General features: G+C 40.6%; 1 protein-coding gene across 1 annotated transcript; it reads left to right on the forward strand.

Moving 5' to 3' along the window:
• The first annotated feature begins 18,989 nt into the window (after positions 1–18,989).
• RNF144B (ring finger protein 144B) lies at positions 18,990–99,058 on the forward strand. Its single transcript, XM_060109848.1, has 8 exons — positions 18,990–19,162; positions 31,438–31,641; positions 61,221–61,325; positions 71,457–71,517; positions 87,271–87,475; positions 89,829–89,973; positions 93,592–93,681; positions 95,102–99,058. Exons 2-8 carry the CDS (start codon positions 31,474–31,476, stop codon positions 95,240–95,242), a joined length of 915 nt encoding a protein of 304 aa, XP_059965831.1. The 5' UTR covers positions 18,990–19,162; positions 31,438–31,473; the 3' UTR covers positions 95,243–99,058.
• Positions 99,059–144,179: the final 45,121 nt, after the last annotated feature.

Below are 144,179 nucleotides of genomic sequence, written 5' to 3' on the forward strand. Positions count from 1 at the left end.
AATTAGTTAATTAATTAATTTAAAAAAATAGATAACTAATGACAACCTACTGTATAGCACAGGGAACTCAGTGCTCTGTAGTGACCTAAATGGGAAGGAAATCTAAAAAAGAGGGGATATATGTATACACATAGTGACTCACTTTGCTGTACAGCAGAAACTAACACAACATTGTAAATCAACTATACTCCAAGAAAAAAAATAACACTGGGAGGAGCTTCAAGGTGGCGGAAGAGTAAGACGTGGAGATCACCTTCCTCCCGACAAATACATTAGAAATACATCTACACGTGGAACAATTCCTACAGAATACCTACTGAACGCTGGCAGAAGACCTCAGACCTCCCAAAAGGCAAGAAACTCCCCCTGTACCTGGGTAGGGCAAAAGAAAAAAAGGAAAAACAGACAAAAGAATAGGGACGGGACCTGCACCAGTGGGAGGGAGCCGTGAAGGAGAAAAGGTTTCCACACACTAGCAAGCCCCTTCGCGGGCGGAGAATGCGGGTGGCGGAGGGGGAAAGCTTTGGAGTAGCGGAGGAGAGCGCAGCAACGGGGGTGCGGAGGGCAAAGCGGAGAGATTCCCGCACAGAGGATCGGTGCCGACCGGCACTCACCAGCCCGAGAGGCTTGTCTGCTCACCCACCGGGGCGGGCGGGTCTGGGAGCTGAGGCTCGGGCTTCGGTCGGAGCGCAGGGAGAGGACTGGGGCTGGCGGCGTGAACACAGCCTGAAGGGGTTAGTGCGCCACAGCTGGCCGGGAGGGAGTCCGGGGAAAAGTCTGGAGCTGCCGAAGAGGCAAGAGACTTTTTCTTGCCTCTTTGTTTCCTGGTGCGCGAGGAGAGGGGATTCAGAGCGCCGCCTAAACTAGCTCCGGAGACGGGCGCGAGCCGCGGCTATCAGCGCGGACCCCAGAGATGAGCATGAGGCGCTAAGGCTGTTGCCGCCGCCGCCACCAAGAAGCCTTTGTGTGAGCGCAGGTCACTATCCACACCCCCCTTCCGGGGAGCCTGTGCAGCCCGCCACTGCCAGGGTCCCATGATCCAGGGACAACTTCCCCGGGAGAACACATGGCAGGCCTCATGCTGGCGCAACCTCATGCCGGCCTCTGCCGCCGCAGGCTCACCAAGCATCCGCACGCCTCCCTCCCCCTGGCCTGAGTGAGCCAGAGCCCCCCGAATCAGCTGCTCCTTTAACCCTCTCCTGTCTGAGTGAAGAACAGACGCCCTCAGGCGACCTACACGCAGAGGCGGGGCCAGATCCAAAGCTGAACCCCAGGAGCTGTGCGAACAAAGAAGAGAAAGGGAAATCTCTCCCAGCAGCCTCAGGAGCAGCGGATTAAATCTCCACAATCAACATGATGTACCCTGCATCTGTGGAATACATGAATAGACAAGGAATCATCCCAAATTGAGGAGGTTGACTTTGAGAGCAATGATAAATATATTTTTTCCCCTCTTTCTCTTTTTGTGAGTGTGTATGCATATGCTTCTGTGTGTGATTTTGTCTGTATAGCTTTGCTTTTACCATTTGGCCTAGGGTTCTGTCTGTCCGGTTTTTTTTTTGTTTTTTTTTTAATAGTTTTTAGCACTTTATCATTGGTGGATTTGTTTTTTGGTTTGGTTGCTCTCTTTTTTTTTATTAAAATTTTTTTTTAATAATTATTTTTTATTTTAGTAACTTTTACTTTATTTTACCTTATTTTATTTTATCTTCTTCTTTCTTTGTTTCTTTTTTTTCTCCCTTTTATTCTGAGCCATGTGGATGACAGGCTCTTGGTGCTCCAGCCAGGCATCAGGGCTGTGCCTCTGAGATGGGAGAGCCAAGTTCAGGACACTGGTCCACAAGAGACCTCCCAGTTCCACGTAATATCAAACGGCAAAAATCTCCAAGAGATCTCCATCTCAACGCCAAGACCCAGCTCCACTCAACGACCAGCAAGATACAGAACTGGACTCCCTATGCCAAACAACTAGCAAGACAGAAACACAATCCTGTCTATTAGCTGAGAAGCTGCCTAAAATCATAATAAGGCCACAGACACCCCAGAACACACCACCAGAAGTGCACCTGCCCACCAGAAAGACAAGATCCAACCTCATCCACCAGAATACAGGCACAAGCCCCCTCCACCAGGAAGCCGACACAACCCACTGAACCAACCTTAGCCACTGGGGACAGATACCAAAAACCACGGGAACTGCGAACCTGCAGCCTGCGAAAAGGAGACCACAAACACAGTAAGTTAAGCAAAACGAGAAGACAGAGAAACACACAGCAGATGAAGGAGAAAGGCAAAAACCCACCAGACCTAACAAATGAAGAGAAAATAGGCAGTCTACCTGAAAAAGAATTCAGAATAATGACAGGAAAGATGATCCAAAATCTTTGAAATAGAAGGGAGAAAATACAAGATACGTTTAACAAGGACCTAGAAGAACTAAAGAGCAAACAAACAGTGATGAACATCACAACAAATGAAATTAAAAATTCTCTAGAAGGGATCAATAGCAGAATAACTGAGGCAGAAGAACGGATAAGTGACCTGGATGATAAAATAGTGGAAATAACTACTGCAGAGCAGAATAAATAAAAAAGAATGAAAAGAATTGAGGACAGTCTCAGAGACCTCTGGGACAACATTAAACGCACCAACATTCGAATTATAGGGGTCCCAGAAGAAGAAGAGAAAAAGAAAGGGACTGAGAAAATATTTGAAGAGATTACAGTTGAAAACTTCCCTAATATAGGAAAGGAAATAGTTAATCAAGTCCAGGAAGCACAGAGAGTCCCATCCAGGATAAATCCAAGGAGAAACATGCCAAGACACACATTAATCGAACTATCAAAAATTAGATACAAAGAAAAAATATTAAAAGTAGAAAGGGAAAAACAACAAGTAACACACAAGGGAATCCTCATAAGGTTAACAGCTGATCTTTCAGCAGAAACTCTGCAAGCCAGAAGGGAATGGCAGGACATATTTAAAGTGATGAAGGAGAAAAACCTACAACCAAGATTATTCTACCCAGCAAGGATCTCTTTCAGATTTGATGGAGAAATTAAAAACTTTACAGACAAGCAAAAGGTAAGAGAATTCAGCACCACCAAACCAGCTTTATGACAAACGCTAAAGGAACTTCTCTAGGCAGGAAACACAAGAGAAGGAAAAGACGTACAAAAACAAAAACAAAACAATTAAGAAAATGGTAATAGGAACATACATATTGATAATTACCTTAAATGTAAATGGATTAAATGCTCCCACCAAAAGACAGAGACTGGCTGAACGGATACAAAAACAAGACCCATATATATGCTGTCTACAAGAGACCCACTTCAGACCTAGAGACACATACAGACTGAAAGTGAGGGGATGGAAAAAGATATTCCATGCAAATGGAAATCAAAAGAAAGCTGGAGTAGCAATTCTCATATCAGACAAAATAGACTTTAAACCAAAGACTATTACAGGAGACAAAGAAGGACACTACATAACGATCCAGGGAGCAATCCAAGAAGAAGATATAACAATTGTAAATATTTATGCACCAAACATAGGAGCACTTAAATACATAAGGCAAATACAGCCATAAAAGGGGAAATCGACAGTAACACAATCATAGTAGGGGACTTTAACACCCCACTTTCACCAATGGACAGATCATCCAAAATGAAAATAAATAAGGAAACACAAGCTTTAAATGATACATTAAACAAGATGGACTTAATTGATATTTATAGGACATTCCATCCAAAAACAACAGAATACACATTTTTCTCAAGTGCTCATGGAACATTCTCCAGGATAGATCATATCTCAGGTCACAAATCAAGCCTGGAAAAATTTAAGAAAATTGAAATCGTATCAAGTATCTTTTCCGAGCACAACACTATGAGACTAGATATCAATTACAGGAAAAAAATCTGTAAAACATACAAACACATGGAGGCTAAACAATACACTACTAAATAACCAAGAGATCACTGAAGAAATCAAAAAGGAAATCAAAAAATACCAGAAACAAATGACAATGAAAACATGACGACCCAAAACCTATGGGATGCAGCAAAAGCACTTCTAAGAGGGAAGTTTATAGCAATACAATCCTACCTTAAGAAACAAGAAATATCTGAAATAAACAACCTAACCTTACACCTAAAGCAATTAGAGAAAGAAGAACCAAAAAACCCCCAAAGTTAGCAGAAGGAAAGAAATCATAAAGATCAGATCAGAAATAAATGAAAGAGAAATGAAGGAAATGATAGCAAAGATCAATAAAACTAAAAGCTGGTTCTTTGAGAAGATAAACAAAATTGATAAACCATTAGCCAGACTCATCAAGAAAAAAGGGAGAAGACTCAAATCAATAGAATTAGAAATGAAAAAGGAGAAGTAACAACTGACACTGCAGAAATACAAAGGATCATGAGAGATTACTACAAGCAACTATATGTCAATAAAATGGGCAACCGGGAAGAAATGGAGAAATTTTAGAAATGCACAACCTTCTGAGACTGAGCCAGGAAGAAATACAAAATATGAACAGACCAATCACAAGCACTGAAATTGAAGCTGTGATTAAAAACCTTCCAACAAACAAAAGCCCAGGACCAGATGGCTTCACAGGCGAATTCTATCAAACATTTAGAGAAGAGCTAACACCTATCCTTCTCGAACTCTTCCCAAAATAACAGAAGGAGAAACACTCCAAAACTCATTCTATGAGGCCACCATCACCTTGATACCAAAACCAGACAAAAATGTCACAAGGAAAGCAAACTACAGGCCAATATCACTGATGAACATAGATGCAAAAACCCTCAACAAAATACTAGCAGAAAGAATCCAACAGCACATTGAAAGGATCATACACCCTGATCAAGTGGTGTTTATCCCAGGAATGCAAGGATTCTTCAATATATGCAAATCAATCAATGTGATACACCATATTAACAAATTGAAGGAGAAAAACCATATGATCATCTTAATAGATGCAGAGAAAGCCTTTGACAAAATTCAACACCCATTTATGATAAAAACCCTCCAGAAACTAGGCATAGAGAGAACTTACCTCAACATAATAAAGGCCATATATGACAAACCCACAGCCAACATCATCCTCAGTGGTGAAAAACTGAAAGCATTTCCACTAAGATCAGGAACAAGACAAGATTGCCCACTCTCACCACTGTTATTCGACATAATTTTGGAAGTTTTAGCCACTGCAGTCAGAGAAGAAAAAGAAATAATAGGAATCCAAATCGGAAAAGAAGAAGTAAAGCTGTCACTGTTTTCAGATGACATGATGCTATACATAGAGAATCCTAAAGATGCTACCAGAAAACTACTAGAGCTAATCAATGAATTTGGTAAAGTAGCAGGATACAAAATTAATGCACAGAAATATCTTGCATTCCTATACACTAATGATGAAAAATCTGAAAGTGAAATTAAGAAAACACTCTCATTTACCATTGCAACAAAAAGAATAAAATATCTAGGAATAAACCAACCTAAAGAGACAAAAGACCTGTATACAGAAAATTATAAGACACTGATGAAAGAAATTAAAGATGATAAAAATAGATGGAGGGATATACCATGTTCTTGGATTGGAAGAATCAACACTGTGAAAATGACTGTACTACCCAAAGCAATCTACAGATTCAATGCAATCCCTATCAAACTACCACTGGCATTTTTCACAGAACTAGAACAAAAAATTTCACAATTTGTATGGAAACACAAAAGACCCCGATTAGCCAAAGCAATCTTGAGAAAGAAAAACGGAGCTGGAGGAATCAGGCTCCCTGACTTCAGACTATACTACAAAGCTACAGTAATCAAGACAGTCTGGTACTGGCACAAAAACAGAAATATAAATCAGTGGAACTGGATCGAAAGCCCAGAGATAAACCCACGCACATATGGTCACCTTATGTTTGGTAAAGGAGGCAAGAATATACAGTGGCAAAAAGACAGCCTCTTCAATAAGTGGTACTGGGTAAACTGGACAGCTACACATAAAAGAATGAAATTAGAACACTCCCTAACACCATACACAAAAATAAACTCAAAATGGATTAAAGACCTAAATGTAAGGCCAGACACTATCAAACTCTTAGAGGAAAATATAGGCAGAACACTGTATGACATAAATCACAGCAAGATCCTTTTTGACCCACCTCCTCGAGAAATGGAAATAAAAACAAAAATCAACAAATGGGACCTAATGAAACTTAAAAGCTTTTGCACAGCAAAGGAAACCATAAATAAGACAAAAGACAGCCCTCAGAATGGGAGAAAATATTTGCAAATGAAGCAACAGACGAAGGATTAACCTCCAAAATATACAAGCAGCTCATGCAGCTCAATATCAAAAAAACAAACAACCCGGGCTTCCCTCGTGGCACAGTGGTTGAGAGTCCACCTGCTGATGCAGGGGACACAGGTTCGTGCCACGGTTCGGGAAGATCCCACATGCTGCGGAGTGGCTTGGCCCATGAGCCATGGCTGCTGAGCCTGCGCGTCCGGAGCCTGTGCTCCGCAACGGGAGAGGCCACAACAGTGAGAGGCCCACGTACTGCAAAAACCCCCCCCCAAAAACAAAAGAACAACCCAATCCAATAATGGGCAGAAGACCTAAATAGACATTTCTCCAAAGAAGGTATACAGATTGCCAACAAACACATGAAAGAATGCTCAACATCATTAATCATTAGAGAAATGCAAATCAAAACTACAGTGCAATATCATCTCACACCGGTCGGAATGGCCATCATCAAAATGTCTACAAACAATAAATGCTGGTGAGGGTGTGGAGAAAAGCGAACCCTCTTGCACTGTTGATGGGAATGTAAATTGATACAGCCACTATGGAGAACAGTATGGAGGTTCCTTAAAAAACTAAAAATAGACCTATCATACGACCCAGTAATCCCAGTACTGGGTATATACCCCGAGAAAACCATAATTCAAAAAGAGTCATGTACCAAAATGTTCATTGCAGCACTATTTACAATAGCCAGGACATGGAAGCAACCTAAGTGTCCATCAACAGATGAATGGATAAAGAAGATTTGGCACATACATACAGGGGAATATCACTCAGCCATAAAAAGAAGCGAAAATCAGTTATTTGTAGTGAGGTGGATTGACCTAGAGTCTGTCATACAGAGTGAAGTAAGTCAGAAAGAGAAAAACAAATACCATATACTAACACATATATATGGAATCTAAAAAATAATAATAATAACGTTTTTGTCTTCAGATAAAAGTTGAAAGTTTTAACATATCACTGATAAGCCTCTTTGGGTTTAAGAAAGCCCTGGATATTAACAACAATTAGGAATAAAGACAGGATTGACTTTCTCTGATTATCTTTTGCTTTTATAATAGCTTGAACAAAGTTTTATAAGTGAGTCATTTTAGTTTTTTTTTTTAATCAAATGCCTTGGTAGCAATTTTTTTCAGCCATCAACAAAGCTTATCTGTTATCCATCTCTATACCATTACTCATGCAATTTCTTTTTCCCAGTCTCTCACACTTCTACCCATTCAACTCTTCCTGTCCTACAGGGTGGGGCTCACAAAACTGCCTTCATGGATCTTGTGGCACTGCTCTGACTCGTATAGGTGTCTGTCTTTTCCTACACCACTTGAAGTCTGATGTTTTATTTATTTTTATAGTCCCAGTACTTAATAAAGAACCTGGTCGATACTAGGAGCTTAATGAATGTTTACTGAAGAAAGGAATGGGTGCTCTATTAGGGTGAGAGCATTGTACTATCGGAGGAAGACCAGATTAGGCCATCTAACTGGATCGGGGAGGAGTTAGGTAGAGGGAGGTGGCCCCAGAAAAGATATACCGTGAGTGACATTTTGGGAGATGAGGAGCTCTTCATTCGGTGAAAAATGTGGGAAAGAATGGCCTGGGCTAATGAAGGACCAGAGGAACTTGTGAGTGGGAAATTCAGAGTGCCTGAAAATAGCTTAGTATGGCTGGAATTTAGATGCAAAATGAAAAGGGCAGGAGGTGAATCTAAAAGGGTTGGCAGGTTATATGTTACTTTGAATTTTGTGCCAATTAAAATTATTTAGGGTATTAGCCAGAGTTACCTCTGTAATGTGCTGGGTCAATTGGATAATACCAGAAGGGATTAGGTCTCCTGAGGTTATTTGATTAGATGACTTATTATTTAATTATTTTTTTTGTAACAGTTATTTCAAAGGAAATGGATAGGCATATCGGTCCGTGTTTGAAACAAAAGTTTGCTGAAATCACAAACTGAAATCTTAGAAGTTTTAAGGGGTTCTTCTCAACTTAGAGGTAAAAATATTGGAGTCTTAATTTAATTCTAAATGGACTATATCATGAGAGAAATTTATAGCCGAATTTATGTTTTAGCGAGCCTTTCCTATATATCCGTTACTAACCATTTAAAAATGCACGCACATAAATGTAGGTTATTTTCTGTAATCATGAGTTTTGTGCAGATTAAAAGAGATAATGTATGCAAAATGCTTAGTACCAAGTACCTTGCCTGGCACACAGTAGATGCTCAAGAATATAATCTATTTATTCCTCAAACACACTAGGCCTGAGGGAGTTTCCACTTCACCTTTATGAACTTTCAGGAAAAACTTTAAAAAAACAACTTCTTGCCTCCAAGTGTATCTATGCTGAAATATCTGCTAATTCTTTTGTAAGAGTTTGGAATTTCCTTGGTGTTTTTAAACAAGATTTACTCTCTTAAATGTGCTCATTGTCTGCATCTTAGATCACCAAGGCTGATCTGATTCAAGTACACAGTCTTCAAAGCTTTGGTGGGACTAAATATTTTAGCAGTTACTTGCATTTAAAATAGTACTAGCCCCTTTCAACTCCAGGTTTCAGTGAATCATGCTGAGGCACTCGACATGCAAGACAAATGTGTTTCTCTTGGATTTGTAGATGGACAGCAGGTTTGCCTGATGCTTATTCAATGTTTAATAATGCTGTGGAAGAATTGAGATGCCAGGTTGGAAAATGAAAACTTGAACCAGGTGCTTGCTGGGCACCATTCAGGCGTATTGCATGTCTTTGGTTTGTTTTGATTACATTCCCAGGTGAAACAATCATCTGGCTGTTAAAAATAATTAATTGCCTTGTTTTCTACTTAGAGATGTAATGGTTCCAGATTTGCAAGTGAGAATTCTTTTTGCAACATGAGCCGTTGTTACTTCTGGGAGTTAGCCTTTAGGTGAGCAGGGCAGGTTACTTGGTCACATCACCTTTCAGGGAGTATTTCTTTGGAGATGTGCAATTTTCCAAACACCAATGACTAGAAATAGAATTATTAACCTACTTGGCAAAAACAAAGCAAAACTATAACAAATATAAAAAGTAGAGTTTTTTTGGATCACATTCCCTCAACATAATCCAATTAAATTAGAAATTAATAGTAAAAATATGACCCCCCCAAACCACTTGGAAACTAAGAAACTCTCCCAGATAAACCTTTGATAAAAGAATGAAAAAGAACGCAATAAAAAATAGGAAATACCCAAATCTTTAGGGCTTAGCATATACCCTAAACTTTACTCAAAGGAGAACTTATAAAGGGAAACTTAAAAAGGAACCGATAAAGTTTTAAAAGTTGGAATTAATGGAATGGAGAAAAAATAGATAAAATGGCTAAAGACAAAAAACTGGAAAAAGCAAAAACATACAACATTAGGAATGAGGAAACAGACACGACTACAGAAGCAGGAGAGTTGGAAAAATTAAAGAATTATACATGAAGACTATGTGAAAAACTCTGCAGAAACAAGTTTGAAAATATTGAAGAAATGGACAATTTTATAAGTAAAACATAAATGACCAATGTTGACTCATGTAGAAAATTCAAACAGATCAATTACTATAGAAGTCCCAGTTTGTGCCAGTTGTTGTGTCCCATTTGGCATTGGTTCTGGACTTTATTTTTAAGGGAGTATTATTATCTTAAAATGAACTAAAATAAGGTGAGATAGTAAGCCTCCACCTTATAACATCAGGTTTTACTATATGGTCTCCTCTAATAGCATGTGAGATGTATCTGTTGAAAAGAGTGCTTTTACTTTAACACATGCTTAAATGTGAAAGATGGTAGTATAACCCTGTTTTTACCCCCAGTTCCCTCTAAGTGCAAGTTAAGTTACACCTCCCTTTGAAGAACAGCACGCAAAGCACTTACTGAGAAAATGAAATGCATTCCAACACTGGTGGCTGAAAACAACTAACTCATTCCAGTCTTCATGGTGGTGGGAGAAGTTCTTGATGTTGCTAACCCTGTCAGCTACTTGGTAGACCAGTTATGCCACGCTCCCCACTGTGACCTGTGAAAAGCAGGAAGCTGCCACACTGACCACTGGTGAGGTCAGTGGGAAGTGTAGAAAGTCTGACTGCTCCTGGTACAGCAGTTTTGTCATTTTTGTAGGGTACAAATCGATAGCTATTTATTTTATTGTTTAAAACTTTAACATTTATTTTGGGATAATCCCCTTTGGCAGAAAATGAACTAAAGAAGTACAAAGTTTAATGAAAGATTAAGTACTGAATTTCAGTTTCTTAAGAACGATGGTGATGAATGTATAATTCACACATCTACTGGAGCAGCATCCACACCTACTTCAAAAATTTGTAATTATTTTAAGAATGCTTTGCCCAACCATTGTAAAGCAATTATACTCTAATAAAGATGTTAAAAAAAAAATACTTTGCCCAGAGACCATGATTTAACACATGTAGTCACAGAAGGTGTCATTATATTTCATTCTGTGAAGCATGGCTTTTCATTTAGATCAAATGACTCTTCTAAAACTATTCCACCCATTTTCAATGTTAAGTTTTCTTATGCATGTAGAAAAGTGAAGTAATAGCTGTTAATCTGTTGGCCCCATTAGCAAAAGAGGAATTTTCACAGATTATGCTAGATTTATATAAATATTATCAGGTTCTTCAAATAGAAATTCAGTTAAACTTTTTACTTGAATGGTTTAATTATTTTCATATAATTCATGGAATCAAAGTAAAGCTTTAGAATAGTTATTCTACTGAAATTTAAATATTTAATATTATTGTGAATTCTATTGTAAATTTGTTTTAAAACTATCATCAGAAATAAAATTACTTTTAAAACAGCTTTATTGAGGTAGACTTTATATACCAAAGTTTCACCCATTTTAAGTTTGCTATTGGAAGACTTTTAGCAAATTTATACAGTTGTACAACCATCACTACCATCCAGCTTTAGAACACTTCTATCACCCAAAACTGCAAAGGGTGCTCCCTTTGCAGCCAATCCACACTTTCATATTCAGCCTCAGGCAGCCACTGAAAATGATTTATTTTTTAAAATACAAATAAGGATTTTGGTGGCACACAATGTCAGAATACATACAGTGGAATTACTAAAATAAGAAATCCACGGAGAGAAATTTGCACAAATAACTGCACATATAACTCAATATTTCTTTCAAGCAAACTGCAATAGAAATAGAAATCATTGCCAAATTTTACAAATATTTTTCTACATTCACTAAGTAGTTGAACTACAACATTTTCGTGATGAAGCTGATATTGAATATAAAAAAATCCTTCAGTGTACAGTATGTGTTTTCTCTTTTTTGCTGTCCACTGTCAATCAGATTTTAGAAATGTTTTGTGTCTTTGAAGAACTACTTCAAAATACCTTTGGCCTCGGAATCTACAAATCGATTATTGGAAGAGAATAGATTCAGGAACAGATCATTCAAAATATGGAAAACTGAATATTTGATACATGTTGCAGCCCAATTCAGTGGGAAAATCCTGGTTACCTAATAAATCGTTCTGCTTATAGGTAATTCTCTATCTGGTTAAAATATAACAGTAATCATCACATACTATTTAAAGATAATTCCCTGATGGATTAAAGACATTTAAAAACCCAAAAATCTCACAGGAATCTGGGGAAGCCCACATGTACAATCTAAACCTTGGAAGACCTCTTTAATCAAGACTGGAAACCCCAGAAGCTCTATGAGAAAAGGAAGGTATATCAGAATATATACCATCCAAAACCATTTCCTGGAAATAGTAACATAAAATAAATCAATAGAAATCAGCTATGTCCGGAAAAAAATATTTTTAAACTATATTGCAGGCAAAGTGTTAATGTGTATAATTTACAAAGAGCTCTTGTAAATAGACAGGAAAAATATGAACTACCCTAAAGCAAAATGAAGACTATGAATAGACAATTAACAGAGCTAAGATAAATGGTTTGTGTGTGTGTGTTTTTAGCAAACATCAGTGTGATGAAATGAGCACAGAGGAAACGTTTAGAAGACACCATAGGCTGTTAACTTTGGTACATGATGTTAGTAGAAAGTGGGAAAAATATTATGACACTGTTCTCACAGACTACTCAGGGAGATAGACACATCAATAATTTGAGTGCTGTGTTAAGTTCCATGGTTGGGGAATAAAGGGACCTGAGTTAGAGGAGGAAGGAAAGACCCAGGATCTGAATAGAGACACTCTGGGCAGAAGATTATTTTCTTTATTACTGGCCTTATGAGATCATTAACTATTTGCAACTAGTAACAGTGACTTTCATGAGATAAGTATAGTTTTGTGGGTCAGGAATATATTAAAATGATTGTGGGACTCGTGGAAAAAGGCACTTTGTAACACAGTGGAACATGACTGCAATTATTGCTTATTTAAACTGATCTTTGTATATTTAATCTGAGTATGATTCCTCTCCAGAGGGCAAGGGGAATGAGAAGGATCCACTAAAGGAACTGATTTGTAAGAAGGCTCTCTGAGATTTCATTCTGTTCGGGATGTAGGCATTGTTGCACAGAGTCTGGTTTTTGCTGCAATTGTTAATATCTACAAAAGTCCCTGAGGTGCTCTGTGAGGGCTGGACTGTGGCATGTGCTGTGAGGGCACTATACTGAAACAACAGCCAACCATCCGATGACCCTCTGAGGAGGATATGGAGGACTTTAGGTGGAGGGTGGTAGATATGGAAGGGAAATCGACTTTCCCAGGAGGGCTTTTTTTTTTTTTTTTTTTTCTCTCGTAGGATTCAGAATAGGATGCCTGCCTTTCAAGGTATGTGCATTTCTTCAACCAGCATTCACGGAACCCTCGCTTCCATGACCTTAACTTTGGTTTCTTTGACTGTTGCAGATGATAGACTTTGTTAGCTCTCTCTGGCTCCTGGTTTCACTGGGGACTTTATGATTCACTGTTTTTCAGGAAGAGGGAGGAGATGATGGAAAGGGAGAAGGCAGGAAAAGAAGGGAATCAGCCAACTACATCATAGAGAAGACTTAACTTTTTAAGGTGCCTTTCAAAATAAAGTCCCACTGGAAAACTCAACATTTATAATATTCCCATGTATGGGTAATTTGATCCTTGTAGATTGGAATCTTAATTCCAAGAATGAAGTTCCTCATGATTTAAGGCAAGAAATAGTTAGACTTTTATTTCAGCTGAGTCCTTTTATCTATAGGATATGGGTACACAGCACTGAGTCCTTCATTTTCTACAAACCAATTGGTACATTGGCTGGGCTGATGATTTATGGGAACATTGGGGAATTTTTTCATTGATTGTCTGATATGCAAGAATTTGGAAGAGATGGTAATTTTAATAGAAGGATTAATGTAAACTTTGCAGACATAAGGATTCTCAAGATGATTTCATCTGACTTTCTAGTGGAGGATTTAAATTCAGGGCTAACATAGTCATTTTTTTCTAGAGTTAGGTGATGAACAAGAGTGCTGAATTCCATTTTCTCATCGGTCCATAACCCCAGCTTGCTAGTGGTGTTATATGTAGGATGTTAGGAGTCTTGTTGTTCAGCCCTTCACCTCGGGTCATGATGGGCTCTTGTGTGGAATGATGGCAATGGCAGTTTAGGATTATTCTGGTCAGGTTTTTCTTTAAAAATTTTTTTTTTAATTTAATTTTTATTTTATATTGGGGTATAGTTGATTTACAATGTTGTGTTAGTTTCAGGTGTATAGCAAAGTGTTTCAGTTATACATATATCCATTCTTTTTCAGATTCTTTTCCCATATAGGTTATTACAGAATATTGAGTAGAGTTCCCTGTGCTATTACAGTAGGTCCTTGTTGATTATCTGTCTTATATACAGTAGTGTGTATATGTTCATCCCAACCCCCTAATTTAACCCCTCTCCCCCACCTTTCCCTTTTGGTAACCATAAGTTTGTTTTTGAAGTCTGTGAGTCTGTTTCTGTTTTGTAAATAAGTTCACATGCATCATCTTTTTTAGATTCCACCACATATAAATGATATCATATGATATTTGTATTTCTCTGTCTGACTTACTTAGTATGATAATCTCTAGGTGCATCCATGTTGCTGCAAATGGCATTATTTCATTCTTTTATATATTCCATTCTATATATGTACCACATCTTCTTTATCCATTCATCTATCGATGGACATTTAGGTTGCTTCCATGTCCTGGCTATTGTAAATAGTGCTGCAGTGAACACTGGGGTGCATGTATCTTTTTGAATTATGGTTTTCTCTGGATATATGCCTAGGAGTGGGATTGCTGGATCATACGGTAGTTCTATTTTTAGTTTTTTAAGGAACCTCCATACTGTTCTCCATAGTGGTTGTACCAATTTACATTCCCACCAACAGTGTAGAAGTGTTCCTTTTTCTCCACACCCTCTCCAGCATTTATTGTTTGTAGACATTTTTTTTTTTTTGCGGTACGCGGGCCTCTCACTGTTGTGGCCTCTCCCATTGCAGAGCACAGGCTCCGGGCGCACAGGCTCAGCGGCCATGGCTCACGGGCCCAGCCACTCCACAGCATGTGGGATCTTCCCAGACCGGGGCACGAACCCGTGTCCCCTGCATCGGCAGGTGGACTCTCAACCGCTGCGCCACCAGGGAAGCCCTGTTTGTAGACTTTTTGATGATGACCATTCTGGTCAGGTTTTTCTTATTGGGTCCCAGCTGGTTTTGACTTGCTCTGTGAGATGTTGAGATGCTCTTGTATGCATGAAATAAACCAAAATGATATGTTTCCAGCTTTTTGAAAACTTTTGTTATCAAGTCAGATGTAGCTGGGTGATCATTTCTGGGTCATATTTTGACTTTCCATGTAGTTTGACTGTCATGCCACCCTGAACGAATCTCTGGCATAGTTTCTTTTATATTATTTTGTGATGTTCTTAGTCTTATTTTTGTATTGTGTCTTAGTCTTAGTTCTATACTCAATACCCTCAGTAAATGTTGAATGTATGTATAAGATGAGCCCCATTAGATCCAACAGAAAAATGTGAATGAAATGATAGCTCTTTGGAAATGAGAAATGACCAAATTGTCACTGGCAGAATACCACGACCTTTGCCTTAAATCTTTTCCCATGGAGAGAGAATTGCACCTATTGCAGAAGCTGGTTTCCCAGTACTTGTGTTCTTTCATCTGATTTATTGAAACTCAACAAATCATTAAAAAAATTTTTTTTAATGTTTTATCGCAGGATGTAATTAAGATGTCAAGTCTAAGGTGTGTGTTACTAACATATACTAAGATAGATGAGAAGAGTAATTTCAGTGGCATCAGAATGAATCTTGATATTTCTTTTTATTAATTGATGAGAGTAATTCTCCAAAAAGAAATTCCAGGGGCTTCCCTGGTGGCGCAGTGGTTGAGAGTCCGCCTGCTGATGCAGGGGACGCGGGTTCGTGCCCCGGTCCGGGAAGATCCCACGTGCCGCGGAGCAGCTGGGCCCGTGAGCCATGGCCGCTGAGCCTGCGCGTCCGGAGCCTGTGCTCCACAACGGGAGGGGTCACAACAGTGAGAGGCCCGCGTACCGCAAAAAAAAAAAAAAAAAAAAAAAAAAAAGAAATTCCATTGTTGATTTCCTTCTTATGTAGGACTACAGTGTATGTTATATATATATATATATAATCTGTTACATATTACATATTATACAATATGGCATATATTACATAAGTATCTTACATATACATATCTAGTAATGTAGTAATTATATTTCTATATTTGCTTTTTGGCTATTTAAGTATGCGTTAGATTCATCTTGGTCTTGCTTTTACATGACTTTAGGTATGTTACAAGTTAATACAATTCCTGTGGTTTGGATTACTTACCACTAATGCCAAGATTTTTTTTGCCTTTTCTTTAGGAAGGTCTGTGATTCAGATTAGGAAATTCTCTATTGTGATGAAAGTCAACATGACTGCAATCTCTGGTGAACAATTTGTTATATTATGTCTATCATTGCTCAGAAAGATAAAAAAATATTTTTGTAGATTGAGGTGACTGGATTTTACTTCTCAGTCTGATATCAAATGTTACATCTACTTTTGTAGTCTGAGAGAAGCAGTTCCTTCTTAGGCTTATATGAGGGCTCCTCTTTTACCTACATTTTAAATAAATACTGGCGTTCCTTTGGGCTCTCTTTTCTGATCCCTTTCTTTTCTTTTTTTCTCTCCTTTTCCCTTCCTTCTAAGGTGAACAATGCTGATTGAGTTTCTTTTGTGTATCAGGCCAGGGCCATGCTGTACAGCTGAGCAGGTTGTGTACCACACAATTCTAGGAGGTGACATTCACTGCCCTACCTTCACAACTCATATAGTGCCATCAGACACTGTGCTAGCTACTTTACAAACCTCTCATTGAGCCTCACAACAACCTATGAGATGAATATCATCATTCCTATTTTATGCATGAACAAACTGAGTTTTGGGTATGTTAAATAACTTGTTTAAGGTTACATAATAATTGGTGGGTGATAGAGTGTGTATGGGTCAAAAGCCCCTTTGTCCCTCTACAGCTTGCTACCTTTTGTGGGTGACCTCAGCTCTTGGTAATCTCATCTGTGGTCACCACCTAAATGGTGGTAATTCCTAAAAGACCCTCTACTCCAGATCTCTCTCTGTTGACAGCCTACTAGACAAGTCTTCTATATGTCCCAGAGACACCTCAGATTCTGCAGGATTTAGTGGAATCATTTTCCTTATGCTGCTCCTCCTTTATTCTCACTCTCAATTAGTGGTACCAGCAGCCTGGGCTCTTCTTTCTCCCTCATTCCCTATATCCAATCAGGTATCAGGTCCCATTAATTCTGTTTCTGAGATCTCTCTCCATTTGTTCATTTCCTTTTCATGCCAGTTGCCACTATGTTAGTTCAAGCCCTCATTCTTTACTTCTGAATGCATCTGCTCTGTCTGAATTATGAAAAGTGTCACGTAAAGTCTGACATCTCTAGGTATTTGCACTGGCTCTTGCCTCTGACTGGTTCACCTTTTTCCACCTTCCCCACTTGGCTCCTTGAAGTATCAGCTTTAAGTCACTTTCTCAGGGAAGCCTTCCTTGATTCTTTTTACCAACCCCTTTCCTTTAGTTAAATTCTTCTCTGTGCTCCCAAAGCACATCATGTTTCAGTCTGTTGTATCACATACATACACACCATAGTATCCTGATAATTGATTTGCTTGTCTGACTCCCTCCCTGGACTGAGAGCTCTTTGAGGACAGGGGCCATGTCCAACTTACGTCTGTCTTCCTAACATCAAGCAGCTTGTCTGGGAGGAGATCAATACATGCTTGAGAGGATGATGCACACAGTGGATTCGTTAGGCAGATCTGAAAGAGTTTTGATTACCATAGCTTTGTAATATAGTTTGAAATCAGGAAGTGTGATTCCTCCAGCTTTGTTCTTCACAAGATTGCTTTGGCTATCTGGGGTCTTTTGTGGTTCCACACAAATTTTGGGATTGTTTGTCCTATTTCTGTGAAAAATGCCATTGAAATTTTGATAGGATTGCATTGAATTTGTAGATTGCTTTGGGTAGGGTGGACACCTTTACAATATTAATTCTTCCAGTCCATGAGCATGGAATGTCTTTCTACTTATTTGTGTCCTGAATTTCTTTCATCAATGTCTTATGGTTTCAGTATACAGATCTTTCACCTCCTTGGTTAAATTTTTTTCTTACATATTTTATTCCAGATCTGAAAGAGTTGTTCACGTAATACTATAGTGTTCTACATGTTTATTTAGTCCTATTAAAATTTGCATGCAGAGGGCTTCCCTGGTGGCGCAGTGGTTGAGAGTCCGCCTGCCGATGCAGGGGACACGGGTTCGTGCCCCGGTCGGGGAGGATCCCACATGCCGCGGAGCGGCGGGGCCCGTGAGCCATGGCCGCTGAGCCTGCGCGTCCAGACCCTGTGCTCCTCAACGGGAGAGGCCACAGCTGTGAGAGGCCCGTGTACCGCAAAAAAAAAAAAAAAAAAAAAAAAAAAAAATGAGCCTGTATTGTATGAGGCAAACTGAGACTGTCCTGATTTGATTTGCCTGCGATCTAATTTTATCATTAGACGCAAAAGGACAAATCAAGTACATAGTGTTTTGGATGAGACGTGCATGGGAAGTGTTTCTACAGAAACAGTTTTCCGGCAAGGTGGGAAGGCAGGTCTGGGTTGTTATAAGTAGAAGCAAGAGACTTAAAGAGCTGAGAAGGAGGGAGACAGGCGTCCTGGGAGGACGCGTGCAGAGAAGCGTCAAGTTCTGAGAGCCAGTAGGTGAAGCGCCCCTGTCTGGGCAGAAGAAAGGACACTAGGGGCTGCTGCTGGCCACCCTGCTCGGCATTTCTGCAGCAGCCGTCCAAGAAGGACAAGAGAGAGAGGTCCTGCTAAGTGGAGCGAGTGCAGGAGGGCGGGACTGCTCGGGCGCACTGGCAGCCGGGTTCAGACAGGGTTAAGACCATCACCTGCAGTTGAAGAGCGACCCAGATGGGAAGTAGGAAGTGCCGCGCCTGAGCTTCCTGTATAAATAAACGCGCGGCTCCCGGGGCTGCTGCTGGCGTGCGGCGCCCCACGCTCTGCAAGGTTCCCAGGCATCGCAGCTGTGCCCCGAGGCAGGAGGCGGTTACAGGTACTCCTCCTCCTCCGGCCCAGTAAGTCTGGGAGCCCGAGCCCTGGTGCAGTCCTGCAGAGCGCGAAGCTGTCAGCGGCAGAGGGAGAGAATGGAACAACTCCACCTCCCCGGGGTGCGAGCAGCCCCGGCTGGCGGTGAGCGCGAGGGAGTCTGCTGAGAAGCCCGGCGGCCGGGAGGAACGTAGCTCTCCTGCCAGGTAGGTTTAGCGAGCTTTTAAAACGCTGCAGGCATTGCACGACAGCAGTGGGGTTGGACTAAGAAAAGAAAAAAGGACGGGAGACTAACTCTAATACCATGGTTTTTAGCTTTATTTTCTGCCTCCAGTGCTTAAAACGTACAGAACTGAATTCGTTCTGAATGCCTGAAACACCTGTTAACTTTAGAAAATAGATACCTTTGTAAAGGTAAAAAGAAACGAGTTTAATTTCTAATAGAACAGTCTCTGCAGAATGTACTGCAAAATTCCAGATTAGATCAAACCTCGCAGTGTCTTCAGCGGAGACCAAACTTGGCATAATCTCAGATGTTTGCTTTCTGCTATTTGGAAATGCACAGCAATACGTTGACATACCTAGATATGGATAAGATGTTTTATTATCTGTGGGATCTTAGTCATATATTATGCTGTTTATTTTGTCGTGGAACTGCTGATAAAACAGGGTGAAACTCTGATCTTATACTGCTGTTCTCAAGTTTAAGTTAAAATGAAACCGATTCCTGTATCAGCAGACTAAAGGTATCTTTAGCTTACCCCTTCCAGGGTACCTTTTGTTTTTCTTACTAGTTTCAGGGATTCTGCTGTAAGTCTACTCCTGAAGCATATACTTCTCACATTCAGATTTCTCAGAAATGACTTCCCCTTTCTGGAAAACTGTTCTCTGTCTTCACGCTTGCACTACCGTCTCGCTTTCTTATTTCTGTCTGCAGCACATATCTTTTCAAAACATTAGCTGGGGCTCACAATAGGACTAGCAGTGTTCTTCTGAATTCGCATTTCTGGAGGTTTATTTGAACGTTGCCAGGTATGAATTAAAGAACCATGTATCTAACGTTTCTGAAGCAGCCGATTGCGGGTGTCTAGTCCCAGAAGCAAACTAAGTGAACTTTGAGATGACTCCGTTTTTAGGGTGTGGGTAAGAGGCAAAAGGAACCCAACCTGTCTTCACTGAGTTGCTGGTTAATTAAAGTATCTGGCTGCTGTAGCGTTCACTGAGATGAGCCTCTCGGTCCCTGTTCCCTTTCACATCTAGTTCCTCCGCTGGTCCCTCCTCTTTACCCCGTCCTCCCTTTTCGACCCTAGTCCTTTTCATGGGCAACAGTCCCTTCAGTATTTCTGAAGTTATCTTGAAGAGGAGAGAGAGCGAGAAAAAGAAAGACATCTATAGCAGATCCACTAGGCCACATGGAGAGAATTGTATTAGGAAGTCCAAGGCCACATTTTCATAAAACTCCTGCCTTCCCTTTTGCACACCTGTGACTGGGGTTTTATTCTTTGTGCTGCGCATAAAGTTAGGAAAGTGGGAAAGAAAATAAATTCGAACTGTCTTGATGAGTAAACAAATTCAAGGTATAGAAAATGTAAAGACATGTCAAGTAGCAGAATTGAATTGCTTGGCTTTTTATTTAAAACAAACAGAAAAAAACCCCTCAACCAACTGCCACCCCCTCCCCGCCCCACCCCCAAACCAATCACCCTAGATAACTTGCTTCTACAGTACTGTGCTGGACATGAGTTCTGAATGTGGTCAAACACTGTCCATTTACCCAGAGTTTTACAAATATTTACAGTCATCTATGCCAAATATCTTTGTGCTGAGCCCCAAAGAACATTCTCAGCATTCAAAAGCCCCATTCTCATGAATGGTTTCAGTTCATTGGCAATTCAAAGGCATCCAGGCTTCTAAACTAGGTCAGTTTAAGACATGTCTTTTTTTAAACATAATAATTATTCTTTGGGTCTCCCAGATTATGATCCAGGTTTTCAGAGCCAAACCCTACAGCAGAGAGGAAAGTATGCTCTATCAGAAAGAGAAAAGCTCATTTTATTTAAATGGTAAGACCATTTAGCTTTCTGGAAACTATCTTTCTCTTGAATGATACAAATATTTTAATCTGAGAAATTTATATTTAAGTTTTCCTTTTTGAAAAGTTGTTTCAATATTTTAGATGTTTAGGAACATTTTTAAGGACATCAGAATCGTTTCTCTGTACTGTTTCTGCTGGTCCTGGCTTCTGTGTTTCCCCTGGCCTTGACTTATGATATTACTTTCCTGTTGAGTGAGGTTCTTAGTGTTTGAAATCTCTAGTTCGAGGCAGAGGTCAGGAATCATGTTGAACCCAGATGTTGGTGGAGGAACAAAGTCCAGACAGTTTGGGGACTAAACCTACTTTGTGCAACTGATTATTTTGGAGATGGAAACTGGGCCAAGCTGAGCTTCGGGGAGCAGGTATCTGCAGCCACTGCTCTTGAATACTTAGACTTTTTTTCAGGGATGCCTGCCTTAATTTATTGAAGTGCCTTAGCTATAACAAGTTATCAATATTTTCAGCTTTTGAATTGCTGGAAACAAATCCAGATGAGAATCAGGCCCTGAATATTTCTTCTCCTCCATGTACATTAGATAAGTTATCTACTGTGTTATTGAGTGATTAGAGGCTGAGGATATAAAGATGTATAAGATGTAGCCTCTGTCTTGAAAGAATTTGAATAAGCTTGGAAGTGAAAGTGACTTTGGACTAGAATAGTAAAGTTTAATTCATGTTGTTTTACCTGAGAATGAAAAATACTTCGATGTTTGTCCTTTCAATTATGTTTTTGTATTTTGGGGCTTATTTTTTTTTTTTTTTTTTTTTTTTGCGGTATGCGGGCCTCTCACTGTTGTGGCCTCCCCCGTTGCGGAGCACAGGCTCCGGACGCGCAGGCTCCGGACGCGCAGGCTCAGCGGCCATGGCTCACGGGCCCAGCCGCTCCGCGGCATATGGGATCCTCCCAGACCGGGGCACGAACCCGTATCCCCTGCATCGGCAGGCGGACTCTCAACCACTTGCGCCACCAGGGAGGCCCTTGGGGCTTATTTTTTTGATAATGTTTCCCTGATGTCACCTGAGTGTTAAGTAATTTAAAGAGGCATAAGAGCATCTAAGTTAACTTATTTCATTATTTTAATTTTAAATTTGTTTTTTCACCTTTAGGCATATGTGGGAGGTCTTGCACTAACATTTTATTTTTATTAACATTGGCATTTGCTATTTACTTGGTGGATGAATACTCCTAAACCCAATGCATTATATCGTAGTAGTTATTAAAAAATGGAAAACTGTACATTAAAGAGAGTGAAAGTGATCAGTGCTTTTGCAACATGAAATGAGAAACTTCTCATCTGTGAGATGAGTGTGTGTAAGTGAAATACACTTCTCTTATTCATAGCTGGGGATACTTCTGATCACATGGCTTGTGGTATCTATTAAAGAACATGCTTTGAAAGCTATGTCTCAGTGGTTTCTAATTCCTCTGCAGTCATGAGTTTGAGGCTCAGACCTTAAGTCAACTGGTTCTTTGTCTATCTTGGGAAGATAGAGCAAGACTATCTCATTTCTCTTTTATGTTGGACTTGTGGCTGAAGCTATAAACCCACGAACTGTCCTGTGTATGATTATATGAACCTGTCTGTTGACAACCTCCTCAACCAGTTTACGCGTTATAAGTGGGGACTATGTTTAATCACCTTTACATCCATAGCACCTAACGTATGGAATTCAATTCTTTGTGGGTTGACCTTATTTTCTGCGTTTTGCATTTTTCTATATTTGATTCCTTGAGAAACTCATTTGGCAAAGATGTACAAAAATACACGCCCTGCACCTTGCTTAGTGTGGGATGGAGGAGTTCTTTTCCCAAACTGGTTTTAAATTTGTGTCTATAAAATGTCTGTATACAACTTTTAACTTTCACATGAGAGGGTAATATTTACACATGCTTTTATTCATTTGGAGAAAACATTTTGGTTTAGATATTCGTTCTTTAGCCACTGTAGTTTCTTGGTAGTGTCATAACCCAGGAAATCAGCCTGTCTCTTGCTCTATGGGGCTTTCTGAAATAACACTTCTCCTTGATCTGTTAATTACATCATTGTCTGACCTGCCTGTAAGCGGTGTTCCTTCCTGCCTCTGAGCTTTGTTGTTATGCCAGGCAGGGGGAAGGCAATTATTCAGCAGGGCTGTATGAATAATTGTGGGAGGCAAGGGACCCACTGATTAAATAAGAGGTGGGCAGGGCACAGCGGTGGTGTTGAGGAGGGACCTACAATGATGAATGTAAAATTACAATGCCCAAAATATCATTGAACTGTTATTCTCATATTCACTCCTACCTTCTTTGATAAGTTTTTATTGTTAGGAAAGCTGGGAATGGTTTTCCGCCTCCTGGGCCTTACCTCGCAGTGGTAATGAGAATACAGAAAGAAGGCAAGAAAAAAGAAATGCGCTTTTTAGGATAGGCGTTTTGTAAATGTTAAAACTTGACATCCCAGATGCCCTGTACTCTGTAAGGTTTAGAGTTAGCTTATCACAATATCATGTACTTTGTTGGTCGTGATCTCATATATCTTTCCATATATTTCTCCTATGTACTTTGTAGGAAAAAATATAAAAATTAGATCTGATTATTCTCATCTTAAAAAAAATGGTAACTGAGGTGATGGAAGTGTTAACTAACCTTATTATGGTAATCATTTCACAAAATATATATCAAATCATTGCATTGTGTACATTAAACTTACACAATTTTTTGTATTAATTATATCTCAATAAAGCTAGAAAAAATAGATCTTATTAAAAGAATGGGCTTTATTCATTACATGATTTCAAATAGCAAAGAGACTGCCTAGAAAACAGTTTTTGGTAATATTTAAGATTCCCCTCCTAAGGGAGTGTCTGTCCTTTTCACCCACAAAAAAAATTAGTAGCGATATATTTGCATATCAGTTCCATTTTTGGAAGAAACCGGCTCTCCAAGTTACAGAGTTATAATCTTATTGACATCCTGGAACCTGTTGAAATGAAGATGTTAAAACTAAAAGAATTTTAGACTGAATATTTTTTCATCTCTTGATTTCCCCTGAATGAAGCTATGAAACAGTGGGGAAGAAAACCGAAGTCCCCTTTCCTATCACAATGATAAACAATGTTTTGCAGCAATGCTACCACCTCACAAAGCCTGAGTAGGTGCATATTTACCTCCATTATTGCTAAGAATTAAGCATTTCTTGGGTTTGTTTTTACAGTCAGCCCTTCATATTGGTGGGTCCTGCATTGTGGTTGGTGAAACCTGGGGATGCAGAAGCCACGGGTGCGGAGGGCCAACTGTATTAGGCCATTTTATAAAAGGAATTTGAGCAGCTGAGGATTGCGGTATCTGCCGGGGGTCCTGAAACCAATCCCCCGTGGATATCTAGGGACGACTGTACTAGAAAATAGTTTGTAGTATGTTTTATCGTTTTCAAATAATGATGAAGTATCTTATGTGTGATGCCACGCATCTACTCATTCTTTTACAAACCAATTAGATAGACATAAAATATACTTGCGTAATTCCATTTCTGTGATTACTAGTGAGGCTGCCTGTGTTCCCATTTGTTCTTGCCCTCTCAAAGCATGTATTAGAACTGTTTTTCTGATATTACTGGTTGTGCACTGGTTCATCTAGTCCCTGAATGGCCAGATGAATGGCCAGAGAGTGGGTCAAAGATGTAGTAAGGGAGTAGAACCACAACACTGGCCAGTATGGAGGTCTGCATAAGCCCTTGCCTCACTTACCACCAATGTCCATAGCCCTTGGTACTCTACCAGCCAGCTGGTCTACCTTCCATTCCAAACTGTATTAGGGTAGAACTGCAGCAAGTGGCTAATGGCTGATGATGGTCAGCACTTTATTAGGTTCAGTCAGTACCATTTGAGTCACTAATAGCTTTTGTCAAGAACATAAACCGGGCTTCCCTGGTGGCGCAGTGGTTGAAAATCCACCTGCCGATGCAGGGGACACGGGTTCGTGCCCCGGTCCGGGAAGATCCCACATGCCGCGGAGCGGCTGGGCCCGTGAGCCACGGCCACTGAGCCTGCGCATCCGGAGCCTGTGCTCCGCAACGGGAGAGGCCACAACAGTGAGAGGCCCGCATACCGCTTAAAAAAAAAAAAAAAAAAAAAAAAAGAACATGAACCAGCAGTGAAATAAATCATTGCATTGGGTAGAAATGCCAAGGTCAACAAAATATTAATTTTTGGATTGTGTTGAGCTGGTTGCCTATCATGTCAGTCTCAGTTGATATTGGGAGGGCTTTCCGAACAAGGCAGAGATGGGACCTTTGGATTACTGTTTCTTTCTGCTCTGCTAGAGTATCTCTGCTCTGCTTCCTGAGAATCTCTCTCCATTATACAGGCAGCACTTCAGCCCTACCTTCCCCACCACCTACCCTTCCTGAAAACGCTTCCCTTTGTTAGCTCCCTGTCACTGTGAAGCATTCATACCTTTTATGAATACGTTGCAGGGATGACTCAGTGTCTTGCAGGGGCATGTAAACATTTTGAGAACATTCATGTGTCTCCTCTTCTGTTTTGTTCCTTGTTCTTGAGTAACTCTTAGACTTTGATATCATGGCCTGGAATTAAGACCCCTCACCACAGATCAACTGGATTTTTACATAAATTAATATTTCTATTACATAAGTAACATCCAGCTGTTTCATTGTATTAACTTTCTTTTTCTCTTAGTCCCTTTAATTGTGCTTTACCAATTTATCTAAATCTTAAAGTTTTTACAGATGGTGTAAAAATTCCAAAATAACTAGACAAGTATCCTAGTAAAACATTATCCTCTCCAATCACGTTATCTTTGTGCAGTGGAATAACAGCTATGATTTTGGGTAGTGAAACGGATATAAACTACATTAGTTAAAAATACTTTGAATGTTGGCTCTCTCACCCACTGCGTTTTTGGAGCAGATTGCTTTTTCAGGCCGCCAGCAGAATATGAAAATTCCTTATACATCCTGAGCTTTCCAGCACCGTTTCTGAAGTATTCCTTTCTTTGGCGATTCTAATGAAAACACAAGAGGGAAAAAGTGTCCCATTCTTTCCTATCAGAAGGTGGTTGCTTCTCACATAATGAATACTTTGTAGGGTAAGAGACACTCAGAGTAGGCAGAACTGCTGATTCCCCTTTCCTGGTAATTTAGTGCAAAATCAGATGTTTTAGAGTGGCTTTCCTTCCTTGCATGCCCCAGCCAATCTGTCCTCTTATGCGGTTACTTATAGTTAAGCAAGTGAGACTTCTACAACCTGGGTGAAGCCTGCCCTCACCACTCCACCCTCAACCCTGCCACCAACTTTAGAACATTTGAACTTGAAGTTAGCTTGTCACGTTTTTCTTCTTTCCAACATGGCTCTTACATTCTCTACCAAAATTCTTTTCTCATTGGGTTCTTGACATCCAAAAAGAGGCTCAGTTGCACTTGTAATAACTGTAAAAGTAATTGTAATTGTTACCATTTTAAATCAAGCAGGAGGATGGAATATTCAAGTCACTTTCTTATTTTAGGTAAAATGTGAAGTATGAGGCAAAACAAGTTGAACAAGCCAGTAAGAATGAGTTACTGGCTCTCTGGAAGGAAGACTTTTCTGGAAACCTGGAGGGGAGTGTGTGTATTGTCAGTGTACCTACGAGGATGTTGGTTCTATGAGCAGGTCAGGAGGAACTGCGAGTGTGTGGTTGGTCATCTTCTGGCCACCCCTCTATGCTTCATGCCATTTAGTTTAGTAGTTTGGGCGGGGGGATAGTTCTGCCAGTGGTGGTTTCATGTTGTAGAGAGGAGTGAATTTTTTTTTTAAAGAATTATTTATTTATTTATTTATTTATTTATGGCTGTGTTGGGTCTCCGTTGCTGCACACGAGCTTTCTCTAGTTGCGGTGAGTGGGGGCTACTCTTTGTTGCGGTGCGTGGGCTTCTCATTGCGGTGGCTTCTCTTGTTGCAGAGCACGGGCTCTAGGCGCACGGGCTTCAGTAGTTGTGGCTTGTGGGCTCTAGAGTGCGGGATCAGTAGTTGTAGCTCGTGGGCTTAGTTGCCCTGTGGCATGTGGGATCTTCCTGGACCAGGGCTTGAATCCATGTCCCCTGCATTGGCAGGCAGATTCTTAACCACTGCGCCACCAGGGAAGCCTGAGACCAGTGAATCTTAGTAAGACATAAATGAAGAAACACTAGGACACCTTGGAGGCATTCACAAACATCCAAGTGTGGGGGAGATTCATTTAGAGGACTTTGGGATTCCCCTGACTATTGCTTGAAGAGCTCAATTTCTAATGAATCAATGGTGAACAGATTTCTTATTTGATACTCTTTTTCTTTGAAGTGCTACTGTGTGTCATTTATTTCTAAAACATTCATTACTGATTTTGCCCAGAGTGAAAACCAAAGGGCTGGTTTTCGAACTGTGCGTGGTGAAGCCTTCAGCTTTCATGATGGTGCCTGGGAGGCTGCTGAAGGAAAGGTCAAGGGTACCTGGACAGGGTCTCCCAGTGTTGTTTCAACTGGCGCTAGTCTACCTTATCTCTTTTATCCAGTGGTGGGGTGCTTAAGATTTTGTTTTTATAAAATTCCACTGCTTTAAAAATATTCAAAAGCCATCACTTTGGGGAACTGGGGTTCTGGTAGACAGAAAGATAAATCACTTCTTTTTGAAGAATTATTTTGGATTGTTCACCTCTCAAAAAGATGAAATATGTGACTTCTTTCCTCTGTCTCAGTCACAAGTTCTGCCTTGATTGGAATGCTTGGAATTTTTTTTAAACAAAATTGGTCTCTGCTTTGTAAAAAGTTTTTATGTTATAAGAATATATTTATATATATAATATATATAGTTTAAATTTATATGTATAAATTTTAAGCCACTTTATTGAGGTATGATTGACAGACCAAGAAGTGTACATATTTAATGTATAGAATTTGACGAGTTGAGAAGTAAGTATACACCTATGGAACAGCATGGTACCTGAGGTTAACAATACTGTATTGTGTACTTAAAAATTTGCCAAGGGTAGGTCTTATGTTAAGTGCTCTTAATCACGCACACACAAAACAATGATAACTAAAGGGGGCAGGAGGAAACTTTTGGAGGTGACAGATATTTTTATATTTTTACAACTTTGATTTCATAGCCTATAGGCATGTAACTCACAAACTGAGTAAAACCTTATGTATATGGCAAGGGACAAGATTACGTTTCAGATGGCCTTGATTCACACCACTTCTTGCCCTGCCTTCAAAAGAAGACGGTTTCAAAGAGATAATCTTTTAAGAAGTATCCCATTATGTCTGTTTTTCAAGTACATTGACCTGTTAAATGTCCCCTTCTAAAAAATAGATTGAGACTGTGAGAAAAAAATGACTTTCTTGAAGAACACCTTGCTCTCTTGCCTAGGCTGGGACAACAGGATTTATCTATTCTCGACAGCTTCCTCCAAATGGGCTGTTAGTGTAATTGACATTTGTGGTGTGGGATGTTTCTGGCCTGTGTCATTTCCCATCTTCCCTACACAGGAAGCATTTACTGGCTACATTGCTTCTTCTTGTGTGACTTGGGATTTTTTTTTTTTTTTTTTTTGCGGTACGCGGGCCTCTCACTGCTGTGGCCTCTTCCGTCCCAGAGCACAGGCTCCGGACGCGCAGGCTCAGCGGCCATGGCTCATGGACCCAGCCGCTCCACGGCATGTGGGATCTTCCCGGACCAGGGCACGAACCTGTGTCCCCTGCATCGGCAGGCGGACTCTCAACCACTGCGCCACCGGGGAAGCCCCGGGATTTCTTTTTTTGAGGGGGAAAAATAACTCAGAATATGTTGTATGAGCAGTGTTGGGAAAATAAAGATGAAAAGACAGGTGAAAAGACGTTTTCGATAAGATGATGTGTGTTATCAACAGGGGAGTCTTGGAGAAGTAAACAGGCGATAGTTGTGTTAAGTATAAACTGGGAACAGGGTAGAAGTAAAATCATTCACTTTTACCCCTAATTGACCCTAAAAGGATTTTTTTTTAAACTGTAAAATCCTGGATTTGATGTGCAGGTTGATTTGAATTTAATTTGCTCTTGGATGATAGATTGTCAATAGTTAATTGAATAAGAATACTGTGTCTTGAACCATATTGGTCTTTTCCCGAGAAATATCTGTCATATTGGAAGCCAGTCATTGGTTAGCTTCCTATTTAATTTATTTTTGATCAAGTCTTTTACTACTACTTAAGGAGTAGGTGATAAACCGTAAACACTTCAGGTCACTAGAGTTAGAAGCTGTTGACTCTTTCTGATGTGACACTAAGAAAGTTAGTGCAGTTAGATCTCATAGATGTTTTCTTTCTAATCTAATCTGTTTTTTCTCCCGTATTTTAATACTTTTGTACTAATATAGGGAGACTTAAGTCGCTGTGGGACTGTATAACAAATGCTGAATATGTAAAATATTTTATTTTGCCCAAAAATTGGGAGGAAGAGAGTCTGATTCTTCTGGGGGGAGAGGATACAATTATTTCTATGGCCAAATTGATTAGAATTGGCCATACTCTGTTAAAATAGTAAGAACTTAAGGATTTTGCTTTTATTTAATCAGAACATGAAATTTCTTGATGTGATATAAACTATGGATATGTAGGGAAATTATTTTCACAATTATCTTACCTCTTTTAAAGATATTCTGAATAAAAACAATCTAGTGGAAGGGCTTCGGTTATAAATTTTATTTCTCAGTGTGGAAATATCCTTTCCTATAGTCATGCTATGTATGCGTAGAGACAAATTTTATTCTTCGGTGATCTTATGATAGCCGTAGTCATGGAATTCACCTCTCTCTCTTTCTCTCTTTCTCTCCCTCTTCCTATATCTCTCTCTCCCTGCTACATCTCTCCACATAGTATCCACTTGTGAGGCAGTTCTTGTGTAATGGACCAGGCACTGGACTTCGCCTCAGAAGATGGAGGTTTGAGTTTAGCTCTGCCGTGTATAAGCTCTGAGAACTTTGGCAGATTACTTAACTTCTCAGGACCTCAATTCATCTATAAAATGAAGGAAATAATCATTGTGGTTGCAAAACATTAAATGAAATAATGCATGTGAAGGAACACAATTAACACTGACACCTTATTGAAAATTTTTTTAATTTATTTATTTATTTTTGACTGTGTTGGGCCTTCGTTGCTGTGTGCAGGCTTTCTCTAGTTACGGCGAGCGGGGGATACTCTTCGTTGCGGTGTGCGGGCTTCTCACTGCCGTGGCTTCTCTTGTTGTGGAGCACAGGCTCTAGGCGTGCGGTCTTCAGTAGCTGTGGCATGAGGGCTCAGTAGCTGTGGCACACAGGTCAGTAGTTGTGGCTTGCGGGCTCTAGAGCGCAGACTCAGTAGTTGTGGCACACGGGCTTAGTTGCTCCGCGGCACGTGGGATCTTCCCAGACCAGGGCTCCAACCCGTGTCCCCTGCGTTGGCAGGTGGATTCTTAATCACTGAGCCACCAGGGAAGCCCTGAAATTTTTTTTATTGGAGTAAAATATACATAACAAAATTTATCATTTCAACCATTTTAACTGTAATTCAGAGGTATTAAGTACATTCACAATGTTGTCCAACCATCACACTATCCATTCCTAGAACTTTTTCATCATGCCAGAAGCTCTGTATTCATTAAGTGATAACTCTCCATTTGCCCTTCCTCCAGCTCTTGGTAATCACCTTTCTACTTTCTGTCTTTGTGAATTTGACTGTTCTAGGTACCTCATATAAATGGAATCATACAATATTTGCCCTTTTGTGTCTGGCTTATTTCACTTAGCATAATGTCTTCAAGGTTCATCCGTGTTGTAGCATGTGTCAGAATTTCATTCCTTCTTAAGGCTAAATAGTATTCCATTGTACGTTTATATCACATTTTGTTTATCCATTCATCTGTTGATAGACATTTGGATGGTTCCCACCTTTTGACTGTTGTGAATGATGCTACTATGCACATTAGTGTGCAAGTATCTGTTTGAATCCCTGCTTTGAATTCTTTTGGGTGTACACCCAGAAGTGAAATTTCTGGATCATATGGTAGTTCTATATTTAACTTTTTGAGTGACGTTCTCTTTTTAAGTATTTTTTGAATCTGTTAAATTGATCATAGCAATGCGATTCCTAAATGGTGTGTTTGTTCATAGTAGTCTTTTAATTTCCATAGTTGACTTGATATGAGTCAGGACAGTGAGGTCACCTTACATTTCAGGACTCTAGGAATAGGTGGCCAAGGTGATAAGCTCTCTAATCCATGGTTCTCAGAAGGGCATTTGCTGTACACTTAGATCATTGAGGGTGAGGATTTGCCCTGCTGATGCCCAGATGTGTTGTTTAAAGGATAGCTGTATCAATGGATATAATATTTTCTGCTTTGGGCCTTTCTGTAGGGATTGAGGAGACTGAAGAACACTGAAGACAGGCTGATGGGCTCAGTTGGTAGGCTCCACTGTCTCACCATGACTGCTGCCGAAAATCCCACACCTGGGGACCTAGCTCTGGCCCCCCTAGTCACTTGCAAACTCTGCCTGTGTGAACAGTCTCTGGACAAGATGACCACGCTCCAGGAATGCCGGTGCATCTTCTGCACAGCTGTAAGTTTACCCTGATGCTTTCTTCATGAGAAAATACAAAGGGAAGAATTGTAAAAATACAGGATATACTTCTGTGACTTACCGAGAAGCCAAAGTTTGTTACAATATGATTCTGCTTGGGAGAGCAATTCCACATTTGGATATGATTCCAAATACTATCTTGAATAGTAAACACGGTATTTACTGGGGTTTAGGCAAAGTGTAACACGTATATGAAGTTTAATTATTGGTTGAATAAGCAGCATCTTTCTGTTCTTAAAGCTCTAGCTAAGGAACAAAATAGACATTTTAAACATGCCTTAGTTAACTACCATCTGTAAGAAGCTCATCAAGTGTTTTGAATGATGGAGAAATCAGGTAGCAATTTGCTGAATTTTCCTTCATGTACTTGCTCGTCTCCTACAAAGCATATGGTATACAACTGTTTTACTTTGTCGAATTTCCTTTTTAAGTTTTTTTTCCTATTTTCACAATATGCCGAATGCTGCTTATTCCTCATAACAGATATAACCCTATAGATCTTCAGGGGTGGGCTTGTCTCTTTTAGTTTGGCACTTGGTATCAAGGCCCATGACCTTGATTGTATGTATCCCTGAAGGTTGGTTGGTTAAAGAATAAAGATAGGAAATGGACTGATGGGCTCACGGGGACTACTAGAAGTGTGAACCAGGTGGTCTTGCTCAAATTTTCATTTATTAAAGCATTTTTTGAGCTCCTGCTCTGTGCTAGGCACTTGGTGTTGGGAATATAAAGATAAGTAAGATACTCCCCACAGAAAAGATGGACACATTGCAGGAACTATACAAGAGTTTGGTGAAATCAGGGATGGCTAGATGTAACATACCACAGGAGTGCCTCACCCACTTTAGGACTGGGAGGGGGATTCCTGGTGGCAGTGCTCTCTGACCTGAGGCCTTAAACAAGAGATTGTAAACTGATGCCTGTGGGCCACATTGGGCCTCAACACATTTTTGTTTGCATCCCCAATTGGGAAATTTCAAATAACAAATTGGTAAATTTTTTATGAAAAAATGAAAAAGTAGTAAGATATAGCTACTCTGGGCTTGTATTCATAGGCCCAGAAATAAATGATCTTTCCTCTATTTATGGTACCTACCTCTCTCCTGTGTGTTTGAATTAGCTACACTTTTTTTTTTTTTTTTTTTTTTTTGCGGTACGCTGGCCTCTCACTGTTGTGGCCTCTCCTGTTGCGGAGCACAGGCTCCGGATGCGCAGGCCTAGTGGCCATGGCTCACGGGCCGAGCCACTACGCGGCATGTGGGATCTTCCTGGACCGGGGCACGAACCCGTGTCCCCTGCATCGGCAGGCGGACTCTCAACCACTGCGCCACCAGGGAAGCCCCCTAGCTACACTTTTAAACTAAGGATGGATTAAGAGTCAGCTAGGAAGAGTGCTGGGCATTTCAGGATGGTAGAGGGGAGGGCCTTATGCCTAAATTACAGTAGTCACTGTTTATCTTTGCTTTGGTAGGCCTTGTGTGGGCAGACTGTTAATATTTATTATACAATAAGTATAATAATCACCAGCCAAATGTGAGTTTAATACCCCTGACTTGTGAAGGAAATTGACCAGTTTAGATACAGTGATCAGTGCTTAAATCAACGGGAGTAAGGAGAAAGAAATCATTTAGGAAATACTGGAATAATTTATAAAAAGACATTTTACTAAGCATACTTTTGAAAAACAAATAGTTAAGGTGAAATAAATTTTACTCCTCTTTTTTCTAAGTTAATTTAACTAACATGACACATTTTCTAGCTAGTTTATATCCATTTTCTTAAATTCTTTTGGATTGAGGATTAGGGTAGAGAGAAGGCTTGGAATAATTTTTAGGTAAAAAGGAAAGGGACTAAAATCCTTTCCTTACGTTTTCAACTGTAGGATCCAAAGATGGCAAAGAATAGTATCATTTATCCCTTTATTCAACAGATATCTAGTGAGCAGCATTTGTGTGTCCCGGGAATTGTTCCAGGCACCACGATTTATCAGTTAAAGAAACAAAACCCAGCATAGATCCTTGCTGTTAGGAACTTACATGCTATCAAAGGAGTTACATAATAAATAATTAGCATACTAAATAGGTAAGTTACATACTAGTGGGTAATAGGGGCTTAGAAAAAAAGCAGAGCAGGTGGTTAGAAGTGTGGGGACCAGGATGTTACACGGATAGTTGGGTGGAGAGAAGGAGGCTTCAGTAAGTGATGTTTATGCTGGTTCTTCCTCATCTTGTCAGTGTGCGGTACTTAACAGGAAGTAAGGAAATGGCCTTGTCATCACGGGGCAGCTTCAGTTTCCTTTGGTCTTACTTTGTTTCTGAGTGCTGTGCTTCAAAACTGTTTTCTTTGACTTTCTCACGTCGCTTTCGGACCTTTGCTAATCCTTGAAACAAATGAGTCAGAAACAACATTTGGTTAAAGCCAGAGTGGAAATTTTTGTCTGAGGGTTAATGATGTTTCAAAGCAGGATATGGAATTCACTTTTTGCAATGAGATCTCAAAGAGCAGAATTCAAATTTGTGCATCAACGTTGGATAAAGAATACACAGACAAGCGAAGGCTGCATTTCATATTCACAGATTGCTGCCACTGCCATATTATTGTTTCCATAGATCTTAGTTCCCAGTTAAAGGCAGCACAACTGCTGCTTATTTCTCCTTCAGCAGTTTGGGGGTAGGAGTTAATACAATTAGATTATTCTGTCATGTAGATTCATACTTCCTCATTGTTGGGGAGTACTCAAAAGCAGAAAGACAAATGGCTTGGTATTTTTGGTATCCCTCCAACTTGGGAACTTTTCATTGCTGTAAACATTAAACTTCCCTGGCTTCCCAATACCCCATTTTCTATGATCTGCCAAAATAGTAAGCTGTATGTGTTTGATTACATTAGTGTCTATAAATTTGCAGTTGATGCCAGACTCACCTGAAATACTATTCTAACGTTTCTGTTAGAGCTCTTATTTCTTCTTTTTAAAAACCAGTTTCAAAATGTCTCTGAGGGTTACTGATGTTAAAAACCAGTTAAAAATGCCAGTTAAAAATGTGTCTGATCCCCCTAGATTTTGATTTGCATTTGAATTAAAGATGTTAAATGTGTTTTGTGTTTTCAAGGCTGAAAAGAAACCTGTGACATTTTTTAATAGGCTCTATACTACTAATTCCCAATTTTAAGTATGATTGGATGACATCTTCCAATTATTGGCTGGGAAAGCCTTCTTGGGCATGCCATATATTTAAAATGGTTTTGCTAAGATAGTTCCCTCTTCCTCCTCCCATGAGGAGAATGTCCAAATGTAATGGTTCTCTTGCTAGAGATGGTGCTATACTTGTATATTCTCATCAGTTCAGTAAAACTCTTTATACATTCTCTCCTTGTCCTGTTTTCCCTAAGAAACAGTGTGATCAGTGTGGAGAGTACAGGATGGACAGTGTCTGACTGGACCATTGGCTGTTGGCCAGCTCAGACCTGGCGCTTAAGCAGGTGTTCCCTAACCCAAGGGTGTTCCATGACCCTCCAGCTCTGTTTCCAAGTCAAATTAGCTTGGAAACGTGTATGTTTTCTAGTCCTCTCTTGGAGGCATATAAAGCATAATTCCATTTTAGAGACTCTGTGAAATCTTGTGGTTAGAAAGAAAGGAAAGGGACCCTGTTGACCTTCTCCTGATGAAGCATTTCCGTTTGACCAATGCCACCTTTTTTTTGAGTGGAATACCTATTAATTTCCCCACAACCAGTGCATGGAAGAATGCCGCTTTGACTTACCCCATGGGTATAATTCTTGATTTAAATGACATCCAGAGAAAGGAAGGGGACAGATGTTGCTTCAAATAATCCAGCGATGTATCTAGTTTCTTGTTAAAAGAAGCTTTACCATGTTCTATTTGAGAAGATGGTTTCTGTTAGACTGTTTGCTCAGATTTAACATAGAGAAGAAAGTATAGTATGAAGCAAGGGAAGCTAAATATACGGACAAAAATGGGTGGAGCTCTCACTAGCATGACTTAAGTCATGAATCATTAGGTGCATCACGGAGCCAAAGAAGTTGATATTGTGGGGTTACAGAGAGAGGTGTTGTAAAATTACTTGTTGTACTTGAAAGTTAAATATCTCAGGGATGTTAATTAATAATTAATAATATGGAAAAAGTCTCTCTCTCCCCACCCTCCCCCCATGGATTTAAATAATGCAAATATGAAAATTCAAATTCCCCTTTTCAGCTTTTGCAGCACACTCTTTCAGATAATACCACACAATTATAATTCAAGGGAAAGAAAAGAATTCACAGAAGTCCATTATCAAAGGAGGGAAAATTTGTGGGCTTCTCCCTTGTGAGCAATATTTGCTTCTCTGATTTATTTTGGAAGCTATTTCTGTCAGCCACGAATTAAAGAATAATGAAAACACAGTTGTTGCTTGTTTTCATAACCTAGATAATTTCACCTAAAAAGAGTTAGTATGTTGGCATGGCCTATTTACCATTCAGATTAAAGACAGGATGTGCTGAGCAAAAAGAAAATAAAGTCCAGCCATATTCTTGCCTTTTTTCCATTACACTTTGTTGGCTGTAAGTAGTTAGAACTCCTTTTACTATTCATTTCTCTGAGCCAAATGGATTTTCCAGTGTTTGAAAAAGTGAGAGGAAATATAAAGCTTTTTAGACCAAGTCCTTCTTTTCCTTGGGGCCTGTTGGGTGACCTTTAAGCAAGGCCCACATATAGCCTGGGAGACATTTACAGTGTGGGAAGATGTGCAGTGTGTGTGAGCGCATATGTTGTGTATGTTTCTGAGTACATCCAAACATTCATGCACACCCACACAGATTGGTAACTTTCAAATGAAGCAAAGAACCTGCAGTGGTTCTTTCCTGGATTCTAACCGATACCTACATAAGGAGGAAGGAATGTCATTTTTCTATTCCCACCTCCATTCTTCCCTTCCAGTGTCGCACTCATAGTGGTTAAAAGCACAGATGCAGAGCTAGGAAGACCCAGGCTCGTGTTCAGGCTTTGCTGTTTACTGGTGTATAACTTCAGACAAGTTCTTTGGCTTCTGTGAAACTTAGTTTCTCACCTGTAGGATGAAGGGGGGTTAGTGGCCAGTAGTATCTATCTTAGAGTGTTGTAGGAAGCATCGAATGAGAATCCCCGTACAGCAACTAGCACAGTCCCAAACCCCTAGTAAGTTAACATTATTATTCCTCCTAAGTTCTGTCAGTATGCTGAGCTGTTCTGTTTTTCAAAAATGTTTTAGAGGAAGGAAATCGTGTAAAGACTTGACTTGCTTCCTCATTAGCCTTTTATAAAAAGGTGGTTATACAATCCAAAAATGGGCAGAAGACCTAAATAGACATTTCTCCAAAGAAGATATACAGATTGCCATCAAACACATGAAAGGATGCTCAGCATCACTAATCATTAGAGAAATGCACATCAAAACTACAGTGAGGTATCACCTCACACTGGTCAGAATGGCTATCATCAAAAAGTCTACAAACAATAAATGCTGGAGAGGGTGTGGAGAAAAGGGAACCCTCTTGCACTGTTGGTGGGAATGTAAATTGATACAGCCACTATGGAGAACAGGATGGAGGGTCCTAAAAAAACTACAAATAGAACTACCATACGATCCAGCAATCCCACTACTGGGCCTATACCCTGAGAAAACCATAATTCAAAAAGAGTCATGTACCAAAATGTTCATTGCAGCTCTATTTACAATAGCCAGGACATGGAAGCCACCTAAGTGTCCATCGACAGATGAATGGATAAAGAAGATGTGGCACATATATACAATGGAATATTACTCAGCCATAAAAAGAAATGAAATTGAGTTATTTGTAGTGAGATGGATGGACCTAGAGACTGTCATACAGAGTGAAGTAAGTCAGAAAGAGAAAAACAAATACCATGTGCTAACATATATATGGAATCTAAAGAAAAGAATAAAATGGTTCTGAAGAACCTAGGGGCAGGACAGGAATAAATACACAGACATAGAGAATGGAATTGAGGACACGGGGAGGGGGAACAGTAAGCTGGGACAAAGAGAGTGACATGGACATATATACACTACCAAATGCTAGTGGGAAGCAGCCGCATAGCACAGGGAGATGAGCTCGGTGCTTTGTGACCACCTAGAGGGGTGGGATAGGGAGGGTGGGACGGAGACACAAGAGGGAGGGGATATGGGGATATATGTATGCATATCGCTGATTCACTTTGTAATACAGCAGAAACTAACACAACATTGTAAAGCAATTATACTCCAATAAAGATGTTAAAAAACAAAAAAGGTGGTTATATAGGTGATTTCAACCCACTACTATTCTGAGACACCCACAGATTAGCAGTTAGGGTTGAGAAAGAGAAACTTCTCTGTTGAATTTGTCCAAAGAGTGGCTAATGGCTGCATGTTTCAACTGAAGACCTAGCAGCAGAACTTACAGGAAAAACCAAAGACCAACACAACTTGGAAAGTCAACAGATGAGCACATTTCTGGTGGATGTAAAAGATTCAGATGAAAGTGTCTCAAGGTAACGTTTAAGAGCTGCTGACCCCCAATAAGAATATAGTAATATAATTACTTACTGGCTTGATATGTTTAATCTAGTATCATTTTTAGTATCTTTTACTGAGAACTCTGTGGACTGCAGGAAATAATGAGGCATCTTACTCCAGCAATGTTATGGAACAGTTTTCCGTCCCCTCTTCTGGTCATGTGACCTGCCAGCCTTTCCTGAAGTTTTAAAATCTCCAGCTCCCTGGATTCCCATGTCTTCTAAATAGACAGAAGTAAATTCTGCCAACTCAGAGCCCTCTCTTGCTCTGTTGGTTTCTGGTACTAAAATATACTGGCTTGCAAGGTTGGTTTTATGCTTTCCCTTAACTTTATCTTGGATGATCAATGGTGAGTTGCTAAATTTATCTTTGTTTTTGTTTATTTGTAAATGACCTCGATATTCTTGCTGCCTATGCTTGATTGGAGTTTTAATGATAAAACTGTGATGACTTGTATATTTGGCAGTCAAGCCACTGGTTTAAAAACATAAATTTTGATACTCTTTTTCCACTGACAACTGAGTGGCTGCAGGTCAGTTAGCATCTGAGAAATAAGAGTAAACTGTAGTAGCATGAGAAATGGATTAGAGATGACTTAAGGGGGAGCTGGCTTCCTGGACCTATGATCTCATCCATTGCCTAATGCTTACCACTTACTTATTCAAGGAAAGTGGTAAAATGTGGCCAAAGGAAAGAGCAGCAGAGAGAACCATGCTCTTAAGGCCCTAATGATGGTGTCATGGCATCATAGTCCTAGAAATGGAAGGGACCTTAGATCTAATGCCCCTGCCTTCCTAGTGAAAGAAGTTCCTTTCCTGGATGCCAGAATGGCTTGACATTTAAAAGAATAGATTTCAGATCTGGTTGTCTGGGCTTCATTTATTCAACAAAGATTTATTGTGCCATGCACAGGGCTGATGATGAAGATACAGTCGTAAATAATCAGATCAAGGTCTGGTTTTCAAATAGGTCACAGGTTAGTGCAAGACACAGATACTAACAAGTAAATGCAGAAGTCAGATGATGATATGTGCTCTGAAGAAAAACAAAGCAGGCGGAAGGGGATAGGGAAAGCTAAAGGAGAGGGGGTTTCTATTTTACGTTAGATGGTCAGGGAAGTCTCACTGACAAGGTGTTATAGTTAGCCCTCTGTACCTGCGGATGCAGAACTGAGGAATGTGGAAGGCTGACTGTACTATGCCATATTGTATAAGGGACTCAAGCATCAGTGGATTTTGTTATCTGGCGGGGGTGCTGGAACCAACCAACCTGCCTACCACACGGATACAGAGGGTTGACTTATTTAAGCAGAAAATACATTATTCAGTATTATTTATTTATTTATTATTTAAGCAGAAAATACATTATTCTGTATTTAAGCAGAGACCTGAAGAACATGGGGAACAAACTGTATAGATGCCTGGGAGAAGAGAGTTTTAGGTAGAGGGAAGCAAAGGTCCTAATCTGGAAGTGTGCTTCATATGTTCAGATACAGCAAGGAGGCCAGTGTGCGTGTGCATATGTGTGTGTGTGTGTGTGTGTGTGTGTGTGTGTGTGTGTGTGTGTGTAGGGAGATCAGACATGAGGTCAGAGAGATAGTGGTGTTTGTGGGTAGGACCTCACAGGCTATGATAAGATTTTCGACGTTAGGTTGATGTGAGAACGGAAACCTTTGGAGGGTTTTAACCCACAGTGTAACATGATGTAATTTCCGCCCCCCTTTTTTATTTTATTTTTTATGTTTTTTTTGGATCTAATGTTGTTTTAAATGGATCACTGTATTAATAAGTGTTCTCCAGAGAAACAGAACCAATAAAAGATATGTATGTATGTGTGTATACACATGCTCTTACATATATGTATATATATATATGCATATGTGTGTTCGTGTATATATGTAAGAGCATATATATATATATACGTACATATATATACACATATCTTTTATTGGTTCTATTATTAGGATTCTGTTTTCTCTTAGATTTATTATAAGGAATTGGCTCATGAAGCTATGGAGGTGAAGTCTCATGACCCGCTGTCTGTAGGCTAGAGACTCATCAGAACCAGGGGTGTGGTTCCACTCTGAGTCTGAAGGCCTGAGAATGAGGAGAGCCAGTGATGTAAGTTCCAGTCTGAGGGCAGGAGAAGACCAATGTTCCAGCTCATGCAGTCAACCAGAGGGAGTGAATTCTCCCTTCCTCCACCTTTTTTGTTCTATTCAGGCCCTCAACTGATTAGATGAGGCCCATCTACTTGGTGGGTTGGGGGGCAGGTGGATCTGCTCTACTCAGTCTACCAACTTGGATGCTAATCTCATCTGGAAACACCCTCACAGACACACCTAGAAATAATGTTTAACCAAATACCCAGGTATTCCATGGCCTAGTCAAGTTAACGCATAAAATTAACCATCACAGTCACCCTGCCAGCTGTGTAGAGGAAGTACTACAGGGGCAGGGGTGAAAGCATGGAGACTAGTTAGAAGGTAAATATGGTAATCCAGGCCAGAAATGATAGTGGCTTGGACCAGCAGGTGGTAGCCATTTATGTCTTTGGATAGTCTGAGTCTTCATTTTCTTTTATATAATTAAGGGATAATAATAAATCACCCTTTAAGGTTAGAGAGAAGATCTAGATAAAGCATGTAGTACAGTGCCTGGAATACAGCTAGCATGTATAGCTCTACTGGTTTTGGTGTGATCATCTAGATTTTGCTTGAAAACATCCAGGATTGGGACATACCATAACACTAGCTATTCAGTTATTGGAAATTCTAATTCTAAATTATCGTTTTCTTCTGCATTGATTTGAAACCTGTTTCTATATAAATTCTACTTATTAGTATGAGTTCTGTTCTCTAGAATAAAATTGGTTGAAATCAAATTTTTATTCTATTCACTAGCCCTGTATTATTTGAATGAGGGTTATCTTTCTGTTAGAGGGCAAGGACAAGGTTACTCATTGAAAATTCATCCACGGGGCTCTGTCCAATGTGGGAATGTTAATAAATTTGTTCCCCCTTCCCCTGGTTCGGTTGACACAATTCTTTTGGAACAAGCTTCATTTGCACAACATTCTTGACTTTGATCATTGGTTGAACAAGTACTTAAGGCTTTTCTACTTTCTTTTAGAAAAGCATATGGTATCAGGGTAGCAGGGTGGTTCTAGAAAATGGACCAAGATTTAATTTCTTTTTCACAAAGAAGGTTATAAACAGATGGTATGTTGGTAATCTGCATATGTCTTTTTTTTAAAAAAGCATACCTTGCCAGTGTTTAATTCTTTGAACCACATAGCAGAATGCGATAGGCTGGCCAAACATGCCAATTATGACCAGAGAGTGGGCAAAAGTGGGTGTCCAGGGCTTCCCTGGTGGCGCAGTGGTTGAGAATCTGCCTGCCAATGCAGGGCACACAGGTTCGAGCCCTGGTCTGGGAAGATCCCACATGCCGCGGAGCAACCGGACCCGTGAGCCACAATTACTGAGCCTGCGCGTCTGGAGCCTGTGCGCCACAACAAGAGAGGCCATGATAGTGAGAGTACTGTCCAAAAACACTGGGACAGGCAGGGGCAACTATGCCAGGACCAGATGGCTACTCCAGTTAACTTCAAGTACTTCTTCAAAGTTTGCAGTAATTTCAGTGTGACATGTGGAAGATTTTTGTTCCTCTTTTATCTCTTTGTAGAAATAGGAAGCCAATAGGCAAATGAAGGCCCCCAACAGAAGAGTGAGAAGAAAAAGCTACTTGACTGAATTCTCTCTTCCCTTCAGTTGTCAACTCAGAATGGCTTTCAGTCTTAGACATCAGCTAAATGCAAAGGTTTTGGTGACCAGTTTCATATATGCTGATGGGGGTAGAGAATTTAATTAGAAATATAGTGAAATCTCAGTTACTTATTGTCTTCTATTCCATTTTTCCTTGTCCTCTTCTTTTTAAATTAAAAATTAATTTTTAATCTTAAATGTGACATGTGCTGGTTTTAAAACAGTTAAAAACCTTTCGAAGTATTGATTATATGAACAGTTCACCTGTACCCCCTTCTAGACCCTTTCTCTGTTAATATATAGAAACACATGGATGGATACATATTCATGCACATCACGTAATAGAGAAATGGGATCTATAACTTTGAGTTTTACAAATTGAACCTAGTGTTTTGTGGACATGTTTCTATATAATAATATACAGACCTGCCTTTTTAAGTGCTGCATACTGTTCTCTGGTATGGCCGTATCAAAATTTATTGAACTAGGTCGCTCCTAATGATGGGCCAGTTTTTGCTATTATAAATAAACATTTTTGTACTTACATAAATATGAAAATATATCTGAGATAAATTTCTAGAAGTGGAATTGCCTAATTAAAAGGTGTGTGTGGGCTTCCCTGGTGGCGCAGTGGTTGAGAGTCCGCCTGCCGATGCAGGGGACACGGGTTCGTGCCCCGATCCCGGAAGATCCCACATGCCACGGAGCGGCTGGGCCCGCGAGCCATGGCCGCGGAGCCTGTGTGTCCGGAGCCTGTGCTCCGCAACGGGAGAGGCCACAGCAGTGAGAGGCCCGCGTACAGAAAAAAAAAAAAAAAAAAAAAAAAAAAAAGGTGTGTGCATTTTAAATCATCACGTGTTGCCATGTTGCCGTTCCATACTGTCGTGTCAGTTTACATTCCCACCAGTGGTGTAGGAAAAAACCCCTTCTTTGACACTCTGGGTATTCTCAAAATTTTCACCTTCTCTACTCTGATATGTGAAAAGAATATACTATCTCATTGTTTAATCCATGCTTCCTTTTTTTTTTTTTTTTTTTGCTGTACGCGGGCCTCTCACTGCTGTGGCCTCTCCCGTTGCGGAGCACAGGCTCCGGACACACAGGCCCCGCGGCCATGGCTCGCGGGCCCAGCCGCTCCGCGGCATGTGGGATCCTCCGGGATCGGGGCACGAACCCGTGTCCCCTGCATCGGCAGGCGGACTCTCAACCACTGCGCCACCAGGGAGGCCCCATGCTTCCTTTTTTAAAGGAGGAAGTTAATTGCAGCAAAACAAACTCATTTCATGAATCTATCTTTAAAAAATATGTGGCTCGTCCAGTGCCAGTACAGTTTCAGCTGATTTTATACCTTGGTATTCACAATGCTGTCAAATTAGAAAAATGGGCCCTGTCTGGAAAAGTATACACATAGGAGACATGAATGAATGAAAAAATAGTGCTCATAGTGGTGGGCCTAAGGTGGTGGGAGATGTGTTATCACACACACACAAAAACTCTATGTTCAGCGACAAGATGTTACTAAGCAGGAAAAGAAACTTAAAAATGTAGACAAGTGGCAGCCGAAAAGGTTGTGAGTTAACTAGAAAATTCAATTAACTCTAAAACACCATTTTCTGAACATTTAAGTTAATCAAAGTTTGGTTAGGATATGGATTTCAGATATGCATGGAACCTCTTGGAATCAGGCTGGACACAATCAGTGCCCCCTTTCTATGGAAGTAAATAGCTCTGTGTTAACTGAAAGCCTCAGCGGTTTTGAATCATTTCCCACCCCCAGTAAAGAGGTCCTTTTGGTTTGCCTCTTCTGGAAAGTGTTTGTGAGTTATTAGCCACGTGAATGTAGGGTTTTAATTCAATCTTTTTGACCCTCTCTTTATGTACCTTAAAAAAAAAATCAAGGAAGGACAAACAAGAGCATTTGAGTACCTACTATGTAATATTTATATTGTAAGAGAATTATTTTTTCCCCCATTTACTCTTACCCTGCAGTTTACAGATCAAGAAACCAGTGCAGAGTTAAGTTGCTTGCTCAAGATCCATACTCTTAATTCCTGAATCATAGGGTAGTTTGGACGAAATAAGAACAATCTCTGTGAAAATACATAATGTACTGCCTAGCACATCATACGTGCTCCCTAAATTTCATTTGTCAGCATGAACAATGCATGAGGCCCATATTGGGTTTTTGTAATCCTAAAAGTTTCTAAAGCTGGACAATGGCCTTTCTAATGCAAAATTGACAACTGGTTTTTATGTACATAAAAGGTGAGTCAGTACAAAGAAGATGTAAGTAGCAACTGATTTTTAAAAATCCAAGGAATTCCGGAGACCAGGGAGTATATGTATAATATGAATACACTGGTGGCCATAGCCCCAGGTTGAAGGGATTGAGGGGTGTGCTATGAACTTTCAACTGTGTGACCTCAGGCAAGTTATTTGAGGAAAACAAGGGCTGAGAGATCAAGAGGTCTGTTTTACACACCTGGAGGCTTCCAGTACACTTAGTGTTTATTTAGATGTTGAAACTGAAGTCAGAGTTCAAGCCCAGACTTCCTAATTCAAAGATGAGTGTTCTTTCACCCCCTCATCCATCATGCTTGTGGAGTTACTGGCGTTCCCTAGAGGACGTCAGTCTTCTAATTGTTTCCAAGTGCTTCCTGTGTGCTGAGGGTAATTAATGAATGAGGGACTCTAAAGCAAAGAGATCTTTACCGCAACTGGAAAAAAATATTTTATAGCTGTAAAAATTTCCTGGGTATGGTATGAATTGCAGATCATTTAAATATGGAATGGTGTCTAGTTTTTGAATAATTCTGTGGTTTATGGGGTCAGTAACCTTCAGAAGGAACAAAAGTAGTGTTTTCAAGTTATAAAGATTCCAGTATTTTCTCCTGCTTTCGTTCTAATGACAGAAATCATGGTGAGGTAGGGGGGAAGTAAGCCAAGGCAGTGTCTCCATTAGACCTTGGTTTAAATCTCAATTCCTCTTTTTACCAGTCATGGGAACTTAGGGTACGTTTAGGGTAAGTTACCAAACTGCTTTGTGTGAGGTGGGAATAATTCCATCTCAGAGTTGCTATGAAGATTAAACGAGATAATTTTAAGACGCATACCACAGCTATCATAGGAGCTCGACAGATATTCTTATTCCCATCATCTCCTCCCTTCTCCTGCCTCTCATGTAATGAGTATTTTAGTTCTAGGCCAGTGCTCCCCAAACCAGCAGCATCAGGAGCAGCTGTGAACCTGTTAGAATTAGAAATTCTTGAGCCCCACCCTAGACTTACTGAATTAGAAACTCTGGGGATGGGGTCCTGTGATCTGTGTTTCAGTTCCTCCTCCAGCGGTTTCCGATGCACTGGTCCAGAGTATTTGCAGGGCACTCTATGAGTGAAGTACATATGAGTTGCTCACTATCGTGTGCTTTGAAGAACCTCGGGGCAGGACAGGAATAAAGACGCAGACGTAGAGAATGGACTTGAGGACACGGGGAGGGGGAAGGGTAAGCTGGGATGAAGTGAGAGAGTGTCATGGACATATATGCACCACCAAATGTAAAACAGATAGCCAGTGGGAAGCAGCCTCATGGCACAGGGAGATCAGCTCCGTGCTTTGTGTCCACCTAGAGGGGTGGGATAGGGAGGGTGGGAGGGAGACGCAAGAGGGAGGGGATATGGGGATATATGTACATGTATAGCTGATTCACTTTGTTATAAAGCTGAAACTAACATACCATTGTAAAGCAATTATACTCCAGTAAAGGTGTTAAAAAAATCCTTTAAAAACAAACAAAAAATTTTTTAAACAAATTTATTTATTTATTTATTTCTGGCTGCGTTGGGTCTTTAGTTGTGGCACACGGGCTTAGTTGCTCCGTGGCATGTGGGATGTTCCTGGCCCAGGGCTCGAACTCTTGTCCTCTGCATTGGCAGGTGGATTCTTAAACACTGCACCACCAGGGAAGCCCAAGACAAAAGAATTTTAACAATGAATATCTATATTCCCAGCACCTCATAGATGCTAACATTAACTTTTTACTGTTCTTGCTTTGTCACACATCTGTTGTCCATCCCTTTAATTTATCCTTCTGTCCTTTGTATTGTGTAGTTTTTTTTGTTTGTTTTGTTTTGCTTTTTGGCCACACTGTGCAGCATGAGGGATCTTAGTTCTCTGACCAGGGATCGAGCCTGTGCCCCCCACAGTGGAAGTGCAGAGTCCTAACCACTGGACCTCCAGGGAATTTCCTGTAGGATATAGTTTTAATACTCACTGTGAATTCTCTTGTAGAATGTAAGTACTGCATTCTCCAGTTGTTTGCTTAGACTGGTTGAATGGTTGTATTTTACGCAGATAACTTGCTTAGTCCTACGTCATGGCTAAAGGAGTTTCTTGACCCTTTATTATTTTGGGATTTGTTCCTTTCTGTGTTGCTGAGACCTTGTGTGCATTCTGAGAGAGTCAGAAGGGCTGCTTGAGAGTTCAAATAGGGACTCTTTAGGGACACAGGAGGAGGAGGGAGAAAGTGATAAATGAGTTCAGTGGAATCTACTGATGTTTAATCTGGGATGTGCTTATTCTCACTGCCTGTCCTGGGCCTGTTGGCTGGGGCGCTGGGGCCAGCTGAGGGCTGGCAGTTCTGAGGTCTAATGTTTCTTTGGAGGAAATGGAAGGATGTAAACTTGGCAAGCCTTCTTGTTGTTTTGTTTTGTTTTTTCTCCTGGAACCATTGGTTGCTTTTCTGGGTGTACTGTGTTGTAAGATAGCATCTGGCACAGAGGGATCCCTTTGGAACTAGTATCAGAATTGGGGCCTGCCTCTGTTGAGAAAGGCAGCACAGGTGAGACAAAAGGGAAAACCTCAGAATGGTCAACTGAAGAGTTATTGAATTACTCATGTTGGAAGCAGGTACTTGCACTCCTAGTGCCTGCTCCCTGCTCTGATTGAAATGTTCTTCCAGGTTAGCAGATTTAATTGGCTTCGTTGTGAGGACTGAAGGGACTGCAGCATTTCCCATGGATTTATCTTCAGAGCTATTACTTTCCCCAAGTTTCTTAATTTAAATGTTTCATGATCACTTGAGATCAAGATAGAAGCTTTTGATCATTCTTGCTTGGTGGGAACTGGAGGTACTTTTAACTGGGGCCTAGATTTAATCTACCATATTGAATGACTGTTCTCAAACTTATGGGGTGGATCTGAGTACCCTTTTCCAGAAAAAGTAACAGCACTATTTTAGAGTAAAGTGTTTCAAGATACTTTAATTTTTTTTTTTTTTTTTTTTTTTTTTTTGCGGTACGTGGGCCTCTCACTGTTGTGGCCTCTCCCGTTGCGGAGCACAGGCTCCGGACACGCAGGCTCAGCGGCCGTGGCTCACGGGACCAGCTGCTCCGTGGCATGTGGGATCCTCCCGGACCGGGGCAGGAACCCGCGTCCCCTGCATCGGCAGGCAGACTCTCAACCACTGCGCCACCAGGGAAGCCCTAAATTTTTATATATATTTAAAATTTGCATATATAATTTCCCCTTTAGACTTCCTTTACTATTTCTTCTGGAACTAGTTGATGCATGTATTCTCTATGAAGATGAATTTTCCAAAATGATATAAAGTCAGTGATGATAGATATATTTTCCTTCATTAGACCTGAGGGCATGGATGGTATTGAACCTAGTGGTTCTGACTTGGTTGCAAGTTGGAATCACTTTGAGAGCTTAAAAATACTGATGCCAGTTCAGCAAGGTTTCAGAATACAAAATACAAAAACCAATTGTATTTCTATGCACTAGCAAAGTAATATGATAATGGCATTAAGAAAACAATTCTATTTACAATAATATCAAAAGGAATAAAATACTTGGGAATAAATTTAAAAAAAGAAGTACAAAGCTTATACTCTGAAAACTACAAAACATTGTTGAAAGAAATTCAAGAAGACTAAATACCCCATTCATGGATTAGAAGACTTAATATTATTAAAAATGACAGTATTCCCTAAAACAGATCTACAGATTCAACACAATTTCTATCAAAATCCCAACCATCTTCTTTGCAGACATTGACGAGCTGATCTTAAATTCATATGGAAATTTGATGGACCTAGAATAGCCAAAACAATTTTGAAAAAGAAGCACAAAGTTGGAGAACTCACTTCCTACTTTCAAACTTACTACAGTGCTATAGTAATCAAAACTGTGTGATACCATCAAAAGGACAGACAGATAGATGAATAGAATAGAATTGAGAGTTCAGAAGTAAATTCTCATGTTGTCAATTGATTTTCATCAAGGGTGCCAAGGCAATTCAAAGGGGACAGAATAGTTTTTCAACGAATGGTGCTTAGACAAGTGGATATCCATTTGCAAAAGAATGAAGTTGGACTGCTTCCTCACACCATCTACAAACGTTAACTCAAAAATGGATTATAGACCTAACTATAAGAGCTAAAGCCAAAAAAATCTTAGAAGAAAATATAGGAAATAGAAAAAATTTAATGACCTTGGGTTAGGCAAAGCATGAACAAAAGGAAAAAAAATTATACTCTATCAAAACTAAATACCTGTATACTTCAGTGGATGCCATCAAGAAAGTAAAATGATAACCTACAGAATGGGAGAAAGTATTTGCAAATCATGTCTGATAAGGGGCATATGTAGAATAAATAAAGAATTCTTAAAACTCAATAGTAAAAACACAATTAAAAATGAGCAAAAGATCTGAATAGACATTTTGCCAAAGAGGGTGTACAGATTATCAATAAGCACATGAAAAAGTGCTCAAAATCATTAGCCATCAGATAAATGCAAATCAAAACCACAGTGAGATACCACTTTACACACATTAGGATAGCTAGAATAAAAAAGACAGTAACAAGTTCTGGTAAGGATTTGAAGAAAATGGGAATCCTCATTCTGCTGGTGGGAATGTAAAATGACGCAGTTGCTTTGGAAGATAGCCTAGCAGTTCTTCAAAAGAAAACATAGAGTTATCGTATACCACATCCCCTCCTAAGTATATACCTAAAAGAAATGAAAACATGTATATACTATTGAAAGAAGCCAGTCACAAAGGACCACATATTGTATGATTCAGTTTATGTGAAATATCCAGAATAGGCAAATCCATAGGGACAGAAAGTAGACTGGTGGTTGCCTAAACCTGGGGTGGGAGGATTTGGGGGGAAATGGGGAGTGACTACTAGTTGGCATGGGGTTTCTTTTGGGATTATGAAATGTTCTAAAATCGATGTGTGATAGTCGTACAACTCTGCGATTATGTTAAAAGCCACTGGGGCTTCCCTGGTGGCGCAGTGGTTGAGAGTCCGCCTGCCGATGCAGGGGACACGGGTTCATGCCCTGGTCTGGGAAGATCCCACATGCCGTGGAGCAGCTGGGCCCGTGAGCCATGGCCGCTGAGCCTGCGTGTCCGGAGCCTGTTCTCCGCAACGGGAGAGGCCACAACAGTGAGAGGCCCACGTACCGCCAAAAAAAAAAAAAAAAAAGCCATTGAATAAAAGCAATAAAACATATATACATATATAAAATACACATATGTATATATATGTATAATATACACATGTACATATATCAGTACATATACATGCATATATAACATACTGATGCCTGGTCCTTCCCTCTGAAATTTCTGAGTTGATCGGTCTGTGGTGTGGCCTGGGCATTGGACTTTTGGAAAGCTCCCCAGGTGATTCTATAAAGCACCCAATGTAGAGAGTCTTTGTTACTAGACCTTGTTCCTCGAGAGTGTATTCTGTGTGCCAGCAGCATCAGTAAGACCTGGGAGCTTAAGAGGAGGGCAGAATCTCAGACCCCACCCCAGATCTACTGAATCAGAATCTGCATTTTTAATAGGATCCTTGAGTGATTCGAATGGACATTAACGTTTAAGAAGCATTTTCAGTAACGTATTTGAATAGTAAGGCTGGTGAGTGTTATCTTTGAAATTCGCTACCTTCCTGTTCAAACACCCTTCTTCCTTCTGCCCAGGGTTTCTCCTTAAGGCTACTCTTTGGGGTTCCTGTACCCTGTTCCAGTGTGTGTGTATGTGGGGGCCTTCCCCACGCACTACCAACCAATTTTCAGATACCAGCAGAGTCTGGAGATGGTGTTAGATTCCAGAGGTTAAGGGTTCAGTTGTGCAAGACTCCCCCCCACCCCCACCCCAACAACACACACACCTGCCCATTTCAGACACCAGTCATAAGCCCAGGTTGTTACTTGGGCTTCTGACCATTGGCTCAGATGTAGATTCCTACGACTCCCTCCATAGACTTTGGACGCCAGTCTCAAGCCCAGGTTGTTAACTGTTCTGCTGACTGATTGGCTGTAAATCAGAGGTTCCCACGATCCCCTCTTTGGATTTGATTAATTTGCTAGAGAAGCTCATAGAACTCAGAGAAACATTTTACTTCCTAAATTACTGGCTTATTATAAAAGAACATAACTCAGGAATAGCCAGATGGAAGAGATACATAGGGCAAAGTATGGGAAAGGGCATGGAGCTTCCAAGCTCTACCCAGCTCACCACTCTCCCCAAATCTCCATGTATTTACCAACCAGGAAGCTTTCTGAACCCCATCATTTTGGGTTTTTATGGAGGCTTCATTACATAGGCGCAACTGATTAAATCATTGACCATTGGTGATCAATTAAACTTCCAGCCCTTTTCCCCTTCCTGGAAGTTGAGGGTTGAGACTTGAAAGTTCTAATCCTTTAATCATAGCACTGGTTCCCCTGGCAACCAGCCCCCCATCCTTAGGTGACCTGGGGGCACTCCAAAGGTCATTTCATTAATCTCAAAAATATACAAACAGCTCATGAAGCTCTATCAAAAAAACAAACAACCCAATCAAAAAATGGGCGGAAGACCTAAATAGACGTTTCTCCCAAGAAGACATACAGATGACCAAGAAACACATGAAAAGATGCTCAACATCACTAATTATTAGAGAAATGCAAACGAAAACTACAATGAGGTATCACCTCACACTGGTCAGAATGGCCATCATCAAAAAAATCTACAAACAATAAATGCTGGAGAGGGTGTGGAGAAAAGGGAACCTTCATGCATTATTGGTGGGGATGTAAATGGATACAGCCACTATGGAGAACAGTACGGAGGTTCCTTAAAAAACTAAAAATAGAACTACCATATGACCCAGCAATCCCACTACTGGGCATATATCCAGAGAAAACCATAATTCAAGAAGACATATGCACCCCAATGTTCATTGTAGCACTATTTACAATAGCCAGGACATGGAAGTAAGCTAAATGTCCATCAACAGAGGAATGGATAAAGAAGATGTGGTACATATATACAATGAAATATTACTCAGCCATAAAAGGGAATGAAATTGGGTCATTTGTAGAGACATGGATAGACCTAGAGACTGTCATACAGAGTGAAGTAAGTCCGAAAGAGAAAAACAAATATCATATATTAATGCATATCAGTTAATATCTGAAAAAATTTGTATAGTTGATCCTATTTACAAAGGAGAAATAGAGACACAGACTTAAGAGAACAAACCTATAGATACCGGACTTTCCTGGTGGTGCAGTGGTTAAGAATCTGCCTGCCAATGCAGGGGACACGGGTTTGAGCTCTGGTCCGGGAAGATCTCACATGCTACGGAGCAACTAAGCCCTTGTGCCACAACTACTGAGCCTGTGCTCTAGAGCCCGTGAGCCACAACTACTGAGCCCATGTGCCGCAACTACTGAAGCCTGTGCGCCTAGAGCCCATGCTCCACAACAAGAGAAGCCACCTCAATGAGAAGCCTGTGCACCACAACAAAGAGTAGCCCCCGCTCACCGCAACTAGAGAAAGCCCGCACACAGCAACAAAGACCCAACACAGCCAAAAATAAATAAATAAAATAAATAAATAAATAATATAAATAAATTTCTATTAAAACAAACAAACAAACAAAACATATGGATACCAAGGGGGGGGAATGAATTGAGAGATTAGGATTAACGTATATAGACTGTTGATACTATGTATAAAATAGGTAACTAACAACCTACAGTATAGCACAGGGAACTCTACTCAGTGCTCTGTGGTGACCTAAATGAGAAGGAAATCCAGAAAAGAGGGGATATATGTATACGTATAGCTGATTCACTTTGCTGTACAGTATAAACTAACACAATATTGTAAAGCAACTATACTCCAATTAAAAAAATGTAAAAAAAAAAAAAAGTCATTTCGTTAACATAAGACACAATTCTCTCTCTTTACCACTTAGGAAATTCCAAGGGTTTTAGAAGCTCTGTGCTAGAAAAAGGATGAAGACCAAGTATGTTTTTCTTAATATAAATCACAATGTCACAGCTGCCCTTCCCAATGGGGATCTCGTAGTTTCTAGTGTTTCTTGTCTATAGAAACCTATTTGTCTTATATCCTTTTCTTTGGGGCTCTGTGCTCTGCAGAGCCCTGAATGAAGTGAGAGTGAGCCATCTGGGGGAAGAGCATCCCCGGGAGAGGAAATGCAAATACCAAGAAAGGCCTTAGGACTGGAGCAAGTTGGGCTTGTTGGAGAAATAGAAGGCTCGGGTTCCCAGAGTAAGGGAGGAATGCGGTAGGAATGAGGTCGGGGCAGTAGCTTGGAGTTGGAACGTGTAGGACCTTGTGAGGCATGGTAGAGCGTTTGAGAGGCAATCTAATGAGGTGCACATTCATTGGAGGGTTTGGGACAGGAAAATAATATATGATTTTTATTTTAAAAACGTATAAAGAGCACTCTGGCTGCCCTTTAGAGTAGAAGCCAAGAGACCCCTGAGAAGGCTCTTGCAGGGGTCTTTGAAAGAGTGATGGTGACTTGAATTGCAGTGGGTGTGGTAGGAAGTGGTTAGATTTGGGACCGTTTTGGTTGTGGAGTTTGAGGAAGAGAGGAATCAGGGATGGTTTTTGTTTTGGCTCTGCAAGTAGGTAATTGGTTCCAGTGACTGAGATGGGAAGCCTGGGGATGTGGGGAAGCATGTGTGTTGATATGATGGGGCAAGCGGATTCCAAAGCTCTGAGTCAAGTCTGAGGCTGTGATTAGACAACCAGGTGAAGATGTGTAGTAGGCATTTATTGGATATAGGGGTAAGAGAGAAAGAGGTGTCAACCCAGAAACTCCTAGGTTTCTGGGTTATACAACAGCGTGGATGGAAATGCCATTCCTAGAAATAGAAGACACAGGACAAGGATGGGATTTGGGGGAGGGGATCGTGAATTCAGTTTTGCATTTGAGTGTGAGGTCCCTATGAGCCATTCAGGGCCCAGTATGCTAAGTACCCAGTTTGATGTGCAGCTTTGGAGCACATGTGGAGAGATCTGGCCTGGAAGGGTAAATTTGGAATTCATTGATTTTTTGGTTGAGATTCAGCCAGGAGAATGGAAATCACTCCTGGTCTTTCAAAACAGGAAGTTTCATTCAACTGATTGGTTATAAAGGTGATGGAGGACCGAGAAGCCAAATAGGGCAGTGAAGCACCTAGATATTAGCAACAACAGGAAGCAGCATTCCCCTGGAAGCCAGGGGACAAGAGGAAGAAAAGGTATTACTAGAATAGGAGTTAGGGTGTCTGGTGAGAGCTAGAGCCATTGTGGGAGCTAGAGCCATGGGGAAGGGTCCTGTCCAGGAGGAGCAGGAGATGCAGCCACTGTTGGAGGTCAGTACAGAAAGCAAAGGGGTGGAGGTGGAAATGCCCAGGCTCCTTCCCTCCTCCCACCCTCTAGTTTTTCAGTAATGCCTCCCATTGGCCAAGTCTCCCTGGAACCCGGGGAATACATTCTCTGCGTTACAGAGCAGAGCAGGAAGTGGGGAATGGACCTGAGAACAAATAGGCAGTGGACCAAATAAATAACTAGTTCTTTCGAGTTATTGAGGTGACCAAAAAGAAAAAGAGTTTTGATCCCATCCTGAAATTGCAGCATTTAAAAATTGAGTAGAGGAAGTAAAAGAGATTGAGGAGGAATGGCCGGAGAGGAAGAATGAAACTCAGGGAAGTGTGGAATTCTGAAGGCAAGGGAGGAGAAAGTTCCAAGAAAGTAGGGGTGGTTCATTGGGTCTTAGACCGCCGAGAGGTCAGGAAGAAAGAAAATGTGTATGGATGTAGTGACATGGAGGTGGCTGCTGACTTTATCACCCACTTCAGTGAAACTGTAGGGGAGGAATGGGGATGGGGATGGTGAAGGAGGTGAGGGCAGACAGCTCTTTCACACACTTGACTGAAGAAAGGAATGAAGAAGGCAGTGTACAGCCAGCAATAGGAGTAAGGGAGGGCTATTTTTCTTTGCTGCTTTATTATTGTTTTTCTATAAGTAGGATATTTTTAGGCATGTTTAACTGCTGGAGAAGAACCCAATACATGGGGAAATATTCAAGACATAGGAAAGAAGCTAGATGATCAATAGGGTAAATTTCCTGAAAGTCAGCAGGGAATGGGAACTAGAAAACAGTGGAGTTGGCCCTGGAAGGTGGTGTCGGCTCATATGTGTCCAAGGAGAAGAGAAGAGAGGAATGCTGCAGGTGGGGTGGGTTTCTGTTTCAGTGATTGGAACAGAAGGAGTTTTTGCTGCAAAGCTGGTAGGTGGTAGATTCATGCTTCCAGCTCCCACAGATGTCTGAGTGTCTACCATGTACCAGCTCCTGTGATGGGTGTTTCCAGAGGATATGAAGAGGAGTAAGACAGGATCCAGACCTTGAAGGGTGCCTGGGCTACTGGAGAGATATGCAAGTTCACAGTCTACTGCAATGTAGGATGATAATCGCTGCATGATTTCCATGTACAACATGCTTCCATTGTTAACATCTGGTGTTACCTAAGGTGTTGATGGGAATATTGGCAAGTAGGGAGGAAAATCCGAGTCTTCTGGAGAATTGCAGGAGAGGAGGCGGTTGTATACTTTATAAAATTCTCTTTGGAGGGCTTGATATTCTAATACATCCTCAAGGAAAAATGCCATACTACCAGCCGCACTGCCGTTGAGAATCACACTGTTCTCCTTTTGATGGATTTGTAGGGATTCTTTTTGAAGGGGAAAATAACTTGAACCCCAATATTGAGATAGGCTAAAATAAAAATAATTTTAAACTCACTTAAACTGATAAAACATAATACAAGGGATAAGCACATTAAACTTCTATCTCAAACAACAAGAACATCAGAATAAATGCATAAGCTAAATATTAACTAAAATTATAGACCAATAAAATTTAAGTTAACATTAATGTGATGGGCGTTGCTTAGTTTCCACTAGACGACTTTTAACAGTTAGGCTCTGAGTTTGGTGTGTTCCAGGGAACAAGTGGTCATTCAGTGATCTTGCCACTTTTCTGTGTTGGAATCACTAAAAATCTTGATTTGTACAGCTTTCACTTGGCCCAGATACTTCCATTGTTTTCTCTTCAGCCTGTGACAATGAAAGCATTCCTCCTTGGCAAAACAGGACTGCCCCGCCAGCACAAGTGTGAGCGTGGACACTGAGTGGAAATGGGTCTTCTCTGCTTTTTTAAGACCATTAAATAAACATGAAATGGGGGAAAAAAACCCAACCATGGAGAACTTGGGAGCTCTCAAGAATGCACCTTTGCACCCAGTTTGAAAAGTACTGTGCTAGCTGGTCTGCAAGGTGCTGTGAGAGCAGACAGTCTGGGGTCCAAGGCAAGGAAGGCTTTCTCGAATAAGAGAAGCTTAAGGATGAGAAATGTAAAACTAAGGTCTCTTTTTAACATTAGTTATGGTTTATTGTTTGATTTGGGGCTTCTTTGTAGTCATCTGGTACCAGGTTTTCCTATCAGTCCTCTGATGTCCTGTGTAGTTGACAAAGGGGTATAAAGGTGATCCCCGTCACTAGAAATATCGTATTTGTGAAAAGTCAAGGTTTCTGAAAGGGATTTTGTAAGAAAACAGTTTTAGGATCATGCTGTACCAGGAAACAACTTACTGCTTAGCTATGGGTTGTTGATTTATTTGAATTTTTTTGAACCCATTATATGTTTCCAAGCCAGGATACTTTGGGTGTGTTAAAAGGCTTTTTGAATTGGAAGAGATACCATCTTGAGTTGTACTAATAATTTAGCTCAATGGCATCCAACAAAGAAGGCATTATTCTTGGATCATGTACACACATCATAGTCTGAACTGGAGTAAACAGAATATTGGCTTCAATAAGAGATGTTATTTAGAACACACTTGAGACATTGTGATGTAATTGTGTACCAAGGGGCTGAGAAGTGTTAGTCTGCATTTTATTAAATATCCATTTTAGTGTACAGCATTGTACTAGGAATGATAAAAAGAAAAACAGACATTTACTCAAGGCCTGTCTAGATTTTGGCCTCAAGTACTTCCCCCTCATCACCTTCTTTCCCACCCATGGCTGAGCTAGGGATGAGAAACCCTAGGTCAATAGGTCACCAACTCAGCTTCAAGCCATGTGGGCTGCCAGTTTTTATTTGACCTCAGAACCCCAGCACCGGCACCTAGAAGTGTCCACGATCCTGGGGCTCAATTTAAACTTTCAGTTACCGTCACTCGTTACCTCTCTTCTCCCAACAATGCCTGTTGTCCTCTTACCTCCCCTCCCCACCCTCTTGGGGTCACATCTCTTTTGGGGCTTTCATGTCTGCGTGCCTGCCTGAAGTTCAGAGACTTCTATTCCATCCTCTTCTTTACATTTGCATTCCTCTTTCACTTTTCAGAGTATTTTCGTGTATTTATCCTCATGGAGGACTCTCCATTTCCCTGAGAGTAGAGGCTAGGCAGGTGGTATTGTCCCATCTTACAACTGTGAGTGCCGCAGCGAGAGAGGTTAATTAATTACTTGCCCAAGATGCAGAGGAGACTTTTAGAGCTTGTACTTCAATTGTGATCATTAGAATCCAGTTCCATCAACTATTCATTGTAATGCTTTTTTTTCTTAGAAAAAACCTTTAAGAAAGCTATAAGGTAGTAACAGAGAATGAGCAGTTGTATAGTAAATATATTGATGTGTGTGTGTGTGTGTGTGTGTGTGTGTGTAATTCTTGTGGTGGATACATAGGAGCTTTGTCTGAATGTTGTAGCCCTTTTTGCCTTGTCCATCTAATAGGTGAGAATATCTAATGAAGAATGCCCTTTGGTCAACTGGAAAATAACATCCCTGAAAGGGGCCTAGAAGAAACCCCTTTCTGGGAAGACTCCACTGTACATAATTCATAGGCTCTCAGGGTTGGAAGAGACACGTCATCTGGTTCACCAGGTGTTTGATGGTTAAATCCTTGGTTAGATCCCATCTGAATCCTTGAGGGCTGTGGAATGATTTTGAGGAACAATCATTATTATACATGACCCGTAATGACCTAAAGATGTTTCTATGTTCTATCGAACTAAATGGAATATTGGCGATTTAAAAGAAAAAATTGTTTCATTATTTTTTGGGTCATCGGAGCAGGAATAAAGATGCAGAAAGGGGAAGCTGGGATGAAGTGAGAGACAAGCATTGACATATATACACTACCAAATGGATGGCTAGTGGGAAGCTGCTGCATAGCACAGGGAGATCAGCTCGCTGCTTTGTGATGACCTAGAGGGATGGGTTAAGGAGGGTGGGAGGGAGGGGTTATGGGGATATATGTATACATATAGCTGATTCCCTTTGTTGTACAGCAGAAATTAACACAACATTGTAAAGCATTTATACTCCAATAAAGATGTGAAAAAAAAAGATTTTTGAAAAGTTCAATTTTTGAAACATTTCCCTTAGAATGTGTTAGCTGTTACGAAAATTGCATAGTTAGACATTTGTTTAATCCTGTTGTTGAATGGAATGTGATTTTTTTTTTAATGTGACTAAATGACGGTAGTTTTCTTTTTTCTCTTTCTGTGTTTCTCTGTATTTACAAGCTAGATGCCATTTCTCCCAGAATTGTTAACCATTGTACGTAGGTTTAGTTTGTGTAACTTGCACAGGGGTCAGTGTGAATGCTTATGGTTCTTTTGTGCTTTAGCCAGAGGTACTAAAGAAGAGAGGGAAGGTTTGAGATTAAATTTTTGTGAAAGCTAATAGAAGACATATAATGAACCTAAGTTACTTGAAAATTCAGTAAGAGGCAGTAACTTGGGCTGGTTGTTTTCCCTCTTTGCCTTTGAATAGAAATGCGTGCCCTAGTGAGGGAGTGTCAAGTGCCTGTGCTGTAGCGTCACTTAGCAACATGCACTTACAAATCTCTATTTTGAACCATTGTTTCTCAGAATTAAAAAAAAAAAAAAAAAGGTCATATATTTAGACCCTGTAGTCAGTGTATACACCTCTAACTTCTGCCCTAAAAGCACAGGTCTGATAATATTGTGGTCAGGAGAGTCTTTGTGAGAAGCTTCAAAATTCACTAGGTTTATGTATCCTGGTTGCAGTGTATCTAAGAGCATTACATTAGCAAATAGAACATACATTATAAACTCTTGGGAAAGCTCAGATTTCAGCTTTACAAATTTGCAGTATAAGTTGAGGTGAATTTTTTTGCCTATAAAGACTCACATAGTCTCTTTAGTTCCTATTTAACTCTAAGCCTTTTCTATGGATGTAAATAAATAGTTCTACAGAGAGGCTTGAATAGAGGTGTGTGTGATGTTCTCTTATAAATATCTGCTCTGTTTATGGAGCTTCCCTACCACAAGTGGTTTAACGGGTTTCCTGAAGGGAGTGGAGAAAGAATAATCTTAGAAGGCTAAAGGATTAACATTTCTCCACAAAGTTTTTGGAAGTCTGAGACCAGGTGAAATGCAGTAGAAATATGACTAAATCTGCATTTTGCACACTTCCGAAGGGCTTCCATGTACAAAATTTTAGCTTTGTGTTTGTGCGTATGAGTGTTTTAAACCCTGTGAAGTAGCCATAACAGGTTTTATTGTCCCCATTTTAAAAATTAAGGGAGGCAAGTCGGGGTGTTGGTTTAGGTAATGTTCCCATTGTCACCTGATAGAGTGGCACTGAGGCTAGAGCCCAGATATTGGGATTTGACGCTCATTATACTGCTCACTTTGTTTTTCTCAGATATCTTCCCCTTTGAGCCTAGAGACCATACCTTTTCACTCTTTCTACATCAGTTTCAAGTGGCCACGGGAGAGATCAAGGCAGGAACGCTGGAATCTGTGGGGCAGTTGGAAGGCCAAGAGGTCCTCCGGAGCAGAGCTGGGTGGACAGGGCTTCACATCATTTACTCATTTATTTGTCCCTTAGTGTGACACTAGTTTTCTTAGGCACTTTGGCAGTTCCTCGCGAGTTTTGCCTGTACATTGAAGTTCTTCCCCACATTTCCTTGCTACTGCTTTCTTATCATTCTTCCTCGTACTGGAGACCTTGTCTGGCATAGTAACTCCTAGAGCAAGTGATTGTTCACTCTTCTCTTGAGCAAAAAAGTGAAAGTTAAAATATTATATCTATACGGGGCCAATTGTCGGGGAAGAGTGACTTGAGAGGACTCTGTTCTCAGATATTGTTTATTCTCCAATTCATACTAAATCTTAAGCATTTTCCCATGTCTTTAAACATCATTTGAAAATAGTTTTCTTGATTCTTCAGCATTCTATTGCATGGCTTTAGTATAATATTTTTTTTTTTTTTTTTTTTTTTTTGTGGTACGCGGGCCTCTCACTGCTGTGGCCTCTCCCATTGTGGAGCACAGGCTCTGGACGCTCAGGCTCAGCGGCCATGGCTCACGGGCCCAGCCGCTCTGGCATGTGGGATCTTCCCAGACCGGGGCACGAACCCGTGTCCCCTGCATCGGCAGGTGGACTCTCAACCACTGCACCACCAGGGAAGCCCTAGTATAATTTACTGATGCATTTGTCTATTTTGGATATTTAGGTTATTTTCTAGTTTTTTCTGTGATAAAAAACTGACTCCTTGGAGAGGGGAATTTTTAAGTATTTACAGAGTTAAAAATATGGTTTAAATAGTTTGCCTTAGTCATTAATTCATTAGTACATTATAACAGTAACTTCAATCAGATAAATACATGATTGTTTTTCTGAAATAATACAATTGTGATAGTTTTATTTTCAGACAGGGAAAATGCATAAAGATGGTCAATGAAAGGAAAAGATGTCACAATTATGTCATTAGGATTTATTTACTAGTTAAGCTTTTATAAAAGGTGCGACAGCAGTATTTTTAATGTAGCAGGTTGACACATAAATGTATAGAGTTGTAAAAATCGGAACCAAATTATGACTAATCATTACTTTGTAAGAGTCATTAATTTATTGACCCTTATGTATTCTGGGGAGTGTCTTCCTCAAACATTTGAGCTTGACTGTTTTTCATCATGCATATAGAAAAGAGCTCACCAATTATAAGCAAACTAGTAGAAATTGAGGAGCCAGCTTTTGAATTTCTTAAGAGTTTGATCTCCCGGGACTATGCCTTTTAATTCCCTGTGGGCCTGTGGGGATGGGTTGGAAGGGAGAAGGGAGGGGTCGGAGGTCTTCATAAAGCTCTCAGTTCCTTTTCAGTCTGACTCACTTCTCCACCCAGTGTCCAGGATCCACATGCAACAGGCCATGAGTAGACCAAGTGTGTCTACGGTGTTCTGCTTCCTCTCTCTGGATTTCTTATTTCCTATCCAATATTTTCTCTCCCCGGGTTCTCCTCAAACTTCCTCATCATAGCATCTACCAAGGCCTATAGTTCTGGGAAGGTCTCATTCTCCCAAATTGTCTTTGACACTTCTTCCAGGTGTAGTTGCTATTGAGAGTATTCATAGGTGAGCCAGTGCCTTAATCTTATTTTGATTCTGTTTGGCAAGCTCAGCATGAGGGTCACAGAGTTCTACTTTCTGGCAAATTTTGAGGGAGAGGGACTGGGTAAAAATGGAACCGGGAAGTCATGTAAGTTAAAAAAAAAAAAAAAAAGTACAAAGAAGGCTTTTGCCATTAGTGCAAAAGAACGTTTCTCCTTTTCCCAATCTATGGTGGATAAAATGTGTGAGCGTACAGGCATTGACTTGTTGCCTTGGATAAACTCAGTATTCTTAGGATGAAGTCATACATAATTAATTACCTGTCTCTGCATTCTTTCCAGAGTGATGGCTCTTAGTATTATTCACACTCATGATAACTTATGTTTCCTGAGTACAGGAGCCCCAGGTCTGCCAATTAAGGAAGAAGAGGCGGTGGTGGTTATATAACCTTGGTGCTTCTGTAATGTGGTGGGTAATTATCTGTCTTTTTTTCTTCTTAATGCCTAGTGTCTGAAACAATACATGCAGCTGGCAATCCGAGAAGGATGTGGGTCTCCCATCACTTGCCCTGACATGGTGTGCCTAAACCACGGGACCCTACAGGAAGCTGAGGTATGGATGACTGCACTGATTTTTCCCTCTTTCCTGTTGACATGATTTCCTAGGATCTTGACTCTTTATGTACTTCTCTGCCAGGGAGTCTAGAAACAAATCACAGAGGTTAACTTTTTAAAGAAGTACTTTATTGCTACATACCTTGGATTCTTTATAGAAACTGTTAAAGCTGTTACTTACTTTGGTTCTATTTCTAAATGCCCTCTGAGTGTTGAAGAAGCTCTAGAATAGGCTAAGGTGCTAGAAATTTACCAAATGTGAGGTTTAGAGGCTGAATAGTCAGTGGCCTTATCTGAATAGTCAGATAAACAGGTGACAGATTAGCCACAGTTATAAATAATATAAATTATTGTGATTCTGCAAAGGTAGCCTGAGTTGAACCATTTCCAAAGAGCAGAGAAAGGCCTTTCATTCAATATATATCAGGCATAGAAATGTCTTTTTAGAGTGAGTTCTTCTCCCACTGTATTAAGACTGTGATGTATCTCTTTCCTTTGTTTTTTCAATCCCTGATTAGTAGCTTGCCCTTAAATCTGCTTTTAACCTTCAGGCCCTGCTCACTTTAAATCTTGTCTGTGTTCATGTAGTTGCTTTCTTAGCCAGTATACCATCTAATCCTTTCATAAACTGAAAGGATTAGATGGTATAAAACTGAAGCCCAGAGTGTCTAAGTAATTTGCCCAAGAGTGCATATCTAAAACGCAGAAGAGCTAGAATTCCAATCCAATACTTTCTGACAAATTACATGGCTTTAAGAGTAGAACTAGGTAGATAAATAGAATGCATGATAAAGGACTTGATAATTGAAAGCCCAATAGAGTGCATATGTGTGTGTAGATATATAGGTCTGTGGATATGTATGTATATGGATATGTGCCTGTGTGTGTATGAATATGTGTATGTAAACACGATACATACACACACATATGCTTTGTATACAAATATATATGCTTTACATATACATCCTTTGCTTTGTAAGCAAAGCAGTCAGAAAGATGTTATAGATCATTTTTAACCAATCTGCACCTGTGTTTAGCTTATGAAATATCGGGTAAGTGGTACAATTGAGCTTGAAGTGTCTTGGGGGGAAGAATAAAAGGAATACATAATGGTTTAGAAGTTGTTCATTTTAGGAAAATCATGAAATAAATTGAATTTTTAAAATAAAAAGGCAGTATTGAATATGTACATCCTGTGGTGAGAAATGTTTACTTTTGTGTGAGTAATGGGTAGAGGAAATTAAAATGGGGAAAAATTAGGTTATCTACCAAGAATACTATTGATCTGTGCAACTTGGAAGTGGTTTTTAAAATGAGACCCAGATTTGCAGGAGCATCTTTCTATACATAAGCCTTCCAGGGAATATGCTTCCTTTTTTTACTGAGTGTACAATGTGCCAGGCCCTGTTCCGGGCCAGGACAGAGGTGAATAAGACAGTCCCAGTGCTGTCCTCCTGGAGCTTCTGATCTAGCAGGGAGACATTATACTGATAAAGAGCCAGATAATGATAAGAGCAAAAAGTGTAAGACGGAACAGGCAGCAAGAGCCGTGTCTGCCGTAGAATCTTATTTAATTCATGTACGCAAAATCTATTAAACATAAATGAAGTGAAGTTTCTAAACAAGCCTTTGAAATTAATCCCAATCTCTCTTCTAGATAAGCCTACAGGTGTCTATTTACATCTAACTAAAATTAAAATTAGAGATTCATTCCTTTGTTTGCACTGATCACATTTTAAGTACTCAGTAGCTACATGTGGCTAGTGGCTACCAGGTTAGACAGCACAGAACAGAACATTTCCATCTTTGCAGAAAGCTCATTACATAGTGGCGTTCTAGACTTTGAATGAATAGCAACCATTAGCCATTGACACTTTGGATATCACATGTTAGGGCTAATGTTGTACAGATGAATGAAGACAGGCCATGGTTTGTCTGAGAGATCTCTAGAACAGTCTAACTTTTCTGGTTTTCTTAGTATACACATTCCCTGGTCATCTTCCCCCATAGTTCTCTTCTCCTTCTTAATCCTTACTTTTCCCTCTGTTCACATGCTCATTCACACTTCCCTAGTGCTGATTCCATTTACCCAGCTTTACTCTAAAAACAATTTTACTTTTAGGCTGCATTAAAAGCAAATAAACCCATAATGGCTCTTAAAAATGACAAAAGGGTATTTGAAAAACAGAACGAAAACATACTCCAAACTAAACTATGGTACTTCTTACATTCTCCAAAGTCTGTTTCCCATTAGGTAAGTAAGAGACACTCCAGGACATTAAAGGACCATTTCTGTACTCATAGGTCTGGCTAAGAGCCTGACTGAAGATGGGCGTGAATTACAGTAATCAAATGCTCTTAATTAACTTGCCACTATTTTCTTTTTCAGAGTAAAAAAATGTAGTGGTGGTGGTGATTGTCTCTCATTTTTGAACTGAGAAATGAATAGGTTATAATGGAGCTATTGGTGGCTTCGACAGTTTATATGGGACTGTTCCTTTCAAAACAAATACCTTACACACATGAGCTTGGGCTGTACCATCTTCCTTTCTGACTTGACATCAAGCTTTTCTCATATACAGTTATTATTATTATATCACATAGCTCTTAATCTGGATATTATTGAGTATATCACAGTGGGGTTTATCCACATTGTGCTTGACTAGATTCTGTCTCTGACTGCTTCTTCCGTCATTTAAAAAAGTTGTTATTTTTACAGGTAACACATAAATATATTTTGCTTGTTAAGAATAATTCTGGGGCCTCCCTGGTGGCGCAGTGGTTGAGAGTCCGCCTGCCGATGCAGGGGACACGGGTTCGTGCCCCGATCCCGGAGGATCCCACATGCCGCGGAGCGGCTGGGCCCGCGAGCCATGGCCGCGGGGCCTGTGTGTCCGGAGCCTGTGCTCCGCAACGGGAGAGGCCACAGCAGTGAGAGGCCCGCGTACAGCAAAAAAAAAAAAAAAAAAAAAAAACCTTATTAAAGAATAATTCTGGCTCAGGCTGAGGTTCCCTTTGTGCTGCAGCTATTTATAGTACAATATATGGTTCTTCACCGTTCATTGTCTTACAAAATGCATGTAAGTATAAAATTTTTCATCTTCAAAGGACACCAGGAATTTAAGCTCTTTCCTCTGAATGCCTTCCTATGGAGGTCTAGCTCACAAAGGTGACTGTGCTTCATATGTGTGTCTCCTGCAAGCTGTAATGCTTCCAAGATTGGCTCAGTTGTGGCTTTGCCCCTTCACTTCTATTTATCAGGAGTGGCTTCAGCAGCAAAGCATTCAATGCCCAACCCAAATACTGTTTACGTAAGAAACAGCAGAAAAGGCAGCTTCCTTCAATGTCACGGAAGCTGGCGGGAGTCAGTGACTGGAGGACTTGTGTCCTAGAGGCGCAGTTACTGGGACCCAGGGAAAAGGAAAACCTAACTTGCGTCATCTGGTACTTTCAGCTGTTGCTCAGCAGCGTTTCGAATGCACTTGATCCAGGAATCTTGTCCAACATGGAATTATGAAAGGCAGGACACAGATGGTTGGTTCTGATAGCATTTCTTCAGGCCAGGCCTTTGCTTGAAGTTAGAAGCCCTGTTAAAAAGGTGATGACTCATTTAAGCAGTTTCCTTACTGTGTTAGGGAAGTAACATACCACCACAGGGAGAACCTGACCCATTTGTCTGGGCCATGTCAAATTTGAGTGGCGAGGGACTTCCCTGGTGGCACAGTGGGTAAGAATCCGCCTGCCAGTGCAAGCAACACGGGTTCAATCCCTGGTCCGGCAAGATCCCACATACTGTGGAGCAACTAAGCCTGTGCGCCACAACTACTGAGCCTGCGCTCTAGAGCCCGAGAGCTGCAACTACTGAGCCCATGTGCCACAACTACTGAAGCCCGCGCACCCTAGAGCCCATGCACTGCAACGAAGAGTAGCTCCCACTCACTGCAACTAGAGAAAACCCGCACGCAGCAACGAAGACCCAATGCAGCCAAAAATAAATTTAAAAAATACATATTTAAAAAAAAATGTTAAGTAGAGCACATACCTACCATTACACAGCCTGAGAAGTTGAATTTCTACCCCTTTCCAGCTGGCAGTGGATGGCAGGGAACAGCTTCTCACCCACCAATACTCCTTCCAAGTCCTGGGGCACTGACATGACCTGGCTTTACTGCTGGTGCCACAGCACATACCCAGAGTATGAATGGGTGCAGCTGTTCTTGTCAAGAACGGGGGCTCCAGAATTGCTGTAGGAAGGGATTTAGGGTGGGGCACTGTGGAAGGACTGGGATGGGGGGATGGAGGAGTGGAGTGCCAAGAAATTTGAAGTTATGTTTGCAAAATAAACACAGTTTTTACTCATATCACGTGTTTGTTTAGGGTGGCTTAGGTAAAGGCTGCTGGAATTATAAGAGATCCAGTTATTCCCCCCACATCACCCTTTAGCACTGTCTCCACTTGCCATCTTTTCATTTAACTCTTTTTTCCCCCCATTATCTGAGTATGAAGCTGGGGCAGAGGTAAAATGAGGATGCCCAGGCAAGTGGCCATATTGATGTTCCTGTAGTTTAAGGACCTGAATGGGAAGGGACTGAGCATGTCTATAAACAACCTTTGGCTGTGATCCCTGTTGGCTGGAGAAGAATAAAACTTTGGGGTGGCACAGGATAAAGGAATCTGCCATGCTGGAGTTAATAGATGTTTTTGAGATTCTAAGCTGAACTTCGTCTTAGAATATATTTAAAACGTTGTTTGAGGGCCCGCACGCAGCAGTGAGGACCCAATGCAGCCAAAAATAAATAAATAAATAAAAATTAAAAAAAGGTATGGCTATATACATTTTTTAAAAACTGCATATAAGTGGAGAGTAATGTTTCTAAGCTTCTCCTTTAAGTAAAGGCCAATATAAGAAGACTCAGCAGCAGTGGAGTGAATGTGTCACGTGGATGTGCACATGGGCATATCCCTTTTACTCATTGATGGGCTGAGGGAGAGAGGCGGGGGATGATGTGGGAAGATGTACTGAGGCCTCTCAGTGGAAAAAGAAGAGCAAAAGCAGCCCTTTCTGAAAGATTCCTGGCCCTGGAATTCCAGGTCTCCTCCCTCTTTTGCTTCCCCAATGAGCCATACCTTCTGGCTCTCAGACAATGATGCCCTCTTGTTTTTTCAGCTAGGATTTGATAGCTAGTGTGAGCTTGGTTTATTACAGTCATATGGATGTGTGGACGGGCCAGTTTTTATTTTCTGGGTTGTGATAGAAAACATTCTTAGTTTCTGTGTTAGTGAAATAGGGCACTTATCCGTAAGGCCAGTACTATTTCTCTTACCAGTATTTTTGCAAGTCACAGCCCTTCAAAAATTGCCAAAACCTTGACATGCTGTAATCATCAATTTCTGTGGTCAATTTCATCTCCAGATCTACTGATCTTTTGTATTCTATGTTCAGCCTGTTCCTTTAATTTTTAAGAGCAACTATAGCAGAAATACGACTTAAAGGGTCAAACCTAAGTAAAGTCCGGCCTATTTTTTCCCTCTTCTGTCCTGGCTTTCCAGACCTTGATGGGTAGTACATACATGAAAGCCAATCCCTAGCTTTTGTGTTTTAACCATATTACTTTTCTAACTAAAAGACAGCATATATTGTATTTATCAATATAATGAGAACACACTGTACTCTTAGCATTAATGCTTCTCTGGCAAGCAGGCTTCCCTGTCTGCTCTTTCTTTTCCTTTGGTTTTTGTAGGGTTAGTGTCAGTGTAAGTGGTGATGTCTGCTCAAATATTATGGTCATAGTTAGTAATGGTCCACAAGGGTGTGCCTTTTTGTTTCTTCTCATTTGTGGATTTTAGCTATATCCAATTAACTGTTATATATAATAGTTCCAGCACCCCACATATACATATATTCTGAATTCCCTGCCTATGCTCTGCTGTAGGTGGAGGGGGGTGAAAAAGTGAAGACTTTCATCAGAGTAGGAACTGGGTATTGAAAAAATACCCCCAGGTTCATTTTTAACAACAACAACAAAAAAGACAGTGATTGCAGGTAATTAGTAGCCTTTTGTTGTTATTATTCTGATATTATTGTTTTTGTTCTATTAAAATGAAACTGAATTTGCCTTCTCTTTGAGTGAAAAATTTTTTTCTCTTTGGAAAGTTTCAATAGTGATGAGGAGAAAACGTGGTCTTTGGATAGGAGGAGAGGAAAATTTTTGTTTAACAGGTAGGTTAGTACAAATTTCAAAGGACAAATAACGAAAAATCACTTTAAATCAAGTTCAGGATTTTTTAGTAGTTGATTTGAGGGGGGGAGTTCTCTCAACAGTTGAGAAAATACTTAGAAATTTCTGTTTCTGCTGTTTGAATATGAGTCTGGTTAGTAATGCATTAGAATTCACTGAATAAAATAAGTCTTGTTAGTCTATATTGACCTAAATAAATAAATGAATAAACAAATACATGAGGGATAAGGGACAACTCTTACTTATAATAGAATTCTAATTAATAAATGTGGAAATGAATGATGGAAATTGAAAATCATTATTAAGCAAATAACACAGTGATAATTATTATAGGCAAGAATTATTGATAGATACAAAAATTAGGAAGACGTATGATGAAAAACAGTGTATTTGCAGAATCTCAAAATATCTCACTACAAGATACTTGCTGGTTAACAAAGGGTAGAGAAATCTGGCAGATATCACCTTAATCAAGTTAAAAAGTTAACATCGACAGTAATGAGACAGGTTGTCCTCATTTATCTCCTGATGACGCAACATCACTTCTGTGATATTCTTGCTAAAAATGCACAACCTCAGCCTAATCATGAGAAGGCATCAGACAAACCCACATTGGAGAACATTGTACAAAATAAGTGGCCTGGACTCTTCAAACATGTCAAGGTCACAAGAGCCAAAAACAGACTGAGGAACTTCCATAGACTGGAGAAGGCTAAGGAGACGTGGCAACTAAATGCAAGGTGGTATCCTGAATTGGATCTTGGGCTGAAAAAAAAAAAAAGACATTAGTGGGACAATTTGTGAAGTTTGAATATGGACTACAGATTAATTATTTTGTATCAGTGTAAATTTTATTATTTTAATAATTAACTTTGGTTATGTAAGGTGTTCCCATTAGAAGTTGGGGGAATGGCGTTTAGGAACTTTATACAATTTTTTGCAACTTTTTGTAAGTCTAAAATTGTTTCAAAATAAAAAGGTTTAAAAGGAATGTCTTGGTGTGGTTTTGAATGATTTGGATTTGTTTGTTGGCAGGAAGAGGATAATTGAATACATAAGACACCTCATTATATATAATCTCTTTTATTATTCTCTAGGATTTTCAGTTTTGCAATCAATCTTAGTGTCCTTTTGATTTCTTTTTTCTAAGCAGTAGCCCCTTAACCTGTGGCCTGATTGAACCTTCAGTAATCATCCTAACACATTTATTTCAATTTTATAATCCTAAAGACCTTGAGCAATAGTGACTTAGCTCCAAATAGCAACAGAACCAGGTATTTAATACTCTGGATCAGCTTTTTTTTTTTTTTTTTTAAACTGGGTTCAGCTTTCTCTCATCTAAAGTCAAAGTATATAAAAATATTTCAGAAAATTACCTCTAATCTATGAAATCTAAAAAATGATAAGATCAAGGAATAGATCTTTTTCTAAACTTATGTGTACATATTGCCTCCTGAGTAACTTAAGTTTCTTGAAGTCAGCTTTGGTATCTCCTTCCTCTTTTGTATCCCAAGCTTCCAGCCAATGCTTTGCCCGTAATAGACTCTCAATGAGTATATGGAAAAGAAGTCCAGGAGGTAGGGGCTGGAGAATAGACTGGTGTGTTTTGTGTTGTTAACTTTATTCCAAAAGGATCAAACAGTGAGTGTGATGGAACTAACTTTTTGTGTGAGTGAGAAGTGATGAAACTAACTTTTTGTGATCACACATTTCAATAGAAAAATTGATATACCATATTAAGACCTAATTCCATACAAACCTTTGAGCTATAAAATAATATAGGAGATACAAGGTAGAGTGAGAGACAGAAAAGTTAGAGACCTCTGACTTCCCTGTTGGCAGTAATGTGTCCTTGGATGAAATTTATCTTTCTAATTTAAAATTAACTTCCATCACTATCATTGTTGACTTTTTACTACATTAATTTCTGTCATTTTTCTCATTAGAATTTCATCTGTGTCTAAAATATTTCCTGTTTGCTTTGTCTTCCATCAACTCTGTTGGACTTAGCTGTTATATAAATTGCTTGTCATTAAAAAAAATCATAATTTTTAGGGGTTGCCTTTCAGGGGTTTGAAGAAGGTCTTCATCAGTCCAGAAACTATTTTAGGTGGCGGCAGTTAGAGTACAAGACTGTCCCATAGAATCAAAGACCTCAAGTAGCTTCTTTTGGGGGGGGGGCGTGTTGTTAAAAATAGATTTCTAGAATATCACTGAGGTCTCTCAGGCCCAGATGACATCATTCCCCAAGTACCATTGGCCCAAAAGTTAATGTAGTATTAGAGTATTTTCCTCCACCTGCAGTGAATCAGTGACTAAGTCAAGAATTATACTCTGATTCTTAATGCCTCCGATCTCTTCACGAGCCTGTACCTTCTGTCTCCAACTCTGCATTTTATTTGAGACACCTTTGTCTTTCAGGAAAGATGTCCAGGTAGTATTATAACAGATGAAACAAAACTGGCTTTCAGTATGAGAAAAGCCTAACCATACTTTTAAAAAAATTATGGTAAAATACGCATCATGTAAAATTAACCATGATTTTTTTTCCCAGTGATTGCTAAGGAGCTTTTATTTAAGGTGCCAGATGAAAATGCAACATTTTCCCCCCAACTGGAAAAAATGTTATAACTAAATTTATGTTTTAGGAGATTTTACTTGGCACATAGAAGACTGAACTTGCCCGTTTTGTGGTTCTTCATACATTTTAGCTAACTTAGTTTAATAATTCATTTGCAAAATAAACAAGTTGAATTTTTTTGTGAGGGGGAGAATTAGGTTTTCATTCCCTTTTAAAATATATTTGTTAAATAACATTTTAGATGCCTCATTTTTAAGGGTTTTCTCAAAGCACACTTCCTTCCATTAGTTGCAAGAACTTTCATCTAGATATATTTTATACCAAAAATATGTCATGTTTTACAGCTGGAATTGCCAAGGCTAAGACTGTGTCCTTTATCAACTTGCTGAATGTCTGAAAACCTAATCTAAAGTCCTTTGATTTTCTCAGTTATAAATCTTTCAAGCAATGTCAATATATTTATATGTTGACGTCAGTGGAATTATTATTTTTAGAATGCCAGTTTAAGAGCAGTTAGCTTTTCCTGCATCTGCCTTTGAAATGCAGTTTAAAAATGATTAATCTGAAATGTCATTTAGTTAGATGTGAATCACTGTTCTTTCCTAGTGGCATCTGAAATGGAAGTGGGAGTCTAGCCACAAGAAATATCTCAGGCATTTCTTTTCTACCAGGGCATGGATGGCAATGAATGATCACCAAAGGCCCCGTGAGGTGATTTTCGTCAGAAGAAATGATTTTTCTGTTGCTTAGAAAGTACTCTTTCCTAGGTGATTAATGAACTTCTCATTATTCCTGAGACAGTATCTACCTGATCTTAGTCTTAGCTTTTCTTAGCTTAGTCTTAATTCTTAGATTAGAACTATAATCTTTTTTTGTTGTTAGTCACCCCAGCTACTCCCTACACTTGAATCTTCAGGCTTTGTTTAAAGAATGATGCCCAGTAGAAGTATAATCTGTTAAAAATGTCTTAGAAGAGGAGCATCATTTGTATACGTGCACAGATAATTTGGGAAGTCCAAAAATTTGGTTGTCTGGTCTTGTTAGATGCTGATAAAAGAACAGGAGGTGATCACTGAGTTCTGTAACTGATGCCTTGAGCAGGGAATCCTAGCCATGGCAGAGGACTGGGGATGGTTTGGGAATTGCTGCTTCTGTTACTGCATGAACAGTATAAGGAAAAAGACGTTTGTGGACAGCTGGTATAGAGAGGATACAGTAAGCCAAACAAGAAAAAGGGATCATAAAAAGACTGGTAACTCAGGGCTCTGTGATGACTGAAATCTCATCTTTTAAATGTCTCTGGTTTCAGATTGCCTGTTTGGTATCTGTGGATCAGTTTCAGCTTTATCAGCGGTTAAAATCTGAACGAGGTATGTACACACTCTTCTTTTTATCCTGATGGTGAATGTAGTTTTACATGTGTCCTCTTTACCCTAACCTGTGTGGAAGATTAAGGCAGCTGTGCGCTGTCAGAAAAGCCACCAGTGTACTCAGAAAAAGACAAACGGGAATTGCAACATAAAATTTCAACTTTCTCAACCACAGCCAGGAAAAAAAAAAAATGCAGACTGGCAGGAAACAGAACTTTCCTTATGTTGGTTGTTTTGTATTTTTAATTGGGCTCACGAGAGAGAAGTTCTGCAAAAGTTGGGTAGTTTCACAGTAACAGAACGACAAAGAAAGTGAGCCTCAAAATGGGTTTTACCACCAATTTCCCTGCTTTTGAAGATCACTTCAAAACATTCATCCAGGGCTTTCCTGGTGGCGTAGTGGTTGAGAGTCCGCCTGCCGATGCAGGGGACACGGGTTCGTGCCCCGGTCCGGGAAGATACCACATGCCATGGAGCGGCTGGGCCCGTGAACCATGGCCGCTGAGCCTGCGCGTCCAGAGTCTGTGCTCCACAACGGGAGAGGCCACAACAGTGAGAGGCCCGCATACCAGGAAAAAAAAAAAAAAATTCATCCATCCAAACATTTTCACTGCTCATTGTAATAGTCACTGTTTGTTCTTGTTCAGTCATAGTGATGGCTGAGTAATCATTCTAATGCTATTTCCAATGTATTGGACTAATTTTCTTTCTGACTTTAGACTTGGGGTAATTTATATAGCTTTTCTATTTGTACTGCCTTTTTATCTGTAGGAATTATTTTTTGGTGTACTTTTCCATATCTGAGAAGTAGAAGAAAATTGTTTCCCCTTGAACTCATAGGCCTCGTTGAGTATATAATATCAACTCTAATCTAGCATGAATGTACAGTTTTCTGATTGCTACCTTTTTTTTGTGTGTGTGGGTATGCGGGCCTCTTACTGTTGTGGCCTCTCCCGTTGCGGAGCACAGGCTCCGGACGCGCAGGCTCAGTGGCCATGGCTCACGGGCCCAGTCGCTCCGCGGCATGTGGGATTTTCCCAGACCGGGGCACGAACCCGTGTCCCCTGCATCGGCAGGCGGACTCTCAACCGCTGCGCCACCAGGGAAGCCCTGCTACCTTTTTAATCTGGGTTAATAAAGTCTAGAGGTTAGAGGGTAGGGGAAGAAATGAACATTTTTTTTTAACGTGCCAGTAAATTTGGTAAACAGTTTATCTCATTTAATTTTTGCAATTACCCTGACAGATAATTCTTACATGAAAAAAGAAAGAAGAGCATGTGGAGCATAAAGGGGGTAAGAATAGGAATATTCGCAGGAGAATCAACAGGATGGCATTCACTACCTTTGACCAAAGTTTGGTTCAGGCTCATAGGCTTATTTTTTTTCAGCAAGCCAAAAGCAGATTCATCTCTCATGGATATATCATTTAACTAAATTTATAAGACTGATATATGGAATTTATTTAAAAATTCTTGGACTACATTACTTGAATTACATTTTTGCCCTATAGGAAGATGCAAAAAGGATGTTGTTGAACATAGAATCAGAACCAGAAGAGTCAAATGAATTTTAGGTTTAATGGATGAAGACATAGCCTGATACACCGTCTACACTGCCCTGTGTAGATTCTGAGCTAACTAGAGGAATTAATGATGGGGTAGTTTATATTGGCCCTCGCTAATCCATCCACGTGGGCTGATTAGGTTGAGCATTATAACATCAGATGCTGATGAATGGTATCAAACATCTGCCCTGCCATTTTCCCACTTTATCCCAATATCCTCCATTATAAAAATAAATTACTGCTGGAACGTAAGCATTAACCCCGTGGATGGATGTGGCTGGTAGCAGTGCCATGATTTGAGGGCTCTTACCTGGAGAAAGTCAAAGGAGTTAGGCTGGATTTTCAGGCTTCTTAAATAGTGAGACCTGTCAATCTCACCAGTCCCACTCAGTAACCAGGGCTCAGCCCGTTTATAGGGTTCCCTTGCCCCAGATGCATCTCTCCTCCAGACCATCCACCTCCTCCCCACCCACCCATTGCCCCATCTTGTCAGTAGCAGGCCTTATTCCTCATTGTTTACAAACATTTTATTAAATAAAATGTCTTTTGCAATTAATTAGACAGATTCTAATAGTATCAGGGATTAAAACTTTCTGTGAGTTGGTTCTCACTGATGAATATAAATTTTCAGTGTATTCTAAAAATAGTGGCTAAGAGCCTGTGTGGGAATGCAGGCTCCACCCCTTACTAGCTGTGTGACCTTAATTTCTGTACCTCAATTTTTCACCTGTAAAATGTGGATATTAATAGTCCCTATACCACGGGGTTCAGATGAGGATTAAATGAATTAATACATATAAAACACTTCCTTGAGTACTTCCTGTGTCTCAGTGTTCAAAATATTAAGTTGTTGGTAATAAAAATGCTAATAACTTAAAGTATATTCAATGTTCTGCTTCTATTCCCTTTTTTCTAAGATGAGATAATCATAACATTCTCTAGGAGATATCCTCATATTGAAATAGATGTTATGATTGTCTTGTTGTCAGTGGGATTAGAACACTTGATATTAATTGGCCACATCCATTTTTTTTTGGTATTGTAACATTCTGTAAGTTTGGAAAAATTTATGATGATATGTATCTACCAATACAGTATCATACAGAGTAGTTTCACTGCCCTGAAAATCCTCTGTACTCTGCCTGTTTGTCCCTTCCTCCCCCTTAACCCCTGGCAACCACTGATCTTTTTACTGTCTTCATAATTTTGCCCTTTCCAGAATGTTATATAATTGCAATCAAACAGTATGTAGCCTTCTCAGATTGGCTTCTTTCGCTTAGTAATATGCAGGTAAGTGCCATATCCATCTTTACAATAGGAATAGCCTTGTCATATGCAAGGTGCACATGGAAGATTATTGGCCAGGACTCTTACTCTGCCCCGGATAGTGCTTGGATAGATGCTACCACACTTTGCCTTGTGACTTGGACTTTTCGAGGTTCTTGTTTTCAACCCTACTTCTGACTGGCTTATTTCTTCATTAGATGTGATAATATATTCAGTCTGGTTACGAGTTAAGCAGGTTTTGGAGTCAGTCTTTTTTATAGGTGGTCGTCCATATCTCTGATGCATTATAGATCAAATAGTTTTACTCATACACGGAATTTATCTTTTCTCGCAAGTTCTAGGCAGATGCCCCATACAGATCCCATGAATTGACAATTGATTTTATTATTCATATTTTATAGATGAACAAACTGAAAATTGGAGAGATTGAGACTTGCCTAGGACCACATAGGTGCGTCCAAGCTTCCTTATCTATAAAATTTTTTGAATTCTATAATTTTTTATTTTTTATTGTAAAATAAATACAACATAAAATTTACCACTTCACCATCTTAGGTGTACAGTTCAATGGCATTAAGAACATTCACAATGTTGTGCAGCCATCACCACCATCCACTTGCTAAACTTTTATCACCCCAAGCAGAAACCCTGTAACAATTAAACAATAATTTTCCATTCCTCTCTTCTCCCAGCCCCTGATAACCTCTAATCTACTTTCTGTTCTGTGAATTTGCAGTCTAGACATTTCATATAAGTGGAATCATACAGTATTTTCCTTTTGTGTCTGGCTTATTTCACTTAGTATAATGTTTTGAAGGTTCATCCACGTTGTAGCATGTATCAGAACTTCTTTTTATGGCTAAATAATATTCCATTGTGTACATATACCACATTTTGTTTATTCATTCATCTGTTGATGGACACTTGGCTTGTTTCCACCTTTTGGCTATTGCAAATAATGCTACAATGAACATCAGGGTACAATCCCTGCTTTCAATTCTTTTGGGTACGTAGCTAGCAGTGGAATTGCTGGGTCATACAGCAATTCTATGTTTAGTTTTTGAGGAACTGCCAAACTGTAAAACTCTGTAATTTAATTAGACATTCATACTATTGTAAAGGATGGAAGTATTTTTTAATTTATTTTTTATTAAAAAAATTTTTTTGGCTGCATTGGTTCTTTGTTGCTGCATGTGGGCTTTCTCTAGTTGCGGCGAGTGGAGGCTACTCTTCGTTGTGGTGCGCAGGCTTCTTATTGTGGTGGCTTCTCTTGTTGCAGAGCACGGGCTCTAGGTGTGCAGGCTTCAGTAGTTGCAGCACGTGGGCTCTAGGCATGGCACGTGGGCCCTAGAGCGCACGGGCATCAGTAGTTGTGACGCATGGGCTCATTGCTGTGGCTCACAGGCTCTAGAGCACATGGGCTTAGTTGCCCCATGGCATGTGGGATCTTCCTGGACCAGGGCTTAAACCCGTGTCCCCTGCATTGGCAGGTGGATTCTTAACCACTGCACCACCAGGGTAGTCCTGTATGGAAGTATTTTAAATTTGGAAATTTGTTAAATCTGATGACGATTTGGTTCAACTTCCTCATTTTATAAAAAAGGAAACTGAGACCCAGAGACGTTTTGATCTTAGGTGATTTTGGAAGGCAATTTGTACTCATGTAATTCTTCCTCAGAATCCATTATAAATAATTGTTATTAGAAAATAGACATTCCAAGTAAGAATAAGTTTAATAACATTCCAAGTAAGAATAATTCTTAATTCCAAGTAAGAATTAAGTAAATGCAGTTTACTTGATAGGGATAATCTTTATCTAAATTGTATACCCCCGTTTTACATAATAGACTTCATATTCACCTCTAACTCAACACTTACCAGCTAGGTGACTTTGAGGTCTATGTCATGAAAATATTTTATGTGGAACTCTTTAAGAGGGGATCTTGAGATGTATGAAATACTAATATTGTGAATGGGTTAAATGACTAACTGGTGGAAACTAAAACTCATTGGCTGGACTCAGATAGAATTGGAGAGGTTGTTTTTACTCTGAAAAAAATGTAGAATCAGATTAGTGGCAGCTCTATATCTTAGTAAGAAAAATTATCATTAGTTTTGTCCAATTCTTATTGCCTACCAAGTTCTTTTTTAGTTTTTAGTTTGTCATCCAGTGTTTTAGTTTTCTTCTACATTATGTTACATATAATGATTAGCTTGTCTTCTGTGTCTTTGTTTTCATCTGCATCTTTGTGGGGAAAATCTTTTGAACAGAAATGGTCCCAAATCACCACTTTGTTTACACAAAGCAGAGAAGCGTCACTTGGCATTGATTGGTTATTCTGTGAATACACTTTTCATCCATCTGTGATTTTTCCATTGGCTACTGCTGTGTTTGTGGGTTTTCTGTGTCTGTCTTCCAGTATTAACAAAGAAAAGGGAATACTGAGTTTGGCATATGTTAGTGATTATTGCTTTACTTTCTTCTGGTTCTCAAAGCACATGTCTGATTATTAAGGCTAGAATTTTGTTTGTCTCTTGTTTCCAGAACCTACTTTTTCAAATTAGTTTTTTGGAAAGCTGGGTTAAGATTATGCATCTCTCGTCCTTAAGAGTTTTTTCTAATTTTTGTGATCCTTTTTACTTACTGTAACTGCAAGTTGCTTCAGTTCCTTGGTGGGTGAATGTGTCTGTTCTTGGATATTTGTATAATTACCAAGTGGTTAGAGACTCTTACAAACGGTTTAAATGCCATTATTGTTCTCCTTCATAAAAAAAAGTGAATACAATGGGACTTTATTTTCCTCTTATCATCCGTTAATCCTACTGTATTCACTCATGTATTCAATATGTACTTATTTATGTACTGAGTATCTGTGTGTGCCAGGTGCAATTCCAGATGTGGCTTCAAGCTATGGTTCCATTTTTCTTTGAAAGCTCTTTTGTTCTCAGCATTTTTCACAAAAGCCTCCTTCTTTTTTTTTTTTGAATGAATGAATTAATTTTTGGCTGCGTTGGGTCTGCTGCTGTGTGCGGGTGAGGGGGGCTACTCTTCATTCTGGTGCGTAGGCTTCTCACTGCATTGGCTTCTCTTGTGGAGCACGAGCTCTAGGTGCGTGGGCTCAGTAGTTGTGGCACGTGGGCTCAGTAGTTGTGGTTCATGGGCTCTAGAGCGCAGGCTCAGTAGTTGTGGTGCACGGGCTTAGTTGCTCCGTGGCATGTAGGATCTTCCTGGACCAGGGATCGAACCCATGTCCCTTGCATTGGCAGGCAGGTTCTTAACCACTGCGCCACCAGGGAAGTCCCTACAAAAGCCTCCTTTCATTTTGAGCCTTAACATCTATGAGACGGCTCTTCAAATTTCATCTTGCTCTTTCATTTGCCCTTGGTGAGATGCTCCCACTCCATCATTTCTATCTAATTATTAAGGTCTTATCTCACCTCATCTATAAAATGGGGATAGTAATGGAATGATGGTCCCAGAGCTGCTGTAGAGAATAAATGAGTTAATATTGTGTATATCACAGTGTGCATTCAATAAATTATTACTGCCATTATTGTTATTCTTTTTGTTGTTATTCATCGCTACCACCCCCAAATCTTGTCCCCAGTTTTCTAAACTAAACTAAGAAAGAATCTTCCAGAATCCAGATCATGTCTTGGAGTGAGTGCACAATAATATCACTCTGTTTTCTTTTCATCTTAATTCAAATCTTTTTCAGTGTGTTTCCTTCCTTATTGTCCTAGATTGTAGAGAGTTGTATAGAAACTTGATAATCAAGGCAAATTCCTTACCCTACCTATCATATCAGTTTTCTTCATACAGTATATTCTTACTCAAAGCATCAATCCACCTTCTCTGAACACCTCCAAGGAGATTGTGACTTGCTGAGATGGAGCATTCAAAGTTGCTGCTTCAAAGAGAAAAGATTCCCATGGTGATGGGGGGATTAAAATCTATTTAATAACATGATTATGTTTTTACATAAATAATGGTATTCTAGGAGTAAAAAGGCCTGATCCCGTCACATACTCACTAACCATGTGTTATGCGGACTCCTAACTTCTGTTGGTCTCAACATAATGGTGTTAGACTAGATAACCTCAAAAGTTGTTTCCAAGTTTGAAATTCTGTGGTTCTCATCAACTATCTTGAGAGCAACCCCTCTGCTGATGGCCACCTCTGTTTGGGTATATTTACTGTAGCAGATGTTAATTCCAATCAGTTTAGTTTAATTGCATTTTAACTATCTGCAGAAGACCTTTGTTCTTTGAGATAGTAGAAAGCAAATTAATTTTGGCATAATTAAAAATGCAGTGGGTCATAAAAGTTAAAACAGTTTGATTTAGCTCAGCTGAAAATTAAATTAGCTTGAGTGCATGGCATTTCCCACAATAATAAACATGCCTCCGATGTCTTTTTTGGTACAGCCTCACAATGGTAGAAGGTGGCAGAAAAACAACTTGTGTTAGCTGAGAAAATATCTAGCCGAATAAAAAGTAAGCTTCACATATCTAGTTCCAGGTGGGAAAACCAAGGGTCTGGAGTTTAGTTTTTGAAAGCTGAAAACAGTTATTGGGGTCAGACGTGGTCTGTAGGTTTCATGACAATTTTATTTTCTTGGAATGTGTCTATGTCCTAATAATTGTCAGAGTATAGAAGTAGAAAATAGTTTTAAATAACATTTCCTGCCTTATATAATTTACATGAAGAAGCAGAATCTGAAGATCAAATAGTCATGGGGCTTTTACTTCAGTAATCAATTCTAATTTTCATAAGTAAATTCCAGTTCAAGTCTGTGACTTCGTCTATCTCTGATGTAAGTATGTTACAGTTAATCACTTTTCAATCATGTCCATATTAAAGTGTTGAGGGTACTGTTCTCTTTTTCTAGGTTTCTGAGCTTGGCCCCATCTCAAAGCTGCAGAAAGCTTTCATCACTGCTGATACAGGAGAAATTATTTGAATATGCATCAGTTCATTTTTTTTTTTTTTCATCTTTGGAATAGAAATTGGGAGGAGGAAGAAACTGAACCTTAAATGTTTTGGATAATGTGCATTTTGTTTATCTACATAATAACTGTGTTTCCTGAGCCCAAAGCCAGGAGGTAGAATTGAATTCACAGTAATAGTAATAAAAAGTGTTTTAGGGGCTTCCCTGGTGGCGCAGTGGTTGAGAGTCCGCCTGCCGATGCAGGGGACACGGGTTCGTGCCCCGGTCCGGGAAGATCCCACATGCCGCTGCGTGGCTAGGCCTGTGAGCCATGGCCGCTGAGCCTGTGCGTCCGGAGCCTGTGCTCCGCAACGGGAGAGGCCACAACAGTGAGAGACCCACGTACTGAAAAAAAAAAAAAAAAAAATAGTGTTTTAGAAAGTCCTCCATTCACCCTGGCGGCTCTCCTTCCCTTCAAACTCCTCTCAGATAATTGTTGTGGAGGAGAAGACAGCTCTTGCTCATGTGATAGCGATTTGGCGACCACCTGGTATCCATTAATATGTTCCTTTTTGGCTTGGCTTCTGGGAAGTCCTATTAGCTGCCGGGGCTGCCAATTTCTGATGGTTCTTCAGCTTTTTTCACCTTTTCTACCACTCTGGCTTCTAGGCCCCGCTTGTGGTATACTCTGTTACCTAAGGTATATGAAGCAAAATGGTGCTCTTAATGGCACATTGGAATGTTAATAATTTTTAAAAAGCAAGACAACTCTTTTAGCTTCTTTTGACTTTTACTTGTAACTGCTTTTCTGGGAGCCAGGCTGAAGGATAATGTGAAGGACAGATGGCATATTGTATTCAGATCCCTTTTCAGTGTAACCTGGCCAGAATTGTATGTCTAGATCCCTGTTCTGTTGTGGGAAGCTCTTCTCCAAGAGACTCCAAGATGCCCTATACAAATATCTCTCTGAAGAGTTGTGTCTGTTCTCTGAAAATATCTAGACGCAGGGCTGAACAATATAGAACCTTGCCATAGATGCTTTCATTATCTTTTATTACCATAGGGAATTGATCTACAGATACTATTTCTTTTTTTTTTTTTTTTTTTTTTTTTTTTGCGTTACGCGGGCCTCTCACTGTTGTGGCCTCTCCCGTTGTGGAGCACAGGCTCCGGACGCGCAGGCTCAGTGGCCATGGCTCACGGGCCCAGCTGCTCCACGGCATGTGGGATCTTCCCGGATCGGGGCACGAACCCGCGTCCCCTGCATCAGCAGGCGGACTCTCAACCACTGCACCACCAGGGAAGCCCTTCAGATACTATTTCTTACACTTCTGTTATGTTGCTTCACTCATTTATTCAATGAATACTATGTTCCAGGTACGTGTCTAGGTCAGTAGTTGTCAACTGAATGACTACATCCAACTGCATCTCTACTAGGAAATCTTGACAGTTTCACCTTCAAACTATGCTCCACATTTTTAATACTTCCACTTCTAACGTATATCACCTTGGATTAGATGTATAACTACAATAGCCTCTTACTAGATCTCTGTGCTGCCACTTTGTTCTGCTACCACCAATTTTTCCTACAGCAGCCAGAATAATCTTCTAAAAGTGGAAGTCATATCACAGCACTCCCCTGATCAAAATGGCCTTCTCCTCCAATGGCTTCTCATCACGTTTAGGCCTTATCATCATAATCTGCGATCAGACCCTTGATGACTATCCCCAGATTATTTCCTGTGATTCTCCCCTCTGCTTACTTAGCTCCTTGTAAGACTAGACTGCCTTATTACATGTGTAAATCTCTTCTTTTGCATCATTTGGATAAAAGTTGGAAATCTTTCAGACCAAAAACCATGTGTAGGTTGGCTACTTATTCACAGTTCTCACTTATAGACTTAAATGTGATTTTTAAAAATGCACAGCTATAAAAAAATCCTCAAAAACAGAAGTGATGTTTGCTCAGTATCATCTGGTTCTTACAAATGTAACAGTCCCAAAGGCTTATCTTTCCCAACTCTAACCAAATTAATACTGTAGTCACCCAGTTGAAAGAGTAGAAAGTGTGCCTTTGAGCTGAGCAGTCTCTGTCATGAATCAAAAATAGAGAAGGCAGAGAGAAAAACAAATTAAGTATTCTTCGTGTCTTCAGGCCCAGAAACACCAATGTACCTTTTCTTCTCATTCAGAAATGTCCATCATGAATTTCTGCAGCATGTGGCTGTTGGACTATAAGGGAGAAATCTCTGCGGTCCCGTCTGTACATCCAGTAAGAGAAATTGAGTCACTACTCCTTTGAATACTCATTCCCTAACTCCTTGCTAAGTTACTTTGCTCCTTACTTTAGCATAGAAATATAAACTGAGAGGACTTTCATGAATTTGGCTAGATTGCCCCCACCCCATCCCCTACCCTCCTACCCACCAGAATAGTCATTTACTCTGCCTTTAATGGTTTATCAAGAAGGCAATAATAACACACCTTTTTTGGCAAGTACCTTTTACATAAGCAGGGCAGTATTTAAAAGTTGTAGGACAAGCTCTAGTACCTGTGTAAAAAAAAAAAAAATCTGTGCCCCCAAACAAACGTTCCATAAACAAAAGATATTGTATTGCTACTGTGGGTACCTCCTGTATGGATAGATGTTTCTCCAGGCTTTAATCATGTGATTCTAACTAGCAGGGCTTTCTTTTTATTGAAATTATTTAAAAGGGAGGCTGATGGGAGAAGGGCGCCCCGTTTGAGAGAAGTCATTGGTTTAAATTAGTAGATATCTGGTCTTCGTTTTCTCCCTGAGCCCCCTACATTTATAAAAGGAAATTTTTTGATCCGCTGGGATGGAGGGGAAAATATTGAATGCATCCCATCTGATGGTGCTGATTGGCCTAGTGAGGGGGCTTGGAAGCCTGCTAGGGAGACCCAGAAACACCTCCTTGTGATATGCTGTGTTTCTAAGTGGAACCTAAGCCTGTCCTCTAGGGTAGCTCTCCCTGGAGTTGAAGAACCCAGACAGATATGCAAGAAGCAGTTCATGAAGAGTAAACTAGAATATATAACCAAATACTAAGTACTCTTTAGAAGAAGATGTAGACATTTGTGAATGTGACTTCCGGGATAAATACCTGTCTGTATATAGGATGTTCAGGAAGTGGGAAAAGTTGATCAGCAAATCTGGTTGAAAGAACCATCCCTTCTATTATAGTTTTTTTTTTTTTCGGTACGCAGGCCTCTCACTGTTGTGGCCTCTCCCGTTGCGGAGCACAGGCTCCGGACACGCAGGCTCAGCGAACATGGCTCACGGGCCCAGCCGCTCCGCGGCATGTGGGATATTCCTGGACCGGGGCATGAACCCGTGTCCCCTGCATTGGCAGACGGACTCTCAACCACCACGCCACCAGGGAAGCCCCCTTCTATCATAGTTTTGACTTCTTTTTGTGCTGTGTGAGTTGTCCTTCACGTTCCCACACAGTGCTCCATACTTGTCTCTGCTGGAGTTGGTTTTATATATTTATGTGTTCACTCTCAGTTTGGCTTGCTTTCAATGATGTATTGTAAACAGATTTTAGGGGGGTGGGGAAGGCTTTGATTTATAGTGCTTACCAATTTCTGTGGTGTAAATACTTCCACTGTGGCTGATTTCCAGCAGCCAATGTGATGACGCTGAACATGGAGTTGGAAGGAGATGCAGTGGGTTCCTGTGAACTGGCAAGAACCCACTTCTGGAGGGGACTGCCAGTATCCTTGCTCAGTGTTTCCTCTAGGTGCAGAATCTTTATTCTAATATCTGGAAGGAGACTCTTCTTTCACTTTTACACCTTGTAAACTCTGGCTGCCTACAGAATTGCTATTCCAGGGATTTCTTTTTTTTTTTTTAATCTGTGTTTATGTGACGCTTTAGATCTTTCTAACTTAATCTCGTTGTGTTTCATCTCAGCATTTGTCACCTGCTTTGTACTGTGATTAGGAGGGACTAGTTTTACCTTCTGATTTTAGAGCTGATTAAATGGGGCAACTTTAATTGTGGATACTTGGACAAAAAAGCATAAAAAACGTTCTGTATATAAGAATGTTTCTGTATTTTAAAAACTTTCTTACTTCCATCCCCTAAGATCTGTTTACAGATATTTGTTAATAGTTTTATTTTTGTTATCTTGTGAGATGTTTTGTCAGTTATTACATAGCTTATTATTATTACTTTTTACATTGTATTTAAACATCTCTTTCCCTTTTCATACTGTGAGATTTCTCAGGAGCAAAGCCTTTATACACAGGGTGTCCAGTAAGTAGTTGAAATTGATCATTTGTTGAATGAACAATGAATAATAGACATTTGTCTAATTTTCAGTCTTATCATCAGAAGAGGTCAGACCTGAGGAAGAAATTTGGAATAGTCCAAATTAAAATGAGAGTTGAGGCTTAGTCATGGTGTGAGCTCTATAAATAAGTAAAATCTAGGACTAAGTCTTAGATACCATCCATCGTTGGAGCAGAGGAAGCAGTATTGATGATAAAGGGGAAAGGAAGGTTGTGGGAAGAAAACAGAGAGGCCAGTGCCTTAGATAGAGTTACAAGAAGAGTATCCGATAAAAGATGGACTGAGAAACATTTGTTGGATGTGACTAGAGGGATGTCAGTTGTACCTGTCAGAGAGCAGTTTATTTAATGTGTTGGAAGTAAAAACTTTGTTTTAAAGACTGAAGGAGGATTTGAGGGGATAGGAATGGGAATCAGATAATGTGGATCGCTCACCCAAGTATTAAGATGAGATAGGAAGTGAATGAATGTTAGGTATAGAGAGAAAGTAGGATTCTAGAAGGGGTAATTATTATTCATTTTAATGTTAGAAACATTTTTCATCATTGCCCTTATAAGTGACACTTCATAAAAGAGGTTTAGTTTTGAAAGTGCTATATGTAAAAGTCCATGTTTTGCCAAGTCGACAACTTTTCAGATGTAGAGAGCCCTGATTGAGGTGGGTGGAGATCTATGGTCTAATATAGATCATCACATACTTTCAACACCAGGACTGATATTGGATGATGATTTTAGTGTGCACATCTATTGATGAGAGTCCCAGAAGAGAATGTTGGTGCAAGGCAATTCAAGATGGTATTATTACTGTATGTATTACAAATCATTTATTTGCAGAGCAGTCTGTCTATGCTTTTGAAAAACCCAGGAATTACTACTTTATATCAATAGGTAACATCCCATCGCTGTGTCAGGTATATTGGAGCACACAAATAGAATAAGAAATAGCTCTTGCCTACAGTCTGAAGAGAGAAAGGCCATCTTTACAAAATGAGTAGAGAACAGCAGTGAACAAGATGCATGTTCTGTGACTCCAAAAATTAAGACAAGCACGTGAAAGTAGGTCCTTTAGGAATGGATAGGCTATGACTTGGTAGAGAAGAGAGGGGGTTTTTAAGGGGAAGGAAAAGCACAGAATGAGAACTGTATATTTGGAAAGAAGGTGAAACAAAGGGGAAATTTGAATATATTTCAATGTTATAAAAAGTAAATGATTTTCCAGGGGACAGCTTAGTTCCAAAATCATTTTATTAGTCTGTTGTTCATATGCCAGACTGAAAGTAGCCTTTCAGTCAGCTTTGAATGGCTGTGTTCAAAGGCAGAAAGACCAAAGGACGATTCCTCCCCCTGTATCAGGGAGGAGATCTTGTCCCAGCAGCCCCTTGGTGGACCTCCCCTGACCTCCCATTGTCAGGACTCGTGTCACATACCCAAGCCTTAGCTGCAGGGAAGGCGGAGAAAGCAAGTCTCTGGAATCTTCCACCTCTATAGAGATAGATAAGAGTTCTCAGCAAGGAGGGTTGACAGGGGTAAAGATAGTATTGAGTAGATGACACTAGAATTGGCTGGAGTAGCCAATTTCATTTGTGAATAGAGTCACATCCACCTCCTAGTAACTCCACTTTTGGTGTTTGTTAAGCTCTATAGGTTATTCCTACAGAACAAGACTTCTAATGAAAGAAATGAGTAGAAGCCTGTAATGTCTCTCTTCTGCCCCTCCTTCCACACTCCTTTTCATTGTCATTCATGTACTGTCATAGTGGAGAAAACTACAGACAATCTGTTTTCTGTGTCTGCGACTCTTCCCTAGCGTTTGCATTGGATTGTGTATCATAGCTGCACTGCATACTAAGGCCCTTTTGTTAATAGGAGTTCATCAGAATCTTTCATTGCTCCCCTATTTATTGTTTCTGTTTCTATTGTGCCACCCAGATACCTGAAATAATAAGGGGGTAGAAACAAGTCCGAACATCCACCAAATAATTTTAATTGATTAGAGATATGAAGACAGGTTGCATACTTGAATCTTTTTAAGGTGATCAGTAGGGATGCTATAAATTTTATAATATCTCTTAGTTTTTTCCTTTCCTTTCCCTCCTTTATCATCAGACTTTTAAAAGACCTGTGATTTAGAATGGTAAGTAGATATTTAAGGTGGGACTCCTTAGTGCTAATTTACATGCCAGACTTCATTTCTTTGGGCTTAGTATTTGCAAAGCAGTTTAAAGAGTTTGGGAGAAAACATACATGGGGTGGAAATCAAAGGTCAAGATCTTGGAGCATATGTGTGTCAGTGTCCCCTTAACATTTTAATCATCCTGTCCCCAAATTTTGGGTATCTTAGAGGGGTTCATCTCTCGGAGTCCGAGGACCTGTGAATCATAAGCTTCCCTTTTCTGATTATATTTGGCCTATCATTCTCTAATTCCTGTCCTCCAGAATTATTAGATAAGAAAACATGTTTAAGGATGCTCTTTTTGAATGAAAACCTATAATAAGCATAGGTCCAATTGTTGCATTTTCTAGATGAAACATTATTGGAGACAGTGTTTCCTGGAAGATTTCAGACTTTTTTCCCCCACAGTAAATTTGAATTTGTAAAATTATTACCTTTAAAATTAAGCTCATACTTAATACCTTCATTTTGTTTTTGTACCATTCTTTGGGGTTTTTTTTTTTTTGCTTTTTTGCACGGAAATTTCCAAGAATCGCAAGCCTTAAGAGATTTGAAACTAGAGTCTCATTAGTTCAAAATTTGCAAAATACGTTGGTTCAGAGAAAAAAGGGCTACTCTACCTCTTAAATAACATCATTTTCCACATGATATTTTCCACTAAAGGTTATGTTATATGACAAGAATATGGAGTCTGTTATTGACTAGAAAATGGAAAACTGAACAAGATTTGTAAACACTGGCATAGAAAGACAGTTGCACACCTCCCAAACCATATCTTCTTTTCTGCATGCCACATGGATTTAGCCAGTGTGGTGTATGATCATGTTATGACTGTGAAGGTCCCTACCTTTTGTTTTTAGAGCATGTGGGTCTTTTACAAATCGTCCCTCACTAGCACATTGGCAGGGCAACAGAATATCCAAATTGACAGCTAATCTGACTTCTTGGCTGAGCCACACCAGACACTGTTTGGTGTTAAAACTATTGGATTCTTCTTCTTTAATTTCTCTCTAAACAACAGAAGAAACCTCACTACCTGTTTATCAGTGCCTGAAACGACAAAATCTTTTGTGGACTTTTTTTCTTTTGTTTTGGTTGGTTCTTCATGTCCAATTTTTCCCCAAGATGGTATCCAAAATAATTGTAGAAGGGACTTGAGCTTTTTGCCTATTTCGAATGCTGAAAGGTGAGAAATATTCCAAAAGAGTTGTGCATTTTGGTTAGTAAGAAGCCTCCTTATCTGTTCATAAGGGCAATGGTGGCCTATTCCCTGAGTATGTACTTTGGGAAGTGTGGCAGGGCTGGGTGACCTTGTAGGTCTGGATCCACTGTGAAGACCAATCGTAGAAATCATCGCCATTGGTTGTACTAAGCTTCCATAAGTGTCGACCTATAAAAGAATAAATGTAGGCGAGAAAGCAAAGCCTCGAGCTTGAATGAAAGATAGATAGACCACCCCATTTTCTTTCTTTGCGCTTTAGAAGTTCACTTGGACCCCTGCAGAACGTGGTGTCCTGTCGCAGACTGTCAGACAGTATGCGCCGTTGCGTCACGTGAGCCAGGACAGCCCGTGCTCGTGGAGTGCCCCTCTTGCCACCTGAAGTTCTGCTCGTGCTGCAAGGATGCTTGGCATGCAGAGATCTCCTGCAGAGACCGTCAGCCTAGCGTCCTGCCAACAGAGCACGGGTAAGAGAGGACACTTCGTCTTGGGATTATTCACTAGTGTGCTTAGAAATATGTTGCTTGGAGAAGGAGTTATATTGTGATGAAATTTCAAGGTACGCTATTTCCCTGCAGAGCTTTCCTGAGCAGTGTCTCAGAACTGGTAAGTTATTAACAAAGAATAACCAAATAAGCATGTCTAAAGGGATTTGAGTTATTTACCCCCAGAGAATCTTCCAGATACGGCTGACGTTAGAGTCTATATGAGTTTTGATTTCTTTTTAGGTAGGAGGTATGTGGTCCCTTGGTTCTCCGTAGGAAGTCATGACTTTTGTCCACAGCCGTTTGCTTAGGTACCGTGACCGCCTACAGTTGATACACCTCATTCTTCCTGCTTGCGCAGAGGTGCAGAAATGATTTCCTTCCCTGACTCAATTGCCAGCTTGTGAGGTGTGCCAATCATATCAAAAGGAACAGGGCTTCCCTGGTGGCGCAGTGGTTGAGAGTCCGCCTGCCGACATAGGGGACATGGGTTCGTGCTCCGGTCCGGGAAGATTCTACGTGCCGCGGAGCAGCTGGGCCCGTGAGCCATGGCCGCTGAGCCTGCGCGTCCGGAGGCTGTGCTCCGCAACGGGAGAGGCCACAGCAGTGAGAGGCCCGCGTACCGCAAAAAAAAAAAAAAAAAAAAGGAACACAGCAGTAGAAACAACAGCCATTCAGTGTAGTACGCTGCTAAAATTCGTGTGTACTAGAGAAAGAGAGCTTATCTTTCAGTACGTTGTGCTCTGAAAAAGCAGTGCTGAGGTTGAGATTTTTTTATGATGAGAAGCAATGCACTCTGTACCTTCTAGGACGGAGGGTTTTTATGGCAGCAGCAGGGCCCAGAGTGAGAGACCTTTGTGTTTGATCCCTTGCTTTGCTTGAGGCTATGGCTGTTTTGCATCAGCAAGATCAGAAATACCAGTGTTACCGTCCAGCTGGTTTAATCACCCGGCACCCTCAGCGTGTGGAGAGCCATTCTCTAGGAACAGAAATGCTACCTAGCTGTGAGGCTGTGCTTGAACTGCAGACCAAACACATCAAGAGGAGGAAGAGAGCTAACACACGTGGCAGGCACGTGCCCGCTTAGCCAGCACCTGCTACATTTTCACTGCCACGCAGCAAGGTCCCCGGGGAATCACAGGACAATGTAAAGATCCTAGAGGAGAGATGGATTGAGTTCTGACGTTGTCACTTGGTATCTGTGACTTCATGCAAGTCATTCGGCCTCTATGAGTCTATTTCTCTATTTGAAAAAAAAAAAAGGTGGGGGGAGGAATGAAAATGGTGGCTGTCCCCCTGCTGTGTAGGGTTATTACGAGCACCAAATCCAGTCATAGGTTTGAGTATACTTTGTGAAACTGATGTTTCCATGTGCTGGGTGGTGGTTTTGATGAACAGTAGCTAAAATGCAACCCAGTGCTCTGGTTCACGCAGGCCTCCCTCCACCTCAGCTTGTTCTACTTATTTTCTATGCCCCTTGAGCCTGTGAGCCTTGCTGGCCTGTTCATCTATTTGGAGCAGGTCTTTTCAATGATATTGGGCATTTATTTGAAAGAACTGATGATTGACTCCCTCCAATCCCCTCCGTTTGTTTATTTGCACAGATCATTAGATAGATGATCTCTACCCCACCTCCGTTCGATCCTGAGCTGTTTTTTCCACTGTGTGGCAGACTTCTTGTACTTTTTATTCAGACAGGGTGTGCTCAGAGAATGAAAGACTAATTTGGCAAAACAATGAATTCAATCAGCTGTGGAAAATACAATTATGTAATTCACTCAAAGCCAAAAATAAATAAATTAAGGTTCTTCTTTGTTTTGAGTTAACTGAACAACAAATAATCGGTGTCTCTCCTAGTTACCCGCACCCTTCTCCTGGGATGGGGAATCAAGCACAGATAGAAAAGAGTTCACTCCCTACCCAATAGGAGCCCTGGGAATTCAGTTGATGACCATAAAGTTAAGTCTAGAAGAGCATATTTAGCTGATTAAGTAATTATATTCAGCCCACTTTTCCCATAGCTCTGGTTAGTGCACACCTTGTGGTCCTTGCTTTTTAAAAAAACAGGCAGGGGCTTCCCTGGTGGCGCAGTGGTTGAGAGTCCGCCTGCCGATGCAGGGGACACGGGTTCGTGCCCCGGTCTGGGAAGATCCCACATGCCGCGGAGCGGCTTGGCCCATGAGCCATGACCGTTGAGCCTGCGTGTCCGGAGCCTGTGCTCCGCAATGGGAGAGGCCACAACAGTGAGAGGCCCACATACCGCAAAAAAAAAAAAAAAAAACCAGGCAGCATTCTCCATCCCTCCCCTATAATTTCTCATTCATTTTGTTTCTAGGGCCCTCTTCGTGACGGAGGCAGAAGCCCCCATTAAGCAATGCCCAGTGTGCCGGGTTTATATTGAACGCAACGAAGGCTGTGCTCAGATGATGTGTAAGAACTGCAAGCACACGTTTTGCTGGTACTGCCTTCAGAACCTGGACGTAAGTTCCACCTGGAAGAGTCTCCCCGTGTGGTCCTTCTCTATCCTGTATCTGTGCAACAGCCAGTATCTGATGGGCTTTCCTTTTAAAATATTGAGTCTGGGGGCTTCCCCGGTGGCTCAGTGGTTGAGAGTCCGCCTGCCGATGCAGGGGACACGGGTTCGTGCCCCGGTCCGGGAGGATCCCACATGCCGCGGAGCAGCTGGGCCTGTGAGCCATGGCCGCTGAGCCTGCGTGTCTGGAGCCTGTGCTCCGCAACAGGAGAGGCCACAACAGTGAGAGGCCCGCATACCGTCAAAAAAAAAAAAAATATATATATATATATATATATATATATTGAGCCTGTTCTTGTTTGCCAAAGAAGTTTATTTTTCTTAATGAGACATCCTGAGCCTGCTACTTTAGATACCTCTTTTTGATTACCTTAGGCGTGTCACCTTAACTTTAAAGGCAAGCTTTTGTTTTAGGGACATTTCCTGCTTTGGGGGCATTGTCTCATTTTATTATGTAAAGGACTATTAGTGTAGTAGTTTTATATTGCTTTTGTAACCAACTACCACAGACTTGTGGCTTAAAGCAACACAAGTTTATTATCATTAGTTCTGTCCATTGGAAGTCTGATATGGATCTCACTGGATTAAAATCAAGGTGTCCTCAGGACTGCATTCTTTCTGGTGGCTCTAGGAGAGGATCCATTTCTTTGCCTATTTTAGCTTCTAGAGGCTGCCTGCATTCCTTGGCTTATGGCTTATTGTTCCATCTTTAAAGGCAGCATCATCACATCTCTCTGACTTTTCTTTCATGGTCTTAACTTCCAGAGTGATTCCCTCCGACAAGCTGGGAAAACTTCTCTGCCTTTAAGGATCCATGTGATTAGGTTGGGTCCATCTGGATAATACAGGATAATCTCCCCCATCTCAGGGTCTTTAATCACACTTGCAAAATCCCTTCTGCCACGTAAGGTAACATATTCACAAGTTATGGGGAATAGCCCATTGGCATCTTTAGAGGAGCAGTTATTCTGCCTACCACGATTAGATTGGTTTTTTTCGTTTTGAATTTAAGGAAAAAAGCCATTCAAATAAATGGTATCTCTTAATTACTATCTCATTCATTGGCGTGACAGCGGGATTGTTACTGCTTTCTCAGAGTTCCCTTCCCACATAAAGGGGTCTCGTCTAATTCTTTTCCCCCACCATTCATGAAGTGTGTCTTCTCAAATTCAGGTGTGGCTCCATTCAGTCCAGTGCTGAGGCTAATGGTAACCTCACAGTTAAAAGGTGATGTGAAGGATTGGTGAGAGTTTTTTCAATTCTAGTGTTTTACAGTTTGGGGTGGCATAAGTTGTTTATAGATATTCCCTATTTTGGCAATTTGGACCCATCAGATATGTTCATATCAGTGTAAGCCCTCAGTCATGGTTGGATGGGTGGCTGTTCTTTTCTCAACTTTTAATCTTAATTGCTTAGTTTGCTTTAATTTCATAGGCCATTTGTGTAGTGCTTTAGTATTATACACACTCAGTGAGTGAGTGCAGTTAACATGGCATGCATGCTGGCCACCACATGCCTGATTTTTAACTGAAAATTAGATAAGTTGTTTAGGCTGACATCTATGAGTAAGAATCTTAATGAGCTTGATGTCAGGATTTCAGAAAGAGGTATGCACTGGGGAGGAGAAGTTTGACATTTTAGACTCGAAGCCTAGCAGGTCAGGTTGAAAGACATGTTTTCATTCTTTAAAAAAAATCCTATTTATTATAACCCCTTGAATTACAATTATGTTGGATATTTGAGACCTCTCCTAATTCCAAATGAATGATACTATGGATGAGGGTATGACTCATGATTGTACACCCCTCATGCTTTATAAATGAAAGAAATCTTTTTTGATTTCCTTCAGGTTTAACCAAAACAGTAATTGGATTCATATCCACTAGGAGGCTGAGACCATGAGGTTCTCTCTAGGAGGCAAGAGAGTAAGGCAAGAAATATGTGTGCCAGATCACTCCTTCCCTTGGCTGAAATATGTTTTGGGCATGGTGTTGCAAAGAACACAGTGTTCCGTCACTTGTGCTGTTCTGGTACGCGAGTAAAATGCTACAGATGTGAAATTGCTAGATACACAGCATCTTCTTCTGGTCATTGTGTTTTGAGGTTTCATTTTTCTCAGTTTTAGCCAAGGGGGCATTGGCTCGTGGATAATGATGTTTTCCTGTAGACAAGTGTTCCACGTCAGATGGTGGTGTTGATCTTTGTTTATAGGAAAGTCTTAGAGCATGGGTCTGGGAGAAGGGTGATTATCCAAAAGCCAAGCCTGAGACAGACACCAAAAAAAGTGATTTTGAGTTTTGCTGTGGGGAGTTGGGTTTGTTTCTGCCTTGATTCTCATCTCTGCTGTTTCAGAGGATGAGACAGTCTTCATCCTCTGCTTTGGGAACCTCAGAGACTTGTCCCCTTCATTCATATCTTCTCTCTCCTGTGACTTCAACTTCCATTCTCTACTCTCTAACCTACCCACACATTCAACTGTATCCCATTTAAAAACGAGTAACACTTTTCTCAAGCCTACATCTTTCCCTTACTGCCATTCTATTTCTCTCCTTCCTTTAGAAGCCAAGACTCAAAAAAGCATAATCACCTCTAGCCGTTGACACTCCAGTCACTGCACTGACTCAGATTGCCCCCTAGACACACCCTGACTGCATTCTTCCAAGACTGTGAGAGATTCCTTTTGGGTAAAATCTAGTGGATACTTCATTCCTCATTTTACCTGGATTCTCCGCTGCCTTTCACATCTCAACCACCTCTGCTCCAGTGATATCATCTCTTCTGATTTCCCTTCTTTGTTTCTGGCCACTGCTCAGTTTCCTTTCCAGGTTTTTTCCTTGGCCCTCTCTTAAATGTTTGTGTTCAATAACCTCTTCACTTCTCAGTCTGCACCCTCTGTCTGGGTAATCTCATCTACTTCTGTGGTTTCTTCAGCCCAAGGACATTGCTTCCCAAGTCTTTTTCCCAAAATCCAGATCTATGTAATCAGCTGTCTTTTGAACAGTACTGCTTAAATGTCTCAAGTATCTCTCAAGTTCAACACGTCCAAACTGTGGTCATCATCTTCCCAACAAAATGCATCTCTATGTTGTCACTTCCCTCAATAAAGCCTTCTACCCAGTGCTTCTCCCTCATCTGTGATTTCTTCTCCCTGTTTCCCCATCTAGTTAATTACCTTCTTAATTCTTCATGGCTGTATTTACCTCTTCTCCATCTCAGCCACTGGCATTTTATCTCAGCTGGTTGACTATGAAACCTGTTAGCTGCCTCATTCATGGTCCTCTCATTCCATACTGCACCTCTGCTAGAGCTACCTTTCAAAGATAATTGGTCTGGTCGTTAATCTTGTTTAGAATCAATGGAGTCTCAAGGACTATCATCTGTTTTCTCTCCATGATGTGTAAAACTACTAAAATACAGTCTAAGGATTGTTAGCTTGGAGTTTCCACAGGCTGTCGTTAATATCACCAGAAAGAGCCTTTGCTTCCAGTGAGGTGATCTGATGGGGTTAGCATCCATTTCTCAACTCAAAAGTGCGTGTTTACTGAAACCTCTCTTTGCTTTTCAGAATGACATTTTCCTCAGACATTATGACAAAGGGCCGTGTAGGAATAAGCTCGGCCACTCGAGAGCCTCCGTGATCTGGAACCGAACACAGGTACCCTGACCTTGAAAGGAACGTGAGAGAAGCCAGACTTAGGATGGGTTAAAAAGCCCACCTACTTATCCTTCCCACTCCATTCCCTACTTACCCAGCCCAGCCTGAGAGGTTCTGGGGAACTTCTGGGGCCTGAAGTTAATTCATGAGCACAGTCTCCTAGAGGAGAGGTGGAGGGGCAGGGCGACAGAGCAGCCAAGTAATTAACAGTGACCAGCAGAATGAAGATGAATGCTCGTTCTTCCTGAAAAAATGGAGAGAATGACCTTCCCAAAGCCCTTTGAGGCATATTTGCTATGAAAGGCAGGGCTCTAAAATCCCATGAGCCGGACTTCCCTGGTGGCCACATTGTCCACCTGCCAATGCAGGGGACACGGGTTCGAGCCCTGGTCCAGGAAGATCCCACATGCCACGGAGCAACTAAGCCCGTACACCACAACTACTGAGCCTGTGCTCTAGAGCCCGTGAGCCACAACTACTGAAGCCTGTGCGCCTAGAGCCTGTGCTCTGCAACAAGAGAAGCCACCGCAGTGAGAAGCCCATGCACCGCAAAGCAGAGTAGCCCCCGCTTGACACAACTAGAGAAAGCCCGTGTGCAACAATGAAGACCAAACGCAGCCAAAAATAAATAAATAAATTTATTAAAATAAAATAAAATCCCATGAGCCCCTGTTGGGGCTTAGATCCCTCTGTACATATCATTGTGTGTTTACGTGGCAGGTTCAAAGGGAGTCCTGATTTATTTTTAATAGTATTTGTTTGTTTGTTTGTTTGTTTGTTTCCGTGTTCCTTTTGAGGGAGTCAGTGTTCATAGCCTAGTAACCATTATTAACATCCCTCTAAGACTGTTGAAGAAACAGGTAGGGAGCCACCGCCAACAATTCATGATCCCACTGGGCTTGCACCAGAGCCTGAGTTAGCATTTGGTTTGTCCTTCCGGGCACTGGCTAGAAGATCCCATAATTGTAACTGCTTTATGTGCCTGAGATGGTGTCTTAGTTCAAGCTGTTATAACAAAATACCCTAGACTGGGCGGCTCAAACCACAAATTTATTTCTCACGGTTCTGAAGATTGGAAGTCTTAGATCAGGGTGCCAGTGTGGTTGGGTTCTGGTGAGGACCCTCTTCATGGTTGACAGGTGGCCATCTTCTCACTGTGTCCTCACATGGCAGAGAATGGAGAGAGAAGCAAGCTCTCTGCTGTTTCATTTTATAAGGGCACTAATCCCATCATGAGGACACCACCCTCATGTCCTAATTACCTACCAAAGGCCCCCATTTCCAAACATCATCATATTGGGGATTAGGATTTCAACCTATGAATTTTGGGGTGGGGGACACAAACAGTCCACAGATGATGGTAGAGTGTACACATAGGAAGACTGAACTGCTGAAATAGGCTTTTCTTCTACATTTCCAGGTGGTCGGGATTCTTGTGGGGTTGGGCATCATTGCCTTGGTGACTTCACCCTTGCTGCTCCTGGCTTCCCCATGTATAATCTGTTGCATCTGCAAGTCCTGTCGGGGCAAGAAGAAAAAGCATGACCCATCCACAACCTAAAGATCTCCGTTCGTATCCATGTGCCACAGATGTCTGGGTTATACGAGACGGCACAGTGATAAAGCCCCCCTTAGTGAACTCGCCTCCTCCTCCTTGCCAAACTTTGGAAGTGCCTCTGTGTCCAGACTTTGAACTTGCCCGCCCACCTTCGGCATCCAAAAAGGCCAAGCGCTGGTGTGTATGTTCCTGTGTAAAGAGAACCGAGTTCAACAGTCCAGGCCATGTCTGTGGAGCATGTTGGAAAGCTTTGGGGTTGATGAGGAAGAACTAACACATCATCATGCTATCGTCTGAAGGATCCCACTGGACTGTTCAACTTCCAGCCACATTCAAGGAGCCTGAATGAACACTTGGTGTAATAAATGTGCTGCCAGTTAAGACAACACACATGCTCACTGAGAAGCCAGAGTCTGTTGTGTTGATTTGACCATCATGAGAAGCATGAGGAAAACCTCCTGTAGGAGGGGAAGAATCAGACTGTTTAAGGGGAAATTCTTAGAAGAATTGTAATTCTTGTAAGAATTATAAGAGAGCTGCTTATTTTAGGAGCTGATATGGCGGTTCTGCCTCTGCCGGTTGGCGGGTGTGCTGATTCCCCAGGAACTTGGTGGAAACACAATAGGTTTCTCCTGTGTGGTCTCAGTGTCAAGCAGGAGTAACTGCTATGCAGAGGGAGTTGTCCCTTCCCAGGAAAAGGGCTGCAGCAGGTAAAACAATCTGGTCTAATGTAGTATCTCTCCCCTGGGTGATAAACTTTTCTTACAGCTAGTAGCTGTGGTCTACAGGATTGTTTTATATGAAATATGGATAGAGTGGCAGAGATTCAAAATCATCATCACAGGTATCAGGGACCTTTCTTGAGCTCTCTGTTCATGCACCCAACAGATTTAGAATTGGACCTGCAAGTACACACCGAGAGTGAATATTAAAGTCCATAGGTATATCTAGAATCTGTATAACTTGCTGCCTACCTAGAGTTTCTATTCATTGGGCATGAATGGATTTACCCAATAGTACACACAAAATAAATGTTTACTTAAAAGCCATTCTTCTGGGGCTAATATGGTTTATTATAAATCAACCTAAATATTTTTTGCATATTATATATGTAAATTTTGGTTACAAGTTCATAAGTTCCCCAAAGGTTTTGACTCATAAACGTAACTCTTTTAAAATAGTACAATGTGCCATCCCAGTTCATAAAAACACTAATTGATAATCAAGTTGTTTTTGTATTTTCAAACACAATTCAGAGCAGCTCTCTTCCCAGCAGCAAAGTTTTGCTCTTTCAGCATCTGTTAGGGCAATCAGAGTACTTTTTGTATATACAGGGCACTGATAAAACAACAAAAAATATCTGAGAAACAAAATGTAAATGCTTTATATATCTTAAATAGTTTGGGTTCATATCACCTCATTGTGGCTTATTTTTCCCATTATTCTATTAGTCAGATTTTGAATAAATGAGTTTTGAAAAGACAGTAACTTTTACTATAGTTGCCATTAGCAAAGTAACCTGGTGCTTCGTGAGAACCATGTTAAATGTTAGTGGACGGCTCTCCTTGAAGCTAGGGGTACCACATCAGGACCTAGCAGGACCTATTTTCTGAGGTAACTGGGTAACTAGACTATTAAATTGCTGCTATCCTGGACCTGTTATTAAAGAACGATGCTTTGCCTATGTAATGGATTGTATTCTAAGTGGGGATGTGTATATTTAAGAAGATATATATATTGATATCTGATATATGTATAGTACATCTATTGGTTGTGTACATTTTTATTTACTGTTTGTATAGAACATAGATGAGAACTCTGGGAAAACTTTTGAATGGCCACCAACCCCAAAATATTTTAAATTATTCATTAGGGATTTCTCAATATTAAGTGTCTTTATTTTCCTTTGAAACTCTAAACACTTCAGGAAAAAAAATCAATCTCTTCTTCTAGCACTGTATTTCATATTAGTACAAATATAAATGGATATATATTTGAGTAATTTGCTTTTTCTTACACTGCCTTATTATAGTACAGGGCATTTATAACTGCTCAGGGGATCACAGGAACTCAACTGAAATTGAATTTTTGTACCAAGAATGTCAGTCATGGCCATGTACGCCCCCATATTAATACAGTCTTCAAGCTGGGTTCCACAAAGAGTCTTTAAACAGGGGCTGATTTCAAGTAACCTAAAATTCTATGTTGTCTGAGGTAGAGCTCCTGAATTTGGAGTAAAAGTGGAAGAAAGCATCTATGGTATTACCTTGCCAAATTGAAGGACTATGTCTTCTCACAGAGATACTATAAAAGAATGAGCTTATTTGTTTTGTGGGGAGTGGGACGTGTTTGTCAAATAGATTTAAAATAACTGGATTTAAAGGGACTTCCCTGGTGGTCCAGTGGTTAAGACTCCGTGTTTCCACTGCAGGGAACACAGGTTCGATCCCTAGTCAGGGAACTAAGATCCTGCAAGCCATGCAGTACAGCCAAAAAATATATATATAACGTAAAATAATTTAAAAAAAGAACTGAAGTAGAGAATAGTTTAAAATAACTGGATTTAAGTTTTTAAATGTTGAAGAGTGCCTGAAAACTGGTGACTTCTTCCTTAAAGCGCTCAACAATTTGGCCTGTGTGAGATTGTTGGAATCATCAGGAACAGGTTGGTTGGTTGGTTAAAACCCACATATATCTCCAGTGCATCAAAGGGTGAGATGCAAGCCAGTCTAGAGATTGTGTTTATAATGGGGAAAGCTGGCAACTTTGATAACAGAGACTGATGTTTTCATTTTGTATAACTGGCCAGAGAAAGGGTTTACCCTTGTCGCCTTCCTCTGTTTGTCAGCTCTGTCCTTCCCTAGTGATTCTCTGTCCGTCCTAGGAAGAAATATGGGTCTATGTAATTATCTTTGGATGTTGTGGCAGAAGATCGTTTTGTTTGAAGGAGTGTAGTCCATTTGAAATAGAAATTAAACAAATCCTTCGCCACATTGTAATCTGGATGGGATAACTCACCATCCAGAAAAGCTATTGGATGTAATTCCATAACGTTTAGCTGTTGCCCCTTCTAGGGAATTTTTCCATTGTTATTAGGCAGGGAGGTGAAGAGGAAAACCACATGGAACCAAGTTTTAGAATCTTAGGCATCCTATTTGTTCATGCCATGGATGTTTGCTCCTGACTTGAAATCTCTAGTTTGAAAGAGGCCTTTGAAAAACCAAGAATTCACCATGTGAGTTTTCTTGTCACTGGCATCACAAAAATCTCACCTATTCAGGTTTGAAAATCTACATGTTTATTTGAATGTAAATCACCGTTTCTTAGAACCCCAATTGTCTCTTAAAAATTATACAGAATCTAGGGCTTCCCTGGTGGTGCAGTGGTTGAGAGTCTCCCTGCCGATGCAGGGGACACGGGTTCGTGCCCCGGTCTGGGAAGATCCCACATGCCACGGAGCGGCTGGGCCCGTGAGCCGTGGCCACTGAGCCTGCGCATCCGGAGCCTGTGCTCCGCGACGGGAAAGGCCACAACAGTGAGAGGCCCGCGTACCGCAAAAAAAAAGAAAAAAAAATTATACAGAATCTAGATATGTATTACTTTAGCCTTCCCTACGCAGTGCTTCTAAAAGACTTTCTGTTCATGAATGGATGCCTTTATGTATATAGAATATGTGTATATGTGTAGCTTTAAAGATAGTTTCAGAATGCCTTCGATGAATGACATTTTATAAAGCTGTTAAACGGTGGATATCTATAGGCTGTTACATCTCATGTTGATTCATGATCCAGAAAGTTTTGTTATGTATTTAAGAAATTGCTGTAGTATTATATTTTTCCAAGTATTTGAGAGGAAAATAGCTGTTTTAGTCTCTCTGGCCCCAATAAATGTGGAGCAGGAAATCAAGTGTGTTATTTTTTGTTATGCTGCATGTTTTTAGACATGTTCAATTTTATCATCCAGGAGCTAACCAAGTCATTATTAAATCTTAGGTTCGGAACTGACAAAAAAGTAACCTAATCTGCAATACCATATATGGAAGTAACTCTTGCTACCTTGTTTCTTAAAAGAAATAAGAGCGGGCTTCCCTGGTGGCGCAGTGGTTGAGAATCTGCCTGCTAATGCAGGGGACACGGGTTCGAGTCTTGGTCTGGGAGGATCTCACATGCCGCAGAGCAACTAGGCCCGTGAGTCACAACTACTGAGCCTGCGCGCGTCTGGAGCCTGTGCTCCGCAACAAGAGAGGCCGCAATACTGAGAAGCCCGCGCACCACGATGAAGAGTGGCCCCCTCTTGCCACAACTAGAGAAAGCCCTTGCACAGAAACAAAGACCCAACACAGCAAAAATAAATAAATTAATTAATAAACTCCTACCCACAACATCTTCTTTAAAAAAAAAAAAAAAAAGGAGCAAGTGTGATGCCTTCACTTGTTGCAGACTTTCTGTTGTGTGTGTGATACTTCACACTGCCAATGCACAGGCATTGATCATTATCCAGAAAAATAACCAATAATTTAGGTCTTTGATCATCCTAATAAAAAATGCTGCCAGGCATCAGAGCTATCAACTCTATAAAATACGTGTTGGGCTCCGTGTGCTCTAAGGTCAGTTCTAACCTCCCAAAAGTATGTTAGAGGAATGTGTTTCCTTGTTATGATTTTTAAAGAAAGGATCTACAGGTAGAGGGTTAACTTCAGGTCATTTCCATTTGATTAGTATTCAAGGCAGGACTGCCTGAAGTTGAGTGCCAGAGTTGGTTAACAACTAGGACTTGTGTCTGCAAAACTGGAAACTCACATTCCTATACTGGTGTTGATGCCTTTTTGCTGAATGTTATTTGCTTCTAATATGATACCTGAGCACAAAGGTTTACAACAGACTTATAATTCAAATTTCGTTTTCTAAGCATTCAGTTTGGAGGAAATCAATAAGATCATTTAAAAACATTTTTGGGTTATCGTTTCTTAATTTCCTTAATCGTCTCCTAGAATGTCAACATTATTTCATTTTTAAAGTGTGCTTATTATTTGCTGAACTTGAATTTGCATTTCCAAAGAATTATTGAATGAACCATTTTATACAGCAGTGATTTTAATTAATCCCCTAACCAGCAGACTCATTGCAATGTGAATTATGAATCTAGTGAGTTTGGAGGAGAATTATAATTAGGTTTTCCTGTAATTCAATTATTTTCATTTGTTAGATAATAAATCTAGGTATTTTTTAGACCCTAAAGATAGTATCTAGCTCTACATTATGAGAAAGAAATGAATTTCTTTGAATAATTTAATAGTAACTATAGTATGTTTTATTTAAATATTTTTGTGTATGCTTTTTAAAGAACTTTTGAGAACAATATTATGAAATAAGTGGGGCAGATATTGGATCTACTTCATTGAGAAAGCAATAGTTTTGTGTACATGTCCTGCCAGGGGTCATACTATTTATAAGTGACAGATAGAAAAAGAATGCCACAGGAGTTCCCTGGTGGTCTAGTGGTTAGGATTCTGGGCTTTTTACTGCTGTGGCCCGGGTTTAATCTTAACCTGGTCGGTGAACTGAGATCCTACAAGCAGCGCGTGGCCAAAAAAAAAAAAAAACCAGCTAGTAATTCTGAGCTTCCTTTACTCTCAGGTCTGTGAGTCCCAAGAAAATGTCCTCCTCTTCCAATTGCCTGCATCAATGGAGGTATGTATAAGAGCATGTGTTATTTCAAATAAACATTTGGAGTCTGTATTTTGGTGTGTCTGACAACATGCCTAGGGCAAAGGGCCACTCCCTGAGATGACCACAATCACTCCCTGGGGTTCATCTAGAGAAGGGCAGGAGACAGGAGACAGATGGTGATTCCTTAGAGAAGTAATGCAGGGGTGTGTATCTGATTTGCTAATATTGGAACTAGAATTATTGCTGCGTCCATGTACTTACTCCAAAAGCCAAAGTGTTTACCTCTTCCCCACAAATACGAGGTACACTGTCATCAGTTCCTTTTGTTTTTGTTTTTGCGGTACGCGGGCCTCTCACTGTTGTGGCCTCTCCCGTTGCGGAGCACAGGCTCCGGTCGCGCAGGCTCAGCGGCCATGGCTCACAGGCCTAGCTGCTCCGCGGCATGTGGGATCCTCCCAGACCGGGGCACGAACCCGTGTCCTCTCCATCGGCAGGCGGACTCTCAACCACTGCGCCACCAGGGAAGCCCTCATGAGTTCCTTTTAATGTTTACAATCAAGACTCAACGTGATTAACTCAGATCCAGATTCTTCCCTATTAACATTACTAACTTGTACTCTAAAGCGTATTTGTGGCCTAGAATTAAATAAATTAGTCGATTGGCAGTTTCAAAAGCAAGAAAAGAGGCTCTAAATAATGAAATTAATGAATTTCTGATCTGTATAAAGACGTGCTTTGAATTCCATTTTCTGCATAAACTTTGTCTTTCAGTTTTATCAGCTTTCCTTTTTCTGTGTTAAAACTAGGATTCAGGCTTTTGATGAGAAGCAGATTAAGTCTAAAGTTAGCCATTTTATCTAGTGGTTCCTTACCCACCTGGCGTGATTTGAGAGGGTATATTTTCTTTTGGAGGAAGTGGATGGGTGGTTGACATTAATGCTATTGAACATATTTAGATAAACATGAAGATTTTCTCGAGGTGAGTTGTGAGACATCTGATTATTTATGAGCCTGGACTGATTTTCTTGAAGTCAAGCCAGTTTGCTTCACTAAAAGCAAACAAGTCCAGAAATCCACACACTGCCCTGCATGGTGTGTCCCAAATTCCAGCCTGGCCCTAGGACTTTGGCACCACAAGGGCACGTGAACAAAGTTGGGAGAGTGTTGGTAAATCTGTGTCACCCCAGGCACAGAACCAGCAGGCGACGTCCTCTGTTCTCCCTGCCTTCTGCTAGTCCAGGTGGTGTGGGGTTGGGGACAGACACCCAGCTTGTAAGAAGTGGCTTCAGTTCCAGGCCTGGCTTTGCTCTTGACTGGTGGTGTGGTTTGAGGCCAGCCATTTGTCACATGGTGTCATTTTGTCCATTTTAACTCAGGCTTAGGAGGGTAGGATGAGATCACGAATGTCAAAGTGCTTCTAAGTGCTTGTTAGGAGGGGAGAGGAGAGGGAGCCATTGTACTGTGTGTGCTGTGGCTGTGAGTGTGGGTGATGAGTTTGTAGTCAGACACTCTTTCCAAAGGAGAAAAGAGAACTAAGGGGGTGTCCCCAAAATATATTTCAAGCTTGTGAATGTGTGTGAGGTAGGAATGACCTCCTCAGTAAATATGTTGTCTTTTTAGAGTTAAAATATTCCTGGGCTTCCCTGGTGGCGCAGTGGTTGAGAGTCCGCCTGCCGATGCAGGGGACACAGGTTTGTGCCCCGGTCCGGGAGGATCCCACATGCCGCGGAGCGCCTGGGCCCGTGAACCATGGCTGCTGAGCCTGCGCGACTGGAGCCTGTGCTCCGCAACAGGAGAGGCCACAACAGTGAGAGGCCCTCGTACCACAAAAAAAAAAAAAAAATATATATATATATATATATATATATATATATATTCCTTCATGTCACTTTTTCACAAATATTTCACAAGCATGTAGCTAATTTTATGCTCCATTAAAATGGAGGATATGTGGAGAAAGAAATGCGTTCATAAAAGCACAAGAAGTTTTTCTTGGAGGAGGTTTATGGTAAGAACTTGCATTTACAAGATTTCTTATGGTGTGCAAAGTACTTTAAATCACATTTCCATTGGCTCTTCATACTATTCTGGGAAGTAGCTATTAATATGCCCCTCCCCCAATTTACAGATGGGAGCTGAGACTCGGGGCTAGGTGACGTGGCACAAGTTCATAAAGTGGGTTGGTGGCAAAGCTAGAATTTGAACCCACATCTTGCACGAGCCAGCCTAGGGCCTCTTAGCATTATTTTAATTTTTAAAATAGTGGCTTAAAGCAACACATTCATTAATCCCAGTTTCTGTACATCGGAAGTTTGGCATGATATAGTTGGGTTCTCAGCTCAGGCTCTCAGTGGGCTGAAGATCAAGGTGTTGGCCCAAGTATGTTTTAATTTGGGGCTCGGGGTTCTCTTCCAAGCTCACTGGTTGTTGGCAGAATTCAGTTTGTTCTCATGCCTTCTGTGTGGTGCCCTCCATCTTCAAGCCACGTCGAGTCCTTCTTATAATTCAGATCTCTTTGACATCTTTGGCTGCGTCTTTCTGACTTCCATAATTTTAAATTATAAAGTGGCCAATGGGAATATGTTTGTCATTTTCAATAGGAAATTTAGCTTTTACCATTCTGTTTCCCTGCCCCTTAAAGCCAAGCAGTTTGCAGACGTGATAGTATCAACTAGAAGAAATCACAAACTCAGGGAAGTGTTAAAAGCAATATCTAGCTTCCTACAAGGGAACTGTTGATCTGAATTTTCAGTTAAGCCTAGCATGGCCAAGGTTTTAACAGTAACTCTGCTTCTGGCTGGCGTCCTTGAGAGGTCTGCTTGGTTTTTATGTGAGACAGATTTTTCCACATGGGCTTAGAAGAAAACCTGATCTCATCTTTCTGAACAAACCTTCAGAAGATTCAGGATTGGACTGAATCTTGTGTTGGATTCAGGAAGGAGAAGGACAACTCCTTTCAAGAGTTGACTTAAAGTACAGGATGGTGTTTCCGCCCAGGTCAGACCAATAAAGCACTGGATTTCAGTTAACCAGTTGCTGCCTGTTGTTGAAGGACCTGCACTGAAAGTCAAGGTCATCACCTCTTCCATTTTCCTGCCCCAATGCAGGAATACAGACCCTGACCAGACACTTTAGACGTTTTGTAGAATGGCCATTTTTCTGACTAGAAATGGAAGACTAGAAGGAGGTGTGAGACCTCTACTAGTTCCTTTTGGCTTTGGACAATTTACAATTTATCTTGGCCTCAGTCTCCTCATCTTAAAAATTGGAAGTGATTATTTTCTAAGTCCACTTCAAATCTAACCTTTTGTGTAAGATGGAAAAGATTACTAGCACCCACTCTGAGCCTCATATACATGAGAATAGTACACAAAAGGGAAATTCTCCTTATTAGACAAGGAACTGGTAATTACCGGAAGAAGCTTCCAGGCACAAAATTATAGATAATTCCAGAAGCATGTGAAATACACTACAAGTTTATTTAAAATAAGCAAATTCAAAGAACAATGGTTGAACTTTGGTTTGTTTACAGCTCTTGATGGCTGAAAAGACTTACAATAAAAGTTGTTTGGGGAATTTTCAGAGATGTGTTTCCTCTAGTACTTATATTAAAAACATCAGAACCTCAGTATCCTTATTTTAAACACACAATGGACTATTTATTCTGAGTGCATCAGTCTGAGGAGTCTTTTTAACATTCAGTTACTTGGTATTGATTAATTTATCTCTGTTTCCTGTACACGTGGCATGTTCTGTGAATTGAATTAAATTAATGGCACATATGTACATGTGTTAATGGATGTGTTATAGGATAGTATATATGAGAGTATATTTACTTATCTATATATCTAGTGTGTGTGTGTGTGTGTGTGTGTGTGAGTAGTAGATAGGTGGATGGATGGGCACATCTACATAGGAACAAAGAAATTTTTATTCAGACTTAATTTTATTTTCAAAAGTAGAACACAAAACTACTTCTGGATTTCAAAAACGGTAAACTAAAAAGCAAAAGCAATCAATATTCAAAAAATACTTTAAAATTTTGACTTTTAAACATTTGAGATTTAATTTTAAAAATGGTCACACTAAAACTCATTTCTAATATTTAAATCTGATGTCACAAATATATCATAACCAAGCAAGTAAAATAAAGACTTAAACAAATCTTCAGGTTTAATTTCTATTACCCATTTTAATGAAAACAAAAATGTGTGTTGATTGCATCTTAAAATAAAAATGGGGAAAAAAAGGGAAATGATTGTATTCTTTCCTTACTGCTCATTCATAATCTACAGGGTATTTCTTGAATGTTTCCACATAAACATCCTCAACTGATATAAGAACACGAACTCACCCTTGGAAGGAGGAGAATGACCTGAAAGCATTGCCCAAAGTGAACCGCTGAGGACTAGAAACTTTTTGACATCTCCTGTTTTATTTTTTAATTTTGTCTTTAACATTCATCTAAAATTATAATCTGCTCCATATTATTTTGATTTCATTTTAAAGATAATATTGTAAATTACCTAAGTAAAATTCACTTCTTAAAGATGCTTCACCTTTGCCTTGTTTCCTCCAGGACATGGCCCATCTGTAGCTGAACACACTGAAGAAGGCAAGTCTATTAGGTTACCATTCTCATTATGAAGCATGTATTCAGTTCCGTCTTTGTACAAACAAATGTATGGCGATTAGTTGCCTAAAGTGACTTGGTCTGGTTGAGGAGAAAGAACACATTGGGCTATAGAAAGATGAATAACCATAACAGGTCATGCCTGCTAGATGACAGGTGAGTGGCTGAGGTATGTGTTAGGAGCATGTGGAGGAGGATAGATATTGCTGAAACTTTTTGGTTAGAGCTTTACAGAGACAGTACTGGATCAGGGCTTTGAAAGGTTGTTAGGATTGTGATTGCAAAGAAGGAGACAAGGGCATTATGGAGAGGGGGCATGATGAGAGCAAGGTGGCTTGAGGATTGATAACTAGCCTAATTAAGCTGAAACAAAGCACTTTTAGAACAGAGGAAAGCCAGAAAATGACGAGGAAAAAGGGACTCTTGGGTGCCAGGCTCAGGAGTTGGTGGGTTCTTATTACATTGGGGAGCTGAGTAACAGTTCTGAGCTTGAAGGGTGATATGTGCAAGGGTACACTTCAGCAGGTTAATCTGACAGCACTGTGCTGGTTGAATTGCAAGGGGGAAAGCTGGAAGTAGCATGACTAGTTAGGGGGACCCTGCACTAGTCTAGAGGTATCATTTAATGAAGACCTGGTCCAGAGAAAGGAAAAAAAAGCAAATGAGAAAGATGTTTATACACACACATATATGGCAGTTTGTTATATATATATATATATATACATACATACATACCGGTAGCATTTTGGTGGTTATATCACCTACAGAATAAGTGCTTTTAAAAAGCACTATCATTTTCTTAGTTGAACATTATTACTACATTGAATCTTAAAGCCTCCGTACAATTGCTATCAGTTTTTACCTAGAGCCAGTTTAGAAAAGGCTTTATTAATGTGAGGCTTACTCATAGGATTTTCCCTTAAATCGTTTTTGGAACAAAACGGAGAATAAATAAAATTACTCATAGGGCATGATGAAAAAGCCAGACCCAACGTAGAACAATTGTATGGGGGATATGTTTCTACTTGGTTTTAGGTAATAACTTTAGGTAATTCATAAGAAAGTAGAGAGCACAGGAGAGTTTCTTACATTAATGAATTCATTAGGGTTTAAGAAATGATTTCAACCAAACTACCTTCTCCTTTTTTAGGGAAAGCTGGGAACACAAAGTACACAACCAGCTTGACAAAGACCGGAAATGGAGCTGAGTTCTGAAAGTCCTTTGAGGAAGTTAATTGACCATGTTGTTTTCATTTACTTGGAAAGGAATTCCCTTTGAAAGTGCAGTGAGGTGTGTCTTTCCCTTCTTAGCTGCCACTCTGTCTGATAATAAGATAAACTGATGTAATCTTATGTTATATACTTTAGTATTTATTCTATGTGAAGGACTAAAGCTTTGAGCAATATCCCTTAGCTCAGTGATTCTATTTTACAAAGGATGATTAACCCATTCTCATTAGAATATTCTTTTGCCCTTTGCCCATGGAAATGTTTTGCTCTCTGTACATGGGACACAGTAACTGTTGGAGCTCTGCTTACTACAGCTGAACACAGATGCCAGGGAGGAGAGGGGAAGAACACTGAAATCTGGCCAGTTTGGCGGTTTGTTAATCAATACCCATTATTTCAGGAGGAAAAAAAGGAACAGCTGCATATAATGATCAGAGACCAACATGGCCATCCCTATAACGAATAGCAGGAGAGCTCAACCTCCACCACCCACCCCCACTCCCCATAGTTCTTTTTTTTTTTTTTTTTTAATAAATTTATTTATTTTTGGCTGCATTGGGTCTTCGTTGCTGCGCACGGGCTTTCTCTAGTTGCAGCTAGTGGGGTCTACTCTTCACTGCGGTGCATGGGCTTCTCATTGCGGTGGCTTCTCTTGTTGTGGAGCACGGGCTCTAGGCACGTGGGCTTCAGTAGTTGTGGCACATGAGCTCAGTAGTTGTGGCTCGCGGGGTCTAGAGTGCAGGCTCAGCAGTCCCCCTATAGTTCTTGTGTGCTGATCAACTGATGCTCGGAAAGGAAAGGTAAAACTTGGAGGAATGTTTGGACAGTTTTCCTAAGTTGTTCCATAGACATTGATATATGTAAATCAATTGTTAATAGTTTTGTTGTATTGAGAGGGTGAAGAATTGAGTGATATAGAGAAATCTTTTATAATTAAAAACAATCTCTGATTCTCAGAATGATGCTTTTATCTGGCTTCCTCTCAGTTGTTTCTTTTTGTTTGTTTTTGTTTTTTTGGGTTTTTTGTTTGTTTGCTTTTTCTTTGTAGCCAGATATTTGTCTGTTTTCTTAGTTTTTTCAAACAAAGAGCTATTGGATTTATTTTATTTTGCTTTGTAATTCATTAATTTATTTTAAATATTATATTTTCTCTACTTAATTTTTAAATTGCCTTTATTTACTTCTTGGGTTAAATGCTTCACTTATTTTCGTACTTTCTTGTTTAGCTATAAAAGCATTTAAAGCTATGATTTTTCCTTTCAATACAACTTTGATAGCATCCAAAATATTTTAATAAATGCCACTTAAGAACTATTTCTTTGGGGACTTCCCTGGTGGTCCAGTGGTTAAGACTCTGCGCTTCCAATGCAGGGGTGCAGGCCCAGTCCGTGGTTGGGAAACTAAGATCCCACATGCCGCATGGTGTGGCCAAAAACAAAAGCCAAAAAAACTATTTCTTTGTTTGCTATAGTCTTGTGGGTCTTGTGGACACAAACCTCACTGGCTCTCAGACCTGGGTATTTTTGGGGGTCATCCTTCAGGTGGAAGTCCTAGTCCTAAAAGTTGAGGTGTGCTAAGTGTTTGGTCCAAACTCTGATTCCTCAGAGAGAAGCTGAGAGTTGTGCATTCCTCCTCAATTGTATGTCACTATGCCAGGGGTGAGGTTTACTGTGAGAATATATCTCAGCCTTTCCTACCCACTTCTGTGTGGGTGTTTTCTTGTTTGCCTGGTGTGTAGGAGTTGATCAGCTCATTTCTAGATTTCTTTCAGAGGGAATTGCTCTGTGTGTAGTTGTACATTTGCTGTGTCTGTGAAAGGAAGGAGGTTCAGGAGGCTCCTATGTCACCATCTTCTTCTTAAGGGTACAAAGTTTGATATATAAATATCAAATCTTGCTTATTAATACTATTATACAATTCCATTTTATCTTTGTTTGCTATTAGTCTACTTTATCTACATGAGAGGAAGGTATTCGTTTCCCTCTCCCCCATGCTCTCATTTTTATCAATTCCCTGGTATTTCTGGTGGCTTTTGCTTATGTGTTTTAAAAACTATTTTATTTAAGTCAAAATAAAATTCATATTTTAATACATGTTAGCATATATTAACATAAAATTTAAAAATATAATAGCGTAATAACAACAGAGCCTCTGACCTCTTCTCTCCATCTTTAGTCCACTCCCCAGGCAATCTTTAATCAGTTTGGTTTTGTGTTCATCTAGTGGCACCTCTGTAAGTCTAAATAGTATGTATACATCACAAATTCTTGTTTGGGAAGTTCCTTTTAATATAACCACAATATGAATTGATTTCTTGCTACTAGTTATGAGGATTTAGCTCACTTATACAAACTCCCTCCTATCCTTCCTACCTCCTCCCAATATTGTTACATCATTACTTTTAATTCCTTTCTTGGTTACCTTTCCAAGCTTAAGAATTAAAACCTCCATTTCCCTTTCCATCCACTAGACTGTATCTTGACTCCCTACTTTGTAAAAAAGGCTATTAACATCCTTAATCCTTCCTTCCTCCTTCTCTCCTCACCCTCTCCCGATTTAAATTTGTAAAATCTATCAGTTGTACTTTTAATGTTTTTAGTAAAAACAAAGGAGAAAGTATAGTATAGTGGCAAGAACTCTGCCTCTAAAGCCAGACTACCTGGAGGTTTGACCCACATATTACTATCTGCATGACCTTGGGCAAGTTATACAACCTCACCATGCCTTACTTTTTCTACCTATAAAGTAGGAATAGAGGCTGATTCTAAGTTCAGTATCTGATACATAGTAAATTCTCATTAAATATTTGTTGTTACTGTTATTTTTATTGTTATCAATACATTTCAAGACATATTTATTTTTTATTTTGTCTTTTATGTTATACTTTCAAGAGATTGATTCTAAAAATTGAAACCTAGTAAATATTTTCATTTTTATAAATACTTGTTTTCTTTATAGAGTCAAGCTGTGTGGTATGATTATATTTCCTTAATAAAAGAACCACTTAAAGGAGAATGCTCAAATGGATTGTTCTTTCTCATACTTCACTAATTGTTAAAAATGCTACATTTTCCATACCTGTTTTGTTTAGTTTTTGTTTATCCTGTAGTTTCTGATTGCCTTTTCTTTCTCTAATTGATAAAGAGAAACATGTATCTATCATTAGATCATTATCACTTTTAAGAGTCTTAATCATTCTGTATTTTACTTGAGACTTATTCTGTTCTTTGTTACAGAATCCATCAAGGTACTGTTCTAACTGGTTAATTTCCTTTCTATTGGTACATGACTTTGTTATATAACTTTCTGCTTTTCCCTGAGTATATTTTGTATGTTTTTTTATTGCACTTGTGAATTTTATCATATATTCAGGTACTTCCTCTTCTCAAATCCCGTCTATTCTATGGTGTGCACTTTTCCCTCAGTGACTTCCCTCCCAGATCACCACTTCTTCCTGCCTCAACTTGTACTTTTAGGCCAGCTCCATAGCTGTCATGCTGAGACATCTTTTCTTATTCCTGGTTCTGATCTACTATTTCCTGGGTCTCTTGTCTTCTTTTTCTTGGTTAATCCCCTTGTTTTGCTGGAGTCAGTCTTCAACTAAAATGTGTGGGAGGCAAACTTTCTTAGTCCTTCCTTGTCTGAAATTTTTTAGTCTTCCCTCACAATAGAGAGTTTGGCTGAGTATTGAATTTTAGATTGTAAATGCTTTTCCCTCAGAATTCTAAATATATTAATTCCATATCTTAGTCTGTAGGGGATTTATATTTCACTGTTCTTAACTTTCACAGTAATGTTTAGAGTTATGAGTCCTTTTCCTTCCTCCTTCTTAGTTGGTAAATCTTTTCAAAAGACATTTCTTCTTAAGCCCTAGGAAATTTCCTTCTATTATTTCTTTGCCTCCATTTTCTCTTATAAAACTCCTATTATATATTAAATCCTCTGTTTTAATCCTGCATGTTTCACCTTCCCTCTCATGTTTCCCATCTTTTTGTTCTCCTTTATGGGAGACTTCCTCTACTGGTACCTTTCAACCGTTCTATTTTATTGTGTATCTTAGCAATCATATTTTTAATCTCCAGTAATTATTTTTTATGTTCATATTCTCCTTTTGCAGAACATCCTGTTATAGGTGTAATATCTATTCTCATCTCCCTAAGGAACTAGTCAGAACTGTACTTTTAAAAAAGTTTGCCATAGTTTACTTCTTTTGTGCTGCAGACTTCTCTCAAATGTTTGATGTTTCTTAGTAGTCTGTTCATATTTAGATGAATGAATTAAATGATCAGATATTCCTAGGGGTTCTCACAGTGGATGATATTAGATAGGCAGTAATTTGGTGAGCTGGAGGTCCTTGTAGGAATGGTAAATTGGCTATGACTGTCATAAATTAGAAGTAATGACAGACCTATAGTGGTAAACTATCATTTGGCAAATGGTTTTGTTCTTCTGTTTAATACAGTAATCTTTAATCTAGGAAGTATAGAGCCCAAGAGGGTCCCTGGGATGTCCTCAGGAAGTCTGTCAGTACTGAAATGGTGTGGAAAATTGTGTTGCATATATATGTCTCTGGAAAGAGGTTTCCATAATTTCTAGGAGGCTATGACACTAAAAAGATGAACAGTATTCAATAGGAGCATTTATCATTTAAATTCTGGTGGATAGGTATTTCTGCATAATGCCGGAGTTAGAAAAAAAGCATTCTTTTTGTGGGTTTTTAGTAAAAGGAGAAATTTTGTTTTCTCCTACAAATAATGGATTTGAGTGTTTTTAGGTATAGTTGACATTTCTGAGCTTGAGACTGAGGCATATTTCTTACTGAAAAGCCTAAGTTACTCATTACATGGAAGCCCAGAAGAGAATATTAAGTAATTTCCAATGTACGTGGTGGCAAGATGAACATAAGCTGGTCTCTCCTTCTGACCACCCAAGTGGCCAGCTCCTCTGAATGCTTTTTCTTGTACCTTCATGTTTGGGGTCCAAACTAGCTAAATCAGGGTCTCTAGAGGTTTTCTCTAAATAAGCTAGTGAGCGTTTACCTGTCCCTAAACAAAACCCACAGATCTGCCTACCTAAGTTTGGCAATTAAAGCCCTGTGGCCACTAGCAAGTTTGCCTCTACTTTGATCTGTGATGTGTATGACATGTGTATGACACTATATTCTTTGACTGCTCTAAAGCAGACTGCCAATTAGATCCAAATGTGTCAACCTTGGAGTGGGTACTGGTGGCCAAGTTTCCATTAGTGGTTACTACTGATTTATGCCTGCAGCATCTGTTCATTTAGAAATAGAAATCTATCCTCATGTTTAATCTTGGGGTTGGGAGAGGAGGTAATGGTGGGGTTATGGGGAGAAAATCCCAGAACACAATTAAATCTCTTTATATCTCTCAACTTTTAACTTCTGTTTTTCCTTTAACACAGGAAAGACTCAAATTAGTAGGAGGTTGTGATTCTGTTGTTCAGATTAGGGTATGCTTTTTATTTTCTGAGGTATAGAAGGTTGAAAGGAAGAGGAAAGAAAGCCACATTTATTGGAAAACAGCTCTGTGCCTACAACTGTGTTAGATACTGTCACGTGTGACCACACACATGTTCTCTAACAGTTCTACGAGTTAGTGTCTGCATACTGTTGAGGCAATCACAGTTCAGAGAAGAGGAATAGAAGAATATATTCCTTCTATATTGCATACATTATAAGTGCCAAAACAAATTCACACTATTGAATCTGCTGGATTCAATAGTCTGTGCTATTTCTATTCCACTGTATAACAATGTTAGTGATTATGGGGTTAATCCCTCTAGCATCTGAAAAGAGCTTGGGAAAAGCCTCTATTGCATAATGAAAAGGGGGATATTTAGGCTAGAAGCTTACCTGTGGGTCACCATAGACCAATATAGAAAAAATTAAACCAGGGGCCTAATTTCTAGATTTCAGCTTTTGCATTCATACTCAGAAATGGACTGGGGTTTACTTTTCTTTTCTAGTCTTGGGTTAGTTTCTTGAAATCAAATCATTGTTCTGAGAAGTAAACTACATCAGGGGAAAGGATGGAGGAGAAACAAACAAACCTCTCTTCTTTGTTAATGAGTCATATTGTCTACACTTGGTTTTTCATTGACACCAGCTGGGGTGGTTTTTGCCCATCTCTCAAGGAGGATCCTAATGATGATTCACGGGGTCTGCATCTCATTTGTGGTACCAATTAATTCTGGAAACTCAAAATGCATTCAATTGAATGTATGTTTAAAAACATTTTTTTCTTTCTCCCCCATGCTTCTTTTGGGAGGAGTGTAATTTGATATTTGGGATATTTGGGACAAAAGTTGGTGGAGTGTACTTCACTATGGCTCTTCAGAAAAGGGAGGTTTATTATAACCAGAAGTTTTAGCAGTGGTGAATAGCCTGGAGCAGAGGTTGGCAAACTTTTTCTGTCAAGAGCCAGATAGTAAATATTTTAGGCTTTGTAGGTCTATGTTCTCTGTGGCAACTTCTCTGCTCTGCTGTTGCAGTGTGAAAGTAACCGCAGACATTATGTAAACACATAGGTGCAGCTGTGTTCCAATAAAACTTTATTTACAAAAACAGCAAGCGGGGCCAGATTTAGCCTGTGAGCTGGAGTTTGCCAAATCCTAGCTTAGAGGATGTCTCAGGTTTTTCTAGGTATATAATACCTACCACCAAGCAAATAGTAAGCACTCACTAAAAGTTTTTTTTGTCTTTTTTTTTTAATGACTAAATGCATATACAAAGGAACAGAAAAACTCTTTCACTATGGTCTGAATTCATGTATTGAAATTCATATATTGGAAACCTAATGCCCAAGGTGAAGGTATTTGGAGGTGGGGCCTTTGGAAAGTGAGCCCTCATGAATGGGATTAGTGCCCTTATACAAGGGACCTCAGAGAGTTAGCCTGATGCCCTCCCTACCATGTGAAGTCACAGCTAGAAGTTGGCAGTCTGCAACATGGAAGAGAGCTTTCACCAGAACCCTACCATGTTGGCACCCTGATCTAGAACCTCCAGCCTGAGGAACGTTGAGAAATAAATTTCTGTTGTTTATAAGTTACCCAATCTATGGTATTTTGTTGTAGCAGCCAGAACAGACTAAAACATCTTCCAAAGCTTCATTACTATCAACTATGTTATAAAATTAGGAAGGAGTTGGTAGGAATACTCAATTTATAGATAGAAGAATAAAGCATAAGAAATTAGGGTCCCTAGAAGTTGTGGGCAAATTTTTATTTAGAATTCAAACTTTTTTTTTTTTTTTTTTTGGCCTCACCCTGTGGCATGCTGGATCTTAGTTCCCAGACCAGGGATCAAACCCCTGCTCCCTACATTGGGAGCATGGAGTCTTAACTGAACCACCAGGGAAGTCCAGAATTCAAGCTTCTTGACTCTATTCAATGCTGCATTTGCTGAACTCCCTTGGTTTCATATTATTTTATCATTTATTCTACGGAAAGCTGCTTCTTTCAAAGATAATACTCTTCATTTCTGCTGTATCAGATAAGGTTCTCTGCATTGTCATAGATGGTACAGCCTTCAAACAGACTTAAACAATACAGGGAATTTACTGGCTGATGAACTTGAAAAGTCCAGATATGAAGTAGGCTCCAGACAGGCTTTACTCAGTCACTCAAAGTTACCCAGGACCCAGTTCCTCTTTGCCTCTGTTCTGCCTGCCATCTGGGCATCTTCACTCTTAGATTCCACCCTGTGGGATATCCCTTAAGGTTTTCTTGTTTGCGGATGGTGGAGTGGGCAAAATGAACGTCTCACACTTCTGCTAACCTTGACCGATTAAGGAAACAACATAGATAAGAATGGACTAACATGTGTCCTGGTTTGGTCATGGGGAGAAGAATGAAATTAGGTAAGTTAAAGGAATATTTGGCGGTCTTGAGCACCGGGTACAAACCAGAGAGTAGATGCGTTCTAAGGAAAAGAGCACCTTTGGAGGTATGTAAGAGCCTAGCAGGGATGCTGAGCCCAAAGCCATTGAGAGTCACTGGAGTCTAGGGAGAAGTTGGGATATAAGAGTGGATGAACAAGTAGGGAAGAACCAAATCCTGAAGCCACCTGAAGCAGTCACCTTTTACCTCCAAGACAAAGGGGCATTGCTGAAGAATTCTGAGCAAGGGAGTGATGGAATTGGACTTGAACATTAGAAAAATTATTCTGACAGCTTTGTGGAAGGAGGTTCAGGGAGAGGCAGGAAGAAAAGCAACGAACTTAATACAACCAGCTGCATAGAGCTTAGCAACAACAGGATGGAGAAGAGAGGAAGAGGAAGAGAGCTATTTAGATAGAGTTAACCCACTAGATATGGGGAAAAGTGAAGCAGCCAGAATGACTTCTGGGCTTCTATTTCAGTAGCTGGGCCCAAGGTGGTGCCATAAACCGTGATGGATATGAATAAACATATCCCTGTGCCTTGGTTTTTGAGGGCGTGTAAGTGGGGGTCTGGGCTGTATTGTGTATTTTTCCAGATATATTAACCCTAATAGAGGTGACAATCCCCAGATATTATCCTAGTTGCGCAAGCCGAGGTGGGATCTCTGCAAAGGTCTATAACTAGTTTAAAGTCTCGGTTCCTACCTCCTTTGAGAAGTGCAGAGTGCTGGCCAGATTGAAATCAGATGTAGCCACAGAACCCCTGGGCTACTGAGCCTCTTCAAATAAGCACTGGGTGAAATCATTGTGGAGGGAAACTGACCTTTCTGTCTAATCTCCTCAAGCTGCTCTTGTTAATGGAACAAACTAATCGTCAAAGCCACCTGGCCCTGAAAGGAAAACAATGCCTTTCTTTTGCTTTCGTAAAGAGCCTGGCAGGAGGATTCACCATATGCAAATGCCTTAGGCATCCTGGTGGGGAAGGACGGGAGGGGGCGGTCCTGAGCCCTGTGTCCATCTGTGACTCAGCCAGGCCTCACAAAGATCATTCTCCAAACCTGCAAGGGAAGAAAGCGAGTTGAAAGGGGGCTTGTCATTGTTCTGGCCATGGGAACATATGTCAGAAACATTGTTCCAGCCGCTGCAAAAAGCATTGCTTCCCAGGCAACATCATGCATTACATTGGTGACAGTAGCAGCTGCAAGGCCAGCCTGTGAGTGACCAGAGGAAGGGTAGATGCACGGAGAGAGCCGAGTGGGCAGTCACGATTTTGCAGGACACCCTCTCCTTCTTCAGGGTCTCAGCTTAGCCTGCCTCCAAAGACCTGAATGTTAGGAATGTGGCTGGGAGGCAAATTGAACGTGTGATTTAATCAAGTTTGCTTCTTTAGCTAGAAAATGCTTTGAGATTATGGTAAAAAGGACCCTAAATTGAAATGTAGTGTCATTCTCATTAGCAATCCAGGAAGCCTTTGAAAGCTCCAGTGTGAGTGAGCTGATTTTCAGGTAAAGCCAGTCTCTCAAGCATAGCCGAGGAGGTGGTGAATGGGCAAATGGGCAGATGTGGCAGACAGAGCCGTGAAGTACAGCTATGAATGTTACAGAAGGAAGTTTTTTTGGTTTTGTCTCTAGCTTCCTTTCTTCTCTGGCCCTTCTGTTTCTTTCCTGTCTTAAAATGTTCTCTCCTGATGTTATGGAGAAGAAAGAAGTCCCCAGGACTTGGTTTTAGGCACAAATGAGCAACTGAAGCGGTACAGAGAACTCTGGTCAAGCCAGTTCAACAACCTGCGATGAATGGGCGTGATGGGTCAGGCACTGTGTTAGGAATGGAGCTCAGGGGAGGGGTGATAACAGTTGAGACACAGTCCACATTCTGAAGGCGCTCCCTGTCTATGGGGGAGGATGGGCATCTTTTCAAGTCATTGTAACACACATCCCAATGTAGTAAGGGATCTGGGGAAGGTATAAACAAACTAGCAAGCAATGCAAAGACAAGTAGAAGTATTCTGACAAGAGACCTGGGGAAGGTTTCAGGAAAGAACTGACGTGGGGAGAGAGAGCCAGGGAAAGACAGTGATGGTGAGAACAGGCAGTATTCTTGCTGAGGAGGTGCTAGAAGGTTCTGAGAGGAAATACAGCTGGGAAAACTCTGTTGGGATGGGTGACACAGCAGGAGGCCACCTATGATTAACTTGCTTCCCTCAAGGTATTGGAATTTGGGACAGTTAATCTTTCATAGTTAGGAAAAGTTAACACCTCCCTGAGTGTTGGAAACAGGCTAAATCGGGTTGGATTCTCGCTGGGGGGTTTCCATAGGAACAGATGAGGCCTCTGACCTTTCAGAGTTAAATGGCTAAGCCAGAAAAGGAGAAGAGTTGAGTTTTTCCTGGTCTGTTCTTCCCTAGTTAATATTTATTGAGAGTCCTTCCTGGGTGCTGTGGAAACCACCCGATTACAAGGAATGTGGAGTCAGTTGGAGGAGATAACAGAAGTCGTTTTTATTGCTTAGAATATGAAACTGATGTTTTTCAGAGCCCCTGAAGGCACTGAAACCATTCATCTAACAGAACATTTCTCTTAGGCCTTTACTCTGTGCAAGCCAAGACAAATAACAGTCCTTCTGGAGGTCTTGTTTCACATATTCTTTGAGACATGTGTTTCCGAATACTTTGAGTGAATTATGCGTTCGCCTCATTTTGAGTCAGTGACTGCTTCTGGAGGTGACTCGGTTGGATTGTTTGGTAGCACTTTTCAGGGTCAACAGAGCCCCACCTAATAAAAGTGGGAAAATGCAGAGGCCAGAGTCCCTACAGCACTACAGAAGGGGTGGTGCGGGGTGGGAAGTGTGGACAGGGCAGGAAGTCACATTTATTGAATATCTTTGTAGATACTTTGCTAGGTACTTTGTAGGCACTTTGCTAGGTACTTGGTAGGCAATATATTCATTACTTTTTGAGACTCTTGAAGGAAATAGCAGGTATCCCTATAGAATGATGAAGAAAGACTCTGAGAGGTGAAGTAACTTGCCTAAGGCCTATCTACTGGGCAATGATGCAGCCATGATTCATAGGCCAGAATCCAGGGCTTATGCCACCCTGCCCGGGCTGCTCCCAGGGCAAGTGCTACTCTATCAGAAAACAAACAATACTGTTCTTTTGTTGGGCTAATACCAGGAAAAAAGAGAGCGCAAACAGTACTACTCCACCAGCAACCTTGCTATAGCTAGGGCAAAACTTTCAAACACTTTTTGTTCAGCACTGTAGTAAGAAATATATTTGACAAGAAGATCCAGTGCAGTTTTACATATAAAATTTCAAAAGTTTTATGAAGCAACTCTTACATTCTGACTGTGAGGTGCTCTGTTTTCTGTTGAAGTAATCTGTTCTACTCGTTTAGTTAAAAAAAAATGCTGATCCTGAATGTCCAATTTGGGGGTGGGCTGCTTAGTGAAAGCACTCATTGGGGGTAACAAATTGGAGATTTGTTTGTAACATTGGACAAAGGAATTTTGGCAAGTCTTTCCTCTTTTGCATACACCCCTCTGGCTAAAAATACAATGTTACCCTTTTATGATTTATTTTTCCTCTAAAGGCTGTCTGGTTCTGTTGTTCATAAAAGAAATAGGTAAACCATTTGCCTATCTCCAAGAACCTTTCACTCATGTGTAGGGTTACACAGCAGGGTAGATTCTGCTTCTTCTACCTTCCTAGGGACAAAGGGCTCCAGTCAGCCCTCAATCAAGAGGGAGTTTTGAATGTGAGGAAGCTGATTATGTCTGCTTTTTAAATTATTTTCCTTGTCCAGGTCAGGTATAGACATTTTCTCTCATGACTCCTACCTGTGGGTAAATAGAACTTTTAAAGCCTCACACTTTTACTGTAATCATGGAAATATTGCTACTTTTGGTTGAGAGGATTGGAGAGAGATAGGTGGTATTTAATGAGGTGGATTCTACAATTCCATTCACCCTGACAGGAGAGGCTCTGATATGAGAATCATGTTTGCCAGGTTTGTGGGAAGAAACCTGTAGGAATCAATCTTTTTTTTTTTTTTTTTTTTTTTTTTTGCGGTACGCAGGCCTCTCACTGTTGTGGCCTCTCCCATTGCAGAGCACAGGCTCCAGACGCGCAGGCTCAGCAGCCATGGCTCACGGGCCCAGCCATTCCGCGGCATGTGGGATCCTCCCGGACCGGGGCACGAACCCGCGTCCCCTGCATCGGCAGGCGGACTCTCAACCACTGCGCCACCAGGGAAGCCCCAGCATCAATCTTTTTGAAGGCACTTTGTATGCTATGAAGTGCCAGGCAAATATGAGCAACTATTGCTATTAGGTGCGATGCTGAGTAAGAGCAAAGCTCTTTATCTTGTCTGTAAAAATGGCAGGTCTTTTCTTTTCTTGTTGTTATTTATTTATTTATTTATTTATTTATTTATTTATTTGATTTCTGGCTGCGTTTGGTCTTTGTTGCTGCACATGGGCTTTCTCTACTTGTGGTGAGCGGGCACTACTCTTCGTTGTGGTGCGTGGGCTTCTCATTGCTTTGGCTTCTCTTGTTGAGGAGCATGGGCTCCAGGCATGTGGGCTTCAGTAGTTGTGGCGCATGGGCTCAGTAGTTGTGGCTCGCTGGCTCTAGAGTGCAGGCTCAGTAGTGGTGACATACAGGCTTAGCTGTTCTGCGGCATGTGGGATCTTCCTGGACCAGGGCTCGGACCTGCATTGGCAGGCAGATTCTTAACCACTGCACCACCAGGAAGCCCCAGCAGGGCTTTTCTTGACATAGGTGAGGCCTGTAGCAAATTATTGCTCTTTGCCTGACCACAAAAATTGTTACTCTTTGTTTGACCAATAAATCCAAGACATACTGATTCCCTATTACATACTAAGTATCGTGCTGGACTTTGTGGAGGCTGAAACCAAATGAGATGTGTTCTCTGCACTTTAGGTGCTTATAATTGATCTTCAGGGAGAAGAGACATTTAAGGCACAAAACAAAAACATGAAGAGTCCATGATGGTGTGTAACTCAGTGCTGAATGGCATGCTACAGAAAAGCCTCATGGTCAGATTCGTCAGAGGAATCCAGATCTGCCTCATGGTCTGTGAAGGAAACTCCACGGTGGACATTAGACAGAGGAATAAGGAGGCAGCAGAGGTCTGTTTATCTGGAAAACTCTACTCAGTAACCTGCAACCCTTGGGATTTATTTGACCTGATTTGAGGTATTGATTAAACTCGGGCTTCAAGACATCCCATGCACTATGTCATTCACCAAAGCCTTGGTAACGAATTTAATTGAAGGACTGTGACTTCTGGGTCTTGGTGTATGTGTCAGCTTGGGCTCCCATAAAAAAATACCACAGACTGGGGGGTTCAAACCATAGAGATGTATTTCTCATAGTTCTGGAGGCTGGGAAGTCCAAGATCAAGGTCCTGGCAAAGTAAGTTTCATTCCGAGGCCTCTTCTCTTGGCTTGTAGGCTGCTGTCACTCACATGACCTCGTTGAGAGGGTGCTAATCTCTTTTCCCTTTCTTATAAGGACATTAATCCCATCATGGGAGCCCCATCCTCAGTGCCCTCATCTAAACCTAAGTATCTCCCGACTACCCCACCTCCAAATAACATCACATTGGGAGTTATGGCTTCAACATATACATTTGCGGGGCGGGGGACACAAACATTCCGTCCACAACACTCTGTATGCTCAAGCTCTGAGATGAAAGGGAGAAAGGGAAAAGCACAACAGAACTTCCGCCTCCTCTGCCAACTTTGAGCTTTGTTATAGCAAGAATGCATCCTAAATATTCTACTATCAGTGATGTGGTCACTTCTTTAAGGCCTCACTGATTTCAACATTTTTTTTTTTTTTTTTTTTTTTGCGGTACACGGGCCTCTCATCGTTGTGGCCTCTCCCGCTGCGGAGCACAGGCTCCGGATGCGCAGGCTCAGCGGCCATGGCCCACGGGCCCAGCCGCTCCACGGCGCGTGGGATCCTCCCGGACCGGGGCACGATCCCGTGTCCCCTGCATCGGTAGGCGTACTCCCAACCACTGCGCCACCAGGGAAACCCGATCTCAACATTTTTGATATATCTGAAGTTGAGGCATGTTGGAAGGCTGTCAGAGTGCCATGCACCAAATTATGTGTTGAGTATTAGGGCCTCTTGAATGCATGCACTTGAGAAGTGTATACTCTGTTAGGCAAATCATACAACTTACCCATCAGCTTCCATTATTAATCTGACATATAAATAGTAGAGAGGCCACTGCTTGGTTCCTTCCCAATTGACTACCTATTCCTGACTTAGTAATAGCCAAAAGTTATGAGTACTTTTTTTCCCCCTTTGGTTCTTCCATTATTTCCAATGCCGTCTTCGTATTTGAGTCTTCTCTTCTGCTGCTTCTTCCTTGCTCAGAAAGAAATAAAGTAGCCATGAATTGTTTGTCTCCTTATTTTTCTGGCTATGGACCAAGAAGAGCCATGCCTGGTATATTCATTTAAGATAAGCAGGGGTGGGATGTAGTTAAATGTTTATAAGGAAAATTTTAAGGAAAACAGAATGTAGGGGGTTAGTGCCCTCTGAGCCAGTATTAGAAGAGGCCCCTGATGTGCTGGGCAAGGCAACACTTGAGTTGTGAGGAAAGAATCCCACAGCCTCAATAATGACCCATGGCCACTGAGCTTCTGAGGTTTTCCTTCTAAGTAAAGCAGGCTCCTGGGCAAGTAGGGTGACCCTAATTTTCAACATTAATTTTTCTTATCAACATTCAGTTTCTTAATATGCTTTGCCAGGGTAACCCAGGGAGGCATGTCCATCCTTTGTGATGACCCAACCTAAGTCACATCACTCAGGATATCACAGAGGATATCTGTATGATTATATGGAGTCAAAGAAACTTGTGGATGGATTCCACAAGTGGATTCTAAGAATCCACTTTAGGGATTCTTAGTCTGGTTCTTGATCTCAGATAAGGAAAGCAAGGCCCACTGGGATGGTGTCTTAAGTCAGTCAGCGAAAGACCTGACACTATATCTAGGCCTCCTGGCTCCTACTCAATTCACTGTCATTTTTCACTGTGCCCAGCTTGGAAAGTTTATACTTGTGTGTGTGTGTGTGTGTGTGTGTGTGTGTGTGTGTGTGTGTTTGAGATAAACTTCCCTGGAGGATTGCCTAGTATTTTATCAAAATGCTGGAACTTTTATGTTTATGGTTTAATAGGTAAAGTTGGCACTGATTTACCTTTTTTCACATTTTTAGCAGAGCAAGAAGCACATCTAGAGGTAATAAAGTTTAGAAAATATGCTGGGATAAAATCTCTTAAGTCAACAAAACTAAGGCCATGTTTTGTTCAGGGCTCTGTGTTTTGTTATTAATTCATCCTGGGGTCAGACTGAATCATTGCCTTTTTCTAGGTGGTTTTCATGGGCAGTTGTCAGAAGAGAGGCTCTGTTTTCAGGCATTGCGATATATATTGGGTAGAGTGGGGGTGGGTAGATGGATGTGGTATCAGGGAGAAAGAGAGAAGATGGCAGTGTAGCCAGAAAGGAAATGGCACTTGTGTCAGGAAACATGCTTCTTTTCCATCATGATTTTGTTATTGAAATATAGTTCATTTCACATCTTAAGGCTTCTTCTACTATTACAGAGAATAAAGATTAATTAAAGGTACACTTTATGACAGCTTGTATGTTCACAAAACATCCCACAACAGGAAACCAGGAGTCAAGTTGCCTCAACTCTGCAACTAAGAATCCAAGAGCATCCAAAAGACCCCAGTTCCTTTATGTCATGAAGAGGTGAATTAGATGACTTTTTTAGTTCTCTTGTGGTTCCCCAATTCTAGGTCATCCCTCATGGCAAGATACCCTGTTTCTGAAATCGTCCTGATTTGGTTATGTACTCTGCCAAGCAGTGCAATAGATACTACTACATACAGTCCAGAATTGCCAGGTTTGCTAGTTAATACCCTGAAGGTCATGAGTAGGAGGCTGCCTTCCTTCGTTACCAAAAACCGATTAGGAAGATTTTGTAATTTGGAGATAGATGGGATGTCTGGAAGGCATCTTGGCCAAAGAATTCCATCATACCCTATCTTGAAGGCTTGTGATAAAACTACCCAGCTCAGTGTCTGGCACTGCACAGCTTCCCTGGGAGCGTAGATCCCCTCCTGGTAAATATTTTTGATTGCTTGAAGAAAGATCTTAGGTTGCCTTAAGTGAAATTGGCCTTGGGACATTCTCTGATGGTTCAGCGCTCAAGCACTTCACATTTGGCCCACCAATTAGCCTTTTCTGGCTGCTCCTTGAAATTGCCTAATTCTCTCAAGATGTCTCCACATGTTTTAGAGTTGTCTCTTCCTATGGACTCTCCAAAACTTGCCTGTCATGTCCCTTGTTTCCTAAGGTTCTAACCAGTCTTCCACATGACAGCCAATGATTGCCTGCCACATATATACACACACACACATATACATATATACACAGATATATGCATATATATATCTATATATACGTATATATATGTGCATATACATATACACACATATATACGCATATACATATATACACACATACATACATATATATGCATATATATTCCCATATATATGTGTGTATATATATGCATATATATATATACACACACACCCCTATATAAATTACATATATAAATATATACATAAGAAAGTGGTGAGGGAAGGGATCACAGTCTACAAAGTCAGTCTGTGACAAATCAAAGAAAAACAGTAACTTCAAAGCTTCTGCCAGGTGTTAAAGGTAATGAATTTTTTGTTTAGGAAAATACTGTATGGATCATTTCAGTTAAAGAAAAAAATTAAGTGAATGTGAGCTTGCTTGGGTGGTAGCTTGGTAGAAAAATGGTGAGGACCCCTGGGACTGAAAGAAGACAAAGGATGGTAGAAAAATCTGGTTGAATATGGTAACATGATAAATTGTTGTTGGCTAAGGGGAAGAAACCAGCCAGCAGGAATCCCCTGTGACAGGATGGAGAAGCTTCAAGAACAGTAATGCCTAATACCCGGTGATAAGTTTTTCTTTAGGATTGGTAGTGTTCTTCTATTAAACCTAAGCTTTTAGTAAAGGCTTGTTCCATGAAGTAGTGGTGATACTGTTGCTTTGGGTGTTGAAAGGAGGTAGGAAGGTGGTGGCCAAAGGTGAGGGGATAGAATGAGGAAAAAGGTCAGCATTTGCAGAAAGCAAGATGGTAAGTAGGACTGAGAAACCAGCAACAGCAGGAATTTGGAGTGATATGAACCAAGAGAACATGGTTCCTAGACTCCTTAAAAATATCAGGGAGGTGAATGAATTTCTCAGCATATGTTAGATGGTAGCTCGAGTCATTTTATTTGAGTATTGATGAAAAGGGTGACCCCTGAATAGCCGGTAAACTTGGGGACATTTGGATTATAAACCTGGGACATGTACATGCACAAAATGTACAAAATGATTTGGCATTGGTTGACATTGTGTACTCCCGTGCCAACTAAGTTTGTGGTTGCATATTAACATCCAACAAGGAGCTTTAAAAAATTGCTTTGCGGGCTTCCCTGGTGGCGCAGTGGTTGAGAGTCCGCCTGCCATTGCAGGGGATGCGGGTTCGTGCCCCGATCCGCGAAGATCCAACATGCCGCGGAGCGGGTGGGCCTGTTAGCCATGGCCGCTGAGCCTGCGCGTCCGGAGCCTGTGCTCCGCAACGGGAGAGGCCACAACAGTGAGAGGCCCACGTACCGCCAAAAAAAAAAAAAATTGCTTTGCTCTGTCCATCCCCAGAGAGTCTACTTCAAATGCTCAGGGATGTGAAGCCCAGGCACTGATATTTTAAAAAAGATCCTTAGTTGATTCCTAATATGCAGGTAGGGTTGGGAGTAATAGATCAAATGGCTCTTTTAGGATAGGTAGTATCCAAATAATTTTTGCTAACTTCTACTCCAATTTTAATTACAGAGATAAAAAGTGATCTGCAGGGGGTATTATCAGCAACAATAATTCTTAAAATGGGTTTATATCAATAAAACATGGAATTTTATATCTCAAACTGCACCATATTTAATTGTACAGTTACTAAGCAATATCTGTTTGGTGCAGGATGACATGGATGTCATTCAACCTGGATTCTAGTTATGACTCAAACCAACATACTGTATTTGAAGTTTAATCTCCTTGTCTGTGAAATACGGCTCCTAATAACATCTATCCAATCTACCTCATGAGTTAGGAATGAAACAATACGGTAATAGGTGTAAAAGTTTTTGATAAAGGTAGAAAATTTTACAGCAGTATAGTGTATTGTTATTTTTCTTTTCCTTTGTAGTCCCATTTATCCACACACTTGAAGGATTACGCGTCAATTTCGGATCAGTGGGAGGCGGAACTGTTTCGCGGGCGGAACCCGCGGGGGCGGAACCGGGAGACGGTACGGTCATTTTATGGAGGGGACTTGTGCGTCCACGGTCATTTTATGTAAGGGACTTGTGCGTCGACGAGTTCGTATTCGTGTGTGTCCTGGAGCCAGTCCCCAGAAGATACCAAGAGCCGACGCTATATGTATATATGTGCATATATACACAGAAATGTATATAAATATATGTATACCGGTGTACACGGGTACATATATATCTATCCGGTGTCTATACGGGCCTTTGGAAGCAAGGCTCTGCCAACGCAGCGGTAGGCCGTGCAGAAAGAAACCGCTAAAGCACTGTTGTCCCAGGGCAGCAGCGACCACAACCTCACCTTTGTGCTGACAAGGCTTCTGGATATGATCTTAATTGAATAAGCTTCGGGCCTGCTTCTTTTTCTGCCTTTGGGTGCCTTGTGTGGAAGTAATCTCCAGGTATGCCGTATAACTGGGGAGGGTAGTGTGGGTACTGGGGTGCCCTTGAGAGCTGGGGCCACTTGCCCAGCTCTCAGATGAAAGCACATGGATATGGAAAAGAGTTCTAAGAGGGGCCACTGACAGGTCTGCACTCTCAGAAACAGGTGGCCCTTCTCAATAACTCTTTTCAATTCTCCTATTCCCCTTTACCACCTCCTCCTCCATGGTGAAGCACTCAGGGTTGAAAGGTGCTTCCTTCCTGGTTTAGGGCAGAGAATCTCTTCCCAGGTCTTGAGCTCTCCCCAGCCGGGAAGGAGTGCCAGCTCTTAGAAAGGCTTTAATGTGTGGTGTCAGGAGGGGCTGGCCCAGGACGGGCAAGGCAGCTCTGTTGTGGGCCAAAGAAGAAGCCCTAGTAGGGATGGTCTAATGGGAGGAAAGGATGTTGGTGGGTGTGTGGTTAAATCATAGTAGGGGATTTCAGTGAAAACCCAAAAATTATGTGGTGGTTCCCCTTCTTTCACAACAGCCTAGAATGTGCTTTTACGTGAGCTGTCCTCAGGGAGGATTAAGAAATCTGGAAACAAGAACATGGTTTTACTGCCCCAGTTTTTTGCTTTCTAGAGCTCCTCTTTCTTCCCCTATCTCATGGTTTTTCAAGGTTGAATCTGGATGTGGAAATGGTACTCTGGGTCCTGTTCTGCTCAGGGTGGGATTTGTCTTAAGTATTTAAGGTCCCCTTAAGTCAGGGGCTATCTCGGGGCCTGAGACAGTATGGTACTTCTGTCTTCCATCTCCCCCCAACCCCAGTGAAAGTGAGGGTACCAGTGCTGGCTGTAGGTAGGATTTGCCTTTGGTCCCCATGGGAAGCCTGTGGGCCTGGAGGTGTAGGTGTGGGGCCTTAGGGCATTTCCATGGCACTGTCATTCTGGTCTTCAGGTTCTTCTTCCGTAGTTTTCAGAACAGTCCTTGGGTTGCTGGGAGCCAGGGGTCTGTATTTGGGTCTGAATCCTGCTGCCAGTTAGTCCTGTGACCTCAGGTAATTTACTGCATCTCATTTTCCTCCCGTTACCTGTTGGATGGGAACACTTTGTCAATTATAAATTAGTGTAAAGAGCTATAATTCTGGTACTTACATGGTGGCTAGCTTGATTTTTGTTAAGCATGTATGTATAGGGAGGGAGGAGAACGTCATCATTGAGTTTAGGGTCAGAAAGAAAGATCCTGTAAACTTAAAAGTGTGGTTGCTGAGGGGCATAGAAGAAAGGAAAGCACACAGTAGGTGCATTTCAGAGTGTGGTCAGTTGCATAGACCAGAGAGAAAAAGTTGGGGTGGGGGAGCAGAAGGAGAAAAAGCTGGCTGGGCCTTCTGGTAAAAGCTATGAGAGATGACTTTTTTTGGTGCAAAGAGATGACAAAATCTCTCCACAGTGCCTCACATTCAACCATTAGAGATTTATTCCTTTGGACGAAACACTGTCTTTTTGGTTACCATTCTCATTTAAAATATAGATGTTTCTAGGGGTAACATGTTAATCTATATATACCTTTTTCTCTTCATTTCCCAACCTGACAGGGACAGCCTGGGTAAAAGTGATGGTACAGGATTAACTGTGAAGGATAAGTTAAATCAGGCTATGGATGAAGAGGAAAACTTTAGAGACTTCTTTTCACTTACTTCACCATTTTGCTTAGAACTCAGCTTCACGTGGAGTTTGCTGAGAGGACAGGGAATGAGTGAATTGGGGTGATACTTAACCAGAGAGTGGAGAGAACAAATCCCTGGTGTCTAGATACTGAATAACGCTTCTCTTCCCTCACTGTGTGCTGTTGAGTATGTTGGCCAAGCTCAGTGGAAACACTGCATACCCCGGCAGAAGCACCTCATGCCTTCTGCGGAGAAACTGCTTTTCCCTTCACAGCCTGTGTTGCCTCAAGACCAGCTCTGATCTCGGGGAGAAACGTGTGCTAATGGCAATTAATTAATAACCTGTCACAGTTCACAAAAGCCTTTCAAATCCATTATGGCACTTTGTTCTCACACATTCCTCTCAGGGAGGTAGACGAGATTCTGGATCTAATTAGTATATGAGAAAATGAGAACTCTGAGTTGCTGGGAAAATCATGAAGTTGCCTTGAAGTCACATTGCTGGCCCCTAGCAATTGAATCAATGTTGACGATGATAATGTTAGGTGCTTCTTCTGTTAGAATATCAATTTATTTTTGTTTCTTTAGCTCCCCTCTGATGAAAATGATACCTACAAAGGCAAATTTGAGGCACCATGTGTAAAATGCTGAGACCCCTCGATGAGAAAGGAGACATCGAAAGCCAAGGATGCTTGTGCCGTTACTGTGATGCGGCAGTTTTCTGGTGCCATCTAGTGCTTCACGGTAGGAATGGCAGATGAATGGCTCAGTCATGAAAGGACACAGGTTGCAGCAAAGTGAGTCTTGAAGGTGACAGAGTTGAGTTTTTCTTAAACTGGGTCTGTGAGTCATTGTATTTCTTTTCAGAGGTTTGAGAGAATTGTTTTCTTTAAAAGTTGTCTTCTCCCACAGATACTTTAGGATTGGGAGGAAAGACCTGATGAACAAATTCATAGCATGTTATATTATTCATTTTACCCATGGGTCGTTGCATATTAAGAGGGCTACATAGAAAGAACAATAATTAACCCTAAAGAAGGGATCCCTTTAATTGACTCTGAGTCCTTTGAGGGTAGGGACTAAGTTGGTTATCTTCATACCACTAGCCTAGCAAACACTGGCCACATAGTAGGTACCAGTGAATACGCGTTCTTTCTCTCATTGATGGTATGATTTCACCCCAGTGGCATCTGGATGAGGAAGATGTACACCCTGCTGGCCGGTGGTCTCCTCAGATAGTGAGTGAGTTATGGGATTCTTCGCTTATTTTCACAGAGGCAGGTAGCCTGAGAATGGGAGGCATATATCTTTGAGACAAATACCAACCTGGTCCTTTTCTAGAAGCAGGGCTGAATTTTTATTTTAAAGGATAGTTAAGGAATATGAAAATACCAGAGCATTTAAGGCATAAAACAGAGGGAATGTTAAAAATCCATTTATGGCCCCATCCTTAAAACTGGAATTAGGATTAGAGTCAGGGACCCTAGCTGAACGATAGAACAGGCATGGGCCTTAGTTTTAGAACGGTTTCTCCCCAGGCAGAGCTTTCTGAGACACAACTCTTGCCTTTAGGGTGAGCTTCAGAAAAGATACTTGGAAACAAGTATGGTCGACCCTTGAACACTGGTTTGAACTGCGCAGGTCCACTTTTACTCAGAGTTTTTCGATCATAAATACTATAATACTGCAGGGCCCGAGGTTGGTTTAATCTGTGGATGTGGAACCATGGATACAGAGGAACTTAGTATACAGAGGGCCAAATATAAGTTATACTCAGGTTTTCTACTGTGTGGAGGGTCGGTGCCTCTAACCTCCTTGCATGTGCAGGGAGGGTCAACTGTAGTTTGCTCTTTAGACATTTTAATTCTTGCTCTTGGTGACCCCATGCATAGGGCATCACTAAACATCCCTAGCCCTAGGTTTCACCTGGCTACTTATTGTTGAGCTATGGTGAGGGCATGTAGCCATGTCTGCTCATGTTCAATCTAACATCCACATGGAAAGGTACACGCTGTGAGCCTTTCTTTTAGGAACTGGGAGTCAGTCTAAGGAGGCAGAGTCTACAGGCCTAAAATAAGTGTGATGACACTTACCCTTCATTTCTATTTCATTTTTACATTTGCTTTTAGCAACCGCTGTGTGCCTGAAAATGTGTGTGGGTCAAACATGGGACTAAGTAAAGGAGACTGGTTAGTTCTCTTGAAAAGCAAAGAATCTTTTTGCAAAGTAAATAATCACACAGTTCAACTCGATAATCTATGTGTTGGCCAAGATATGTTCATTAAAGGTCTCTCTTGTTAACTATATGTTCCATGTTTAAGCGACTACAGAAATTCATTTAGTCCTTGAACAAGAAATGGAATGGCTTGTAGATATTTATTGAGGCAAAAATGCATATGTCCCTTTATTACAAAAATTATAAATCACGAATAGGTTTTCAGATCAACCCTTCAAAAGCTATTAAACCCATGAGGTAGGTTAAATAATGCAATTTGTAACTGAAGCAAGTAAAAAGAATACAGCTAGAATAGTCAAAACTATGAAGGAGATGCCAGATTCAGTAGAAATACATTTTTAGTTATCAAGATGTTTCAGTAAACGTAGTGTTAGAGAAACATGGAGAAGAAAAATACCTTTGTATTGAGATGTTGGTGGCACTGATTCTTGTGTCTAAGTTAGTCTAAAAATGGGTAGTCTTCTTGTGTTTGTTCAAAGTTGGCCATTTTTCCCCTCAGAATTGAAACAGAGTAAGAAGAGAAGAGATTTTTTTTTTTCTGGACTTAGTACATAAGATCTAGAAAATAAAAATGGAAGAAGAGAATTGAAAAAAAATATGTGTGGGTGTGAAAAAGAGATAACTTGAAGTTAGCAAGTGGCCTATAAGTAGAGAAATTAAGAAAATCAACTCACGAGAGTTTCTACAACCTCCTGATTCCCAAAGGAAGTGAATCTATGTCTGCTAGTTTCCATGTTGGCTGACAGTTATGTACGTTAAAAGGAAAATAGTATTTTGCATGTTTAATGACTTTTGAAGATCATTTGCAAAGTTTTTTTTTTTTTTTTTTTTCACATCGCAACATGATATAGTTTGGGAAAGAAATTTCAATTCAGGAATTTTCTTTAAAATCAAAATCTAACCCCCCTCCCTAAACCCCGTTAGCATTGCTGTTTTGATTCCTATACCAGTAAAGAGCCTAGCTTGGGCTTTTCAGGGTGACATCCCATCCAAAATCCCATGGCAAGCAAGCTTTTCACAAGTATCCAGCTGTCTTTCTGCCTCTGTCAGACAGGCAGGCAGCTGTGAGTCATCAAATACACATTAGGGTCATTTGGGAGATAGTCTTTATGAAAATAAAAAATGGGTTTGAGTGTTTACTGATTTTTTTCTCTTCAGTGTGGAATGAGAAAGCTCCATCAAGTAAAGCAGTGGGTCCTTAAAGTGTGGTTCAGGACTAGCACCGTCTAAGTGATGCACTTGGGAACTTGTCAGAAATGCAGTTCTCAGGCTTGATCCCAGACCTACTGAATCAGAAACTATGCGTGTAGGACTCGTTATAATATGTTCCCCAGGTGATTTTTATTTTTATTTTTTAATTTTTTTTATTTTTTTTGCTGTACACGGGCCTCTCACTGCTGTGGCCTCTCCCGTTGCGGAGCACAGGCTCCGGACACACAGGCTCCGCGGCCATGGCTCGCGGGCCCAGCCGCTCCGCGGCACGTGGGATCCTCCGGGATAGGGGCACGAACCCGTGTCCCCTGCATCGGCAGGCGGACTCTCAACCACTGCGCCACCAGGGAAGCCCCTCCCCAGGTGATTTTGATCCACACTCAAGTTTAAGAACTTGCGAGTAAGTTCTGCGTGGATGAGGTGGGGAGAACTAAGGGAAGTAGGTTAGGGAGTGAAACCAGTTCAGGCCAACTCCTTCCAAAATACAGTCATTGTCATATGGCTGAAAGAAGTTTGAAAGGGACATTAAAGGTGGTCTCCTGCAGGGTTAGGAAATAAACCAAACACAGCTCGAGGGAGAGTGGAAAGGGATGGGGCGAGTACTACTGATTTTCTCTTGGGGTTGAAGCTGAAAGGTTAATCAGGGCTACAATCCCTTATCCAAATTTCTAACTCACAAAGCTCTGAAAACCAAGAGTTTTAATGTAAGTTTGGCACCAAAATTCATTGGTGGCAAAACCTGTCTGGAATTCATATGAGATTATTTATGATCATTATATTTATCCCACTTAGAGTGAATATTTGTGTTTTGTTTTGATAATATTTGATAAAATATTAATACATTTGATCATGGGGTAAGGCCCCAGATTCTACTGGAGGTCCTAGTAATTCATTATATTTGCTTTCTAAATTCTGAAAAATTCTCAATTCTGAAGCATATCTGCCTCAAAGATTTCAGAAAAGGGATTGTGGATCTGGATAGGTTTAAGAGCCTCTGGTCATTTCTCAGAGCCAGCCAACTGAGCCAACTCCTTTTTCTCCCTTCCTCCTGTCTCCTCTAATGACCCAACCGTCTGAAGTAAAGGGGTCCTCCACGCCAAGGACGGAAAGATCCAAGCCAAGCCCCAAGGATAGATCTGCTGGGCAGGCAGTGGGTCTAAGAGCCACTGTTGGAGCCAAGAGACCCACCCTTTCTGTCTGGTGCTACCCAGACTGGAAATTCCTTGAGAGTGGGCCCATAGCTTGCACATCTCTGAGCCCCAGTACCTTGCACAGAGCGTGCTGTGCTAAATGAGTGGGAGAGGCCTTGTGATGAAGAGGTATAATCCAGGAAGGTGGAAGCAGCTCCCGTTGCTAGAGTTGAGGCCGTTCTGCTTTGCCCTCATCTTTCTAGGCCACGCAGCTGTCAGAGCAAAGACTAACTGGTAGTAAATGCAGAGGTTATTCCCTCCCCCACCCCCGTGCCCCACTTTTTAAAAAGTAGCTAAACTCCATATTTTATTCATACTTTGTTAATTTCTGCATAATGCCCTTTTTCTGTTCCTGGATCTCATCTAGGCTACCACATTTACATTACATTTAGTCATCATGTTTCCTTCGGTTCCTTTTCCTGTGACAGCAGAGAGGTGACGTGCCGTTCTCCTCATACCCGTGTCAGGGATTCTCGTTCCTGTTGACGGGGCCTCCTAGACTGTGGCTGTTGATTGCTTACTGTCGTCTCATCCTCTTTATATTGGGATCTCAGGTAACTCTCCAGGGTTATGCTCACTTCCACTGAAGTCAGTTCTAGCTGGCTCAGCTGTGCTGACCTAACCAAGTATTTCCAGTGGAGAAACCCAACTTAAAAAAGGAATTTCTTAATTCATGTTTTTACAAAACCCCAAATTTTGGTTTCAGGCATTCCAGGATCCAGGAACTCAAGCACAGTCATTAAGAATCTGTCTCTCGGCTTCCCTGGTGGCGCAGTGGTTGAGAGTCCGCCTGCCGATGCAGGGGACACGGGTTCGTGCCCCGGTCCGGGAAGATCCCACATGCCGCGGAGCGGCTGGGCCCGTGAGCCATGGCCGCTGAGCCTGCACGTCCGGAGCCTGTGCTCCGCGACGGGAGACGCCCCGGCAGTGAGGGGCCTGCGTACCACACACACAAAAAAAGAATTTGTCTCTCATATATTGGCTTTGTTCCCTTTGGGTTGGCTTCATTTTTAGGCTGGCTGTCTCCAAAATTTAGAAAAGAGGATTCCTAGAAATTCAGAATCTTTATATTATCCTTAGAGCTAGGATTTTCAGGAGAAAGAGCATGCTTTCATGAAAGTCCAGCAAAAGCATTTAGGGGAGGAAATTCTTGTCTCAGTTTAGGTGGATGCTTGTTTCAGAATCTGCAGCAGGCTCTGCACTGCTCTGATTGGCCAGGCTCAAGTCATGTGCCCATTCCCAGAGCTTGAGGGGTGGGGTCAGCCCCATCTAAACCACGTGGGCTGCAAAGCAAAGAAGGGAAGGAAAGGTTGAATGAGTTTTCTAAGCTTGTTTGTTAAAATGGAAATAGTAATATGTACAGGAGATGTTCTGAGAGCAGAAAGAGAAAATTGGTATCCTAACTAACATTTATTTGATGCTTACCATGGTATGCCAGGTGCTTTTCTAAGCATTTTACATATACCAACTCATCTTCTGAGCCACCCTAGGAAGTAGAAATCATTACCTTAATTTTAGAGACAAGGGAACGCAGGCACAGTCATACTACTGGCAAATGGTGGAAACAGGATTTATGCAGGCGCTCTGACCCAACACGTTCTTTTTTATTTTTTTAATTTATTTTTATTAGTTTCTGCTTTATAACAAAGTGAATCAGTCATACATATACATCTGTTCCCACATCCCTTCCCTCCTGCGTCTCCCTCCCTCCCACCCTCCCTATCCCACCCCTCCAGGCGGTCACAAAGCACCGAGCTGATCTCCCTGTGCTCTGCGGCTGCTTCCCACTATCTATCTACCTTACGTTTGGTAGTGTATATATGTCCATGCCTCTCTTTTGCTTTGTCACAGCTTACCCTTCCCCCTCCCCATATCCTCAAGTCCATTCTCAAGTAGGTCTGTGTCTTTATTCCTGTTTTACCCCTAGGTTCTTCATGACGTTTTTTTTTAAATTCCATATATATGTGTTAGCATACGGTATTTGTCTTTCTCTTTCTGACTTACTTCACTCTGTATGACAGACTCTAGGTTCATCCACCTCACTACAAATAGTTCAATTTTGTTTCTTTTTATGGCTGAGTAATATTCCATTGTATATATGTGCCACATCTTCTTTATCCATTCATCTGTCAATGGACACTTAGGTGGCTTCCATGTCCTGGCTATTGTAAATAGAGCTGCAGTGGACATTGTGGTACATGACTCTTTTTGAATTATGGTTTTCTCTGGGTACATGCCCAGTAGTGGGATTGCTGGATCGTATGGTAGTTCTATTTTTAGTTTTTTAAGGAACCTTCATACTGTTCTCCATAGTGGCTGTATCAATTTACATTCCCACCAAAAGTACAAGAGGGTTCCCTTTTCTCCACACCCTCTCCAGCATTTATTCTTTGTAGATTTTTTGATGACGGCCATTCTGACTGGTGTGAGGTCATACCTCATTGTAGTTTTGATTTGCATTTCTCTAATGATTAGTGATGTTGAGCATGCTTTCATATGTTTGTTGGCAATCTGTATATCTTCTTTGGAGACATGTCTACTTAGGTCTTCTGCCCATTTTTGGATTGGGTTGTTTGTTTTTTTGATATTGAGCTGCATGAGCTGCTTGTATATTTTGGAGATTAATCCTTTGTCAGTTGCTTCGTTTGCAAATATTTTCTCCCATTCTGAGGGTTGTCTTTTCGTCTTGTTTATGGTTTCCTTTGCTGTGCCAAAACTTTGAAGTTTCATTAGTTCCCATTTGTTTATTTTTGTTTTTATTTCCATTTCTCTAGGAGGTGGGTCAAAAAGGATCTTGCTGTGATTCATGTCAGAGAGTGTTCTGCCTATGTTTTCCTCAAAGAATTTTATAGTGTCTGGCCTAACATTTAAGTCTTTAATCCATTTGAGTTTATTTTCGTATACAGTATTAGGGCATGTTCTAATTTCATTCTTTTACATGTAGCTGTCCAGTTTCCCCAGCACAACTTATTGAAGAGGCTGTCTTTTCTACATGGTATATTCTTGCCTCCTTTATCAAAGATAAGGTGACCATATGTACATGGGTTTATCTTTGGGCTTTCTATCCTGTTCCATTGATCTATATTTGTATTTTTGTGTCTTGATTACTGTAGCTTTGTAGTATAGTCTGAAGTGAGGGAGCCTGATTCCTCAAGCTCTGTTTTTCTTTCTCAAGATTGCTTTGGCTATTTGGGGTGTTTTGTGTTCCATACAAATTGTGAAATTTTTTGTTCTAGTTTTGTGGAAAATGCCATTGGTAGTTTGATAGGGATTGCATTGAATCTGTAGATTGCTTTGGGTAGTAGAGTCATTTTCACAATGTTCATTCTTCCAATCCAAGAACATGGTATATCTCTCCATCTATTTGTATCGTCTTTAATTTCTTTCATCAGTGTCTTACAGTTTTCTTCATACAGGTCTTTTGTCTCCTTAGGTAGGTTTATTCCTAGATATTTTATTCTTTTTGTTGCAATTGTACATGGCAGTGTTTCCTTAATTTCTCTTTCAGATTTTTCATTATTAGTGTATAGGAATGCAAGAGATTTCTGTGAATTAATTTTGTATCCTGCTACTTTACCAAATTCATTAATTAGCTCTCGTAGTTTTCTGGTAACATCTTTAGGATTCTCTATGTATAGTATCATGTCATCTGCAAACAGTGACAGTTTTACTTCTTCTTTTCTGATTTGTATTCCTTTTATTTCTTTTCCTTCTCTGATTGCTGTGGCTAAAACTTCCAAAACTATGTTGAATAACAGTGGTGAGAGTGGACAACCTTGTCTTGTTCCTGATATTAGAGGAAATGTTTTCAGTTTTTCACCACTGAGAATGATGTTGGCTGCAGGTTTGTCATATATGGCCTTTATTATGTTGAGGTAGGTTCCCCCTATGCCTACTTTCTGGAGAGTTTTTATCATAAATGGGTGTTGAACTTTGTCAAAAGCTATTTCTGCATCTATTGAGATGATCATATGGTTTTTCTCCTTCAATTTGTTAATGTGGTGTATCACATTGATTGATTTGTGTATATTGAAGAATCCTTGCATTCCTGGGATAAACTCAACTTGATCATGGTGTATGATCCTTTTAATGTGCTGCTGGACTCTGTTTGTTAGTATTTTGTTGAGGATTTTTGCATCTATGTTCATCAGTGATGTTGGCCTGTAGTTCTTTTTTTGTGACATCTTTGTCTGGTTTTGGTATCAGGGTGATGGTGTACTTGTAGAATGAGTTTGGGAGTGTTCCTTCCTCTGCTATGTTTTGGAAGAGTTTGAGAAGGATAGGTGTTAGTTCTTCTCTAAATGTTTGATAGAATTCACCTGTGAAGCCATCTGGTTCTGGGCTTTTGTTTGTTGGAAGATTTTTAAACACAGTTTCAATTTCAGTGCTTGTGATTGGTCTGTTCATATTTTCTATTTCCTGGTTCAGTCTCAGAAGGTTGTGCATTTCTAAGAATTTGTCCATTTCTTCCCCGTTGTCCATCTTATTGACATACAGTTGCTTGTAGTAACCTCTCTTGATCCTTTGTATTTCTGCAGTGTCTGCTGTTGCTTCTTTTTCATTTCTAATTCTGTTGTTTTGAGTCTTCTCCCTTTTTTTCTTGATGAGTCTGGCTAATGGTTTATCAATTTTGATTATCTTCTCAAAGAAACAGATTTTAGTTTTATTGATCTTTGCTATTGTTTCCTTCATTTGTTTTTCATTTATTTCTGATCTGATCTTTATGATTTCTTTCCTTCTGCTAACTTTGGGGTTTTTTTGTTCTTCTTTCTCTAATTGCTTTAGGTGTAAGTTTAGGTTGTTTATTTGAGCTTTCTCTTGTTTTTTGAGGTAGGATTGTATTGCTATAAACTTCCCTCTTAGAACTGCTTTGGTTGCATCCCATAGGTTTTGGGTCGTTGTGTTTTCATTGTCATTTGTTTCTAGGTTTTTTTTTTTTTTTTTTTTTTTTTTTTTTGCAGTACGCGGGCCTCTCACCACTGTGGCCTCTCCTGCTGTGGAGCACAGGCTCTGGACGCGCAGGCCCAGCGGCCATGGCCCATGGGCCCAGCCGCTCGGCAGCATGTGGGATCCTCCCAGACCGGGGCACAAACCCGTGTCCCCCGCACCGGCAGGCAGACTCCCAACCACTGCACCACCAGGGAAGCCCTGTTTCTAGGTATTTTTTGATTTCCTCTTTGATTTCTTCAGTAATCTCTTGGGTATTTAGTAGCATACTGTTTAGCCTCCATGTGTTTGTATTTTTTAGAGTTTTTTTTTTCCTGTAATTGATATGTAGTCTCACGGAGTTGTTGTCAGAAAACAACTTGATATGATTCAATTTTCTTAAATTTACCAAGGCTTGATTTGTGACCCAAGATATGATCTCTCCTGGAGAATGTTCTATGAGCACTTGAGAAGAAAGTGTATTCTGTTGTTTTGGATGGAATGTCCTATAAATATCATTTAAGTCCATCTTGTTTAACGTGTCATTTAAAGCTTGTGTTTCCTTATTTATTTTCATTTTGGATGATCTGTCCATTGGTGAAACAGGGGTGTTTAAGTCCCCTACTATTATTGTGTTACTATCGATTTCCCCTTTTATGGCTGTTAGAATTGCCTATGTATTGTGGTGCTCCTATGTTGGGTGCATAAATATTTACAATTGTTATATCTTCTTCTTGGATTGATCCCTTGATCATTATGTAGTGTCCTTCTTTGTGTCTTGTAATAGTCTTTGTTTTAAAGTCTATTTTGTCTGATATGAGAATTACTACTCCAGCTTTCTTTTGATTTCCATTTGCATGGAACATCTTTTTCCATCCCCTCACTTTCAGTCTGTATGTGTTTCTAGGCCTGAAGTGGGTCTCTTGTAGACAGCATATATACGGGTCTTGTTCTTGTATCTATTCAGCCAGTCTTTGTCTTTTGGCGGGAGCATTTAATCCATTTACATTTAAGGTAATTATTGATATGTATGTTCCTATTACCATTTTCTTAATTGTTTTGTTTTTGTTTTTGTAGGTCTTTTCCTTCTCTTGTGTTTACTGCCTAGAGAAGTTCCTTTAGAATTTGTTGTAAAGCTGGTTTGGTGGTGCTGAATTCTCTCAGCTTTTGCTTTAAAGGTTTTAATTTCTCCATCAAATCTGAATGAGATCCTTGCTGGGTAGAGTAATCTTGGTTGTAGTTTTTTCCCTTTCATCGCTTTAAATATGTCGTGCCACTCCCTTCAGGCTTGCAGAGTTTCTGCTGAAAGATCAGCTGTTAACCTTATGGGGATTCCCTTGTATGTTATTTGTTGCTTTTCCCTTACTGCTTTTAATATTTTTTCTTTGTATTTAATTTTTAATAGTTTGATTAATATGTATCTTGGTGTGTTTCTCCTTGGATTTATCCTGTATGGGACTCTCTGCGCTTTCTGGACTTGATTATTTGCTTTCCCATGTTAGGGAAGTTTTCGACTATAATCTCTTCAAATATTTTCTCGGACCCTTCCTTTTTCTCTCCTCTTCTGAGACCCCTATAATTTGAATGTTGGTGCGTTTAATGTTGTCCCAGAGGTCTTTGAGAGTGTCCTCAATTCTTTTCATTCTTTTTTCTTTATTCTGCTCTGTGGTAGTTATTTCACTATTTAATCCTCCAGGTCACTTATCCGTTCTTCTGCCTCAGTTATTCTGCTACTGGTTCCTCCTAGAGAATGTTTAATTTCACTTATTTTGTTGTTCATCATTGTTTGTTTGCTCTTTAGTTCTTCTAGGTCCTTGTTAAACGTTTCTTGTATTTTCTCTATTCTATTTCCAAGATTTTGGATCATCTTTACTATCATTACTCTGAATTCTTTTTCAGGTAGACTGCCTATTTCCTCTTCATTTGTTTGGTCTGGTGGCTTTTTACCTTGCTCCTTCATCTGCTGCGCATTTCTCTGTCTTCTCATTTTGTTTAACTTACTGTGTTTGGGGTTTCCTTTTTGCAGGCTGCGGGTTCGTAGTTCCCGTTGTTTTGGTGTCTCCCCCCAGTGGGTGGGGTTGGTTCAATGGCTTGTGTAGGCTTCCTGGTGGCGGGGGACTGGTGCCTGTGTTCTGGTGGGTGGGGTTGGGTCTTGTCTTTCTGGTGGGCAGGACCACATCTGGTGGTGTGTTTTGGGGTGCCTGTGAACTTAGTATGATTTTAGACAGCCTCTCTGCTAGTGGGTGGGGTTGTGTTCCTGTCTTGCTCGTTGATTGGCATGGGTTGTCCAGCAGTGGAGCTTGCTGGCCGTAGGGTGGAGCTGAGTCTTTGCGTTGAGATGGAGATCTCTGGGAGAGCTCTTGCCCATTGATATTATGTGGGGTTGGGAGGTCTCTGGTGGTCCAGTGTCCTGAGCTCGGCTCTCCCACCTCAGAAGCTCAGGCCTGACACTAGGCCAGAGCATTGAGACCCTGTCAGCCGCATGGCAGGTAGGAGACAGCTAAATATGCACGTATCTCAATGGCTTCTTAAGTGATGGGGAAGATGTGATGCATGAAGGACACCAACTCAAGTCTCACAGCTTAGTTCTGTGATCTTGGACCAGGCAGTTAACTTCTCTGTGCGTCCGATGTCGTTTCGTGCAGCACCTCCTCCCCGCAGAGGCCCAGTAAGGTGCAAGGGAAGGGCTGTTTCTCACAGGCTGTGCAGGGAGGAAGCCCTGGAAGCTGGAGCAGGATGGTGGTGCAGGAGCAAACTGTAGGAGCAGTTTTGAATGTTGAGGTTGGGGTGCCAGTGCTGCTTCTGCTAAGCTGGTCCCTTTCAGGCAGCTCTTCACGGAAGTGGCTGGCTGCAAGACCTAGTGAGCTTCTGAACTTAGAATGTGCTCTGCTTAGAGACTTGTTCTCAGCTGTGGATCTAGTCACCAGTTCTGTCAGTTCTAGCACCTAACACCATTGGGAAATTCAAGCTAATGAGGAAGATTAGAAAAAATACAGTAAAAACTAGGGACAGGTGAGTACACAAAATATATACTATTAGTTCTTTGAAATTCTTGGAGATAACTCAGTTCACAAAAATTGGCTCTGCGATTTCTTGACACAGTAGGAAAATACCGTCACTCATAGAAATTTTATTGGTAATTAGCAATTAGCAATTGCTTAGGAGAAGTAAAACTTTTCCTGGTACTGAGATAAACTGATCCCTTGGCCCTTATAGAGAGAACCCTGTGTTCTTCAGTGAACAGTGTTCTCCAAGTTAACATGTAACTTTTTACTTTCCATAATGTGAGCCAGTGGGGTAAATGTAAAATGAGTTTGGTGAAAGCAGTTCTGTGAGGGAGGAGAACAAAATAACTGTGTCCAGACTAGGTAAATTGCATTTTCACAAAATAGTTTGATGTGAGAGCATAAATTGTTTTAAAAAACAGCTTTATTGAGGTATAATTGACAAATAGGAGTTGTATATATTTAAGGTGAACAACTTGATGTTTTGCTATATGTATACATTGTGAAATGATCACCACAGTCAAGCTAATTAACACATCCATCACCTTACATAGTTACCATTCTCTTCATCATCTTTTTCTCTTTTTCTTTTTTTCTTTTTTTTTTAAGTGGGTATGTGTGTTAAGAATACTTAAAATCTACTGCCTTAGCAAATTTCAAGTATACAATATGGTATTGTTAACTTTAGTCACCATGCTGTATGTTAGATCTCCAGAACTTACTCATCTTGCATAACTGCAACTCTGTGCCCTTTGACCAACATCTCCCCATCCCCTTCCCTGCTCTGCCCCCAACTCCTGGCAACTACTATTCTACGTTATGCTTTTAAGAGTTTGACTATTTCAGATTTTACATATAAGTGAGATCAATGATCTGAGCATAAATTTTATACCTAGAGGAAAATAGAGACTGCCTGACAGTCTTTTATAAATTAAATCTCTTAACTAGATTTTGATAAGTTAAGTGGCAGTGACTTCAGCGTTATCTTTTCAGTAATTGCTGAAGAACAGGTAAGTCATGTTGCTGGCTGAGTGCAGACCAATGTGCTTAACAGCTAAGCAGGGGGGAAGTTTGACAGTTTGTGTAAGTTGAGGAGCCTAGTAGGATACATGCCACATGGAAAGCTCCACAGTTTCCATTTGTAATTGGGTGGAGCCCAGGCAAGGTCAAGACTGTTTTTGATTAATAGCTTCAGTTTTGCTCTAACACAGAGACAAATGGGCAAAGGAGGCCATCAATTTTCACTCCAAGGAAAATAGTCTAATCTGGAGATCAGGAGCCAATCCCCACAAGCACTGTCTGTAGATGAAATATTGTATCTGTGTGCTGCTGGTTTTCATTCATTCAGTAATATTTATTGAGTACCATCTATGCATTTGGCATCATTCTCTTAAAGTGTGTCAAATATTTTTAAATAAATGGACATTCAGAGCAAAACTCTTACTCATGGGAGATCTGCAAAACTGTATTTTGATGTTTAGGAAGTTCTCACACTTTTAAAATTTGGGAACCGTTGCCAAAGGCCATATTTCTATAATTTCAGCCTGCAAAACTTTAGATGTTACAAAGCATTTGCTTTGACCATTAAAAAATCTTAATAAAATTCCCCTGAGAACACAGCGTGTACTGAAACTTCTCAGTCAAATCAGTTGCCTTCATAGGACCTAAAAGCTTAGTGATGGGCACCACTTCTTTGTCCCAGCTTCCGTAGGGCTCTACTGAATGCTTTCTTTAGTGGACTTTTATGCTAACGTTTTACTCTGTTAACAAGGGCACTTAAATTTGAAAATGGGTAGGAACACCTTTTGGGATTTGTCCTACAAACTACCAGCTAGCTTTTCTTCTGCTGTCTGCCCTTGACTTTTTTTTTTTTTTTTTTGGCTCTGTTGGGTCTTAGTTGCTGTGCGTGGTCTTTCTCTAGTTGTGGTGAGTGGGGGCTACTCTTTGTTGTGGTGTGCAGGCTTCTCATTGTGGTAGCTTCTCTTTCTGTGGAGCACAGGCTCTAGGCACGCAGGCTTCAGTAGCTGTGGCATGTGGGCTCAGTAGTTGTGGCTCGCGGGCTCTACAGCACAGGCTCAGTAGTTGTGGTGTACGGGCTTAGTTGCTCTGTGGCATGTGGGATCTTCCCGGACCAGGGCTTGAACCCGTGTCCCCTGCATTGGCAGGCAGATTCTTAACCACTGTGCCACCAGGGAAGCCCTGCCCTAGACTTCTTGGCTTCTCTTTATCTCTTTTCCTGGAAGGAAAAGAAAGAATTTCTTGATTGCAGGTGTGTCGACAGATGTCCTTAACTTGGCTTGCCCTCAGCAATGGACCCAAGGAATTTTGCTGTAATACTCTGGGTTACCCAAGTATTCCAGCTAGTTTTTCCCAGCACTGGAGAAGTTATATCAAGTTGGTGGGTACCATCAATTTTTCTGTTTTTTTTTAAAATGATATTTTGCAACCTTAAAGCATTTGTTTGGTCTCTGTATGCAGGGAGAAAGCATGTCTAGCAGTGCTGTTTTTGCCTGAAGGGGTCCCTGACTTTTAGAGCCTCCTCCTTCCCTCCCTCCCCCTTTTGCTCTCCTGTGCTCTTCCTCCCCCTTTTACTTGTCCCCCCTCCTCCATGCCCTCCTCCTTTCCTTCCTCGTCCCTTTCCCCTCTGTTACTTATCTTTTTCTCCTCCTCCTCCGTATTATTATTATACTTTCACAAAAGCTGCAGCCAAGGTCCAGTTGTTACTATTTTGGTAGATTCCCTGTGCTTCGCAAGGGCTGCAGGATTACTTCTGAATTGCAAAATGACATAAGTGCTGCTATTTTTTTTTTGCGGTACGCGGGCCTCTCACTGTCGTGGCCTCTCCCGTTGCGGAGCACAGGCTCTGGACGCACAGGCTCAGCGGCCATGGCTCACGGGCTCAGCCGCTCCACAGCATGTGGGATCTTCGTGGACCGGGGCACGAACCCGTGTCCCCTGCATTGGCAGGCGGACTCTCAACCACTGCGCCACCAGGGAAGCCCCTGTAGCCATCTTTGTATTGAAGGAAATTTGTGCTGTTGACACCTTTTTACTCATAAACTTTGCATAGTATGGGAGTGCTTTTGAAGGCTAAATTCCTAAGAGTAGAAATGCTGGCTCAACAATTTTCAAACTGTTCTCTACTACACATCTCCTCCAGCAACATATTGGTATACCTGTAACCTCACACCCTTGTTAACACTGGATATTATAAATAAAAAACCCCCAAATATATAAGCAAAGAATAATAAAGTACATGTGACTAAGGTATTAAAAATGAAGAAAGAAAAGAAGAATTAAAAGGTAATAATGACAACTAATAGAGAAAAAAATCCACATTGAACCCTGAGTGACTGAAGGAATAGAGAATTTTAAATCTCAGCATTCAGAGTACTCGAAGTTCAGTTGCTCTTTGCAACGATACACATGAAAGTCTGGATTTTTTTTTTTAATGCTACCTTTACTATGTAAGCTCTGCCCAGCACAATGCTGATATATAGTGGTTGTCAGAGAACATATATTTCCCTTTTTATTTTCTGGGAGTGCCCCTGATAAAGGGAGAGAATGGATGACAGTCTTGCTGCAAACCATCTGCTTTTCAGCATCATAGAGTTTCGAAAATGAAAGATTAATCATGGTAATTTATGTTGTTATTCATATAAGAAAGTGCCTTGTGTGCAAGTTATCAATTTATTGACTCGCAGTAGCAAAGCCTTGTTTGTGTGCCTGAGTGATGTATATATAAACAGATAATTATGACATGCCACAATAACTGCTGTAATAGAACATGAACATTTTACTTGGTCTGTAACTGATCAAACCCCCCCACATCTCAGTCCAATGTTTTTACCCACTCTTCCATGCTCCTAATAAAAATAACGTTGAAAAATATCAGTAGGGATATTGAAATAGGTAAGTATTCATGTTCTGTAGTACACTGTGTATCCTATATATTCATAGTCAATTTTTTTACCTCCCATATTTATGTGTCATGGTTCTAGATGCCTCCCTTTTTAACTGATTGCATGCCAGAGATCCTTGGCACCTTAAGTCATTTGAAAATGTTACATTTGGTAGAGGCACTGGTTAGCTATGAACTGCTGTCCCTTAAGACATTTAGAAAGATGAGAGTCCTCATCATGCCTGTCTTTCATTTTAGACAGTTGATGTCATTTTAGACTGTTGATGTCATTGACTGCTTCAATCAATCAGTCAGTGGTCCATGTGGAGGGTGGCTGTTATCTGTTCTACCTTGCGAGGGAGCTTAGCTAATCAACCCTTATTAATTAGTCACTAATCTGTGCTGTGTAGCAACAACCGTTTTCACTAAGTGGTGGCAGCATTAACTGATGGAGGATAATGAACCCCTCACTAATTACAAAGAAACACTGCTCCTTACCTGTGTAGATGATCCCTTATAGATGAAGGGCCACTGAGGGATGGCTGGGACAGGCACACGATGG

This window comes from Mesoplodon densirostris, chromosome 10, assembly GCF_025265405.1.
Source record: "Mesoplodon densirostris isolate mMesDen1 chromosome 10, mMesDen1 primary haplotype, whole genome shotgun sequence".
Lineage (NCBI taxonomy): Eukaryota > Metazoa > Chordata > Mammalia > Artiodactyla > Ziphiidae > Mesoplodon > Mesoplodon densirostris.

Excerpts from the sequence above, each read along its gene's own strand:
- RNF144B (XM_060109848.1), top strand. The coding sequence starts at position 31,474 with ATGGGCTCAGTTGGTAGGCTCCACTGTCTCACCATGACTGCTGCCGAA. Across the intron at positions 87,476-89,828 it reads GTCCTGCCAACAGAGCACGG|GGCCCTCTTCGTGACGGAGG; the intron begins GTAAGAGAGGAC and ends TTTTGTTTCTAG. Across the intron at positions 93,682-95,101 it reads TGATCTGGAACCGAACACAG|GTGGTCGGGATTCTTGTGGG; the intron begins GTACCCTGACCT and ends CTACATTTCCAG.